Source organism: Malaclemys terrapin, chromosome 17 (genome assembly GCF_027887155.1).
Source record: "Malaclemys terrapin pileata isolate rMalTer1 chromosome 17, rMalTer1.hap1, whole genome shotgun sequence".
Classification (NCBI taxonomy): Eukaryota; Metazoa; Chordata; order Testudines; family Emydidae; genus Malaclemys; species Malaclemys terrapin.
This window is the reverse complement of record NC_071521.1, coordinates 7,083,715-7,225,499: the sequence shown is the minus strand read 5'-3', so window position 1 is coordinate 7,225,499 and position 141,785 is coordinate 7,083,715. Positions and strand designations below refer to the sequence as shown.

Genomic DNA, 141,785 nt, shown 5'->3' with positions numbered 1-141,785 from the left:
GTTGTATGCAGAGCTGGTCAGAGAAATTTCAACAGAGCCATGTTCCATCTGAATATGCAACTCCATTGACATCAAAACACCTCGCAAAATTGGGTGGATTTTGCCAGAATTTTTGATTTGGAAGAAAAATCAGGAGGAAAAAATTCCAACAATGTGGAAACATCCCAGCTCAATGCTCTTGGAATGAAAAATTCCAGGTTTTGTTGTTGTTTTGTTTGTTTAAACAACTTTTTGTTCCAAATCTTTTTAAATTGTATTTTATATAATACAACGTTTTAAAAGTCAAAATTAAAACAAAACATTTCAGTTGACCTGAAAAGGAAAAAATATCGAATTTTCCTTCACCGAGAATTTCAAAATTTTGGGTTTTACTCCAGTTTGGAACAGTGCCAGCTTTTGAAATCTCAAAATGGAACTGCCACCCTCAGCACAGCTCAAGTCGTGAGACTTAATTCAGAAATGCTCGTGACATGCTTTGAGATCCTCAGGCGGAAGATGCAAGGAGGGGAAATCTGGTTCAGGTAGAGCATCTTGATTGTTCACAACATCCTGATGTTGGTGCATCTCGGAGAAGAGAGAGAACTCTTCACAGCTAGGCTGAAAATGTACGGCTCACCGTGCTAATCTTCACAAAACCCACGCTGGCCCCATAGATTTTGTCAGCATCCACTCGTGCTCTCTTGTCTATCCCCTGCCTCTGGTTAGATTTGCCAGGCAGAGATGGTCTGGGCACTGAGCTGTATTCACAGTCTGTTCAACCTGCCTTTTGGAGGCAAAAGGATGATATCACCACCATGTGGACGCTGCTTGGAAGATGCCCTGGGTCTCCACACTGTCTGGAATTCCCTGGGGATCCACATGGTTCCATGGGAGCTTCCCGGCCTTGAGATGCTTTTGGAGTATCTTAGCACAACTAACAGATACAGTGTAAATGAAACTCCAGAGAAGAGGGGAAGAGCAGAAAAGCCCCAGGTTACAGATCATTCCGCTGCTAAGCAAGAGACGCCCATTAGACTGGGCACAGTCCCTGAAGGGCTGGTTTTCAGAGAGTGAGTGCCCACAACTCCAGATGAAGTCAATAAGAAATGCAGGTGCTCAATACCTCTGATTATGAGGCCCTAAACTAAGTCCTCCTGTTTAAAGAGGATGTGGGCCTGATAAACCAGCTTCAGCACTGTTTGATGACTCTACTGTGAAATGTGGCATCAGATATATCTCAGCACCAATGTAGACAGCATTACAGTGTGTTCCCTCCATTTCTCCTAGACATCGTTTGGCAGATCTGTGCTTTGAATGTCACTGCAGTCTTTCAGAATAACTTCTCCTATCCCATCAAGCTCTGTGTACCATCTGCTGGAAACCTTTCTCCATGTGGAGAGAGCCATCTCTCTCTTTTCACTAGATAAACCCTAAAGCCTTTTCTTGTCTCTCTTAAGCTGTCTTCCTGTGCAACAGATATGGCTTTGCTTTATTAGTCTCTACATTTCTCTCGGTAAGTGCAAACAGCTTCCTTTTATCAGTCCCGTTACAGCTTTTACTCCTTCTGTCTACCGTGAATGCCACTTACTGCTCGATTTTAGATGGTCAAATAGTTTGAGTGTAGTCGTCAGATGCTGGCAATCTTGTCTTAGAGAGGATACTCACACTAGAACAAGATGTTAGGAATGATGGTTAAAAAGTGACCACACTTTCACTCTATTTTAAATTCTTTCTCTCAAAAGACCCAGTCAGCAGCACCTCAGACTCTGAATTTGTCATTCTGGACAACGATTTGTAACTTCATTTCTCCAGTCAAGAACATGTGATGCACAATAGGGGAAGATTTGATCAACTTCACTGAGACAGGTGTTCTACTCTGAAATATAGAATTATAAACCTGAATTATAAATCTGAAAATAGCCTCACATGAACCATTTGTCTTCTGATCAATGAAACAATCTAACATATGGCTTGATCCAAAGTCCACTTAAGTCAATAAAAAAAAAAACTCCAATCCAAGATCTTTTGGGTCTTAGTACACCTCTACCTAGATATAACGCTGTCCTCGGGAGCCGAAAAATCTTACCGTGTTATAGGTGAAACCGCGTTATATCAAACTTGCTTTGATCCGCCGGAGCGTGCAGCCCCCAGAGCGCTGCTTTACTGTGTTATATCTGAATTTGTGTTATATCGGGTCGCGTTATATTGGGGTAGAGGTGTACCTGATCGCACCTACAAATCAGTTGCACAGAAGCTCCAAGTGAAAATAACTGCAGCCAGAATTATCAGGTTTCAGAGTAGCAGCTGTATCCGCAAAAAGAACAGGAGTACTTGTGGCACCTTAGAGACTAACGAATTTATTTGAGCATAAGCTTTTGTGGGCTACAGCCCACTGCATCAGATGCATTGATGAAGTGGGCTGTAGCCCACGAAAGCTTATGCTCAAATAAATTCATTATTTGAGGTGTAATATTCGTTATTACAGGTGCCACAAGTACTCCTGTTCTTTTTGCAGAATTATCAGAGTTCCAAACTTGCAAGCACAAAAGAGAGACCAGTTTTTAATAACTTGCATTAAAATGTGTGGGATGTTGGGGGTGGGGAGCATATTTTCAGTTGGGCTGAAGCCCAGCTGAATTTTGTGGACACAAGGATCTAAGTACTTGTCCACGTTATTGCACAAAATCTGAGTACCAGATAGTGACAGGCACAGCTGCTTAGATGTGTCCCGACTCCCTGCCATGTAGTTGCAGAAGGTTGGCACATTTGCAGCCATAAAAGGGTGAAAATTTGCTCCTCTCTCTCTCTCTGCACCTAAAAGAGCACTTTTGGTGACAGAACAGTTTGCTTCTCCATGGCTTATCCCAGCATATTTTTGGTTTTAAGGACTGAAGAGGAGTTTGGCTGGGTCGTTAAAATTCCAGATGTTGAATTCAGGCCTTGGCTGTGGTGACAACGATCAATTAGCTTTTTCTCCAGCTTTGAGGTGAGCCAGACGGTGCCCTTGGAGCCGTGAGTGGATAAGAGCACTCGTTGCTATAATAGTGAGATGAGGCACACAACCTTGTTTCCAAGTACATTTCATGCATCAGTTCAAAAGTGCTCCTTCAGCAAGGGACCCAGAAGAAGGAGTGCCATGTTCAAAGCCCACTGGAAAGGCTGGGACAGACTCATTGCATTTGTTCCGTAGGAAGTGACAATGGGCGGGTGATTTATGGCTGTGTTTTCACAGGAGGTGGGATGCATCCAAGCTGTAAAGTCAATTAATACAGGAGAGAGAGATCTTGTCTTTTTTAAATGGTACTTATTTATTTATTTTTCTGGTAGCACCTACAATGTGCTAGGGAGGGAAAGCATAGTCCTCGTCCCTGAGAAACCCACAGTTAGAGCAGGTAGGGAAATAAAATAGAGATATCTCTTTTTGCAAAAATATGTGAAGTGATTTCCATTTTGAAGGGGGAAAATGGACCCATTTGTCACATTTTTTCAACTTTTTTTATTATCAAAATGCTTCCTGAAATGTAATGCTATATAAATTGGGGCTTTGCTAACTGAAATTTTTCTGTAATTATTTTGATAATGTTCTCATTCTTTTTTTTCACTTACAAATCCGGGCCGGGAGGGGGGGGGGGCGGGGAGGGAACGAGACGAAAAAAGGCATGACGTATTTTGGGGAAAAAAACAATTGGAAAGGGGCCATTTTTCAGCCCCCCCCACAATGTTTGCTTGAAAAATGTTTAACCAGCTCTGCTCACAATCTAAAGACAGACGAAAGGACAGAAGGCACAGGGATGAGCCGTTTGGGGCAGGGACAGTACTGAACATAGTAAGAACCCTTGTCACAGGTACTACGATAATACAAATAATTTTTATATATATGTATATATATACGTCAACACAGATATATATGACTTCGGGGGGCTTTGGCTGGGCACAGAGGTGCATCTGGCTTAGGGAAATCAAAGAGAGGATGTAAATGCAAAGCATTATAATCAAATATTGTTAGTACCATGCTGCAAATAGGAAAGTGGACCAACGAGTTACACTGCACTTATGCCTTACCCATAGTTTCCTTTCTTAGCAGATTGTGATCAGACAATAATTATCTGCATACACCAGTATCTCTCAAACCAGATGGCACAGGGGTCCCCTTGGGCAGTGCATTGCAAACCTGCTTCCAGGTTTGCCTGTGTACAGTGAAATGATGCAATTTGGGATGGTTCTGTAATGTTCTCTACATCCCTCTGTCTTTGTAGATTTGGCAGTGATGGATTTGATCTGAGAAAGTGGCCTTGTGGTTTGGTGCTCTCTCCTGCTCCTGGACATCTGCTCGGTGTTGGAAGCTGAATCTCTCCTAGTAAAATCAGGGTCTTTCCTTCTTTCTAACCAGCGAAGGGACGGGAGCCACTTAGTCAGTGCTGGAAACTGAAATCCTCTCTCTAGGCATGGACCAGGGACAGAGTGGGTGGCACCAGGGCAAGCTTCCTGGCTTGCCAATGTGCTTCAATACATCCCTAGAGGGATCCATGTTCCCACATCTGTTCACTTCCTGGCCCGCTATGAGCACTGCAGTAGAGTATCCGTCAGGATGGTAGTTTTGCTTTTCTGGAAACTGGTCCACTAGGAACTGGCCTGAAAGAACCAGCTCTTTTCATGTGGGCCCCCGAACAGCCCTTGGACAGTCACCCCTTCGAGTCGTTTGGCCTGAATTGGAAACATCCATGCCTGTTTTCCAGTCTGATTTGTTTTTCACCTTTCCTTTATTTTTTACAAAGGACCCCAATCCCCTCTAGCATGTCCAGTAATGATAATAAACTGAACCACTGCCTTGTTCTCAATTGAAATGTTTGACCAAAAATGTAATCAGGTTTTAGGGATTGGCCATTACTTGGTCTTTATTTGTAAATTTCACAAACCCTCTTTCCAAATGTAACAATCCTCTTGTGAATGACATAGTCAACCTGTTGGCTTGTTTACTGATCTGAAAGCATAGGCTACACAGCAGCTGGAAGGTGGTCTTGTGTTTAGAGCAAGCACCTGAAAGTCAGGATTCCTGGGTTATGTTTCTGTCTCTGCCACTGACTCGCCGTGTGAGCTAGGTCAAGACACTTACACCTCCTTAAGGCCTCAATTTATTCGTCTCTAAAATTCATATAAGGATATTTACTTCACCAAGCTAGCCTCCTAGGGGGTGTTATGAGTAGAACTTGGTGGGAAACAGTTTTCCAAACCCATGAAAAGAGTTCCAATTTTGAAATATTTTCCTGTCTTGAATTGGGATGAAAAGTTGAAATCTCGAAAATTTTCACAAAGATCCACACACAAAAAAGAAAACTGGTTCTGGTCAATCGAAATATTTTGTTTTTGGCAATTTTGAAATATTTTGTTTCAATTTTGGCCATATTTTATTTTATTGTTTTAATTGTTTTACTATAACTAGCTTAAATTTTGAAACAGAAAGTCATTTTGAATTGGAAAACTGGAGTTTTTTCTTTCAAAAATGTTGAAACAAAACATTTTGACATTTTTTACCAAAAAAAATTTAAGTTAAAGGAATCAGTTGGAACAGACCCTTTCCTGCAGAAAGTTTTGGTTTAGATAGATCAGCGTTTTCTGATTAAAAAAACCATTCTGTCGCAAAATTCCTGACCAGCTGTCATTATGAGGTTTAATTAATGGAATATGTTGAATCCTGCATAACGGCCATCCTCACTGAATGAACTTTTGTTTTAAGAGATCGTTCCTAAAAGCAATAAGTACAGTTCTGCTCCATGATTATTAAATCTTTTAGTTTTGGTCAGTCCTGTGAATGGGTGCTTGGAACAGGTTCCGCTCTAGCTGCAGAGTCTTCGTGAAAGCTGCTGTCTATGTGAGTAGTAGTTGTTGTCCACGCTCATCCTTCTGCAGTATCGCAAATTACCTTCCCTCTTGTGGCATGGGAGAGCTTTCCACTACTCCACCAGATAGTCCAGCTTGGCTTCAGGACACCCTTTCCATATGACTCTGCTGGACTGAGTTACATTGGAAGTCAAATGAAATGATCGTATACAATCATTAATTATTGGTATTACTGTAGTGCCTAGGAGTTCTGGTTATGGGCCAGGTCCCCATCACAGTGGTTCTCAAACTTTTGTACTGGTGACCTCTTTCACATCACAGGCCTCTGAGTGCGACCCCCACTTATACATTAAAAACCCTTTTCATATATTTAACATCATTATAAATGCTGGAGGCAAAGCGGGGTTTGGGGTGGAGGTTGACAGCTTGTGCTCCGCCCCCATTAATAACCTCCCGACCCCCTGAGGGTTCCTGACCCCCAGTTTGAGAACCCCTGGGCTAGGTGCAGTACAAACTCAGAACACAAGGTTGGTTCCTTGCCCAGCTTACAATCTATATAAAAGATCATTGTGGTTCTTTCTTGCCTCAAAATCTAGGAAGATCTGCAGGGGCTCCGTGCATTACCTTGCCGGTGCCTGTTCCTGATTTTTGCAAACATGTGACTGTGATTAAGTGTGAGCAAGTGAGTGATAGGAACCTCTGCCCTCTTTGGTTTGAGTTGAAAGCAGGTGCAAGGTGTTTATTTGGTTGTATTGTCTTTATTAAGCCCAAGCAAAATAAAATGACCCTCACCAGAGAGGCCACCTTGGTAGAGCCAGAGTCTTAGTGCAAAGAAACCAGGATGGGACAACCATCTGCCTCTGGCTTCCAGGTGTGATCAGCAACAAGCAGCATTAGATTACCAAGGCAGATGTTATTTTTAAGATGCAGATTGGGATGTTGGGGGAGGGGAGGAATAAACTAACTCTGGAGATTCCCATCAAGGCATATTTGCATAATTAACACTAAAATTACTCCCTGGTCTGTCATAATAATTAGAATGGCTCATAAACTGAGCCTGATAACTCAGAATACTAAACTCGGAAATAAGCCCTGCTCTCAGCCCTGATGGCTGATGGAGTGGGGCGCTGGGGGATAGTCCAGCCGTGCTTCTGTTTTTATCTTTCATTGTTTCCTTTGTTTTTCCAGTGAACCCAACAGCAGCAGATTGTGAGGGCTCGGATTCCCCTGTGGAAGGGCAGATGTCCTCTGTAACGGGGGAAGGAAGGGGTCAGTCTGGAGATGAACAGACTTTGTTAAGTGTTGATCAAGAACAGATGTGAAGAGAGACCCATAGCAGTGACATTCGTGCAGGTTAGGGGAACATTCCAACTCCATTCTTCCACTGGGGAGATGCTGCCATTCAGTCACATGTGTGCCACATGCATCATCCTTAAAGCAGGAACCAAGCTGGCTGCAATACAGCTGACTGGAGAGGAAGGATGGTCCAGGCTGAGGGTGCCAGCCTGACACTTGGTTCAGCTCCCTTCTCTGCTACAGTCTTCTTGGGTGACCTTGAGTGAGTCACTTAGTCTCTCTGTGCCTGGGTCTGTATAATGGGGATAACAGCACTGCCCTACCTCACGGGAGTGTTGTGAGGATAAATACATAAAGGGACATGAGCCAGATAAGTATCTAAGTTAGACAGAGGCGAAGTGCTGATTACTAATAAAGGCTGGATTGCTCTAGCACAGAGAAATAGTGCCTTCCATGGACAGAGGGGCTGAAATACTTGCATTCCCCAGACCCTAGCAGAAGCTCTTCTGTACCTCCTCTGTGAGGATGGGAAAAGGAGCATCTGCTGTCTCCCAAGCGAGTTAATGCAGACTCACTCTAATAAAGGTAAAGCTGATATTCAGATAAGACAGACTCACACTGCAGATTCCTTTGTCCTAAGGAAAGGATTGACGGAGCCATGGCTTGGGGCTCTAGAAAGTCCTGGCTCCTTGCAGTATTAATATACATGCAGAATAAATAAATACATTTCCAGAGCTGAAGAAGAGCTCTGTATATCTCAAAAGCTTGTCTGTTTCGCCAACAGAAGTTGGTCCAATAAAAGATATTCCTTCCCCCACCTTGTCTCTCACATTAAAAGGACGTTGTTTAGGTTGCAAAACCAAACATGGAAAGTTAGGAAATGCCTGTGCACCTGTAATTCTAGCCCTCGTCTCCCCCCAGCACCTGTGCACTGAATGAGGCAGAGGGTCTATGGAAACTCTAGTAGGTGATCATGTAAGACTGCAGGTAAAATTTTCAAAATACCTAAGTGACTAAGGCCCCTAAGGCCCATTGACTTTCACTGGCCAAACTCCCAATGGAAGTCAGTAGGACTTAGGCTACTTAGCCGTTAAAAATGTTACCAGGTATCATAATGCATACACACAAGACAGCCTGCTTCAGGAATCTTGTGGGTCCTAGTTAACACCTCTTTGTAGAGCATTTTAGTACTTTTCATCTGAAGATCTCAAAGGAGGGCAATTAGACTGTGAGGATGTTTTAGGACCCAGAGTATTTTTTTTTTTTTGTTCAGCACCTTGCACAATTGGGTCATGGTCTCTGACTGTGGCTTCTAGATGCTACCACAATACAAATAATAAAAAATAATGTTAGTGTCTTTGAATTCATCTTTAAAATAGACTTAATTCAAACCATGTCCTGAAAGCACAGAAATCTGAGCAACATTTGAACATAAAGTCATCATTTCTCTCCCCCAAAAACGCTGTGTTTTTTCATGTTGTTTTTTTTAAAACCGTTCCTCCCACCCAGCAGCAATTGTGTTCAGAACAGCATAATTCTGTGCAGCAGCTAGTGTGCCAGAGCGAAAAAACAACACTCAAACCTAAGATTAAACTCAGCATCGGATCCGGTGCACTTGGCAACACTTATTTTTTTTTCCCCGCAACAAAATGTCAAAAATGTACTTAATGAGAACTTCTCCTCTTACAAATGAAGCAGTAATCTGTCAGAAGGGAAAATCTGATGCACAGCTCATCCCTTGTCCCTTTGCCAGCATGCATTAAAGTTCATTAGCTAGCTTCTCTTATCTCAGCTTCTCTGCGGGTTTCATGAGGATGACAGATAGTGGGGCAGGAGTGCCATCTATAGAGACCAGGTAGAATTAGTGAAGTGTGGTTATGCTCCAGAAAGTGTGTATACAAACAGGCACTTTCCCTTCCATCCTATTTGCTCCCTGTGCATCTTTGAGCCCGTTCTGCTGACTTTATTAACGAAGGGTGAGATTTTTCAAAAGGAAGTTCCTGGCTCGGAATTGGGCACCGAGAGCCCAGCCAAACGTTTGCTGCTGTTAGTTCTGCAGAATCAGTGCAGCTATGGGAGAGGGAACGATCTGGATCCTGTTCTGTTTCCTGCATCGTCATCCTCATTTTATTTTGATTAGGGCACCACCTTAAGGTACATCTATACTGCAGTAAAAGCTGGCCTAGGTTGGCTGATTTGGGCTTGCAGGGCTCAGGCTGTAGGCCTATAAAATTGTAGATGTTCTGACTTGGGCTGGAGCCTTGGCTCTGAGGCTCCATGCGGGGGGAGGGTGACAGAGCCCAGGTTCCAGCCCCAAGGTCTACAATGCAATTTTAGCCCTGCAGCTTGAGGCCCATGAGCCAGAGACAGATGGATTCTCCCCATTGTACAGATGGAAAAACTGAGGCACAGAGCAGGGATGGTGTCCCTAGCCTCTGTTTGCCAGAAGCTGGGAATGGGCAATGGGATGGATCACTTGATGATAACCTGTTCTGTTCATTCCCTCTGGGGCACCTGGCATTAGCCACTGTCAGAAGACAGGATACTGGGCTAGCTGGATCTTTGCTCTGACCCAGTATGGCCATTCTTATGATGAGATTTGCCACAGTCACCCAACAAACCAATGCCAGAACTAGGAATTGGACCTAGATCTCCTGAGTGTTCTCCATGAGGATACGAATAAAGTTATGCATGCAGGAAACTTTAAATACTGGTTGATTCCTGTAGTGTAAATAACTTTCTATATCCTCCGTACAATGATTGTTTCTGGTGTAAATTTTGACCAGCTTTATAGAAGAGACAGAAAGACTGGAAGAAGTGTAGGTTCTATTCTATATTGATCCTTTGTAACAGTGGGCAAATTACTTAGTCTCTCTGCCCCTCATTTCCCCATCTGTATCATGGGGATAATTGAACTGCCCTGCCTCCCGGGGTGTTGTGAAGATAAATATATTAAATATTGTGAGGGGCCCAGATATTATGGTAATCGAGGCCATATAAGTACCTAAATTAGTTAGGAACACTGGACGACTGACAGCTATAGCTTCATAAACTCTTATATTACAATGGCTAAGATGACTCATTCTCTTCTCACTTACACCAGTGTGACTGTATTGACTTCAGTGGAGATTTCCTGATTTACGCCAGAGAAGCAAGAGGTTCATCGGGCCTCTAATATCCAGAACACTGCTGAACGAGTGCACAGTAATAAGCGGCCCAACAAAAATGCCGTGACCTTTCAATAAGAATTCATTTGCATCTTGCAGTAAACCGAACTCACATCAGAGACTCGGACTGAGTGAAAAATGAGAAGCAATCAACTCTTTGAGGCAGGGACTATGTCACTCACAGTGTATGTGTTAGTCCAGGAACTCACACAATGGGGCTCTGGTTTGGACTGAGGACTCTGGGGGCTAATACAATCAGTAAAAGAAAAATCTACTCTGGATTCAATCTGCATAGGAACACGTGGTGCATTCTGAAATGCACCCATGACATTTATTTCAGTGCAAGTTCTAATATTTTCCAAGGTATCATAAAAGGAGGAAAAGCTTCCTTTTCACTGGAATGTCTCTGATTGTTTCACACAAATCATTAAGCTTCTATATTTTTTTAATCTAAAAAAGAGCGACTGCGGTGAGAAAATTTCTTGGGAATTTGGGCTTCATCTTTTGTTTCCTCTCAGTGGCTCCAGATCAAGTATGTTCAGCTCATGAGTCAATAAATGACTTTTCCTAACTGTCTGTGTGGCTCATTTTGCCTTTATTTATTGCTGCTTTTGATGGCGTCACCAGTAATAAAGTCTCTGCTAATGAGGCCTAAGGGACTGTAGAATCCAGGTCTCTGTCTCATAGCTGAATTGGATCTTCCAGGCTAACAGGATCAAGGACCCCTCTATTTTCTACAGGCTCCTATACTGCCCTCATCACCATAGTATCTATGCACCTTGTGCCCATCCCTCATGCTGCCTCCTGCCAATAAGTCACCATCCTACCCTGGAGGGACCAAATCTAGAAGCTCAGCCTTAGGTCTTCTGGCGAGGATGCCAGTTGAGACCAACGATGGCTGTAGTTTGAATGATGTGGATGCTCATTCATTGGGAACTGGGGTGCGACTCATGTAACCACCTTTCCCCCCCCCTTCCCACCCAAATTTGGCAAAGAGAAATCTCCTCCTAGGCCTGAGATGAGACGGTAGGTGACAAGTGACTGGGGTTCCTTCACTCCTCCAGCAACCCGTTTATACAGCTGGCAAAACAAAGCAGCCCCGAAGCTATTGGGCCGATCCTCAGCTGGTGTCGACTTGTGTCGCTCCACTGAGGATCTGGCCCATTGACTATTTCTTTGATTCAGTTCCATTTTTACTGCTAGCCAGGTTGCCAGTGCCTCGCTTGGGCTCATGCCGCCAGGACGTGCTGTGCCGAGGACAGATATGCCAGAAATAGCACGAGACAGATTTTTGTCACATCAGTTCCACATAGTGCAGTGTCTGCTATTGGCTGAACACTGAGGATCTGTGGAGCAGAATCTTGAGCAACTGAGACAAGCGGGACTGTCTCATCCAGACAAGGCAGAAATTTGGTTATCTCCCATTAAGAACTGATGCTAATGTAAGAACCTGTGAAGCTCTGAGCACTTCCCATAGCACTTCCCTCAGTACCTTGTAGGACATGCTCAATTTTGTACAAGATCAGGCCCATATTTAAAGGCATGGAAGGATGGTGAAGCACATACAAAACATCTCTTATAGACAAGTACAATGTCATGCACTGTATGTGAGGCACTTTCCAGGAAGGATGGGCTCTGTCCTAAGGAGCTCATGCTCCAAAGACAGGCAGCCAAGTAGACAGAGGTGAGGAGGGGGAAAGGGCTATAAATAAGTTTATAAATAAGTCAACTTGATTTACTGTAAGCGACACACCAGAAGTGGGTCTTTCCGAGGGACTGAGATATGGATGGAGTTGGGCTTTTGTGGATGAGCCCAGAGAGGACATGTCATGCGTAGTAGGCCAGGTGACAGCAGGAACAGAGGTGATGAACAGGAGGACAAAGTTGAGAATATTGGAGAGGGGATAGGGCCATGCAAAGGACGATAACTAGAGAAAGGCAGAATTAGGTGCTGTAGGATGCTGGCCTGTTCTCTCAGCCCAGGGCAGAATAACACCTGGTTCAACCCTCTTCTCAAGGCTTCATCTTTGTTTCTTCAACATAAGCCCAATGAAGCACATTGCTTGTCCCTTCCCCCTCAACTGGGGTCTAGCTATTCCTACAGGTTTCCACTCTATGGGCCACCTGCCTGACGATCAGACTCTGCTCCAGGGCCTGACCCAGAAGCAAGTTTGCTTCCTGTAGCTCTCCCCTTACGGGCTCCTGGGCTCCTTGCTAGCTTTTATAGCCACCTGATTCCAAGCTGATCCATCTCAACTGGGGCAGGGGGTGAGGTAAACTGATCCATCACAGGTGAGGCTGGGACAGGTGCACACTTATGCACACACACGTGTATACAAGCGCACTCACGTTCATACACACACACACGGTCCTGCACACAGAGGCCACAACTGTAGGCAAGAGATTCCTTGCAAGATTTTTTTTTATCTAAAAGCTGTCAGAGCTGAACTAAACAAACGTGGAAAAATGAGTGCCTGCACAGTAATGTACTTTAGAAATGTAATGGCATGAGCTGTGTGTCCTGATGAAATCTCATTCATCACTGGTATTCCTGCCTTCCAGAAGAGAAGTTAAATTAACCGAGAGTTTTGCTCCAGTCTTTTCAAATGAAGATGTTGCCTTTTTAACTGGCTTCTGAAGACTCCCTTAAAGCACCAGTTCTCCGGCTAAGGAGCCAGTTCCTGCTGGTTTCATTGGGAGGAAACCTGTGAGCTGTGTATCTGAGGGAAGGAATGGGTTCCTAAATAGCATTGGTTGTCCTGGCAACGTCCTGAGGGAAAAGATCCCAAAACACACAAGTATGGACATAGACCCGGACATATGAAGACAACATTCATGCAGTAATTTGTGGAGCTAAGTAATAAAGTGTATTTATCATGTACCTTTGGCTGACTTGCCATGCGCTCGCTCAGGGTGAAATTCACCCCTGTCCATAGAGTGAGGACGAGGCCTACATAACACATAATTCCCCTTACGTCGTATCTTGAGGACTAGCACCACATAGCCTTGTGCTAGCCCTCTGCACAGGAATGACGTTCACGCTGACCCATCTCCACCAGGCCTCGCTCTATCATTCCAAAACTCTAAGAATGTTCCAGAGAGCTGCCACCCACAAAAACGTTTCCTTTTCTTCCTGTAAATGTGGAATTTTCTTCCCCAAAAACGTCACAGCCCCAGGCTTGGACCAGTGACAGGTTTGAGGTCAGAAACCTCATATCCTCTTAGTGCCGGAAAGGAGAACTGTATACCAATGGAAAGAGTTGAGTCTCACATGGACACACACCGCTGGCTCCTAGTCCTGGCAGATCCGGAGATGTTAGCCTCTAAACTTATCTGTATAGGTGCTTGTATGGGCCCTATCACTATAGTATCTGAGCGCCTCACAATCGCTAAAAGACTCACAACACTGCTGTGAAGTAGGGGGCTCTTATCCCATTTTACAGATGGGAAACTGAGGCACGGTGTAGAGAGGGTGACTTGCCCGAGGTCACACTGGAAGTGTGTGGCTGAGCTGTGAACTGAACCTACGTCTCCTGAGTCCCATTCTATGCCCCTTTCACTAGCCCATCCATCCTAGCCTGGGAACTCATGACATTTCTAGGTATAGAAAGGCTATTTTGGGCCATTGTTAGAGGCTTTTAGAAGACATTTCTTATATATATTTTTCCTTCCCTGTGACAACTTGGCTCCTGTGACCAAATTCTGTGCTAACTTATGCCTCATCAGATACTTATGACTTCCCTGGGCTGTAAGCAAGTGCAGAATCTGGCCCATAGTTACTGAAGCACTAGCTCGACAGGTGGCTAAGGAAGCAGGAACCGAATGTCTTTCATTAATATGCACCTGTCCAGTGTGGCCTTAGACTAAAGTCCTGACTAGTCTTTGTATGTCTGAGCAGCACAAGCTCCACCCTGCTCTAAAGAATAGGGTCATGGGAGCAGCAGAAATTCTGCTGCCTGGGGAAAAGATGCATCTATTATGCAGTAGAGCTGACCACACAGCCTCCTGTGCTTGAAATAAAACAGCCCTGAAAGCTATTTTATTACTCAGCTGGACCTGTATTACTTCTGCCTCTCAACAGATGTGCCAATGACATTCATATAAATTACCCTGGTGGAAATGTGAAGTGGTAATTAAAAAGAAACCTCCCGCCATCTAACAGCAGCATCTCTTCTCTCCTCGCTCCCAGCGTCTCTTTCTGCAGGGCGATAAAGCCATTCCTGGAGCTTTAGGCACTGAACCAGTGTCAGGTTTCTGCTTCCTGCAAACTCTTCCCTGTCGCTGTAGCGAGGGGCGGCCTGGAACCAAACCGAACTGGCGCCATGTCGACAGGAAGGCAGAAAAAAATAAGCGATAAGACAGAAAGCAACACAAGGCCTGATCCATAGCTGGTATCAATCAGCAGAGCGCTTATATCTGCAGCAAGGTACAATCCCACTCACATCAACAAAACTGCACCAGACAGTGAATCAAGAAGGGTGCATCCATTCCCCACCTACATGCTCCATGGAGGGAGTAAGCTAGTCAGTAACTCTATTTACTCCTGTCTGTCTTGATGCAATGTCTAGGTGGCCTATGCACAGGTGTAATGGGCACTCTTACTCCCTTAAGCAGGCATGTAGTGTGGCAGAATCTAGCCCTCCACATTATCTCTGCCACAAGGAGAGATGATAATACACACAAAGCCACGTGCAAGTGCATGTCAGATTTTAATTCTCCCTCGTTTGCTGCCATCCAGCTTCCTCCCTCTAGCTCCTTACAGCAGGTTCCTTCCCTGTGGTCTATCCAAGCTGCTCATGCCTTTCCTTCCCACGCTCATCGCAATTTGCTCAACTGACCTGAAGCAGGGTAACAGAAGGAGCTGGGCCTGATTCCCCTCTTTGCCTTCCACACTGAGCTTATTCCTCTGCGGGTGATTCTAACTGTGTGATGACCAGGAAAGGAAAGGTGCCATTAAATATGGCCAAAGTTCTCAGCTGAATTTTCCCATGGAACATCTCTGCCCAGGGGGACCTAGCAAAATGTGAAAGACACCAAGTAAATGGTAAGGAAACTTTTGTCTCTTTGATCCACATAGTCCAATCTGACCAATGCCACATAACTGAACAAAGCTGGGCCTTTAGTGACTAGCATTCAGCAGCTACTTTGTTATATGAACTAAATTTCATGCTTCCTCAGGCAAATAATTTCTGAAATGCATTGTCAATGGTAGACTGCTTAAACTGCCCAGGTGGCTTAATAGACTGGCCTTTCATCTCCAGAAACTGGCTTCTCTTACAAAAAGCACCAAACAATCATACTCTGCTCAGCTCAGCTAGTCTCTGCTCAGTGCAGGCCCAGGAGTGGAATAGTGAGGAAGCGTGAAACTCAGAGATAAAATACATCGGCAGAGCTAGACTAGAGAAACTTCCATCAGTCAGTGACTAGAGCTAAATAAAGCTATGGGCTTGACTCTCCCGTGTCATGCTGGTGTAATTCCACTGAAGTCATGGAGTCAGACTGGTTAATGGAGTGGAGAATTAGGCTCATATATGTGACTCTGCCCCCAGAGACCTTAGACAAGTCACTCAATCTCTTTCTGCCTCAGTTCCCCATCTGTAAAATGGGAATAACAGTCTCCCACCCTTTGTTCATCTTTTCTATTTGAACTGTAGGCTCTTTGGGGCAGGGACTGTCTCTCACTATGCCTTTGTACAGAACCTGGAGACACAATCTTGGTTGGGAGATTCTAGTTGCTATCGTTAATACAATTAGTTAATACTAACACACACACACACACACACCACACTACATTCAGCATTCATGCTTGTGACTGGTGCCTCGGCACCACAATGCAGGGGACTATATAAATGCAGAAAATAGATTAGAATAGATAATTAGCGAAAGGCTTTGGCTAGCAGCCAAGGAATCAAACATTGAATGGGTGATAATTTCAAATGGGCTGCGTGTTAAGCACCCGATGACATCAGTTACAATCCCTGCCCAGAGGAAACATCTCTCTAAATATCAACTTGTTTTTCTTCATGTTTACAGGAAGGACAGGAATAGACCTGCTTTATGCTCCAGGAGGCTCTGATAAACCCTTCTCACATAACGTATTTCTAGTGCCCTTTTACAATCAATATTTCTCCAGCCCTTGCCAGCTAATAAAAGGATGGGATGATAAATCAGATATTGTCCTTGGTCAAAAATTGTCACCACTGGAGATACACCAGGGCCCTGGCAGTAAAATGCATGTGGATCCAAAATAAGGGATAAAAATAAAATGTCTCCTTCTAGAAGTTCAGCCGGGTACAGTAGGGTGCTCTTCTCTCTGAGTCTGCGCAGAATTGATGCCCAGCGTGGTGCTAGGAGATGCTGTGCCACTGCTAGGGTGACCAGATGTCCCGATATTTAACCCGTTGTCCCACGTCCAGATCAACGTACGATCGGCACGCCATTTGTCCCGATATTCGGCTAAGGAGGCAAGCGGGAGGGAGGGATAGCTCAGTGGTTTGAGCATTGGCCTGCTAAACCCAGGATTGTGAGTTCAATCCTTGAGGGGGCCATTTAGGGATCTGGGGCAAAAATCTGTCTGGGGGTTGGTCCTGCTCTGAGCAGGGGGTTGGACTAGATGACCTCCTGAGGTCCCTTTCAACCCTGATATTCTATGAGGCACTGACCCTGTGGATGCTCTGGGGTTGGAGCACCCACAGGGAAAAATTGCAGCCAAGCTCCCCCCTCTTCATCTCCTTCTCCTCCCCCCAATGCGCCATGTCCCTGCTCCTCTTCCCCCCCCCCCTCCAGTGCTTCCCGACACCTAACAGCTGTTTGGCAGCGCTTTCCAGGGGGGAGGAGCAGGGACACAGTGTGCTCAGGGGAGGAGACGTGGAATGGGGTGAGGGCGGTGCAGAAGTGGAAAGAGGTGGGGGGTGGGCGAGCACCCACCCGGCAGAGAGGAAGCTCTGCCCTTTTACACTAACAGTGGATCTGGCCCCAAAATTACAAATTATTATTTATTATTTGTATTGCAGTGGCACCTAAAGGCCACGATCGATGCCCAGTTGTGCAAGGTGCTGTATACACACATATAACAGTAGGGGAACCTTTTCCCTCTGAGTCAGCATTGACTCAATGTCCCAGTGGAGCACTGGGGGTCAGCTCTCAGGTGAGATGTAAGATCAATGTGCTGACCCCAAGATGCTTTTCATAAGACATGGGGTATTTGTTAACCATGCATGTGCTGGCCCAATTCTGCCTCCCTAAAATTCTCTTGGAATTTCAGTCTCCTTTCCAGCACTTCTCCTGCAGGGAGGCCTGCACTGACATCCAGCCGCTGAGTACCATCTCATAGGTGGCTAAAGTGATTCTTGTGTCCATGAAGCATGGGGACAAGATAGACACTCTATATAGGCGAGACATTATAATTGCAGCTAACAAGCTGTTGGTCCAAAACTGTGTTGGGACTTGGCAGTAACACAGTCAGAAAAACCAGAATGAGGAAAGCTTGGTCGTTTGAGGCTAGCATGCATTTTCTTTCCACCCAATTCCACTGAAAAGCTTTCAGTGATCCTAGTGAAAAGTCAAAGCAGAGCTATTCCCTTTTGAAATACGTGGCATCATCTCAGTTTCATTATGTTTTTCCTTCATGTAGCGGTAAAGGTATATTTCCCATTGTGCTTCTTTGATCTCACCCTTTAAACCGTCCATGTTGAAGCTCACAGCCCTCTTTTTAATCGACTTCACCGATTAATCATCCTAATGCTCTGTGTTTATATTCCAGCTCGGGGCTGGAATCAAAGCATCACTGTGGGAAATTCTCCAGCACGATGGGACAAATGATTCACTAAAAAAAAAGAAGATATTGGCTTGAAGTCCACGAATGAATCCCTCGGTGTGCTGCAGTGGTCCCGAGCTTCTATGACACATAAAACAGATATGCTTTCAGAGGCACATGACAGTCGTTAAACTGACACGGCCCTGGCCTCCCGTCTTTGGTGTTCTTTGTTTTGATTGGCTGGCCATTCTGAACAGAGCTTGTGAGTACTCAGCCTCTTTGATGAAGGTGGGATGAGAGCCCAATAAAATTGTACAATACTGAAAAAGTCAGGACCCTACTATGTCGTTGTTTTGTATTTTTTGTACAGCTGCCAGGTTGTGACAGGCGCTCTACAGAACCAATCAGAAGGCACGGTCCCTGTTTGACACGCTCATGTTAGAAGTGACACAACAAGTCAAAGTAACAAACAAAAAGAGGGGGAGAAAGGACAAGGGTTGCAATAATAATATCACACCGTTGCTTGGGTTTGGCATGCACCTGTCTTGATTCCATTCAAAGTAAAGCTTTTGTCTTATTTACGGATCCTTTTTTTTTCACTACATAACTTGTAGGTGGCGGGTCGCATAGGCTACCAATGTATGATATATACAGCACTGTAGTATGCATGGCATTTTGCAAGCCCAGCTCTCCAGCTACACAAGTCATCCTTCCTCATGTGAGTAGTGCCCTGAAAGGGAGTGACCCCTCCTTACGCCAGGTGTGTTTGGCCCAACGGGCTCAAAGTGCCGTGTCACCAGATACACAAAAATGGTTTCTATAACAAACTATATAAATTGCCTTTTACAGATGATGTATTTTTGAAGAGAGATTTTTAAAGCTATGATCAGTGAGATGCGTCCTCTGAGCTAGCCGAGCTGTGCGCTGCACAGAAGGGAGTTGGAACAAAGGTGATTTGTGCCACTTTTGCAGCTCCCCAACCCTGGGGTTGGGTGGGAGCCAGTTCGGACCCAAGAGTAACTCAGAGCAGCCTCTACAGTCTCACCCGGCTCTTTAGGGCCCCAGCAGCCAGGAATGGCCAGAGTGCAATGGCGCTGTGGCCTTGCCCCCTTTATGCCAGGCATGGAACAGATTCATCAGCTCTGCACAACCCAGAAATTCCCCTCATCCTGGAGAAATTCTCAGGATGCTAGTTGCGCTGCCTTTACAGTCCTTTTTTGTGCAATGCTAAGGTGCTGCAGTAAACTTAAAGATGTGGCCTGAGATATAAAATATAAATGAATCATGTAAAGTACATGCAATAAAAGGGCAGAAATCTCTGATCCACACTCCGGAGCCTCCACCTACATCCCAATCTGTAAACCAAGGTCCATGAAATGGAAGTTGTCCCAGGGCAGAGTCTGAAGTGGGCGTTAACAGGAGCACAAATGGAGCCCATAAAGAAGGTGCCAGTGGCTGGCACAAGGTCATGGTTTGGTGGCTGATTAAGCACCATCACCTCTGGAGCTTCTTTTTAGCAGATGGAATCCAAATGTCCCTGTGGGGGGGAAAAAAACCTCTGTCCATTTCGAGTGTATCCTGTACTGTAGACATGTCATATGACTCTTGCTATCCGCTCACATTGCTACTAATAGGACTGGAAGATGATATCTTGAGATGACTTTTCATGCTGTCTGCGGCTCTATGGGAAATTTCAGAAACCAGATATTGTCTATGGTGATAAAAGTCTGACACCTAATGGTCACATCCAATAGTGTAACAAAAATAGAAATTGGCCGGCTATTCAGTTATGGGGAAAAAAACGTATAGCATTTATTAGAGATGAAACCAGGAGGAGTCCACAGAAATTTAAGAGATATCTGTGGAAATTACTCTAATAATCTACATAAAATTAGATACTTTCTGCGTTTTTTAAACCTCCAGCAGAATTTATAACAGGATTATTTATATATGTATGTATATGGAAGGAAAGAAAGAAAAAAAAACCTTCTGATAGTTTTTTTTTACCCTATTGATAGCATGTAATGGAGACTTATTCTCTACTGATTTCTATAGATAGGTCAAAATATAAGACTTGTCTATAATGATAACCAGAAACAAAAGAGGTCGCAACCAAATCTTTTGGCGTTAAATTCTATTCCTAGGTTTTACTCTAATTCCGGGTGTGCAGGCTGCTAGCCCCAATATAGGGAAGTCTGAAAACAATACCTGACTCTGCCCCATACAAATTCTGGGCCCAATCTTGGGAGGTGCTGAATACTTTCAGCCCCCATTGGCGGTAATGAGAACTGAGGCTGTTCAGCAAGTCATAAGATTGGATCCCGAAGCATTAAAAGTAATAATTTTCCTGTGGATATATTTAGTAAGTACCATGTGCCTCTATTTTATTTTAAGTGGTATGTAAGGGCCATTTACATTGATTGACCTCTCTGCTGCAGTCGCAGCAAAGGTGCCAAGGATGAATTGAGCCGTGATGACTGAGTGGAAAGTCAGTGAAGCTATGCTGATTTCACCAACTGAGGACCTGCCTGCCATTCCCCTTCTCCTCCTACAGGTGGGCCTTCCAGGTCAGCACTGAGGCACTCTGGGATAGAAGCTCACACTACCTCTGCTCCTGCTGTCTCTCTCCTGCAAATAAATGGAGACCTTCAGTTTCCAAGGTTGTTGGCTGGCAGCTTTCACCAGTGAATTCACTCTTTAGAAAATGAGATCTGTCTCTTATGACCTTGAGGCCCAGATGTGTCCCTTTGACATCTGTTAAATATATATGGAGATATACCTATCTCCTAGAACTGGAAGGGACCCTGAAAGGTCATTGAGTCCAGCCCCCTGCCTTCACTAGCAGGACCAAGTACTGATTTTGCTCCAGAATTCTAAGTGGCCCCCTCAAGGATTGAACTCACAACCCTGGGTTTAGCAGGCCAATGCTCAAACCACTGAGCTATCCCTCCCCCCATTATTTTATGACTTAAATAACAACTTAACTTTGCAATCAGTGATATTACTCCCTGACCTGATCATTCTCCATCTACTCTGCTGAGTATAACCGTGTGGAAGGGATTTAACAATGTTTCAAAATGAGAAGGTGCAAGTGGGCATTATTTGGGGGCCATTCCTTGTCACTTCAACCCACAAAATTACAGTGTTTATAACAATCCTGGAGAATTGATGTAGTTCTTTGTTTGTTGCCGGTTGATATCCCCTGGCATTCAGAACAGTGGGTTGTGCTTCCCACATTAGTGGGAAGCAAGTTAAAGCCACACACAAGTTTTGCAACAAAACTAGGGGGAACATCCCTTCTGGGTTTCACCATAAAGTCAAAACTTGCACCAGTTTTGCTGCGAGGTTTGCTGTGTCTCATGAATCTTGGTTGACAGCCATGCAAGCCCGCAGCCCCAAGTTCTGAGTAAACCCAGGGATCAGTTATAGCTTCCACTTGGAACCATACAAAACCATATAATTTTATATCATTTCCACACCCAAACTCAATGACCTGGGCTGGATTTCACTTTTTTAAGGTTTGTTTGAACCTGAAATTCAAAGTGAAACTCAGAGAATGTAAACCTACCAGGACCAAGTTAAAAATAGTTCACGCAAACCCCAAAGACCGAGATTGCCAAATTTCACACTGCTCTAGACACAGCTATATGCTTGTGCATTGCACGGTTTAGGAACCCCTAATGGTCTGAATGAAACAGGAGCATGGTAGAAGTGTGTGGTGTTTTAACAAGGGTCACTATGAGAAATATAATTGGACATGGAGCCACAGGTTACCTAACATCAGGAGAAACTGCCAGGTAATTCTCTTTTCGTGTCTTTTCAGCTTTGTCCTTTTTTGTCTGGAAAAAAAAAAGCCATTTCCAATGCTCCAGGCTCAACCCTGGACAATCCATACACAGAAGCAGCTTTAGCATCTAATGCATCACCACACAGAAGGAGAGCCCCCTGCAATGAGCTGCAAACGAAATAGTCAGATCCTGCGGTCAGGAGAATGTTCCATTTTGAAAACACTGACATTTTCATTCTGGTAATTTTAAAAAGGGGGCCAATTAGTGCTAATCAGTTTTGTCATGTGTCCCCGAGGGAACTGGGCTGAGACCACTGGCTTCATTTTCACATACGTTATTGATCAGAAAGACAAATGACCCTTAAGGGGACCTCAGGAAGTGGCTTGGTGGGTCTCTCAAGTCAAGGGACGTGCAATGTGACAACTCACCCAGCAGTGGTAAAATCCTGCCTCAGCTTTCTAGCTCTGGGTAACTGCAGAGTGCTGACAGTCAACAAGCAATTTCTATGCAGCTCCCAAGGAAAGGCGTGTGTACAACAACAGTGCTGCAATCATTTAGGTGTTTATCTTAAAAAGTGTGTGTATGTGCAAACTGAACTGGCACATTTCCAACGGGGTGCACAAACATTGAATCCTTCCTCCTTTCTCGCGTGGCTTTGGAGGGAAGGACGTGTCATGCAGAGAGCATTCCTTAGTCACCACTGAGCTACAGTCTCCGCGGTTAGGGATGAGGGAAGCTTATTAGAAGCTTTGTATGGGTGGGGTGAGGTTTTGTAGAAGGTGCCTTTTAGAAAGCTTGTTCAGCCAAGCAATCTCTGACTTTAAAAGCACATTATATATGCCAAAAGAAACACTGAACAGTCAGCGAGTTTTATTTCCCCTGTTTCAGCTACCGTAGGGTAGGAGGAAGTTAATATGGGAGGCTGTAACCATACATGCCAGCCGGAGTTGGCATCTCATCAGATTTTGCAAACAAAGCAGGTCAGTAGTTAGTTGGGGACGTCTAAGGAAATGTCAGGAAGTGGAGTTTGTTTCCCAGGAAATGGCATGCTTCTCTCTGAATCGGTATTGAAATAATATCCCTGTTCTCTGGAAGTGCCCTCTTTTGGGCGAAATAGAGAACCAATGTCTTGTCCTCACATGGGTTCCAGTGCTCCTCTGCCCACACCCAGTTTAGACATTTGCATGCTGCAAAGTGAGTACAAAGGGGTGTGCTAATGCTACTAGATCACAACTGGAGCATTTTACACCAACATTTGAACAGTGCAAAGACTAAACAAGGTGCAGGGCAACAGCAAATTGGACCAGTGGTCATTAAAGTTCCAATGGCACTTTTTGCAAGACCAAATTCTTCTAACTGTTATATCGTAACTAGCTAAACCTCCCCTCCAATTTCAGTTATACTTTCTAGCCTAAACTCTATTGTGTCATTGCAATATGCTGTCAGACAGCTGACATGTTCCATCCCGAGGTGGCAGCAATTCAGTTGTGGTCATGCAATTGCTATCCAAAATGCATAGCATGCTTTGTAATATTTGAATAAAAAAGGTTAGAGAAAATGAATGTGTGATATCATTATTAAGAGGAGTAGGGTCTGATTCTGACCTCATTTACGTTCGTGTAAATCAACAGCAACTCTCCTGAAGTTAATGGAGTAACGCTGGTGTACAAAAGGTGGAACAGCGGAGAATCAGGGCCATTGTGTCAGGCTAGTGTTGTGCAGCAGATTGATGGCACAGCCACTAGATGTCACTCCGTTTTAAGATTGTGATTGAAAATTTTAGATTTTTTTCTCATTGACATGTACTTGAGGGGGGGTGGGGTGTCTGTAAAATTTGCAGCATTTCCTGCATTCACGGTAGATCTTCTCTGTGTGGTTTTGGTAACAGGCATACCAAATATTGCATGTTTCATCAGATGAATGTGTAGTGAATGCTAATTGTTGTGAAGCATCATACAAATATTTATGCTCTGTGAAATTAAGTTTATTGGAAAATAAATCAAGGTGGCATGTTGGCCCTTTCATCTGTGGGAAACTAAAGAGAACTGACATACATTTGGAGATATTATTAACAGGAGCATCATAGGTGAGACACAGGAGATAACTATCCTGCTCTACTCAGAACTGGTAAGGCCTCAACTGGACTATTGTGTCCAGTTTGGGAAAGATGTGGACAATTTAGAGAGAGTCCAGGGGAGAGTAACCAAAATGATAACATTTATATAAAACTTCACCTATGAGGAAAGATTTAAAAAATGGGGCATGTTTAGTCTTGGGAAAAGAAGACTGAGGAGGGAACAGATAGTCTTCAAATATGTTAAGGGAGGTTATAAAGAGGGCAGTGATCAATTGTTCTCCATGTCCACTGAATGTAGGATCAGAAGTAATGGGCTTAATTTGCAGCAAGGGAGATTTAGGTTAGATATAAGGCAATCTTTCCAACTGTAAGGATAATTAAGTACTGGAATAGGTTACCAAGGGAGGTTGTGGAACCCCAACATTGGGTGTCTTTAAGAACAAGTTAGGCAAACGCCTGTCAGTGACAGCCTAGGTATATTGGTCCTGCCACTGCACTGGGGGGGTGGGGAGAGGAGCTCTCAAGGTCTCTTCCAACCTTACATTTCTGTGATTTACAAACTGAGGGTGACTTTAATATTCTTTCCATGAACATTGAAATTGGCTTCTCGTAAAAGAGTTGCTGGGCTTTTTGATCATTAAGGCCCCAATGAGCAAAGCTCTTACGCATGTCCATAACTGTAAGTATGTGAGTGGCTGTACTGAAGTCGTATTGGATCAGTGACTTAACGGAAGTTCTTGCTCTCTTCTGAAAAGTGTTACATCTGCTGTTCCATGGTATAGTATCTGAACAGCAATGAATGCTCTAGTATTGCCTTCTCATTAATCCTGAGAATATATCTCCCTATTCCTTTGTTCATAGAGGTTTCTAGATGCAGCAATTAGAAACTAAAGCCAAATTCTTTGCTGAGCCAACCCAGGGGAAGCTTTAAGCCACCTTTGAACCCTCCTGATTCAAAGTTTCTCCTGCGGCAAAAACAGCTCCCAGCATAACTGTTGCTTTCTCCTCCTCAGTGCTGCCTGTGGCACGAGTCAGAATGGCTATAACAGTATGTGCTATGCCCGGTCTCTTCCAGACTCCCTGGTTTCACCCTCAACATGCCTCCTACACCGGGGCTTGCTGCAGACAGGAGCAAGTATAGGGAGCAGAATCTCTCTTTGAGTTTGGGGGTTGTTTGGTTTTAAGGATTTTTTTCCCCTTGACCAAGGGGTTTATATTACACTCCCAAGGGTCCATTAGCATGAATTGTTTTTTGTTATCTTTGTATGCTACATTTTTCCTGGTCTTGGTAATAGCATCCGTGTATAAATGCACTGCACTGTGTGGGCCCAATCTTGCACATTTAAAACGGGTGAGTAGTCCTGTTGGACAACTCAGGTGAATAAAGTTATATATGTGCATCAGTATTTGCAAGATTGGGACTTTAGGCCCTGATCTTGAGATGAGTTCCACACAGGTGACTCTAGGCCCCAATCTTGTAAAGACTTATGTGCGTGCTTATCTTTAAACATGGCAGTAGCTTGGGACTATTCACCTGTGTAAGTATTTGCAGGTTGGCGGAGTGTCTTTTTTTGTAATTTGATTGCAAAATATCCATTATATATAGTTTAAAGTATTTTTTGCTCTAAAGCATATTTTCTCTATTTCATTTTCACCTGGTGTTGAAAGACATTTAGGTTTTAACTCTTTCCAGTCTTTAAAAATGTTATGTACATTTACATAGAAAATGTTACCTATTTGTTCAAGGAATATTCCATTATTTCCTTCCCTCTCTAATGCAGAGTGCAAACTACAGTTTAGTTTTTGTTGATTCCTTTGTACACTCCACCTCTAATCTTCTTCAGACTGATTGTCCCTTTGCCCCTTTCCAGGCCTGCATAACAATGCAGGACCTAAAATGAAGAGAGTAAAAAGGGCTATAAATATAATCCTGAAACAGCACCGTCACTGCAACAATAGTTTGCTTTCACGGCTAAGAAAAAGGAACCAATAGTCCTCTTTCTGAGCTGTCTGTTACTAGAAGGAGTGGTATTTCTGTCCGGGTGTTTCAGTGAGTTAAATAGGAGATGACAGATGGTGTGGAGAAGACTCAGAGATAGCCACGGAGCTAGATGGGAAGTATAGCTTGAGCTAAAGGTCTTTGTTAAGTGCAGGGAGAGACAGACATGGCTGGGAAAATGGAAGAACTTAAACCAAGCACTGTATGATGATTATTTGTCTACATAAAGACACTATTGAAGGGGTCACTTGCAAATTTTGAACATGGGATCTTTAGATCAAGCCTGAGCCTCTTACTGCTTGAGCTATACAGATGTGTGTAAAGACTGATACTCGTGACTTCACCAAGTCCCAATCTAATACCTACTGAAGTGTCAGTAGAAAGACGCCTGCTAACTTCAATGGGCTTTGGATCAGGCCCCAAATGCGTTAACCAGGTTGAACTCATGTTAACTCTTAAAAAAAAGTTTACTTTTTTGAGCGGCCCTTTGTTTCTATGGACACGAGCAGCATCTCGGGACCTGTAACTGTCCAAAGATTAACCCCACAACTGAAGTGCTGGTGTTAATACAACCACTGCAACTTCGGGTGCTGCCCTCCTGAAGCAGCACGCCTAGAGGAGACCTGCTAACATCCCCAACATGGGACACCTGCAATGACGGAGCCAGGTAGCAGCGAGGTGCAGGGACCATTGCTGGGGCAGGATGCAGAGAATCCGGTTAGCCATGGAAAAGACGCATTAAGTCCTGCAGCCGAGGGAGACTTCACTTCACTTCACTTCAGGCTCTTGGACTCGGAGAGGGGATTTTTCAGAAGGGCTCACACCACCCACCGGAGGGGGAGGCGCAGGTTTTCCGGGGGACTCCCCTCCCCTTTCGGTACCCAACTATGGGGCCAGATTCTGACAATCTTTAGGTAGCGAAACGGGAACTGAGCTCTTTTGGAAATCGGCTCCCCAGTGCCCGAACAAAGGATGCCGCAGTCTGTGCTGGTCTAAGGCACAGAGGGGGCCGGGAGGTTTCGGACCCGATGATGGGGGGCAGAGATTAAAGAGACGGAGCCGGTTTCACCCCCCCCCCCCCACCATAGCCTCGTGTAGCTCAGGGACCCCCCAGCAATTCGCCATCTGCACCCCCGGCTCCCGTGCCCGCTCCGCGGGGGCAGAGCTGGGGCCATGCACCCGCCTGCCTGCGCTGCCCCCCAGCCTGTACCCCCGGCCCCACCCCAGGCTGCGAGGCGCCCCCGGGCAGCCCGGTCCCGACCCCCCGCTCCGGCCGGGGCCAGGCCGCCGCCTCCCCGGCGGAGCCCTGCGGCGCATGCCCCCCGCTCCCCGGGGGCAGGGGAGGAAGCGCCGCCCGGCGCCCGCCCCTGCACCAGCTCGGCGGGCAGCGGCCGGAGCAGGCGGGAGCCGCGCCCCGGGGCCCACGCCGCGCCCGGCTCCCCCAGCGCCCCCACCCCGGGGCCCGGCGGCAGGTGAGCGGCCAGCGCGGCGGGGAGGCGCCGAGGCCCCGGCCGGGCAGCGGAGCCGCCAGGCCCAGGGCGGCGGGAGCCGTTGCCAGGCGGAGCCGAGGGGCCAGGCCCGGGGCAGCCTCCGCTCTGGGCGGCGGGGCGAGGCCAAGGGCGGTTGCGGGGCCGGGGTCTCGGGGACGGTTAAGGCCCGGGCCCCTGGCGGGAGGGGCTGGGATCGCAGAGCGGGGTCACTGGGGGTACGGGGGGGCTCTCTGGGGGGGACAAGGCAGGGGCCCTGGGGTGATGGGGTGGGGGCCCTGGGGTGTGCAGGGCGGGGTCACTGGGGGTACGGGGGGGCTCTCTGGGGGTGACAAGGCAGGGGCCTTGGGGTGATGGGGTGGGGGCCCTGGGGTGTGCAGGGCGGGGTCACTGGGGGTACGGGGGGGCTCTCTGGGGGTGACAAGGCAGGGGCCTTGGGGTGATGGGGTGGGGGCCTTGGGGTATGCAGGGCGGGGGTCGAGGGCTCCCTGGGGGTGACGGGCTGGGATCCCGGGAGCGGGGTCCTTGGGGTACAGGGCTAGGATATGGGGGGCTCGCTGAGGGGGTCACAGGCTGGGAACCCGGGAGGGGGGCTCTCTGGCGGGGACATGCTGAGATCCCAGGGAGTGACAAGGCAGGTACCTGGGGTGACGGGCTGGGGTCCCTGGAGGTGGCATCCCTGGGGTGTGCAGGGCTGGGGGTCGAGGGCTCCCTGGGGGTGACAGGCTGGGGTCCCTGAGGCTGGGCTGGGGGAAGGGGTCCCTAGGGATGGCAGCCTAGGGTGTGTCTGGAAGGGATTGGAGGTTGCAGCCCAGGAGGGTGGAGGTGGTGATGTTTGAGCAGAGAAGCCAAGGGCTGGTTAGGAGTGTTTCTGGGTTGGGGTCCCGGGGAGGGGGGGGGGCGGGGGGGATAGGCAGAGGCCAGTGTGAGGTGGGGCTGAGGAAGACCAGTGCTTTGATGTCTCCTGATAAGGGCATCTCCTTCAGGAAGGCGAAACTCAGTGTGCCTGGCCATTCTTGGGCACTGAAGGTAACGTGGCACTGTTTGTGGGCCATCTACTTTGCAGTGATCGGACTCTTCAGCTGCTGTTCTCAAATCCTTTTGCTGAGGTAGGTTGCTATCACTGTGTCCATTTACAGCAAGTTGCTGAAGGTTGTGTGGCAAGTCAGTGGCACAGCTCTGAAGAGAACTGTGTCCTCTTCAGGTCTACGCCCAACCAGCAAGAGTCAGGATGCTAACTTTAATGTCCTGGCCAAACTCCACTTGGATAACTAAATTCTACCTCCTAAAATGTCTGTGCTTGTATTTGGGTGCAGTATCCCTCACTTGCTGTCTTAAATTACTGTTTCAGAGTAGCAGCCGTGTTAGTCTGTATCCGAAGAAGTGGGCTGTAGTCCACAAAAGCTTATGCTCTAATAAATTTGTTAGTCTCTAAGGTGCCACAAGTACTCCTGTTCTTCTTTTTAAATTACTGTGGTACATTACTGTCTAACATTAAATAGCTGCTACGTAACTCCTTAGAAGTGGCTGCATTTCAAGACTCAGTGACTTGATAGCTGTGTATACTCTCTGTAAAGTACTTTGGGATCCTTTGTGCATAAAGATGATGAATGTGGTTATTATAGGTAGTCTATTGCTTTAATTTAGTGTGTGCAATTAAGTTCCGGCAGCCGCTATTAAATGATTGGCAGTGGCCCACTGACATTATAGGTGGATAACATGACACAAAAGTTAAACCCAATCCCCTGTGGATAGCTGTGATTTTTCAGTATGCCAACAATCCCATGTTCAGATAATGAAGACATCCGCTATTCTGGAAAGAAAGAGGTTAATAGGGAAAAAATAGTGATGTATACAGAGCCAAAAACTTAAACGTATTGAATGCATTACTCAGGGGTAACCAGCCCAGTGTTCTGATTCTCTCTCACTCTTAATTCATTTCTCTCATAACATGATTGTTTAACTTACCACCGGTGCTTGAAAGCTTTTGGGGTTTTTTATGAAGTATACTGTAAATTATACCACATTGCTTGACACTTGAAAGGTCAAAGATACTTGTATTTTATTAGAATGTGCATACTAGGGGTAAACCCTTAACTTTTTTTTTTTTTTTTTTTGCTTGACTAGAGAGAGAATTTATAATGGCATGTGTCAGATTGCTCTGGGCACCAACCAAATGGAAGAACATTCTTAATCAATACCCTTAAAAATTAAATTATACAACAAGAGCAATGCTCTAAAACTAATTATCACCGGGGGGGGGGGGGATCAAGAATCGATATTTAGAGCCAAAGGCTTGAGTGAGAATGTTTTATACCAGAACATTGTGGCAGGGAGCCAAAGGATGAAGGAGCAGCAAAAGCATTAGCTCCGTTGGACTTTGCGGGATGGGAAATCATGTAAGGCAGATCGGGGTGACTCTGCCTAGACTGGTGGGATTTGAACAATGACCTGGGCTGCTTTTAAAATGGTGTTAAAGTGTTTTTTTCTTTTCCCTTAGGATGGACGAGAGACCAACCTGAAAAACAGTTCTTTTGCGGACTTCTTCATTGCCTGCTAGAATGTTTCTTATGAATGCCTCTCCTTTGATAGCTCTGCAGACAAAATGGGAGTCCTTTGGACAATCAAGGAGCTGTAGATACCCTGTTTGCTTCTCTGAATCTGAAGAGGATGTTACTAGAGCATCTGTAAGTGCAAAAGTTCAGATGATCATAAACAACCTGCAAAGTCAAGAGTCTTCCCTGGGTATGAACAATGATTATGACTGTATTACACAGAAAAAACGAAAGGGAGAAAAAAGGGGTAACAGACTTACATCTACACAACAGCACACTAAATATTTCAAGCGAGGTTGCCCTGCTGATTCTGATGGCACAGAAGTGGAAGACAGTTCGGAGTTTGGGACCCTCCTGTTGGAGTCGGATAGTGACGATTCTGTTGATCGAGACATAGAGGAAGCCATTCAAGAGTACTTGAAAAAGAAAAGCAAGAATATCCAGCCGTTGCCAAGCAATGCAGAGTGTTCAGATAGAACAGATGGAGACAAGAGGGTCAAAAGGGAACTCTCACAGAACAAGGTGACTAGAAATCTACTCCCTATGAAATTTAAAGCTGAAATGGTTACTGAAGGCTTCATTTCTGACCACGTGGGAATTTGTGAAAAGCTACGGGCTGCTTCACCTCTGAGCATCAGTAGTGATGACTCTTTTGAACAGAGCATACATGCTGAAATTGTACAGTTCTTGAATGAAAAGAAACAGCAAGAAACTAATAAGTGTGTAATTGTGGAGGATAAAAACCTAGAACAGAGAGAAACTCAAGTGAAATCTATGTTTAAATGTAACAAAGAATCAGCTAACAAAGCAAATCGCAGTACTTTAAAGCAAGGATGCAAAGCACTCCTCTTAAGGCACCAGCCCAAACTAAGGAAGACCAATGTACAATCTAAATGTTTGAAGTCTAAAATCAGTGAAGAGCCTAGTGACTTCAGTAGAGGAAACCAGGCACATTTTAAAATGACTGCTACTAGCCAACCCTGGGTTGTTGAGCAAAATAAAGAAGGTGAAAGCAAGAGAAATTTCTGCAAAACCGAAGGGGAACAAATAATTGAAAGCACACACTTATCTGATTCAAGTAGCGATGATGGTATCGAAGAAGCCATTCAGCTTTATCAGCTGGAGAAAATCAAGAAAGAGGCAAACCCTACAACAGACTTGCAAAAAGGTGTGGCAGACATTTCGGCAAGCCTAACAATTAGCTCAACAAAATGTGCATCGGCAGAAGACCATAAAAAATCCTTAAGCAGCAAAAGGAGAGAGATGAGTACAAAATCTACACAATTTAAAGGCACTGGCAATGAATTTAACAAACTGTTTAAGCCGTTGAAAAAAGCCAGAAGTTGTGCATCTCCAGTAAACAAAATTGCCAAATGCGAGCTCACGTTGCAGGCTTCTTGCAGGGCAGACACATCTGCAGAACTGATGTGTGCGGAAGCCATCCTTGACATTTCCAAAACAATCATGCCACCCCAAATGGGAAGTGAGGACAAATCATTTGCAGCAAACCCTTTCTTCTATCCCCAAAGCATGCCTTCCTCCCACTGTGAAAGTGACAGCAGCCCTGTGGATAGCGATGATAGCATAGAGCAAGAAATCAGGGCTTTTTTGGCTCTCAAGGCACAGTCAGAAAGGCTTGTAACAAAACCTGATAATTTGTCCCACTCTGTGCAGAGGCCTTTGTCTTCTGAGCGTAACAGTGTAACTGGTGGCGTTGAACCTTCCCTCCCCAAAACACTGAATTTATCGTTGAGTCGTAAAAGGAGACTTAAAGGAGAAAGCAAAGTAGCAAAACAGAGCATAGACAATAAAACAGAAGGGATGGAGATGGGGTGTACCCATGCGGGTTATGGTAATAGCGCCAAAATGCCAGTTTTGCAAGATGGGAGTGGCCTGAGCTGTCATAGAAAAGCTTGTGAAGCTGGAAGGTCTGGTAACAAAGAAACAAGTCAGCAGCAGATCTCTACAGAATTTACTGGGCTTGTTGACAAGCACGTAGCTTTAGACTTCGCAAACAGCTTGATGCAGGTTCAGAGTAACACAAGAGAACTGATAAAAAATACAGTCCAGGCTCAAGAGAGAGATGGTACAGATGACAAGAGCAGTTCTCTGGACAGCGATGAAGATCTTGATAGCGCTATCAAAGACCTCTTAAGGTCCAAGAGGAAACTAAAGAAAAAGTCCAAAGACCAAAAAATCCAGTGCAAGAAGAAAGTCAGATTTGGTGACACTGAAACCCAGCTTTTGGATGAACTCAGTAGCCTCCAGCAAAAGGACTGGAAATGCAAAAGTTCTATTCTGCTAAAAAGCTGCCTCTCAAAATCACGTAAAGATACTAAGGAAAATACAGTTAGAAGCCCCCAGAACAATGTAAATGGCAGGCTCTCAAAGGGAAGAACAGAAAGCATAAAGGACTTACCATTTGCGTTGCAGTTTAAAAAAGAATGTAAACCTAAACCAGTTTGCAACGAGAATAACCTGGAGGCAGCGAAAAATAAAAGATGTTCTTTGACTGCTACTTCAGCAACAGATGACAGCAGCTCTGTGGATAGCGACGACAGCATCGAACAAGAAATTAGGAAATTTTTGGCAGAAAAGGCTAAAGACTCTGCAAGCAGTATGGAAATACGGAGGGATAACTTAACTGCTGACTCATTGAGAGTTACCAAACCACGTGCAAATAAAGGAAAAGCAAAGCATCATCTAATCGAAAATGAGACTAACATGTTATCAGGTCAGAGTAAACAAACTAAAAAGGGATCTCATCAAACAGATGAATTGAAAAGCTCTCGGAGAACTGTAGGAGAAAGTGCAATAATGCATGATGGTGGGAAAAGTGCATCCTACGCAGAGAACGTGTACCTCCATACTACTCTAGAGTTGAAGGCTGAGCAAGGGACAGTATGGACTAAAGGTTTAGCTGCTGGTGCTTTGTCTGTAAAAGGAAATTCATTAAGTAAAAAGAGTACTATCGAGCCTAAGCAGAAAAGCCTTTCATCTACACACAGCAAAGGTGATGGGTGTACATTGCAAAAATACTTTAATGCTAAGTCTAATTCCAAAAGAAATAGCACCTTTCAGTTAAAAATTTCAAGCAAATTTATAGCTGGTCTAAAGTATGCTCGCGATAGAAAGAAATCTGTGCTTTTAAACAAAAGGCAAAATGTAGAACTTTCACTTCCCCATAGCAGCACATTAAGGACTGAGGTAGCTCTCCCGAATGTTTGTGCACTTGAACAGAAAAGTGGAGCCTTGGTGCAAAATGGGGACCTTGGTGGAGAGGGAAAGACAGGAATAAAAGAAGCAAATTTTACTCAGAGCCTCATAATAGAGGAGACAAGTCTCCGTATAGCAGAAACCTGTGAAAAACTGGAGGCTGCTCCTTTGCATGGTAAGACTGAAGCAGATGATTACAGAAAGGATAACACTTTGGGAGACAAACAGATGTCTTGCAGCTCAGATTCCAATCCAGATCCCCAATTGCAGGAACCCATCATGGCAGCAGTAAATGGTGACAGAGTTAGCGTAGGAACATTTATTTTTGAGAGCCAAAACATGTACACTAAGGAAGAGGAAGGAGAGAGCCAGCAAGACAACAGCAGGCAGGAAGAAATTAATGTACCCAACTCTAGTTTGGAAGGGAAAATGTTAGCCCAGCAAAGTAGGGAAGCTGATTGTAAAGAGGACCATGTTCAGGAAACTTTAGACAGAAGTTCAGCAGAATTTAGTGACCTAGCTGTAGAGGAATGCACAAGTTCCCTGGTGAAAAGCGAGGTGTCAGATTTGTAAGTACTTTTTTTATAACAATATTCAGTCTTTAGAAAATAATTATCATTGTAAATATCTCAATAAAACGTGAGAGTAAACGGAAAAAGATGGAAGATACTGATATATATCATGTGTACACTAATGTGAAAAATCCTATTTAACAGGTGTATCATGGATAAATGTTTAATTTTTTTTGTAGAATTTTGTAAATTATTTAAAGTGCTTTAAGAAAATATTTTTATAATGATTTTTAGGGCATGCATTACTACAGGATGCTGTATTTAACATGTAATCGTCATAGATAAGAAGATAGCATGGCTAATTATGCTTTAAATTACATGGTGCATCAAAACATACATATATTGAAAGTGAACCCATTTGTGTCCACAATGTATTGGCCAGTTGCTAAGAGATCTTAGAAAACAACAGCAGCTGATTAGGAATGTTACAGATATTGAAGCACATTCTCTGACATTTCATGGAATTGGAACTATTTTAGAACAGCCTCATGTAGCCACTTGGGTCTCCATCTTGAAATTAGACCTGCTCTGCTGGACTACTGTAACTAACACAGGGCCACTGAAGTCAATGGAGCTCCATGCAGATGCAGGGGTCTGTCCCTATAGATTCAATTGCAAGTTCAGGAACATGGTGTGGAGCAGTCTTTTAAGGGCTTCCTGCTTCAACTCTGGGACTGCTGAGTCCTTTTTATCTGCCGAACATTCAGATAACCTCCTGTAAGCAGATGCTTCAAAGCACAATTGCAGTTCAGTAAAGTGAAGCGGCTTTTTGCTTCTATATGTTCATTCAAACAACATTATTTCAGTGGATTGCACTAGATCTACATGCTGCTGAAGTATCCAAGGCCAAAATAATTCCATAGGCATTCTTTAATCTCATTTTGATGCCCTACAATTACATGACGAGTTTTGGCCTTCAAAATTAACTTTATGTTGCATTGGAGTGTCTTGTGTCTAGTTTTTAACAGTGGTTTTTATAAAATGCATCTCTGCAAAAATTTGATCCCTTTCTACTGTTTTGTGCAATAGAGCAAACTTAGGCTTGCTACAGTAAACACTTCCTTAAAAGCTTTGACTGGCAAATATTTCGTTTGAGTGAGATCCTAGGGTATTTTCAGTGTCCCTACTCCATTCACCCCTCACACCCCCATTCCATCCAGAGTAAAAATCAGGTTGTTTTTTTAAATGGGACACTGATGTTGGAATAAGAGCATCCCCACACAGAGACTTGCACTGAAATAACTAAAATATGTGAATTAAAACTGATTTAAAGTTATTTCAGTTTGAGTTTGTGTATAGTGAAGCCCTTCAAGTCAGTCTGTATCTTTTGTATCAGTGGTGTGATTTGGCATTTCTGTAATAATCTGGTCTTTTTAAATGGCTAACCTCTTCCAAATCTCTATCTACCACCCATCTATTTCTTATTTCAACAGCCTGCCTGAGGCTGGCCTTAATTTCCCAGAATAGAGCAAAAGCCGTCAAGAATGCATCCAGTATTGCATTTCATCCCCCTATGTGCTCTGATCTTGCAGAGAATTGACAGGCTATGGCATAGAATAGTGTAGTACTAGTAATGTTGTTATAAAAAAAGAAACAATGACCTTTATGTCTAGACATCTTTTGTGTGCTTTATACTGTTGTGCAGTTACACTTAAAAATATTTTAATAGTGGTTGTCTGGCATCTTATTGCCTGGCCACGTTTGATTTTTAGATTAAATATTTACACCAGGTCACTGCAAATTTTAATTTAGTAATAGTACACCTGGAAAAAAAGTTTTATTCTAAGCCCCCAAACCTGCAATCAGTTTGCACAGGCATAAGGTTCTGCCTGCCTGAATCTGATTGCAGGATTGGGGTCTTTAGTTTGAAATTGGGATGCAAGCTAGTATTTTAAAATAGCAGTTTTCCAAATATATTGCTTTAATAAGATTAAGCTGTAATTGTTTTTAATGATGGAAGCATTATATACCCTGTCTGTATAAACTAGGCTGAGTGTTTCCTCAATTAAAATTTCAGTAAACCACCATTAAGATTTAAAAAGTGTCTCATGCCCCAATTGATGTGCATGTGGTTGAAACGTTTCTTGATGTACTAATTCACTTTCAGTTAAGATGCAGTTCCTTGTAACTTGTGCTTTAAACTAATCTAATTTTTAAAGAGCACTTTTTTAAAAATTGAAAAACTTGATTTGTATATAAGAAATGGTGTGAATTCATAAGTTTATAACATTTAATAAATTGGGTTCTGATCATGAACCATGAAACCAGCAAGATTTCAAGTGGTTTGTATCGACATCCTGAGTCGAAAGACTGATTCAAAATGAAATCTTTCTTTCCCTGCCCATTTTTTTTTTAAATACAAAGTTGTCAAGAACTGCTGCCAGCAGTTTTTGTGACTAGGGTCAGTTGGATTAAAAAAAAAAAGATTTACTCCTGCTTCCCTTGAAGACCATGGCAAAACTCCCATTGACTTAATTGGGAGCAAGATCAGAGGCCCTAAACATTCATCTGCTCCTGCTGCTTATTGTCTCCTCCCACATCTGTAAACATCTTATCTGAAATCATAATTCTGTGGCTATGACACCAGGAGTCTGGTTTCCAGTGGGAAGAAGAAGCAGGAACAGATTTTAAAAGATCTGGGTTCTATGTAGATATTCCTAGTAACAATAAAGAGAGCCAGAGGAGAACCTACGAAGCTATAAGAAGAAGTGTGACTAGAATGTAGTTTGTAGAATTTCATGAGTGATGTGAAAAAAGGGGTCTGTCAATCTAGAATGGCTCCCAATTGCACTGAGAGCTGGGTTGCCAGATGCTCCAGCCCTGCAAGGGAAGTAATAGTCGACACCTTTCTTCCCCTAAGCTTGTGGACAAGGAGTGGGATCTTTCCTCAGTTTGCCGTAGCAGCTTCTGAAGACTGCTTTGCAGGAGCATTATATTTGCTCCCTTGGGAGGTAGGCAGAGGTCAGCAGGAGATAGTGGGATTGGAGATGGAAAGCATTTGTAGAGACTTCACTAAGGTACTTGGGCACCACTAACCCCCACCTTCCAGGATCAGCACTCACTCTTACCCAGCACCACTTCTCCAGTATCCAGGACCAGTATACACTCTTTACAGCACCCAGGACCAGTGCTGAGGATTGGAGGCAGTGTGGGTGGTTGTCTGCCTGCACTGGGAGAGGAGGCAGCGAATGGTTTCCTGCTTACACTGGGGTGTGGATGGCTGGGGTTTGAGACTATATTGGGAGGAGGGTGGTTGGGGATTAAAGATATTCTGCAAATGGCAGAAGCTTGTCTATTGTGGCCTGAGGTTGCATTTTGGTATGTGACCCAACCAGTCTTCCCTGATGTTTCTGTCATAATGTGTGCCTTACGGATACCTCCCTAGATTGCTTTGATGCTTCTCCTGAATTTTTCAAACTTCATCCCCTTAGAATTGCTCACTAGTCAGAGAAGCAAACTGTCCACAGGGCACTTTATTCGAAACACTACACATCACCTTCAGTGTTGGCACCACAGCCATATGCAGGCTGTTGTCAGGCTTCTTCCCATGCTGTGTTTGCAACAGCGTCATTCTGGACACCATTCTCATCAACCATTCGCTAAGTCAAGCAAATAAAGCCTGAGTCCTTGGAACAATAAACAATCAATATTAAACTAATAGAATAAAGGCTGCCCAGTTAAGGAATAGTAGCATTACATTAACTGAGTCAGTGACTCTGTGAATTTATGTGGATTTAAGCTTCATCCAGAACCTGCTTTGGGATCACAAAAGAGATCTGCCTGACCCCTTCGTACAAGGCAATGTCGTCTTAGGCACAATGCCAAAATGGTTTGAGCTTCTGCTTTCTTTGTACTGAGGAATGCCTTATTGGCACTCATCAAAGAAGCCAATGATTGAAAAGGTATGGAGCTAGACTAACCCTCTTGATCCTACCTGTGACACCTCCAGGTGACGGTTGAAGATGCACTGGCATGCCCCTGCAGTGCCTGTCCTGTAGTTACAGTGACTCCAAACTTCCTTTAGAGATTGTGTTATCCTTTTACTGTTCCATATTTCCTCTGCAGTAGACAAACTCAGATATTAGCAGGTAAGTAAAGAAGAAAATGACTTACTTTAAAATCATCCACTGTCTTATTTTAAAATGTAATTATTTGTGATTTTTAACTCTGTGCATAAATTCTGCCAATGTAGGTTTTAAGCAATTTAAAATATAGATGCCTAAAGCAGAAGTGATTATAATGCAGATCTGTTCCACTTTGCCTACTGATGCATATATTTTTTTTTTGTTATTTTCCAGTTCTTTAAGAACCTCTATTGATCCTGGATTGACAATACAACCTTATATAACTTTATCTCCAACACAGCTATGTAAAAATCTTACTTTAAAAATCCAGAATGGAAGGAGAGAATTCCAGGTAGATTCTTTTTTTCCCCCCCCGAGTGCCTCATTTTTTAATCCTTGGTGTCCCAAAGTTTAAAATATTTAAACATATTGAGGGCCTATTCGTTGCCATGGATCTTCTCTGGAGCTTACTAGATATACTTTATCTTATACTTAATGCTCCATATAAATTGATCCTAGCAGGAATCATCTGTAGGGGCCTTTTTCTGGTTAGAATGGACCAGGCCATCGTTGTAGAAAAGCCTCCTCTTTACCTTACTTAATGCACAATTTTAAGAGCAGACTACACTGAAGCATTTATGCAGCTTGCAGATGCAAGGAGAGATAACCATTGTTCATACACATATCCTAAATGCAGAAGTCCTGCGTTGACCATGATATACATTGTATGTGGACTGGATAATCTGGAGGATTTGTAATAAGATAATGGAGGCTTTCACCTCTAGGTCAGCTGTGATTTTAAGTTGCTTGTATCTAACAATGGCCTGGTGACCTGTGTGCAATGAATTTGACAAGTCTCAGTCCCATTCCCAGTGTACAGATGTCCCCATTAATAAAGCCACCACTTCAAATGGCATTAATTAGCGCCTTTCTTGGCAGTCTCAGTAGAGAGGTCAAGAATTAGATGGGACCATAGAGGTTTCTCCAGGTCAGGAAGAAAGTACATGTGTATGCCTGCACTGTCTATTCTTTACCTGCTCTGCTACTAAACAGAGGATTACAGTCCCCAAACTGTCAATACAGCACTTTTCACCAGTACTCCATTCATCTAAAACTGGTAAAGGTTAAGTGTTCACTATATTTCAGACTCTGATACAACACTGATGGGCTCATTAAAAATAACTAGGCAAAGAGATTTGTAATATTTGTCTGGTGGGGGTGGAGAGGGAATGAAGGGTTGTCTTAAAATGTTTGGAACAAGTGTTTCCGGAGGCTGAAAAAATGTTATACTAGTAAATTCTGGATTAGTCACACTTAGAGAAAATGTAAATTTACAACATCTGACATCAACATCTTAGTTTAGGACTAAGCATATCAACAGCATCCCTGTGATAAATACTCAAATACATTGTAAATTTTTTAGACTAAAACCTGTGTAAATACCTAGAAAAAAAATCAAATGTCCTAACACTCTCTTTTAGTATGGGCAATTTTCTTCATACCCCTATGGAAAGACTTTCCCCCCCTAAATCATGTTGGTATGTTTAATCTAGGAATGGTGGGGGTTATTTGTTTTGCTTTGTTTTTTGGTGCTTTCAGAAAGTGTGCTGCATGTTTGAAGGCAAAAAAAAAAAAAAAAAAAGAAAAGAAAGAAAAGAAGCCTGACTTGTTTCTCAGGGTTGAAAAGCAATGGAAATAACAAAATAATGTATGCACTGCACTTCACTGTGACACCACCCGTAGTTTTTAGACCAGCTAGTAGGCTTTCTGCAGACAATTTTGTAGCTCATCTGCTGTTTAAAACAGCTCTTCAAGGCTTTTCCCACGACAGTTAGAAGTTTTACCAGTTAGCATGAATATTCTCCAAATACCCAGGTCAGGGTGATGTTTGATTCTAAAAATGAGGGAATAATCACTTTGTTTCCTAAAAGGAGGGATGAGTTTAGGTGTGCAACTTGTATTATTTCATCTAAAAGTGGTGTGGGGGTGTGTTCCAGCTCTTTATAATGATACACAAATACAATTCTGTGCAATATGACTTTATTTTGCATAGCATCTTTAATACAAACTGTATCCCCAAATGTGCTACAAAGTTAAATTATGCAAGGATCGGGGGGGGGGGGGTAGCCGTGTTAGTCTGTATCTACAAAAACAACAAGGAGTCTGGTGGCACCTTAAAGACTAACAGATTTATTTGGGCATAAGCTTTCGTGGGTTAAAAACCTCACTTCTTCGGATGCATAGCTACCAGGAGTGCCACCAGACTAGGGTTACCATACGTCCGTTTTTTCCCGGACATGTCCGGCTTTTCGGCAATCAAACCCCTGTCCGGGGGGAATTGCCAAAAAGCCGAACATGTCCGGGAAAAATACCGTCCAGGCACTTCCCCTCCCGCGGCTGCTCTGCGAGTCCTCCCCTCTCAGACTTCGGCTCTGTTTAAGAGCCAAGCTGCCCGAGCCAGCGCTACCGGCTTCGGGCAGCCCCCTTGCCTCCGGATCCCAGCCGCCAGCCGGGCACTTCTCCTCCACGGCTCCAGCTGCTCTGCTCCGGCGGCTGGGGTCCGGAGGCAAGGGGGGCTGCCCGAAGCTGGTAGCGCTGGCTCGGGCAGCTTGGTTCTTAAATAGAGCCGAAGTCTGAGAGGGGAGGAACAGAGGCAGGTGGAGCCGGGGAGGAGAAGTGCCCGGCCGGCGGCGCAGGGTCCGGAGGCACGGGGGCTGCCTGAAGCCGGTAGCGCTCGGGCAGCTCGGCTCTTAAACAGAGCCGAAGAGTCAGGGGAGGAGCAGAGCCTCCGGCCACGGCGGCTCTGCTCCTCCCCTGACTCTTCGGCTCTGTTTAAGAGCCGAGCACTACGGGTTTCGGGCAGCCCCCATGCCTCCGGACCCTGCGCCGCCGAAGCCCGGAAGGGGAAGTGCCCGGCCGGGAGCTCAGGATCCGGAGGCATGGGGGCTGCCCGAAGCACGAGCGCTGCCGGCTTCACGGTTTGCCGGGCAGACTCCAGACCCTGCGCCCCCGGCTGGGCGCTTCCCCTCCCGGGCTCCAGCTGCGCTGGGGAAGCGCCGGCCGGGGGCGCAGGGTCTGGGGGCTGCCCAGCAAACCGTGAAGTCGGTAGTGCTCGGGCAGCCCTTTCCGCGTGGCTGGGAGTGGGAGGGAGGAGGGGGCAGAGTTAGGGCGGGGTTGGGATGGGGACGGGGCGGAGTTGGGGCGGGGCTGGGGGGTGGGAAATGGGCGGGGCCAGGGCCCGTGGAGGGTCCTCTTTTTTTATTTGTTACATACGGTAACCCTACACCAGACTCCTTGTTGTTTAAATTATGCAAGGCAGCCTGTTGTGGAAGATTGTGAGATAAACCATATGTAACAAAGTGAAGCATTCAGCTCAAATACCAAAACCAGAGAAGAGGTTTAGGCATAAGAGAACAGATTTATTTTTTTAGGTGAGATTTTAAAAATGGTGGAGAAAGTATGTGGTTGAGAGATATGGGCAGGTAAATGTGAGTAGTGTTTTAAGAAGAGGCAGTCCTCTCTGTAAACGAATCTCATCGGTAGAAAAAGTGGACAGAATAGTAAAATTGTGTAAAATTGCCTGCACTGTTTCTTATTTATTCTGCACTGTGTTGACTTTGTATTTCAGGCAAAGAATTGGAAACAATGGAGGAAATGAAGACAAGCCCTGAAGTCCTAGAAGAGAAGTGGTAAATGAGAAAGCAGAGGGCTGATTTTTTTTTTCTAAATTACTTTGTTTTTTCTTTGGAAGCCATGTGATAGATATTGAAAATATAAACCCTTTGGGTGAATTTCAGCCCTTGCTTTATTATACTTGTTCAACCGCATTGACAAGTTATAAATGAAGGCAGAATTCTGCTCGGTATTTCTGTATTTGAGATCACCAAATATCGTGTGGTGTAATAGTGGAATTACACCATGGGCCTCCTCCAAAAGTCTTTGGGAACTACAATAGGTTTTAGATCAGGCACCATATATTTGTATTTGTTTATTCTGTGTTCATGCCTGTTATTAGACTTACTATTCAGTTTCATTATTGATCTTGTTAACTAGTAAAGTAACCGTGCCTTGCTTGTATTTTTGAAAACTTTGCCCTGTCATGCTTGATCCATTTGGTTTTATAAGACAGTATAAAAATGATCCATGTCAGAGTGAATTTTTCTTAAGAAAATGTTATGAAAAATATAGGTTGCAGTATTACCTGGACACATCTCATCTATTATACCAAATATTATTTTCAGCCAGCTGGTGGAAATTTTTCATAGCTTTTAATTATATATTACCAGTGTGTTGCACTGTTAAACTAGGATAGTGTCTCCTCCACAAACTTACGGTTCTAGAGAACTATAAGTGGAAATACATTGCACAGTTAGAACTGCAATGGAGTGTGAGTTATATAAAATGACACAGTTTCATTGGTTGTATAACTGCATTTGTTGCAATAAAACTTTAGAAAATATTTCTCTAGGATTCATTGCCCTTGTTTGAATAATTCATTAAGAAATTACAGTCTTGAGACAGGAAGGAATAACAAATGTTCTACAACAAATCAGTTAACAATACTGTTTAAAGGGTTAATATCTTTGGGAAAACATGGATCTTGAGATATCCTGGTCAGATTCTAAACAACATAGAAACAAAGATTCAAAAATTCATTCATCCTTTAGTACCATGTGGTACAAGAGTTGAAAGGATCACTTGTGATTGAAGAAAAGCCTATTAAGTATATGTAGATCTTTGTTGTAAGCTATGTTAACTTTGAACTACCACTTAATTATAAGTAACTATATGTTGACTGGAAGGGGTTCAGCAAGGATTTCTACCTGAACATCATTTAACCATAATAAATGTGTGTTAATGTATGTCTTTTTTTCTAATAAAAGTTTATTCTTGAAATTCTATAGTGATTTTTTCCAGTTCCATGGTGAAACATGTTTGTGTTTCCTAGACAGAAGCTATTGAAACTGTTTACAATGAAATTTCTTTAAAATTTTTGTATCTCCAAACCTAAATTTGAGGGTTTAGCTACTTGACAGTCTCTCTCAAACAAATTTTCCTGATGACATCTTTTCTCAGCTTTATGAATACAATTCCACCTTAAAACTCTTAATTTTGTAGTTGCTTTGTCAAATCCTCATAGGAAATGTCCTCAAGCAAGGTAATTTTTTTTCCCCTGCAGTGGGAAAAACATAGTTTAACAGGACAAGATTTGACTTTTAAGGTTAATGTGTTGGAACATTTTTGTTAATCTGCTACTGTAGGAATTATTTTACGTCCAGTTTATGTACTTCTATTCTTCTAAGCGGTATCAGCTCAAGTTATTGGTACCATTTAAACTACTGTTTCTTGCAGTAGACAAGAGTCTATGTCACAGAAGTCACCATTGTAACTGGTACAGATTGTGTTCAATAAATATGTCTGTTATATTTTAGGAAAAAAACTGATGATTATTCATATCAGAAGATGATGATATATCTCTACTCCAGCAGTAACTAAGTATGTTAACCAGCAGCTACTAAAGTTTGACGTTTATAAATCAGTAGGTTCCGATTACTTGCATCCAAGAGTTTTGAAAGAGCTGGCCAACGAGCACCTTGGACCTTTAATGTTGATTGTCAGTAAGTCTTGGATGTTGACAAATTGGAGAGAGAAGAGCCATGAGAATGACTAAAGGGTTAAAAATATGTTGTTTAGTGATAGACTGAGAAAGCTCAATTTATTTATCTTAGCAGAGAGAGGATTAAGGGGTGATGTGATCACAGTCTATAAGTACCTTCATTGGGAACAAATGCAGATAATAGGCTCTTCAGCGCACAGAGAAAGATGGCTCCCTGGAAGTTGAAACTAGACAAATTCAGACAGGAAATAAGGTGTAAATTTCTAACAGTGAAGGTAATTAACCATTGGAGCAATTTACCAAGGCCCTGGTGGATTTAAATCAAGATTGGATGTTTTGCTAAAAGATCTGCTCTAGGAATTGTTTTGAGGAAGTTCTGTGGCCTGTTCTACAGGAAGTCAGACTAGATGATCACAATGGTCCCTTCTAACCCTGGAATCTATGAATAAGTGTAGCCCTTACTTGGCAATCTTAGCAGAGATCCAAGATAGGAGTGGGCCGTAGAACTTCTCTGACGTACCCGGCAGTGGTGTTTGCTGGGCGTTCCTGAGGCACACTGGCAGGGCAGCGTGGCATGGGAAAGTGTGCGTGCTGGCTGCCTGTGCTGTACTGTAGAGTGGAGCCATCCATTTATGTTTAACAAGCATTAAATTCACTTATGTTCACAGGCATTTTAAGAAAACAACAAACATTTTTCCGGATTTTTTTTCTTTATTAACACACCTGCTCTAAAGCAACATTTTGCTCTTATTACTCTCTCAATGACAGAGTTTTCATCCTTGCTCATTTACTCATTTTATTCTGTTTTCATGACCTTTTCTACTACGTCATGCTAACATTGGATCTAGGCTCTCCTTCAGCAAGGTAACCTAAAGTCAGACATTATAATACAAGATTCCCATTGCAGCTTAATGATGCTTTAATGGCATGTAGCATTATTGTAACAGAAGCCTGTGTTTGTTGTGGTGAATCATCCTGCAAGCTAATGTGGCAGACGGAAGTGTATTTAACATCAGGAGTGCACCAGTCATGCTTTCAAAGAGAGTCTTAGGAGCTGATTTAGGAGAGAAGCAGAAATCCTAAGGAAATGTCAATGCTATTGTTTGCTTGTTGTTTTTTTTAACCTGGCAGCAGACAGTAAACTGAAGAACAGGTGTCATACTGCAGACACTATGGCTGAAACATTATTCACAGTGGGATGGCCCATTGCCATTGTAACTGGGGTGAAAGTTGAGTCTGTCGTAGAAGGTGATAAGGTTATCTATGCCAGTCACGACACTTTTCTCCATGTAAGTGTTGAGCCCGTTATTCTTATACATGCCACACTTGCCAAGATGTTTCGAAAATGCATGTGAGGTAATGTTAAAGGAGGTCTGTGGGGGAGAAAAGCAAGAGGAAATATTTTAGATACCCATATGAATAGCATCTCTGTGTTTTACAAGAGCTAGGGTATAATTACAAGGGCTCTAAATCTTCATACTTCAAAGCATGAACCAAACACCAGCCATGGTCAGGAAAAAAAACCTACACGTCCACCCATTGTTTGCATATTTTTAATCAAGGGCTTTGTAGTCTAGGAAACTTGTCCTAAAGTTTGCTGCAAGGGTGCTGGTTTCTGCAGCACACCAGTGGAGCAGGCCAGAGATGTTACACCAACTTCAGCTAAATTCAAAAACTGAAATTCTTACATAGTGTATTAATTCTTCTATCGCAGAAAGGTATACTATGTGTGAGTGGGGAGAAGAGCTAGAGCCACCTTCTGAAGCTTCAGGCATTGATCATCACACATTTCCCTGTGTGTGGTTTTGGTTATAGTTTATTTTTTCACTTTGGCAATCCCTATGTTCCACCTCGGCTTTTCTGGTTTTTTTTTTTTTTTACGTAGTAGTAGTAGTAGTATAATTGTTTGTGGGGGTGTTTGTGAGTAAACACCTTGTTCTCTTTGGCATCAGACTTCAGCCACAAGTTGCCAGAGACTAACTCTTTTTGTTTATTTAGGAGGGGAATATATTGTGTCCAATTAAAAAAATCATTGCTCTACTCCAGTGTGTTTCCAAAGAGATTCTAGATCAGTACATCTGCCCCCTTTTAAATTACTGCGTCTTTTCTTTCTAACCCTCCTGTACTGTAAAATTCACTGCTTGGAGATACCAAAGCTTCTGGGTGGGATTTTTCAAATGCCCCTAAGTGACATGAGAGCACGTGTCTCACTGAAAGTCATTTAGAGGCTTCTGAAAATCCCACCTTCTGATTTCAAAGATCTGCTGAGACCTACAATATGAAAATAGAACTATGGTGCCCCTCAGTTTTTCATGAATTATATTACTGTATTTTTCCTTCCTTTGTAAGTTGTTGGAGTGGCAACATGAAATGCAAATTTGAATAGCAATTGAAAAATTCGCCTATTGGGTCTTATACAGGAGACCTAAATTTGAACTGCTGCTGGCCGCCATCAAAAACCCTTATATTTAACAAAAGATATAAGGGTAAAATAAATTTTGAACATCAGAATTCCCCCTTGCCAATTTCCCTTGACTACTTTTCAGTATTCTGTGCCTGTATTCTGGTTGGCTGTGCCACGCACGTACTGTTTCCCTACCCAGTTTGCTCATGCCAAGAACAGGCGATATCTGGGCAGAGGAGGGTGAGTAAACAGTGCCCGCAGGATAATATATGCATTTTAAAATACTGCAAACCATAGATACTCCTGTAAGGAATGTAATGAATTACCCCAAAGTGAATTGACATTTTTTTAAAGGAACAAAGCAAAAAGCGTAGCTGAGTATTTTTTTAAAGTACTCCTACAGATAAAGCAAATAACTTATTCCTCAATAGGTACCTAGAGTTCACTTAAAAGGTAAGATTGATACACACTGTAATTAGCCTTGTGCTGCATATACTTACTGGCATTTCATGTACAGTAGGCGCTTTGCTTCCATAGATCTGGTTGGTGGTCCTGTACATTGGATGGGGCTCATTCGTTCTACACAATAGAATGTAATTTTACTTGGTATGGTATCTTTCATACAAACTGTATCCCACAGTACTCTATAGAGTTAAATAGTACAGTTCATGGAGCTAAATTACAGTAACAAATGGACATTAAGAAGTGCAGACAAAGGAAAAGATGCTTTTGGGGATGAGATGAGGAATGGATAAGGTGGGGAGAGATGAGAAGGCATTTCTAAGGGTACGTCTACAGTATGAAATTATTTGAATTTTCGGAAGCGATTTTATACATTCGGTCTTGTGTGTCCCCACTAAAACGCGTGAATTTGGTGGAGTGTGTCCACAGTACTGAGGCTAGCATCGAATGCTGGAGCGGTCCACAGTTCCCGCAGTTCCTGCCGCCCATTGGAATTCTGGGTTAAGAACCCAGTGCATGATGGGGCAAAAACATTCTCGCGGGTGTTTCTGGGTGTGTGTCGAAACTCGCTTCTCCCTCCGTGAAAGCTACGGCAGACACCATACTGCTAGCAGACGGTGCACCACCTGTTTTCTGATACTATCTGAAAATTTGAATAGAATAATTTCAAAATTTCATACTGTAGACGTACCTGTCTCCTGGTACTATGAATCCACCTTGCATGTCCTCTCGTCACCAGCAGTGAGACTGATGGGGCAGAGAGGAAATGTCTGCTAAGGAAACAGCAAGACAAAGATCCTGGAGGAATTTAAGAACAAGGACAATTCTATGCATGCTTGACTCTGGAGAGCTGGGGCTTGAATGAAGATGGAGCAAAGCGCGCTTGGGACCTCTGGCCATGATGGCTAATCTGGCTGTAGGTAATGGGACACATCCCAGAGGCCCAATCTTGCAGAGGTCATGATGACTTCACAGGATCTCAGGTCATTATTGCAAAGTGTGGCAACCTCTGGGTGCACCATGAACCCCTCCTTCTCTCTCAGCATGCTGCTTTTGCTCATCACACAAGTTGTATCAGCTTCCTCACCTGTAGCCCCGAAACCATCCTGGGTGGTTGAACCTGGCTGGCAAATCGTCATTAACTCTGTAGTAATCACTGGTTCTCTGGGACCGACCCTCCTCTGCCTCTTTGTTACAGGTGGTGAATGCTTCCGGCAGATGCTCCTGGGACATTTTGAGCTAAGACCTTTTTGGGACTCTGGTCCAAGTTGGACAAAGAGGCAGGAAATTGACCAGGCCCACCAGAAACAGGGTGCTTAAGTAACAAACTACGTTGCTAGGAGACAGGCGGTAACTTGGCAACAAAGAGAGAGGCCCTTAAAGGCACAGTACTGTTTCTTAGACAAGGGTCCAGCTTAGGAACACTTTCCATGCACACCACTGGGAGTAGAGTCCCTTGAGGGCTGTGGAAGTGTTAGCTCCTACTAAGCCCTGCAGTGGTTGCAGGAACAAGCCCTTAGTTCTGTTACTTTCAGTCCCCCTAGTTCAGAGGTTTTCCTGAGTATTTTGCATGCCTCCTTTTCTATCTGTATATGTACCAGAGAGAACCCTGCTGAAGTGAAGAACTGAAGGTGCATTGGCTGACCCATATTGTCTCATTGTTTCCTGGCATTCCCCTTCTGTCTGCACCTGTCGTATTTTATCCCATACTTAGTCCCTGCTGCAAAGAATTGACCTTCTATCTTTTTGTTCTGTTTGCACAGCGCCTTGCGCAATGGGATCCTAATCTGTGACGGGGGCTTTTAAGGGCTACCGCAGTCCAAACCATCAATACTGATCATTTCTAAAAAGGGGGTTGATCTTTGGAACAGACATTTGCTCACCAATAAACCCTGCTGCTTCCAGGGGGGCTGAAACAATGTTTACAGGGGGGGTGGTGCTGGGAGCCCTTGTGCCAAACTGTAAACCCTGCATATCCAGTATGGGAAAGTGCTTCAACCCCGGGGGTGCTGCAGCCCCCCTAGTTCCAGCACCGAAGGTTGTTTCTAGCGCTTCACACCTGGGCGGGTCCCTGGAGAAACCCAGTCGGCCCCGGCTGGGAATCTAGCCACCACCTGCTCGGTGAGGGCAGGTTTTTGCCGCGTCTGCCTTTGAAGGGGCATTTACAGGCTCCCTGCGGGGTCTGGGTCGTTAAACCGGCCCCAGCCCCGCAGGCGAGCCCGCGGCAGGGCGGGCAACTCGGGCTCGCCGCGGCCCGGCAGGGGAGGACCCGGAGGCAGGGCAGCGGCAGGCGGAGCTGCGGCTGGAGGAAGCGGAAAGGGCCGGTGCAGCAGGCGAAGCTGCCCTTCCGTGCCCGGGACTGCTCCGCTCCGCTCCGCTCCGGAGATGGCCGCTGCCAGGCTGCTGCAGGCGGGTGAGGCGGGGAGACGGGGCTTCCCCGGCGTGCTAAGGCTCGGGCTGCAGGGGGGCTGGAGCCGCGGGGAGCGGAGTGGGGGGGGGGACAGGCGGGCGGATCCGAGCCCAGGCGAGCTGGGCAAGGTGCCTCTCTGCTGCCCTGGGCCGTGGCTATGCCAGGCTTTTCCCTGGTGGGTCTCAGGCTGGGGCAGGTCCAGCATGTAAACATCCCCAGTGGCTTAAACATCCGGAGGTCGTTTTATTAAAAAATGGAGCCTGGTCCTTTGCTCTCTGGGGTCTGAGCCTTGAGGGTGCACGTGGGTGACCAGGGCTGCCCAGGGAGGTGGGGCAAATGGGGCAATTTGCCCCAGGCCCCGCAAGGACCCCCTGAGAATATAGTATTCTATAGGTTTCAGAGTAGCAGCCGTGTTAGTCTGTATCCGCAAAAAGAACAGGAGTACTTGGGGCACCTTAGAGACTAACAAATTTATTAGAGCATACGCTTTCGTGGACTACAGCCCACTTCTTCGGATGCATATAGAATGGAAGTGGGCTGTAGTCCACGAAAGCTTATGCTCTAATAAATTTGTTAGTCTCTAAGGTGCCATAAGTACTCCTAGTATTCTATAGTATTGCAACTCTTTTTTTATGGAAGGGGCCCCCGAAATTGCTTTGCCCCAGGCCCCCTGAATCCTCTGGGCGGCCCTGTGGGTGACAGAAGCTAGACACTTGCCTTTAAATGTGAGCTGAGCTTCTCCTGCCATCTCCTGATTCCAAGAGCTGGGGCTTTAAGAACTCCCCCGGCGATCTGGAGACTTGCCTCTTGCGGGGTTATGCTGCTGGAGTCTAGGTCCCCGGGAAACAGCCCCTGTGGTTGTTACCGAAATCAAGCAACCAACTTCCCGAGCCGCTGGTTTTGTAGCAGCTTCCCCCTTCTTCTCCCCACAGAGCTCCTAAGCCTGTGCTCCCTGCTGCCTACCCTCTCCCCTGCCAGGGTGTCTGCTCTATGCTTTGCTAGAGGAAGGGGGGGGCTGCTTGACTTGTTATGAGGTCCCAATATCCCTTATGCAGAGCCTGTCCCATGTTCCCTGCCATCTGGTGTGCACACTTCATACTTCCCAGAGACCAGTTGGAGGAGAGAAAGTTCTTAGATCTTTCTTAGGAAACTAGGCTCTAACACTGAGAGGCCCTGCGCAAGCCACTTCTCCACGGTTTGTGCCTCTGGGAAGTCGGTCTAATATTAACCTGTGTTTCAAGGACTTGGGAAGCCTTAGTGTTTGTGGGTGCTACAACGTATTCTGATTGGTGTCTTTATTTTACTACCCATCTGTTTAAGGCTTTTGTTTAATTTCTTCCTTCTCTCCATTGTCAGGGGTACCAAGGTTTCGCTGCCTGGGGTCCCTGGGGAAAGCTGCTCCCAATATCTCACAGCTCAACAGTCGACTTTTTGGAACTCTTCTTGCCCCGGAAGCGAATCAGCAGGTGGACCCCGCTGGTAAGAGTCCTGACCCCACCTACTTTAGGAGAGTGAAAGCAACCAGGCTATTTGGCTTCTACTATCCAAAGCAAGTTGAGTTAAGCCAACCATCCCTCTCTGATAGCCACCAGGTTTGCTTTAAGCCAGAAGATAATGTATCACTAAATTAATGAGCATCTCTTCTAAACTCTGTTGGCCACTTCAATTGTCAGATTGTCCATGCATGTGATTTTCAGTACATTAGATTCCCCTCTAACCTATCTGATCACGCACCTAGGAGAGGAAGGAAGATTTTGTGGCTAAAGTCTGGGATTGAGAGTCAGGACTCCTGGCTTTGCCACAGACTTCCAGTGTGACCTTGGGGAAGTCACTTAACTTCTCTGTATATCTGGTTCCCTGTATGTAAGAAGAGAGAAATAATATGAGTCTTGAAGTGTAAAGCTCTAAGATACTTGGATGGAAGGGATTGTATAAATGCATTAATCACCATATACACGCCCAAACATTGTGCTGTTATTGGCAATCCAGGACTAAACGACGCTCTCCTTTTCACACCACAACCGAACCTTTGTGCTGCACAAACTGGGGGCAGAGCTCAAACCTCTTTTTTGTCCTTCTTTCAGTTATTAATGACAAGCTTATAACCGAGCCCCTCAGACACCCGGACTTCTTCAACGTGAAGGAGCTCTTCTCCCTGAAAGAGCTCTTTGATGCCAGAGTGCACTTGGGGCATAAAAAGGGTTGCCGTCACAGGTAAGTTACACAACTTTGATGTGGAGCCTTGGGGTTGAGCCAATACCCATTGAGTCAATGAGTGTATTTCCATCACCTTTGGATCCGGTCTTTAGTTAAAAGAAGGGTAGGATTATTTGCCCTGTAAAGTGCTTGCAAGGTGGCTCCTTCCTAATGACTTTGGCAAGAAGTCTGTGTTTGACTGTCCTAGCACAGAGAAGGTTATTTTATTTGCTGTCACACGGGCATGCAGCATTGGAAGCAAAAGGTTTTAGGCATCCAAAGATTTCTTCGTATTGCTGATATTCTGGGATTCCAGTATAATGAGCTGAGTGGCCGGTGGGTTGGTTTAGAACCAGATCCACCTGGGCAAGCCCCTGTCTATCGGGGCGTGGTGCAGGGATCTGATTGGTTGATCAGGGCCTTAACTGCCCTTTCCCTTAAATGGAACACAGGAATTGCCAGACAGGATCAGACCCAAGGTCCGTCTAGCCCAGTGGCCTGTCTCTGACAGCGGTGAGCAGCAGATCCTTCAGAAGAAGGTGCAAGAAGACAATTATGGAATAACCTGCCTCCTGGCAAATTTTCTCCTTGACTCCCATTGGTTAGAGGCTGGCTGATGCCCCAGTGTAGGAGAGTTTCTATAGGGGCAGGGAGCATTTGGAAATGTCAGTCAAAAAATAAAAATGTTCCGAGTTCTCTATGTCTCATTCTCCTTCCCCAGGTTTATGGAGCCATATATCTTTGGCTGCCGCCTTGATCAGGACATTATAGATTTGGATCAGACGATGAAACACATCCAGCTGGCTCTGAACTTCACAGCCCATGTCGCCTACCGCAAAGGGATCATCCTCTTCATCAACCGCAACCGTCAGTTCGGCCACCTGGTGGAGGTCACGGCCAAGGACTGCGGGGAGTACGCCCACACCCGCTACTGGCAGGGGGGCCTGCTGACCAATGCCCATGTCCAGTACGGGAGTGGGATTCGCCTGCCCGACCTCCTCATCTTCATCAGCACCCTGAACAACGTCTTCGAGCCGCACGTGGCCATTCGGGATGCCGCCAAGATGAACATCCCCACTGTGGGAGTGGTGGACACTAACTGCAACCCCTCCATCATCACGTACCCCATCCCTGGGAACGACGACAGCCCCCTGGCGGTGGAGCTGTATTGCAAGCTCTTTAAGACGACCATTACCCGGGCAAAGAACAAAAGGAAGCAGATGGAAGTTTTGTATGGACTCCAAAACAAAGCTGACAGCAGTTAGATCAGCCTCGTGCTCTTACTAGCCCCAGTGCAAAATCTGCTAGCTCATCCATACCATGATGGCGTTCAGTACTCAGCAGGTTACCTACCAGGCAGCTTTGACTTGCCGGCAACATGCATAGGGCTTGGGAGGGAGGGAGGAGGGGATGGGGTGGGAGCCAGCATTCCTAGCTCTGTACAGGTCTGATCCAGCTCCCATTGAAGGCAGTGGAAATATTAACATGAACTTCAATGAGAATTGGATTGGGTCCTAGAAGAAAGGTCCCTGGCCTACTCCTGAGGAGGAGATCCCATGGTGATGGCAGCCCCCGCTCTGCTGTCACACATCTGGGCTCATCTGTGATTCTTAACTTGCCAAACAAAACAAAAAAAGGTGAGTGGATTTGTCAATGAATATCAGTCACCTGTGGGAGCCACTTCCCCCCCCCCCCCCCCCCAAAAGGAATTTCATCCAGAGCAACTAGAACTATGCAAGGCTAAATACGATAGGGATATCCAGTTTGTCTTGCTTGTATTTGCCTCTTTTTCAAGGAGGAATGTGTAAAGCATCTGTCTTGTGATTTCCCTCCCCCTCCCTCCTTAAACTTACTGTGATCTGAATTTAACTGTTAAAGTTCCCATCCCCTCTCCTCCCACTTCTCTTCTCCCTAAGAAAAAATAAAATATTCCTTCTTTTGCACATGCAAGTGTGTTTTATTAAACGAAAGCTGAGAAATCCCTTACAAAAATATAAACTGACTGAATGTCATTGGTTGGGGGAGAGAAAAGGTGTCTTACAGCCTAATCAGTGCCAAGTCTGAGTCAGGTGTTAGGTCATAGGCTGAGTCTAAATTGCATCATATGATCCTAAAATATGGCTGGTAAAATCCCTACTCTTTCAAGTGTCCCTATCAGCTTGAAATCTGGTGAGTTTAAAAAACGAGTTAAGTAGTTTCAGGTTCTACACTAGCCCCTGAGTGACCCAGGCCCATTTTTGTAGCTTGAAAATCATAAGAATGGCCATACTGAGTCAGACCAATGGTCCATCTAGCCTCGTGTCCTGTTTCTGACAGTGGCCAGTGCCAGATGCTTCAGAGGGAATGAACAGAACTGGGCAATTATTGAGTGATCCATCCCATTGTCCAGTCCTAGCTTCTGGCAGTTGGAGGTTTTAGGAACACACAGAGCATGGGGTTACACCCTTGACCATTTTGGCTAAGTGCCATTGATAGATAAATTCATGGAGGATAGATTTAATTCTTTTTTGAACCCACTTACATTTTTGGCCTTCACAAAATCCCCTGGCAATGAGTTCCACAGGTCGACTGTGTGTTGTGTGAAGAAATACTTCGTTATGTTAGTTTTGAAGCTGCTGCCTATTAATTTCATTGGGTGAAACTCACTTCCCCCTCCCCCCGCCACCCCACCGGTTCTTGTGTTATGGGAAAGGATAAATACTTCCTTGTTCACTTTCTCCACACCATTCATTATTTTATAGATCTCTATCATTATCCCCTCCCCGCCCCCAGACATATCCATATTCAAGGTATGGGCATACCCTGGATTTATATGGTGGCATTATGATATTTTCTATTCTATATTATCTATCCTTTTCCTAATGGTACATAATGTTGTTAGCTTTTTTTGACTGCTGCTGCACATTGAGCAGATACTTTCAGGGAACTGTCCACGATGACTCTGAGATCTCTTTCTTGAGTGGTAACCGCTAATTTAAGCCCCATCATTTTGTATAGTTTGGGTTATTTTTTCCATTTTGCATTACTTTGCACTTATCAACATTGAATTTTCATCCGCCGTTTTGTTGCCCAGTGACCCAGTTTAGTGAAATCACTTTACTCTTTGCAGTCAGGTTTGGACTTAACTTCTCTTGAGTAATTTTGTATTGGCTGTAATTTTGCCACCTGTTCACCTACTTTTCCAGATCATTTATGAATATGTTGAATATCATAGCCCCCAGTACAGATCCTTGGGGGGACCCTGCTATTTACCTCCCTCCATTGTGAAAACGGACCACTTGTTCCTACCTGTGTTTCCTAATGTTTAGCCAGTTACTGATCCATGAGAGGACCTTCCCTCTTATTCCTTGACTGCTTAGTTGTCAAAGATTTTCTGAAAGTCCAAAAATACTATGTCAACTGGATCACCCATGTCCACATGCGCGTTGACTCCCTCGAAGAATTCTAATAGATTGGTGAGGCCTGGTTTCAACTTTACAAAAACTATGTTGACTTTTCCCCCTCATATCGTATTGATCTAGGTGTCTGATCATTTTGTTCTTTACTATAGTTTCAATCCATTTGCCTGGTACAGAAGTTAGGCTTACCGGTTTGTACTTGCCAGAATTGCCTCTGGCCCCTTTTTTAAAAATAGGCGTTACACTAACTACCCTCCAGTCATCACACTTTCACTCCTTTTTGAGTGTTTTGTTTTTCTGTTGCTGAAAGAGCAAACACTAGAGGGAATTGGCTGTAAAGGGGAAATGACTCTGTATTTGGCAGCATTTTATATACTCGTACTTAGGGTGACCAGATGTCCCGATTTTATAGGGAGAGTCCCGATATTTGGGACTTTTTCTTATATAGGCTCCTATTACCCCCAACCCCATGTCCTGATTTCTCACACTTTCTGTCTAGTCACCCTACTCATACTCAAACTAAACTAACGGGAAATATTTTTTTCTCCAGTCTCTTCCCATCACAATGATTGTAAGTGTTGCTTGTAACAACAATAACTAAAGCATTATTCAGACAACAGTGTGATATTTTTAAAGATTAGAGCATTCCATTAAAAGCTTTTATGTTTTGTTTTTTATGTTATAACTATTGCTTTATGTGGAAGGAAAATATGGGTGCTGAAATTGAATAAGGCCCCAGTTCACCAAAGCTCTTATGCTTGTGCTTAACTTTTTAGCTTAACATTGATTTCCCATTGAACGACTCACATGATTAGGTGCTTTGCTGAAGTGCAGCCTATATTATGAAAAGACTGGGTTCTTGGCTTAGCATTTGAAACAGTCAGTTTCTTTTAACACCAGTGGCAAGATCTGTGTTTGACTTAGAGACCACTAATCAAATTGTGCTTGTCCATGTGCCATTGCTTTTTAAACTAGGGTTACCATTCGTCCGGATTTACCCGGACATGTCCTCCTTTTTGTTCTAAAAATAGCGTCCGGGGGGCATTTGTAAAACACTCAAAATGTCCGGGATTCCCCCCCTCCCCCGGCAGAGCAGAGCAGAGCGAGCAGCTGGGAGGGCTGCAGGAAAGTCCCGGGCTGGACTCTGGAGCAGCTGTAGAGGAGCCGGATCCGCCCTGCATTCTGAGCCGGCAGCTCTCCCCTGCAGCCCGGTCCAGCAGCACTGTGCAGGGCCAGGGACCGGGTTTTGTTGTGCAGGGCCAGGGACCGGGTTTTGTTGTGCTGGGGAGCGCAGCCATGTGTCCGGCTCGGCTCGCACAGAGCCCAACACCCTGTTCTGAGCAGCAGGGTAAGGGGGCCAGGGAGGTTCTGGGGGGGGGGGGGGGCAGTCAAGAAACGGGGGGGGGGGCTTTTTGTGGGGAGTGGAGAAAGTTTTGGGCAGTCTGGGTACAGGTAGGGGGTAGGGTCCTGGGGGGCAGTTGGGGGGGTCTTAGGAGGGGGCAGTTAGGGGGCAAGGAACAGGGAGTCTTAGGTAGGGGGTGGGGTTCTGGAGGGCAGTTAGGAGCAGGGGTCCCAGGAGGGGGCAGTCAGGGGACAAGGACCGGGGGGTGGGGAGCTGGGAGTTCTGGGGGGGGGGCTGTCAGGGGGCAGGAGTGGGGAGAGGGATCGGAGCAGTCAGGGGACAGGGAGCAGAGGGGTTTAGATGGGTTGGGAGTTCTCGGGGGGGCTGTCAGGGGGCAGGAGTGCGGAGAGGGATTGGAGCAGTCAGGGGACAGGGAGCAGAGGGGTTTAGATGGGTTGGGAGTTCTGGGGGGGGGGCTGTCAGGGGGTGGGGAGTGGTTGGATGGGGCGTGGGAGTCCCAGGGGTCTGTCTGGGGGTGGGGGTGTGGATAAGGGTTGGGGCAGTCAGGGGACAAGAGGCAGGGAGGCTTAGATAGGGAGTGGAGTCCTGGGGGGCAGTTAGGGGCAGGGGTCCCAGGAGGGGGCAGTCAGGGGACAAGGAACGGGGGGAGGGTTGGGGGTTCTGGGGGGGCGGGAAGTGGGAGGGGCAGGGGCGGGGCTAGGGCGGGGCTCCTCCCGTCCTCTTTTTTGCTTGCTGAAATATGGTAACCCTATTTAAACCGTTCATTTCAAGAGGAAAGTGTGATTAGTAATCGCTGTTACCTATATGGTCCTATGTATGTGCACACCTTGAATATGGAAATGGTGCACAGGTCTTACTCAAGCTCACCAGGCTAGCTTCCCGTTTGCTTTCAGTCCATCAGCCTCATTGCAGCTGTCTCCTCATATGCATGCACAATGAGATATTCCAAGGGTAAAATCACTTCCTGGACAGGAATGGGTCTCTAACCCAGCCTTACCCCACCCACTTCTCGTTCCTCCCCAAGGCTGATCTCCTCCCCATTTCCCTTCCTTTCGTCCCCTGCCTTTACAGACCCCTTTCCAGTGTTGCCAGCTCTTGAGATAGTTGGTGTTTCTCTTAAAGCTCCATCTCCTGGAGTCATGGGATTCATTGAGAGACTTGCCATTGTAGGTTTTTTTTTTTTTTTAAAGGAAACCTGTGTGTCTAGCCTGCATGGCTGGGAAATGGGAGCTGTATAGGGTCAGACATCAGGAGGAGCAATAAAAAAAACACGCTATTTTGAATGTATTCAGCTGTTGAACAGAGCTAGGCTCATGCCTTTTGAACGCTAGCAGTTAGCCATATTGGCCCCCCGTTTCTTTTTGCCTTGCCCCCCCCCCTCCGCCCCCTTCCCCATGCTGATTCTCCTCCTCCCTTCTCTGCTTCCTCCCCCCATCCCTCTCCTCCCCAGGCTGACCCCTCCCTGGGCCCCTGAGGCCGACTCGCTGCACTTCACGCTCCTGTCCAGCAGGGGGAGTGTGTCTGCGACCACGAGGCAGCTGCGGGCCGCGGAGGACACGGTGTTTTGTCCCTCTAGGGCTCCCGTCGGGCAGCTCTATATAAGCGGGAGGCGCGGGCCCAGGGGCCCCTTTTTCTCGTCTGGCTGCAGAGCGGCGGTAAGTGAGGGGCGGCCCGGCTCCGCCCTCGCCACCTCGGACCCGCCCTCCTGGAGCCGCTCAACGGTCACCCGCGGGGCTGGGCCCGGCTGCCCCCCCCCGTGTATCTTTGGGGGGGGGTCTTCCCGGGGTTCCAAGATCCCCTCCCCCCAGCCTGCAGGATAGACACGCTCCCCCCCCCCGAGCCCCGCCCCCTCCTGCCCCCGCTTGGGGGGGGGGAGGGGCCCTACCAAATTCACAGCCATGAAAAACGCGTCACAGCCCATGAAATCTGGTCTCCCTGTGGGACATGTGTGTGTGGTTTTTGCTCTGTATTATACAGGTTTCATGGGGGAGACCAGCGTCTCTCAGATTGGGGGGGTCCTGCCCCAAAAGGGGGTTGGGTGTGGTCACATGGTTATTTGCCCCCCTTCCATCTGTGCCGACTTCAGAGCCGGGTGCCCGGAGAGCGGCAGCTGCTGCCTTCGGAGCAGGGCGGCCAGAAAGTGGTGGCGGCTGGCTGAGGGCCAGCTCTGCGGGCAGCAGCGCAGAAATAAGGGTGGCAATACCTTACTGTACCATCTTCTGCGCTGCTGCTGGTGGCATGGCGATTCTGCATTCAGCGCTGGGCTCCCAGCCTGCAGTTGCTGCTCTCCCGCTGCCCAGCTCTGAAGTCAGCGTCGCTGCCAGCAGTAGTGCAGAAGTAAGGGTAACAGCACCGCCGCACGCACATACCCTTACAATAACCTTGCAACACCTTCTTCCACACACAGCGCCTTTTTGGGTCAGGATCCCTACAATTATAACACTGACATTTCAGATTTAAATAGCTGAAACGATGAAATTTATGACTTTTAAAATCTTACGACCATGAAATTGACCAAAATGGACCGTTAATTTGGTAGGGCGCTACTTATGGCTTTGATTTTCAGAGGTGCTGACCACTGCCCAACTTCTACTGACTTCATGGGAGTTGGCAGTGCTCAGCTTTTCTCAAAATCAGACCCTGCTTTTCCTGCAGATAAAATGTTTAAAGTAATCTGGCCATGCATCTTGAATTGTTAAAGAGGGGAAATTGTTGTTTTCAAAACTCTCTAAAGCTCTTTTCCTTGGAAATATGGATTTGATTACGCCCTCTCTTCCTTGTGTAATATGTCATGCATCCAGACACAAGTGAGCTGCCAATCCTTCTGTGCTTTTATTCCCAAGGTTTTAAAGGAAGGTTGGGACGAGGGGTGAAAGTGAATATTTTAGAAATTAAAGTGGGGAGAAGATTTTTGGAGACTACGGTAAATTGAGATGGGCTTTCAGGCAAGGGAATTCTTGGGTGAGGAAAGAATAAAATTTAGGGGCTTGTGTGTGAGGCAGCTGTTTGATACTCAGTGCCTTTTTTTCTGATTTTCTTTTTCCTGTTTAGCGAAAATATATAAAGAGATTGTGGCATGAAAGGAGGCTTGATCCTGAAAATGAGACACAGGGTGAGTGAATTTAGGCCTAGTACAAAGTTATCTAAAGTATGGTGGTCTATGAAACACATTGTGATGGCTAGCAGAGAGCTTGTGTTAGCTGCTACTCATTATTTGCAGCTGCTAAATTACATGGAAAATACATGAAATGTTTTCCTAATGTTACTTTTCCTGTAGGTCCCAGAGATATGCTGCATGATTACAAATGGGAAGGGGCCTGTCCATGAGACCATCTCTATATTAAAACATGACTCGTACAATGGAAGACATTGAGCACCCTCACTTAGCAATTATATAAAGAGTTGTGCATCTACTTGAGAATCAGTGACATTATTCCACTCTAAGCACATATGGGTTTGATGTAGAAATTATTGTATGATGTTCTTTGGCAGTGTTATGCAGGAAGTTAGATTAGGCGATCTAATAGTCCCTTCTGGCCTTAAAAATGTATGTATCCTAAAATCTCACACTGTAACTAGATTTGGGGGAAATTCCCTTGAGAGAGAGCAGTATGAGGTGTTACATATGCACACAACAGTGCATGAACAAATGGGGGTGTAAAGAGGTTGTTATAAAGCTTTATTGATGTCCTGAAATGTTTCCGTTTTATTGACTGCATCAGAATCTTCCCCAATGTAATGAAATCTTTGCGATTTGCCATTTATGTATGCATCTTTTGACATTAGATAGGTCCCTGCCCCGGGATGTACAATGTGGCTACCGTGTGTCATCTTTGTTCATTGGGTGGCAGAGAGCGAGGGGCGATGTCTGCACTCTGTGCTCTGAAACCCATGAGCACTCAGAATGATTAATAGCCTGACATCTATTATAAAATAGTCTTGCTTTATTGGCGGCACATGAGAAACTGGATAAATATGCCCTAGAAGTCTCAGACTTCTCCCATTTTGAACTTCATTGATCAAAGAATACCTTGTACTACAGTGGGAAAGCACTACTAGAAAGTTTGTGGAGCATTGTCTGGGTTTATCTTTTGAAATTATACGATCCACTCAGTAAATATTCCTTTACCCATTTCACAGTTGGGAAACTGAGTAATGGAGAGAATATGATTTACCTATGGTCATATAACAAATTGGTGGCACTACTGAGAATAGATCCCAGAAGTCCTGACTCCTAGTCTACAGCTCTAGCCACTTGATTAATTTCTCCATAATCTCCTTCTAATCCAATTCTGCGGTCAGGTCCATCAAGGGAGACCTTGTAAAAAATCACTCTGCTCTTGCTGTGGGACTGGTGGAAAGTAAAATTAATTGCAAAGAAGATGTACATGTTTTATCCTCATAAGGTAAAAAAATGGTTATATTCAGTTTGGGTGTAGTGCTTAGTCTTCCAAACTGCTCTCAGCCACACACTGATACCCAAATAGTGGGCATCTGAAGTGTGTGTCTAAATGGGTATAATAACTGCTCTAGTTATTTTCTGTTTTTCTTTTTGCTCTTTTTATAGGGGGGCAAATGTGAATACTGCAAACGCAGGAGGTTTTTTCCTAGAGCTGAGGTGAGTGTCATTTCATGCAGGTTCACTACATGCCCCTAAAGGCGTTGCAGATATGGTTGCTGTGCCATGTTTGTGTCATCAGGTGGCAGAGAGGAAGAGGCTGTGTCTACGCTCAGTGCTCTGAAATCATGAGCACTCAGAATGATTAGCAGCCTGACATTTTGTTTGTTTTCTTTACATTGTTTAATAGAAATGTAGTAGTCAGCGAAAGGTGCTGGATTCTGAGTTGTGGAGATAGAAGTTTTCTTTCAAGTGCAGGTATTGCAGGAGCAGGGACAGTTTCTTTGCGCTGTCCCAATGTGTTCACCTCTGGGCAAGAAGGTAATTGGTCTCTCTACCCATTCCATTGGGGCAAATTGTGGTGATGTCTTTTGCAATGTGACACTTGTCCTACATTGGACTGACACCAACTAACCTATTGTGCATTACCAGCAGATAGCTGTTTAGCGGCTAACCATTTTTAGTTCCAGTACTACCAGTTGGAGCTGAATTTGAATCCGAGCCTAGAATTGATGAGTATTGTATTCCACCAGTACCAGTCCCCTTCAATCATTTGGTATCCCCTGATGATGTTGGTTCTAAAGTAGCGTAAAGAGGATGAACAAGGTCTTTTGTGAAAATTCACTGTTTTGATCAGCAAGAGTGGGGACCTCTAACCTTGTTCATGTACCGTTGTGACCTGGTGTTTCCGTGAACTGCAATTTATTCAGTATTTGGCGATCTTTAAAATTATAGGTGGAACTGCCTGATATTTCACTCTGCAGACTGGGATCTTTTAACGGAAATAAATGCCCATCTAGCACATTATTTTCCCCCCTCCATTTGTTCAAGAACATTGTTTGCAGAGGTGAGCCTGAATCCAAACTCTGCTTCTCTGAAATATCCTAGATCCAAACATCCAATCCTTTCCATCTCTCTTGAATTCTAATTCCTTTCCATGTCAAGTTTTAGAATGATTATAATTGCTGTACAATGTGTTTTGTCTTTTTGGGCAGAAGAATCAAAAGATCCCATGGTCCAAGAAGTCTGCATCCTAGATGTGAGGTGAGCATGGAGACAGTGTATATTCCAAGTAGTACTTCCATATACCAGAGACCATCAGCTAAACTCTTGTCCAGACCAGGAATTAGAATGTGTTTGCTAACCATGCTGACAGCCTGGAGTGTAGACAAGACTGCCTTTAACACGTGTTAAACTGATGTGTTAAACACACAGCCTTGTCTACACTAGCCTGTTAGTATGTGTTGTCTAGACCAGAATTTGGAAGTAGTTAGCTAAGTCCTTGATGTACAGCTCTGCAATCAAATGTAGATATAAGCTGCAACATGGCAGGTATTTGCATTGCTTTAGATTGCTGAGAGATGGTGGGCGGGAGATGAGAGCTGTCTCAGAGGAGCTGCTTATGAAATTCAGCAGCGGTTTTGAGTTTTCTAAAGCCCCCTGTGTTTTGCACAACAGTAAGTGGATAGAGGGGCAATTATGTGTCGATTTCAGTCTCATGGCTGAGATTTCTTTTTTGTTGCTGCTTTGTTTTTATTGTGAAAGAATCGCTACTTCTCTTCAGCATCCTGTGTGTTAATAGTCCCATGCCCCTGGAGGCATTACACATGTGGCTGTCATGCCATGTGTGTGTCATTAGGTGGCAGAGAGGAAGAGGCTGCGTCTACGCTCAGTGCTCTGAAACCTGTGAGCACTCAGAATGATTAGCAGCCTGACATTGTTTCCAAGTATACCTGCTTTCTCCAGAGGATTGGTGAAAGATGGCGCAAATGTCCTTTGAAAGGCAGTTAAAAGCACACTAATTTTAGCTGCATCAGGAAAAGGCCCTACATCCTTGTATGCAAGGACAAGTAGAAGTGACTGTTCTATTCTAAGGAACTCCTCAGTCCAATGCTTGCCTTTCAAATGGTCTTCTGTGGCCTTGGGGAGATTGCCGCTTGATGTCAGTTCTGCTATCTCTAAATTGGAGATAACATTTTAATACCCCTCATGAAGTTTTTTGAGGGTTATACTTTTAATGCACTTTGAAGACAAAAAGCATCATGTAAATGCTAAGAATCTGGAATGAGAGAGTGACTTTCCAGTGTATCTAATGCCACATGAAGAGTTCTCCCAGTATACCTATAGCAGTCTAATTATACAGCTGTAGTTTTGCTGCTTAATTTCCCATGTAGACAAGCCGTAAGTAATGCTTCTATTTAAAATGTTAATCCATTAGCTTCAGTTCTGTGTTTGTGAGACTAGGCACACTTCTTAATGAAAGAGCAAAGAGATGAGTTCTGGTTATTTATGAATTGAAGTAGAAATATTTGTGGCTGTTTTGTTGGCATGCAGCATGGTTGAATGTATAAGGTTACACAGTATCCAACAACGGAGGTAAGCAAAGGATGTCTGAATTGTAGGAACATTACTGAGTTCATGCAGTGCCTGCATGGAAATAAAAAAACAATTCAATGGGTTTTACATTTGAATGCATAATTTTAAAATAGGGAGAACTGAGAAGTATTTTAAAATGCTTTGCAAATATTTGATATTCTGTCTCCTATTCACAGTTGCTCTTGAGGAGGACAGCACTAATTTCCTTTGAAATGGTATAACATAAATGCTGTTGAAGGTACGTATTATGGCATCCTTCGCACTGGAATCTAGTATTCCAGGCATGACATCAGTTACCACAACTGCTGGTGCCAGTGAGTTGGAGCATAAAAACTGATGTTTAAGGGACATCATGGTCAGGTTGTTTTAAAAAAAGCATATTTATAAAAGAAAATGTCCGTATCTATGTCACTAATAAACTGTAAGATGCTTGAAAATGAAAGAAGGGCTTAAAATGTAATTTACCTTCCATAATTTTTGCTGATTCTCCCTCCCCTCTTTTACTGTCCCCAATTTAGATTGGACAATGAAATTAGATTGGTAGTTTCACTTTCTGGTTCTCTGAAGCACTGTGCTTATGCATATGTTTAGGTTACTTAGGCTGATGGGGATTTTTAAATTCAACCTGTAAACTATTTTCATGGAATTAAAAACTTTGAGTACATTTCAATTTGTACCTTATATTTCTACAACAGTCATTTTGGATCTAAGCTCCCAGACCATCTACCGTTAATTTTGAGCAATTATTTTTTCCTACATTGTGTCCATCTTTGTTTTTTAAGCCTTAAAGAAAAGCCCAGTGACCATGGAAGGCAGTCCTATAATGCATTCATTATTTAATTTAGAACAATCATGGTCATACATCATTGTCCACTGGGTTTGGGCTGGAACTTTTTTCCTGGCTAATGTAGGAAACTGATAGTCTGTTAGAGCTCTCACATTTTGTTTTATACGTACATTTTAATATTTGTAAGCACTATAAAATTCATGTGCACACAAGCAGAACTACATAACTTTCATCATAATTACTGATAACAGCAACTACCTTTGAAACCAAATTGTTTCAGATGTTTGTGTGTTAACACTGCTTAGCCCTCTGGCACAGGGCAGGTCCATCACTAGTGTGTCAGCATTGTGAAGACATATTAGCCTCTTAAGTTCAGATAGATAAAGTAGATGTTTGCTACTTCACTTGGCAAGGCTACGTTTTTAAATTTTCCTTTTACCGTAGCCTGCTAATCAGTTACTGCCCCGTGGAGACATAACTACGACTGCAGTGTTGTCTTTATGCCAGAAGGAGGCAGACAGGAAGCATTGGCCACTTTGAGTCTATATCCTTAAAGAATGGATGCAGACATTTACAGTGGCTAAACAATTTATTAATTTGGGGAGGAAGAGTGAGGGGGCTGTCTGTTTTCTTTGCATCAGACTTTTCTGTAGAAATTGGGTTTGTGTTAAGGTTTTTTAAGCAACCATTTCAACAAATGAAAATCACTTACCTTTTAAAGTAATCCGCATGTTTAAGGACTGTTTGGTTTCAAATTAAATTGGTCTTAATGCATTAATATAGCAATTAACTTGTAATACAAAGTTATTAAAGCACAGCATTTCTCTCAAATGTCTCAACAACAAAATTATGCTAAATCCAGTAGACACATTTGCTAAAGAACTTTAACGCTGATTGTATGTTTCCACACGTCTGTTTGCAAAATCCTTTCAAACACTGCAAAAGCATTCATCATATGTCACAAGTTTGTAATAAAACAGACGTTAATTCAGATATGTTAAAGGAATAGATCAGCTAAAAGAATACGCTTTCAATATCCAATCCAAACTCTGTGCAGAAATTCAGTGAAGTCCTTTTATAAGAGAGGAATAAACTTAAGAGTGCATCCAAAGATGAAGTGCTTTGAGCTGATTAAAAAAAAAAAACAGAACTTTTCTCTACTGAGTTTATATGTTAATGCATCTGCAAAGAAGCTTGACCTCCAAGCTAATGAGCTGTTAGGGAGCAAAGATATAAACATGTTGTAATAATTGTGCAACACCTATGCCATCTCGGGGGTATAGTGGAGATAGCCCTCCACTGTATTGGTGTTGTAAGGTGACTGAAGAGGAATAGGCTATGGCCATTCTAAAACTCCTGAAGGCTTTGACAAATAGCCTGACAAAATTTGGCAGGGCTGAATGCTGGATAATGTCCTCATTAAGTGGGCATTAGAGGGGCCAAAGGTACCATTAACCAAGTGAATAGCTGGTGGCTGCAAAATGAGCCATTTAATTGAGAAAAGGCACTGCCCGATAGCAGTGGCTTCTTAAAAGAATGTTAATAAGGTTGAAGTGGATTTCCCAACATGTTAATAGTGCTAGTTAATAATTCTCTTCCCAAAGGCAGACAGCAATCCAAATATGGACTACACCTTTCTGGGGGACTCATCCATGGTTCTGACTTTCAGCCATTGAAAATACCAACCTTTTAAAGTAAGACATGTTTTGAAAGAAAAACCATTGTTCACATTGACTCATACATCAGAATCTAGAACCAAGTCTTTACCATTGCATATGTTGCATTTAAATCACAAATATTCAAGATGTAAATATTGGGAAAAATAAAGCGCTTTTGAGACTCCCATCTATCTAACCATTCATACCCCATGTGAGGAGAGAATGAGGGGGTGGAGTTATAGCATAGCATATTGAAAGCTGTGCCAGAAGGTCAGTAGTAAAATGGTAGCCAATTAAGAATCAAGATAATCAAAAAAAGAGTGGGGGGAAAAAAGAGATCTGCATAATTACAGTCTGAGATGTTGAGCAAAATTTAAGATAATGGCTTTTTTTGGACTAACTACACAATTAAGTAATGGTCTGACTCAATCCAAAGAATATAAAGAAATTAAGAGATTAGGCTATTGCTCACTGGCTAGATATTGCATACAATACCTTATGGAAGTCACTGTTCTAAGCCTGGACACAGCTAAATGAGTTCAAGAGAAACTAAATCCTGTGTTCCACTATGTGCTCTCTAGCTGGCAGTGAGGAAAATACCAACCTTCCTAAGGATTAAACAGGCAAGCATGGAAGCCTCAGTTGAGTTCAATGTTACTTTATCAGGTATTTATATGTAATTTCCTGCAGATGTGATTAGCATCATGAGACACTGCAAATAGGTAGTAGGTTAGGATTTCAACACGTTTTGATTTAAGCACTCCAGCAGTGTGAGGGTTGCGGTTGTAAAATCACCATAGCCATGTGGTGTCAGGCCTTTGAGGATCTGAGTTTGAGAGAATGAAAGTTCCAGTCTTGACACAAGTGTTAATATGGAACAAACAATAGTTTGTGGAACTGTCATATGATTTCACTTCAAGGTTTTTTTTGTTTTTTGTTTTTTTGTTGTTTTTTTAAATTCATGTACCCCCACCGACATCTTGAACTCATGAAAACAGGAATATGATGGAAAAGCTATAAGAGACAAACTTGGAGGATTTTAAAAAAAACTTGGAAGAGTTGAAATATTACTGATGTAATGAGAAACTTAGTAAACAGTCAAGAAGCACGTGTATTAAGAAAGGTTAAAAATGTGCATTGTTGCATATTCTAAATTAAACATAAAACATGACTTGAGACCCAGTTTAGCTTATGCTGCCTTTACTTTTTCTTCTAGGGTTGTCTTAGAATTCATACTTACTATATATGGCAATAATCTCTTCATAAATATTGCTATAATTTGGTTTCTGCATCAGGGTCGCTTATCAGCGGCCATAGGCTTTTACCTGCAGCTTGTGGCAATGGTGTTATTATCTGAGATGGGTTCTTGTATCAGGTCTTATTACTCAATATGCCCAGAAACTACTACAACTCGATAATATTAGTGAAATTAGTTGCCAAAGGAGATGAAGTAATTTGCATAATAGCCAAGTAATAAAACCTTAGTCAATAACTAAGGCGGGATCCAATCTGTTGGAGTGCAGCTGAGAATGGTAAATCCTTGATTGCAAATGGTTTTGAGGGAAAAAATCCTTCCTTTGGTGCAGCTCAGTGGCATCTTGGGTAATGCTCTGTTGCTATTGGAGACCCAGTTTGAATACCAAGAGCCAAAATCCAAGCTAGACTTCATAAGGGTGTCAAAAGAGCTGCATCTCCATACTGAGCAGCCATAGGAAGGTGTAAGTTAAAGAAAGTGAGAGTTGGAGCAGGTGCCGGACTGCTTAATTTAGCCTTTGATGTCCTTCTGTTATTGATCCTCCGTGTACATCCCTCTTGCAGCACCTCCGCATAGAAATGACACTAACATAGATTCTCAATCTCAAGCCTACTTGCTGACGTAATCATGCAGTTTAGTTTTGGCTCTGATTGATACGGGCTTGGACCTGCTGTAAGGTTAGCACACATTTTAGTTTTGAGGTGGGAGGCAGAGAAAGCCTTGCATTGCTCACCAGTAGCATCTGCTCATTGAGATTGGCTATTGATGCTTCCTTCCTCTGCAGTTGGAAGGAAGGTGGCTACAAGTTGGCTTTACAGTGGTGATTAGGGGGGGAACATGGGAACTGGCAGAGGACTCTGAGGGAGGCAGAAGACCCTCGCAGCAAGAAAGGATTGGAAAAAAGCCCTATGGCTTGCTAAACTCAAATGATTAGGTCTTTAACCTTTTTCCTGAGTGACCCATATCCTGAAGCTGATGGTTCAGTGTCGCCCAATAACCCTATGCAAAAATGGAATCTCTTGCTGTGGACAAATCACAAGGGGTACGTCTACACTTACGGGAGGGTCTGGCGGCAGGCAATCGATGTTCTGGGATCGATCCTGGAAGTGCTCGCCGTCGACGCCGGTACTCCAGCTCGGCGAGAGGAGTACGCGGCATCGACGGGGGAGCCTCCCTGCTGTGTCTGGACCCGCGGTAAGTTCGGACTAACATACTTTGAATTCAGCTACGTTATTAACGTAGCTGAATTTGCGTACCTTAGTCCGAAGTGGGGGCTTAGTGGGGACCAGGCCGAGGTCGTGAACGGCTTCTTAACCCTGTGTCCTCTTTGTTAAATGGGCCCTGAGTATTCTTTACTGGAATGAAATTCAGCTCGGTGCATGCACAGAGCCATATTCATGACTTAAATGCATTGTCAAAGGGATTCACTGGGGTTTACAGGTTGCATAGGGCCTCCTGCCAGGCCTTCAGTGCTGGGATAAATTTTACCCACCGAGAGTCCATATTGCTCTGTTTCTTAGTAATGTCCACCTACCACTGTTCTTGGGCACGGAGTGGTTAAAATGTAAGCATCTTTCGAATTCATTTAGCTGTTGTAATGACTTTCCTGGAAAACTGGGTTTCATTTATGGAGCTGTTTTTCTTTGAGAAATGAAATTCTCTGAATAGTCCTTGAGTCATAACTGACTCGGTTCAACATCCTTGGTTCGTTGGCTACAGGGACAAGATCATCTTGTTGCCAATCAGAACTGAGACGTATGTTCATTTTAAATGTGTAAAGTACTCAGATGCTGTACCACAGTGATCAGCAAGGTCTTAAATGCAGCGCCTGATCAGCTTCTATCTTTCCCCTCAGAGCCACAATCAGAGGTGTCAAACCAGACGTGCTTGAGGAGCAGTATGATGTACCTTCCTGGGCTACGGAAGTATTGCAATGTCTAGCACTATATGAGGACGGCATTTATCTAATATGCTGGGGCACTTTGTTTGCAGATGATGCCTGTAGGTTTGTGTTTTCTAACAAACCTGGCAGCAGCAAAAGAAACCATTTGGGGTCTTTGCACTTGAAGTTTGCTAGATATATCTTGAGCCTCTACCATGCACTGCCTCAAAGTCACTGCAAGCACTACAGACAGTGAATGTGAATATAATATGCGGTGATGTAAATATATTCTTTGCAACTCTAAATGTTCTCAGTAACCTGTTTAGCCAAGGTGCCAATAAAGAATAAATAGCTATTCTGATCTTCACATTGCTTCTCTGAGTGTTCCTGATAATGCTCTATGCATGTATTTTCCAGGCATTTTCAGATTAGCAAATGGATAGTGAAACCATAAAGAGACTAGTTTAAACTGACTTTCTTCCTGCCTTGGGGTGGGGGCATCATTTAAGTGTCAGTCTAAAGAGAAAAGGGCCTACCCAATTGTCTAAAGTGAATTATATTGATGTATTCACAGTACCATAAGTAATATCCATTTGAACCATTCCAATTTTTTTTATTTTTAAATTGCATTCAAAAAATTATTTAAATTCACTTCTGATTCAACTGGCAAAAGATGGAAAATCTGGCACTTAACTAGGCAGAATCCTTAAAAACTCTTCAACTGAGTGCCCTTTTAATGCAATAGCATGCATCACGTTCGGATTGCTGGCCTTGCCTTTGCAATTCTAGGCCCCTTTCTTTTCCTTTTTTCTACCCACTGTAGTTGTATAGTATTTAACAAGTCAGAGTAACTTCTATGGACATAACACAATTAATCTGAAACCCCAAACAAACAAAATACCCCCCCCCACAAAAGATGCTTAGCCTTCTGGTGTATGAATTACTGTGGTGCAAAGCTGGCCTGGCTCTGGGAAAGCAAGTTAGACTGGCTGCAAGCTAGATTTAAAGCATTTGTTGCCACTAAAACATTTTCCCCATAAATAACAGTTGAGTGGTGATGATGATCTTATAGAACTAATAGAAGGGACTGATATCTCCACTCCAAAGGGCTCATAACTTTACAGCTATGACATTAAAGATTGCTTTCAGAGGCCATATATCCCATGGGACAGAATTTTTTTTCTAGTGATTGTACTTCAGATGTGCTTAACTTCACGAAGCTACTGTCGGATCACCAGCATGCAGTCTAGCAGAATGGATAAAATCGTGCAGGGAATGGAGAACCAACAATAGTTTACATAAACTAAACACCCCGCTCAATCCATGTGTTCAGAGCATCTTGAATGCTAAAGGATTATTATAAGTAAATACAAATGGAAACAAAGGGTCAGTCCTTCAATAGCAAGTAGTGTTCAGACAGCCAAATGAGATTTGTTTTTGTTGCTTACTGAAAAATTGTCTGAAATTCCTTTATTTTTATTTTGGTGCAGAGGAAGAGCAGTGGATTAATGGGGGATTAGCCTTTTACCTTTCCAGTCAAATCCTGTCAATTTTAAAAGTGCCGATTAAACCAAGGGGTGGATTTGGACCTGAACTGGTGTCTGAGCACTGTTTTTTCTCTTGATATGGGGAATACAGTATACCATGTAGCATATATGCCACTGTGTTAATTTGGTTTGTGTCTGCCTGGGGTCTTTCTGTATTTGTATAGGTCTGTTTTATCCTTATGTTATAGCCATCAGTGTTTTCCTTTAACTGTAATCATTTTCATACATTATTAAACAATGTAAATGGGTAATGGTGCGGTCCACCAGGTAATGCGCCTTCTCGCAAGTGTAGCAACTGATTACACGAAACCTAGAATTTGCCAGAACCTACCTACTATGTGGTCAGGCAGTTCAGGAAGGTGTGTAACAACCAGAATCAAAGTGTGGGTGGGTGGGTGAGCTTGTCTATCGGCTTCCTACACTGTCTGAATTTTACAGTATCAAATTCCGACATTAAAATAAATTGTGCAGACTCCAGGCTGGGATAATCTACCCTTTTAAGAATCACCAGGACGTTGGTATTTAAAAGGCTGGTTGCCATTGATGTACCAGTGCTACTCCCACAAAAGCTATTTATTTACATCAGAGGTGTTCATCAAAATAAGATATGACAATTACAGCATGATGATTCATTCTCTGATTGTTCCTTGATTAGCAGGAAAGAGGTGCAGCGCGACTCTGGTTCCTCTTATCTTCTTCCCCCAAAACTATTCAGCCAGGCTCTTGGTATTTCTACTTTGCATCATGTTCTTTACAGACCTAAAGCACGCTGTTGATGATTTTGCTGAGTGGCATGGGTCATTGATGCTTTACTGGGGGGGAGGGGGGAATTCATGAAGGAAAAAGGGCTGCAGCCATGTGAACTACCTGTTTCTGGTGCATTTCCTCTGGCGGAACGAAGAGGCATGACCTTCTATCCTTAACTGGATACCAACACTATAGCCCACTACCACGGCTGCCCTGTTAGGAATATTTGGTATTTGAAATCTTCTTCCAAAGCAAGGTCTTGAGATTATTCAACACAAGTGAGTGATGCACTTCCATCTGGCTAGCCAGGCCACTAAGGGTCATACAAGTTCGTAGCTGCTTCTGTAGCTCTTCTTTCAAGTCAGACGGAGCTCCGTACAGCAAGTAATCCTGCAGTAGCCCACAGACTTTTGCTAGGTTGGGCTGGACCATGTCACCCTTGCACTGCTTCATGAGTTTGTCACAAGTTGCCATGCAGTCCTTCCCATAGGTGCAGTCCACGTTCTGCTCACAGTGACGTCCCTTGAGGAAACCTCTGATTGTCATCTCTGTTGCCACCTTCCTCAGATTGACCATTTTGAAGTCATACTTGTCGTTGTAGCCCACGTTCTTAAAGCTAGTTTCACAGATGTAGAAGTTCCCGTACGTCCCATGGAATATCTCCTCCACAAACTCCAGAAGGCCGATGGCAATTTTTGCTCTCCTGGGCCAGGCTGGAGCAAACCACTGGTGAATAATCCGATGGATGGCTGAAGGCAGCAATGGCTGGAAGAAGTGAGGGACATTAGTACCGTAGAGGGAGTTGTGAGGGATCTTCTCTGTGACATACAGGTCCCCGCAGTGCCCCAGCAATTTGGAGGTGTGCTCTTTCTCATGCAAGGAGAGCATGAGCAGGAATTCGTTTAGATGAAGTAGAGCCCAGATGGATTTGGCCTCTGCCAGAGATACTTTTCCATCTCTGTTCACATCTGCCATGGTGATGATTTGGTTCACCAAGGCTGCAAGTGATGTCTGATCTCCTAGGTTAGCCTGCAAATCAATAAGAAATCACATCAGCTCTTTAAATTTTACCCATTGTGTACATTAATTCAGCGCAAAGTAGTAGGGTGCTGCTTTCTGAGTGAGGTGAAAGTGCTAGAACAACCCTGAGACGCGCACTCTCCTGTAGCCAGCTGGTTACAGCCCTTCAGATTCTCCTAGTGCTTTTTCTGCTGAGAGCTGCTCTAATGTGGGAAAAGCCCTCAAGGAGATAGGCAGAGTGCAGCATGCTCTGGACACACCTTTGTGCCTGCCCATTACCCTTGGAGTTGCAGCCAATTTGGGATCAGAGCAACCAACCCCTTCTTCACAGGAAATCTATTGCAATTGAATCTATATTCTAATTACACAAGAGTAAATACATCTAAAGTCAAAATAAGAGGATGTCCTCTTAACACCCTGATTTAGGTTCAAACATTATCGCAAGATTGCACAGGAATAGTAGAGACTCACATTAAAACAGAACATCATTTATTTCCCCATGGCTTTGAAAGTCTGTGCTTGCAAGCTCCTACTTTTGCATTTTAACCTACTTGCTATCAGGAGGTGCAGCTAGACTAAATATTTGCAAATATGCAGTTGTAGCGGGAGAGAGATACTAGCATGTTGGGATGAAAGCAGGGGCAAGTGTTCCTAACATGTTTCTGAACATATTGGGACTCTCTTCTGCAGAAAGTACGGCAGCAGTCTGTGGTGTTCTAATTAATCCGTGCAGTCTCCCTTTAAGAAAATTCCTTTTTTATACCTCTTTAAAGATGATAGCTTAGAAAAGGAGTTAAAAGGAAGCCAGTGCTTGTCAGCTTCAAGAGGCCAGAAAACGTCATTTCAGGCATGTGTCACATAAGATCACTAATTTCTCTTCCCATAATGCAGGTTTTATCCCCGTCTCACTTGGAGGGAATTACCAACTGAGAAGTGATTTGAGTATTCCTAACAGGATGACTTAAAGTGTAATCAAATAACATGGCCTTTAGGGCTCTAGATATGGTTTTATTGTTTCATCCACACCAGCGTGAAAAGTAGCAAGTGCTTAGCAGCGCACAGCAGTGCTACCCAGCAGTTCTAGGCTCGGATGCAATGAATACCTCAGTCAAGTAGACACCACCTTGCTATCTCCCCCAAATAGAATGGGATCTGAATTGGAATCTGGCTGGGTTACTGGGATTATAAACTCCTCCCTAGCAAAAGGGCACTGGGCTGCTTTAAAAGTCATGAGTAGAGGTGGTCAGAAAAAAGTAAAAGTTGCAAGAAGTAAAAGTTTTTATTTTTTTGGGGGGGGGGGGGGTTATATAATTTTTTTAATCAGTGTGGGTGTGGGGTGCGTTTTAATTCAGCATTTTAAGACAATCATTTTTGAAAATGGGAAAAATGAACACTTTCAATGAAACTGTTCAAGAAAGCTAAATTCAAATTCCAACAGTGTATTTTAAAGACAAAGACTTATAAGTGCTTAGAACCTCTATATAAATTCAAAATAGAATGATGCCACAGTAGCATTGCATTAAAACCAGTAATAGAGTCCTCTTAACTTCTATATAAACACGCATGGGACATTGCCCAGGGCTCTGTATTGGCAATGCTGAGAGAAGAGCCAAAAAGGGCCTTTGACCCAGACCCTTAAATATATTTAGGCTCCTAATTTCCGTTGAAATCAATGGGAGGGAGCAGCCTGAGTCCCTTTCTGACTGATTGTAAGGGTTGGTCTTGCAACTAGAATTCCAAAATGAGACTGAAATGTACCCTCGCACCTAACACAGTGGTTTTGTTCGATATATATCCTTATCTAGTGGTTCCTACGGTATCTGCTCTGGGGATTATCTTGAATATGACATATCACACGAAGCCTCACTCTACAACAAACAGGGGGGATCAGAGTCCTTCAGACAGGACTGGATCTTTTCAAGGATTACAGAGGATAGAAGAATGCATTTAGCTTAGGCTTCTCCCCACTGGCAAGCACTATTGCTGGTCCCAAGGCCTTCCAAACAGAGGGGATAATACCCTGTCCGGAAAAATGCAATGTGAGAGCTTGAGAGCCTCAGCGACACTGACTTTTAGGAAGTTCAGGAGCATCTCTCTGAATTCGTCCATGGATGTCCCTCTTGTAGGCTTGTCAAAGAGAACCAGGTCCCTTCTGGGCACTGAATCGGGCTTGCTGTCGGCCTTTAAAGCATCTTCAATACCACATTTAATGATCACTTCTTTCTCCATCCAGCGCCCCCTGTACACCTGGACCAAAGCAGAGGTAAGTGACCATGGGAAGATTGGCTGAAAGCAAATGCAAATAATTATTTGGTGGGTTCTTGCAGGGTTCCCAGGAGAGCCCAGTGGATGATATCAGTGAGATTCCTTCCACCAATTCCAGTTAGTTTCGTATTGGTAACAGTAAGAAGGTGGGTTTGCAGCCATGCAGCCCTCCATCTGCATCACAGACACCACATGGGCAGTGGCGGTGTAAGCTTCGCCTACGCTGCTGTGCCAACATCGCTCAGGCAAGGAAGAGAAGGGTTCTGGGTGGCCCACTCGGTCCTTGGCCTTTCCACTGATGCAGCCAGTGCGGAGGCACATGGGGGGTAACCACAGTGGAGGTGGTCTGAGGAGCGTGTTCACCCACCTATGAAGGGAGCGGTTGAAAAGCAGCCCCACAGAACTGCCATGGTAGCCCAGCATTGCACCAAGTCTCCATTTTATTTAAGGGGGATCTTGGATGCCAACTCCAGTGAGTTCAGGTAAGCACTCTTCTCACGGCTTCTGTACAGCGATTATTTCTTGTCAATGCCACCCTCACCAGAGGCCAGGAAAAGCTGGTTGACCTGCCTCCTCTCCAAGGGCCTGATCCAAAGTCCATAGAAAGGCTCCCAGGAACTTCCATGGACTTTGGATCAGGGCCTAAATGTTTCCCCCCCCCCCCCCCCCCTGCTGTGACTGTAGGAGACGGGCCAGGGGATGGGTGAGGTTGCTTAGCAGCACAGGCTGGCCTGCAACTCCAGGAGAAGGAAGCAACATCCACTGAGGTCTCCAAGAAGCTCAGCCCAGACCTCCCAAGCAAAAGACAGTTGTGACAAGAATGGTGCAAACCAGGCTCTGAGGAGTAGGGGTGTGCATGGCACATGGCTATCTTAAAGGGGCACCAGTAGCCTACTCCCCCTGTGGGAAGAGACTCATTTACCCACCAAGCTAAGTTCCCAGAGCTCAGACAGCTCTACCTACCTGCTGAGTGGGGGATGAGGAAAGACACTGCTGGAACACCAGGGTGTGCTCCTCACACAGGTCTTTGCACGTTGAACCAGAAATGATCCCCTTCTTGTACTGATCGCACTGGGGAGAGGGAGAGAGAGGTTAGCCAACTCATTTGCAGGATCAGAGGCAGAGCAGGACTGCCAAGGGCAACGAACAAAAGGCGGGTCAGACAGATTTAACCTTAATGCAGAATGCAAACAGCCAATTCGAAGGAACTAACGGCCACTCTCTACTCGCTGTCCTGCTCCATGTAAACCTGTCGGCCGAGTCATGCAGGATGAAACTGGCAGCTGTCCAGCCTACCCACCACCATTTTCACAGGGTGTTAACTTCAGTGCTTGCTACTAAGGCTTTTAAATACTGAGCTAGAACAGCTTGAGTTACTAAAAAAAACAAACCCAAAAATTAATTATAAGAGGCAGCTGGGTTCAGTTCAGTTTCCGACTGAGTTCTGTGACCCATGTGCAAATAAACACAGAAGAGCCTGTAGTAGCTAAATGCTTTAACTATACGTTACGAACTGCTGCCAATCTTCTCTCCAGGTTAGCCTCTGAGATTGATGTCAAGTTCAGCCACTCTTGACTAAGAGATCTATGCTTCCCGCCGCGGGAGTTAAACACAGTCAGTCCAGGGCCATTGGACTCGAAATGAATCCGCATGCTTAGAAAACCAGCTGAAGGATCAGCACAGTTTACTTCTTTCCACAGTCTAGCACCTCATTAGTTACGTTTTGAGATTTGCATCTTCCTCTGAGTACAGCGAGATGCTCGTCAGGCATCTGGAATCCTATTTGCTCTCATAAAGAGTGCATGGAACTTGAACGTTGTGTCCTCGTTATAGCTGCAGTCTTTTAGCTATCACAAGCCCGTTCCTGGGGTAACCCCACTAAAGGGGGGAGCCAGCGCCCAAGAGCTCAAAGGGGGCAGCAGTGCCAAGTGCAAGGAGCACAGCACCACACACACGTTCATATTTTGAAAGCTGCAGCGTCTCCTGGGAGTGGAGAGGCGTTTTGGTGTCTCCGAGGCTGGAACTTGTCCTTGGAAGAGTATCATGGCCTTTGGGGGGAGGGGAGGTGTTTCCAATTCTCCCGTCCCTCCCCCACCCCCCATTGGTAAAAAAAATCTACTAATTTTTTTTTTTTTAAATCATGGATTCAGGTGTAACTAGCTAACGGATATTGTACTTTGTACATAAAACTAAATTGATGTTAATTAACTGCTATTTACTATAACCCCACAGTAAATGATTCAGAACTTAGACTAGCTAATAGTTCAGTAGCTATACGGACTAGTTTTATATTGTTAGATATGTTTTAAATAGGTTTTATACAGTCGGGTCAAAGGGACACTGTCAATTTAAAAAAACACACACAGTTGTCTGAAATTACATTTTAATCTATTGGTAGAAGTTGACCAGCTAAAATGACCATACATGCAGATTAGAGGGAAATATATACTTGCTCTGTTTTTCTGTTTGTTTACTTTGTGCATTCAACAGTATTTTGTTTATAGTCAGTTTCACAGTTTCCTCTGCGCGGGTGGGGGCTTTCAGCCAGTAACGGGGTCAGGAAAGAAAACCTTACAAACTAGGAAAGGGCGATTGTAAAAACACAAAACTTGTCTGGGGGATTCAGATACGTGGAGGTGCTCTGTGCCTCAGTTTCCCCCTCTGTAACTTGGGGCTAATGATACTGAAAGACTGCATCTGGGTGGGTGAGGCTTAACCCATTCATGTTTGCAAAGAACTATGAAATCCCAGAGGAGCTATGTCAATCCGAAGGGCCAACATTTTCAGGCGTGGTTAGTGATTGTTGCATGCCCAAACTGAGCCAACGAGATGAGTTGTGATTTTCAGGGGGCAGGTGCTCAGCCACTTTCTAAAAGTCAAGCCTCTTTGGGGCTCAGGTGGGGTCCCCACAAAGGGCAGTGCCCAGACTCGCCAGTCACTTCTACAAATCTTGCCCAAGAATTTTTACCGTAAAGAGTCACGGCTAAGGTCAAAGTGGCTCCTATCACTTCAGCTGAGCTGGGCCTAATTTTTCCACGTGCCATCTACATTTGGCTTTATTTCAAAAGCAGATCATGCAGTGCAGTGCAGCTGGAGCTGTTGCCTTTCCTGCCAGGTTGATTTGACCTGTTGCCTACATCACATGTCCAGCCTCTTCCTGGACACTATCAAACGGCCATCATCAGAAGCAAGACGGCTGCTGCAGCTGACAAGGGTGAGCCCACTGCTTGGGAATGGAGCAAATTCCCCCAGCCAGGGAGGTGTGCTGCACATCTGCCTACCCAAATGGCTGCATTGGCCACTCTGTTCTGAAAGAAACCCACCCTGTCCCAGGCTCAGGCCTGCCGTAATCATGCAGCAGGCATCAATAAACAAATTAGTCCCCATAGGCAGGGGGTGGATCAATACTTGGTAATCACTCGTTCCATCGTGGCAGTCTCCATCTGACACAATGAGTGGTGCCTTAATTAGGACGGACTGGCAGGCAGCACAGCACTAAATGACCTGCCGCTCTCACTGGTGGGAGATGGGCTGTGTGGTCACCACATTGCTTCCCTCACTCGGGTTGTTTCACGCCACTAGAATCATAGAATATCAGGGTTGGGAAGGACCTCAGGAGGTCATGTAGTCCCACCCCCTGCTCAAAGCAGAACCAATCCCCAGACAGATTTTTGCCCCAGATCCCTAAAGCCCCCTCAAGGATTGAACTCACAACCCTGGGTTTAGCAGGCCAATGCTCAAACCACTGAGCTATCCCTCCCCCTACTCTTGGCCCAGCTCTCCCAGTAAGTGCAAATAGGATGCTCCGGCTCAAATCTTGCTACTCTCGAGATTGGGATGAGTCACAAACTGGATTGGGATCCAACTCTCCCAGCGTTCAGGGATGCTGGGGGTCCCGTTCGGCCTGTTATGGCGCTAAAGACCAGCCACAAAGGGCAAGGAGCTCGGCTGTGCTGTGATGTGGTCAGGGCTACTGGAGCTGCGGGGAGTTGGTCTGAGCCCCTCTCCAGGTGAAATTGGTGCTAAGGCATGGCCCAGACCAGGGCTGGCTCCAGGGTTTTGGCCGTCCCAAGCAGCCAAAAAAAAAAAAAAAAAAAAAAAAAAAAGCCGCGATCGCGATCTGCGGCGGCAATTCGGCGGGAGGTCCTTTGCTCCCAGCCGGAATGAGGGACCGTCCGCCGAATTGCCGCCGAATACCTAGATGTGCCGCCCCTCTCCGGAGCAGCCGCCCCAAGCACCTGCTTGCCAGGCTGGTGCCTGGAGCCGGCCCTGGCCCAGCCTATGGTAATGGGAGCATCTGTCACGAGAGATTCCTCCCCCTTTAACACAGGATCACACATTTCCTCCAGCCAGTGCCACTGCTATCTCAAGTCTCACCTACAAGGCCGGGGCTAGGGGAGGGAAAACAGGCCACCTTGGTTTGCTTTTAGTGGATTGCAATTTGAGATGGTCACATTGACCCTGACTTAGGGCTTCATCCTGCCAGGGGCAGAGGACCCTTTGGTCCCATTGAGGGCACTTGGCATCTCCCAGGAATGCTCAGCACCTTGCAGGATGAGCCACCATCACCCCATTTATATGAAGAGGGCCCTCTGCTCGCTATGGTGGTGATAGAAGAGGGTTACCGGCTGGATCAAACAGCAGCACCACAGGAGAACCAGATGGGGAAGCACCTGAACTCCCCTCTCATGTAGCTAAAGAGGGGTGGGGTGGGGAGAAGCACCCCACTTCGCAAAGAGACAGCCAGCTAGCTAGAGAGTTCAGGGGAAACTGCCAGGCCCTAGAGCAGAGCTGAGATTCCCTACCTTGCAAAGCTAGGGCGGGTCAGTAAACCAGCAACACTATAAAGTCCAGCCTTGGGAGGTGGTCACAAGCAGGGGCTTGTGAGTCTGAGGGACTGGTTACAGGTGGAGTTATTCTCGATTGACCTGCTGGGTTAAGCTAAACCGGAACAAGGCCCTCCTTATTCCAGAATCAGAGTGGCCACCCGTGGAGTAAATCAGGACCTTTTACTCAGACACAACTCTGTGTAGACAAAGCTCTGAGTGGGAGATGGGCTACACCTGCCATCACTGAGCCTGACTGATTGGAGAGCGGGAGGGGAAGGTGGCCAAGCCTTTGAAAGGGCCTGTCTGAGGGCTGGGCTGCCCTTAGGTAGGTAGCAAGTCTCCTAGTCACTGCAGTGCTAGGGCCCTTGTGGGGGGATTTCTTGATCGAGGAAAAATTTTTTTTTTTTTTAAAGTCTCCTTTGCTCAAGCTAGTAGTGGGGGGGAGAGTCTAGGGAAGCCTGGGGGTGTGATAATGCAAGGCATGCCAGGTTGCGGAGTAGATGAAACACCTCTGAGGTTTGACGGAGGAAGGGGCAGCTGCTGGGGATAGGGGCTAGCTGGGATGAACCTGAATCAGGGAGAGAAAGGGTCTTGCCGTGTGTATTCGTTCTGTGTTTGCTACGATGGCTGGTAGAGCTGCTGGGGAAGGGGGGGCTGGATACAAATCAATGGTGATTAGGGGCCACATATAAACTGAAAAAGCATTTTAAGGGGGAGGGGGGAGGTCCTTTACATCAGCCTGGCCAAATGAATCACTGTCCCGACCTTGTAAGATAAGGAGCCTTCCCTCCTAAATCCATGTGTCCTATTCTGTCCTCAAAGGACCCTGTTCCTGCCCCTCCCCAGCAGGGCTCTGCACCTGCCCATGCAGCCGAGGGACCATCTGATCCACAAACTGACTGATGCTTCGATACAAATGAGTCAATTCAAGGAGCTGCTCAGTTCTCCCCTCCTGAGGCAATGTAGATGCTGCCTGCCTGAGCAAGCATCCCCTGAGAACTCGCCCCTGAAGTCCAGTCAGAGGCTGGATTTGTAGCAGCTGTTGCCAATTAAGAAGTTTGGGCCCTGCAGTGACTTGGACTTTGAGTTTGGAAAACAAATGGATTTTTCCAGCATCCCCAGATGACATTTACTCTCCCTCCTCCCCCAACAGCCCTTCCCCCCAGGAGGGACCATTCTGAGCTTGCAGCTGTGCAATCTGGCAGCAAGGGATTGTGCTGTGAAGGCCTGTGCAGACGTCAGCACTGTGTTCACCCTGGCTGTTTGGCCTTCCCCAGTGACACGCAGCCTGATGCACCTGCAACGCCCACCAATTCCCCCCTGAGCTCTCGGTGCCTTGGGGATTCAGGCCTGGGAATAAGCCTCTGAAAAAGGAAGCTAAGGGAAAGCAAAGAGCCAGGCGAGCTGCTGTCTCAGCCGGGCAGGGAGGCTGCTCCCAACAGCACGTGGCCTGTGTACCCCAGTCCAACACTTCCCCAGTGGGGCTGGACCAGCTCCCCCAGCTGACAAACGAACCCTCAGCTCAGGAGGGCTGGGTGCCTGCAGCTGTGAGCTCAGCATGGCCAGATGGCGGACTCCTGCACTGCTCCCACCCACGACCTGCCCCAGCAGAATCTGTTAGAGCCGACAAGGGAACCCAAGGAAGCAGACAGAGCCTGAAATCCGGGCTGCCAGTGAGAAATAGATGGGGTAAAGCAGGGTCAGCAGAAACCCAGCCCAGCCATTGCCCACTGCCAGCTCAGCTCATGGCAGGGAAAGGCGCCCTTACCAAGGCTGGCAGCCTGCGCTCAAGGGCACAATGATTTGTGTTCCTGTAGTGTCCATCATGCCCCAGGCTCTGCCCAGGAGATTTCACACACTCTCCTTCTCTCTGCCCCAAAGATCCTGCTGCCTAAGGAGTCACGTTCTGAGGTTGCGATGTGTCTCTAAACCCATCGGGCCTAGATTTCAAGCACCTCCACTGCTTGGAGTACTCAGCTGCAGGGTTTGGGCCACCTCTATAAATCAATCTAGAGATGGGAGAACGTGCATCCCACTTACAGGATGAGGGACTGTAGCCCAGCTCTGACGAGGATTTGGGGGCCCGGGTAGAAGCCAGTTGACCATGAGCTCCCAGAGGGCTAAGGCAATTCTTGGATGGATAAGAAGGAGAATAGCAAGAGAAGGGAGCTGGGATTACCTCTGTACATGGTATCAGTGACACCATCATTAGATACTATGTTCTTTTTGGAGTGTGGACACCAGAACCGAGGTAGAAAAATTGGAAGGGGCTCAGAAAAGAGCTACTAGAATAATCTGAGATCTGGCAAACCTGCCTTATCGTGAGAGGCTTAGGAAGATCAACCTACTTAGTTTTATCAAAGATAAGATGAAGAAGTGACTTGATCACTGTCTATCAGCAACTAAACGGGGAAACAGCTTCTGCTAACAGAAGGTTCTTTAATCTAGCTGGCAAAGGCATAACAAGATCGGATGGCTGGAAGCTGAAGCTAGGTAAATTCAGGACAGAGACAAAGCACACGTTGGTTTTTGTTTGTTTTTTTTTTACAGTGAGGGGAACTGACAATTGGAACAATTTACTAGGGATGTCAGGGATTTGCTGTCACTTGATGTCTCTAAATCCAGATTAGATGTCTTTCCAAAGGAGATGATCTAGTTCATCTAGAAGTTATGGGCTTGAAGCAGGAATTACTGGGTGAAATTCCATGGCCGGTGCTACACAGGAGGTCAGATTAGATGATCGTATTGGTCCCTCCTGGCCCAAAATCGACGAATGGTATGTCCTCCACTGGAATCCCATGCTTCATTCTGGTCACCCAATCTGGTCACAAAGCTACAGCAGAACTAGCAGGGGGTTCAGAGACAGCAGGTGGAAATGATCAGAGGCTAGGAGAGACGTCCAGGGAGAGCCTGAAAAGATTGTGTTTAGTTTGGCTGGGGGGGAGTGAATAGGAGGGAACATGATAGAGGTATGAAAAATGAATGATCTAGAGAATCTTTGTTGGTCTGTCATGTCTATGTAGACTGCAAGTTTTGGGCAGGGACCGTCTTTCATTATGTGCCTGTTCAGCATCTGGCATAATGGGGCCCCCAAGAGCAGTTAGGGACTCTGGCCACTACTGTCATACAAGCAACAAAATAAATAACGCTTCGGGGGAGACGGGGAAGAATAGATTTTTGAAGCCAACACGATCATCTCGTCTGACCTCTTGCAGAGCACAGGCCAGAGACCATCATCCAATCATTTCTCACCCTATGTGCTGGGATTACCAGAGTGATGCGTGTTTTGTTGTGAACAGCTGGCTCCAGGTTGAAAGTCTAGGGACTGCAACCCACCCACCTGCACCCTTCTCCCCCCCAATGCTCCCCCACACACACACACACTTTAGTGGGAAACTTATGCCAGACCAGCAGTGAGCTTGGCTGGCCATGCGGGTGGACTCTCAAACGGTGCTGGTGACGCGACAGCAGCAGACCCATGGAGCACCAAGCATTTCATCACCCCATAGCTATTCCATGTAACAATACGTGCACTTCCGAGGCCAGCCCTAGCTATCCCGGCAGCAATTTCCAGCAATACCGTCGTTATATGTTCCCTCATCAAGCGGGCTCATTAGGAGCGGGGTTGATTCGGTGACGTCTCACCAAGTAGAATCAATTAATGTGTCAAAACAAGGCAGGCGCGGTCGTGCTGAAATCCGAAGTGAGCACAGCGCGCCTGCAAATGAAAAGGCTCCCTACCAAGGGAGCCGTTATTAGCGATGGAGCTGAGAGGGGAGAGATCTTAGCGCAAATGGGGTGGGATCGCAGCTTTCCCGACTGCTGCCACATTGCGGGTGAGCAGAGGAGCTCGGCACGAGTGGCAGTTCTTGGACGCAAGCTGCCGGCAGAGACGAGTGCAAGGTAAAGAGAACAGGTGTCAACATGTACCACAGCAGCAACCTCTCTGACCTCTGAGCGGGCATCACATGCGCTTTCCCCCTGCCAGCTGGTGAGGAAGGGCCCCTGTCTTCTCACACTGGCACCCTAGAAAATCCTAGCAAAAGGGAAGTACTGGGAACAAACAGGAGAACGTACATGCCAAGAGGAAAAACCCGTTAAAATAATGAATCTGCAGGGCACTTGGTCTGAGGGTGTCAGTCAGCTAAACCGCACAGCAACGGGGTGGGGACGGGATAAGGTGTTTTTAAATCCATTTATACTGAGCAACAGCAAAGTGAAGTGATGACTCAGTGGATGAGAACCCAGGAGTCCTGACCCTCAGTCAGCAGCCTTAAATACAGGCCTGCAGTCTCCTTCCAAAGCTGAGAAAAGAACCCAGGAGTCCTGACTCTCAGCTAGCTGCTTTAACCACAGGCCAACACTCCCTTCCAAAGCTAGGAACAGCATCCAGGATTCCTGACTCCTGAGTCCAGGTTCTAACTTCTAGATAATGTTCTTTATGTTGGAAAAAAAATGACAAAGGAGGAAGAGGCCATAAGAAAGGAACTGACTGTGAGTTAGGGACACCCGGAGCATGGGGTTGCCTCCCTGACATCCTGGCTAACAGCTGTGGATGGACCTATCCTCTATGAATGTATCTCATTCTTGTTTGAACCCAGTTATATTTTTCGCCTTCACCACATCCCCTGGCAATGAGTTCCACAGGTTGATGGTGCGTTGTATGAAGTAGTACTTCCTTGTGTTTGTTTTAAACCTGAGGCCTATTAATTTCATTGGGGGACCCCCCGTTCTTGTGTTATGGGAAGGGGTAAATGACACTTCCTTATTCACTTTCTCCACCCCAGTCATGGTTTTATAGACCTCTATCGTATCTCCCCTCAGTGGTCTCTTTTCTAAACTGAGCAGCCCCGGTCTTTTTAATCTCTCCTCATATGGAAGCTGTTCCCTACCCCGATCATTTTTGTTGCCCTTCTCTCTTGCACTTCTTTATAAGGGCCAGTGTATGCGTCCAGGTCCCTCTCACGGGCAATGTGTGCTTGGGGGACAGAACAGCGACTCCTCCACCTTAACGCATCCTTAATGGCCTAGTGCTTCTGACCTCCTGATCTTCCCTTCCCATTATTACCGCAGGATTAGTGATCAGGCGCCCACTGCCTGACACAATTAACTCAGTAGTTCCTCACTGAGGACGATCAAGGGCTGCTGTTAAAATCTCATTAAGGGCAGTTGTAGAGACAGCGAAGCTGTCTGCTAATGGCTAGGAATTGCCTTGCCAGAGAAGTGGAGCCGTGCCATAAAGGAGAAAGGGATAAGCCAATCTCCCGGAAGGGTTCCTTGGAACCCAGGTGGGGGAGAAAGGAAATGCAATCCGGTTGTGCTGACAGATAACTCTAGTATAACCAGGAGCTTCTTCGTTAACACCTCAGCCCAGCCATGTCGGCCTAGCCCCAGCAATGCACAAGACCCTCTCGCAGAGGGGCCTGCAGGGCACACCCTTGCCAGAGATCTACTGATCTGTTTAGGATCTCTGCAGAATGGCCACACACGCTGCATCTGTTCCTCTGGCAGGGCAGCTTGTGTGCTACGAAGCCTTGGCACCAGGTTGAGCTCCAGCTGGCAGCCTTTCTGGGGCACTTCATTGCTCCTCTTGACTCATCGATTTTAAGGCCAGCAAGGCCCCTTGTGATCCTGCAGCCTGACCCCCTGCCTAACACAGGCCACTCAGCAATTCAGGTCAATCGCGTAACGTTACATTAACACAACCTCTCGGTGTTTCACGGCTTTTGTTTGGGCCTCTGTACCGCTGAGTGCTAGTTCCAGAAGCCACGGCTTTCCCCCACTTCTCTTTATTATGCAGCTCTCACTAAGAGGCCCTGGTTTCCCTCGGCAGGCCTGGACTGAAATCATTTTGCTGCCGTTCTGCTACTGCACCGTGATCTCCCCTGACACAGGAATCACTTTGTCATTGCCTTGACATTGTAACTTCATTTCCATGGCCTGACTTTGACGTTAATTTGCCGCTGTCTGCCTGGCCTAGCCTCCTCTCTGCTGACACCTCATTAAATTGCTTTGCCATCCTCCGGACAGGACAAGCTCAACTCGCTCATCTTGTGACCTCCCCATGTGACAATGCCAAGTCCTAGGCAGTTAATAGGGAGGGGAATTAGGAGTTACTAGGCGTTCTTGGGGCCCAACTTTCAAACCTGAATATTTTAATGTCTCAGCTCCCCTTTGCCAGGATGCAAAACGCTTGAGAGCAGTTAGCCAGCTGGGGTGCTCAGACCACAGCTGTCTTATTGATTCCTTGTGCTCCCCGGGGGATCTGCCTGTATCCATCTATTGTCTCTTGCCTCATACTTAGATTGTCAGCTCTTTGGAGCAGGGATTGTCTTCTCGTTCTGTGTTTGTACAGCCCCTAGCGCAATGAGGCCCTGGGCTGTGACTGGAGCTCCTATGTGCTACTGCATTACTAACAATGAACAATATTATTCAACCGATGTAACAAGCTAAGGGGCCAGGCTGTGAACTCCTTCCCCTCTCCGGGACAATGCACGGTTGTAGCCACCCACCAATGGGAGTAAGGGGGTTCACAGTCTGGCCCCCCATGGCTGAAATCCACATTCCAGGCTCGCTGGCTTGGGGAGTTGGACTCAAACTGAAGCATTATAAGATTGTGTCTAGGAAAGCCCAAGAGAGAGGAGCTGAGAGAGGGAGTGATCTCTTTGTAAGGTGCCCAGAGGCCACACTGATGGACGTGGCATTACAAATCTAGATGGGTGGATAGAGGGACTAGACAGGCAGATAAAAACACCAGCGGACAAACGAGGTGAGAATGAAGCACCGCGGTAGCAGGGGGCTGATTGGTGTTACTCGAACAGCCCCGGTGCCGTTCAACCGTGGCCCAAACCCAGAGGGCGAAGCTGGCTTCCTATCCTCCATCCTCGTTGGACGAGAGCAGGGGGAGGTTTTGTGGTGCAGTCACGCCCCCTTTAGCACAGGCTCAATTCGCTGCTGAGAGCTGCAAACCTCTTCAACATCCCTGCTCTTGAGATCCGCCTGCCATTGCGATAGCCTCCGGCAACCCTTTCCTCCCACGTCCCACTAGCTGCTCGGTGTCCGCCATGCGTGTCACCCTGCATATACACCCATCACTCTAATACGCTTCAACGGCACTACAATGCTCCTGGGACCGCGGCTACGGTCTCCCTGCTCCGATCTTGCTGCTCGTGCTATTAATTTACATCTAAGACGTGGCAAATCTCAAGTGAAAGCATTCCCTAGCTTCCGACTGCAGCATGACCCGAACCGGTACACAAGCCTTCGCCCCGGCTGATCGCCAGAGAAAACGCCAGCGACAGCCTACAACTCGGGTGCTGTAATATTAATGCAGCTGTAATGAGACAGAGGGAGAAGCCAGGAACAAGGGTACAGACTCGTAGGTTTGCTGATGTGTCACAGAGAGATTACTAGAGCTGGCAGCTGGAGACAGGTAGGCAGAGCGCGAGGGGAGATGGAACGATAAATTCAGGGAGCTGAGCTGCTGTTTTCCAGGCACCTGGAGATGCTTTCCCAGAAGGAGCTGCCTCTTCGTGTCTGCATCATGCCTCCCTCTGCTCGAAGCCTATTCTCTAGTCTAGCTCCTTTTAGCACAGGGTCTGCCATCGGGTTCAGGCACTGACCTGAGACTCCGGAGACCCGGGTTCAGTTCTCGGTACCGCCCCAGATGCCCTGTATGACCTAGGGCAAGCCACTTCATTTCTCTAGGCCGCAGTTCCCCCTCTATGACATGGGGTAATAATCCTGCATTGTCTGCTTAGACTATAAGCTCTGCGGGGCAGGGACTCTCTCTCACTACATGTCCATGCAGCACCTAGCCCCATGGCTTCTGATCTCCGTTGGGGTCTCTCTATCTAAACAAGTTCTAATAAGGTGGCCCCATAGGCTGAGCGGAACAGCGTAATCCAGAGCCTTGCAGGGTTATTCTGCCCGGGTGAGAAATCGTTGATATGAGTCGGGTATATTCTGGTGCAGTCTGTTTATTCACAGAAATAGACACCCGGTCGTGTATCTCTGACCAGTAGTAGGGAGACAGAGCCCACAGGCTTTTGCTGAGATCCCCAGCAGAGCTGGCTGGAGGACGACAATCCCATTCCGTGCCAACTTCCGAGGTTTCAATATTGGTTTTCGTTCTGCATTGGAACGAGACCAAAAAAATTTTCACCAATTGGACTGTGCCAAAACAGATATTTTGGAATCAAAACTCTCAGGTTTTTGATTCGGGTCTCTCTCTCTCTCTCTGATCAGAGGTGACCAGAGAGCCCTGGACCACAAAAACCATCACTGTGAAAACTCTGTCGAAATTGACAGATTTCCACAAAATGTTTCAGCTTCGTCTAAGCACCATACTGTGACGACATTTAATTTTGTCAAAAATGTTCCAACCAGCTCTCCTCCCAAACCAGACATGCCAGCCCTGGTCTCTCAGCCTCTGTCACCTTCCTGGGTCACTCTACACCTCTGTCTATTGCTCACTGCTGTTCCCTTACACACAAACAGCACTGTAGAGCACCCAGCCCTTGTGTTGGCTATTTGGAAAACCCTCTTGCTCCCCATTCTCTTGCCTTTCCAGGTGCCTTTGAGGCATTCACCGCACCCTTTGTCTGCAGCTGGTTTTACTACAAGAGTCCCAATTGCTCCTCCTCTTGGACACAAAGGAGAAAGGTTAAGTGTACCCATTCACCTTGAGCTCTGTGATTGTCCAGCATCCAAGACCCCATTAGCACCTTTCACCATAACAATAACAATAGCATCCACAAGCACTTTGCAAACATGGATTAATTAACCCTCATAACTCCCCTGGGAGAACAGTTTTACAGATGGGAAACTGAGGCACCGAGCAATGATGTGAGTTACTCACTGGGGGTTCTTGGGAGAGTGGCAGAGGTGCTGATGGAACCCAGGAAGCCTGACTCCCAATCTCCTCCTTTGAACACTGGACCCAAGTGACCGGTGCTGGTGCCGGGAGAGCTGGGACTTACTGAAATGAACCCTTTGTGTACACCCAAGTGGGATTTGACTCCAGATCTGGGGTGTGAAGAGAGACAGAGAGTGAGGTGAGCAAGTCCGGGGTGTGTGTGGCGGGCAGGGAGGGGGCGCAGACGGTGGATTCACAGGAGTGCGTTACAGCAAAGCCCATGCTGCATAAAGGGAAATGCTCAGAAGCCCATTAACTGGCAGCTGTCAGGGAGCACCGTCTGCTTTGTAATCCTCTGCCTCTCAGCAGTTCAGAGAGGGAGGCGGGGATCTCCTTGGAGACTGAGCCAGCCAGCATGAGACTAGGATCAAGGAGGAGGAAGTGGGGTCTGCCATGGCAGGGGAAGCAGGAAAGAAAACGGAGCTGAAGCTGGGGAAGCTGGCACATTGACCCATGTCCCTACCACCACATCTCAACCCCTGGCAGTGCCCGGGCAGAGCTAAGTGCAGAGGGAGTGAAGGCTCTGCTGTCCTTTCATAAAGCTCTCACTCCATAGACACCCCCCGCCCCCACCCCTTACTTTGGTCACTGCCTGTCCAGTCACTAAGCTGTAATCACCAGTCCATAGTCTCCTACAGCAGGATACCAGCCAGTCCCATTGAAGTCAATGGGGCTCACTCATCCCAGCCTCACAGTCTCTGGCTAACCAGTGGGTGTCTCCTTACGTGTCCCCACCAGATACACCCAGCTTCTCAGGTGCCCTTGCCAAGTGTGTGCCCGGTTCAGAACCACCCTCGTGCGGACACGGACATTCCACCTCAGCCCCCCGGCTCTTTCTGCCAGCGCCTGGGACACCTGCCTGGGGAGAGGGGCTGAAGCACCGATCAAACTGGGCATGTCTGGTCTTGAGAAACGAAGATGGAGCAAGGACCTGAGAAAAGTCTTCAAATATGTTATAAAGAGGAGAGCGATGGATTGTTCTCCATGTCCACTGGAGGTAGGACAGGAAGCAATGGGCTTAATCTTCAGCAAGGGAGATTTAGGTTAGATCAGGAGTTCTCAGACTGGGGATCGGGACCCCTCAGGGTCGCGAGGTTATTACATGGGGGGGGGGGGTCGTGAGCGGTCAGCCTCCACCCCAAACCCCGCTTTGCCTCCAGCATTTATAATGGGGTTAAATATACAAAAAAGCATTTTTAATGTATAAGAGGGATCGACTCGGAGGCTTGCTGTGTGAAAGGGGTCACCCGTGCAATAGTTTGAGAACCACTGGGTTAGATATTAGGGAAAGCTTTGCAACTGTCAGAGCAGTTCAGCTCGGGAACTGGCTTCCGAGGGAGGTTGTGGAATCCCCGTCATCGGAGGTTTTTAGGAACAGGTTGGACAAACCCTTGTCAGGGATGGAGACTTGGCCCTTCCTCAGCGCAGGGGGCTGGACTCGATGACCTCTCCAGTCCCTTCCAGCCCGGCATTTCTATGAGCCTAGGACCTGAATCTGTGTCCCAGACTGGGCCCTGCCTTCATGGTTGGAAGCCATGCCAGTAGCTTTTCCCCCACTTTGCCTCCCCCTGTGGCTCCCTCGGCACGGCTGCAAAGGAAACACCAAACATCTCCACAAGCAGGCCAGCACTCTCTGGACTCCCAGCCCCCTGGCAGCAGGAACTCTGCCCTTGTGAGCTTTGCAGCCAAACCCTGCACACTCCACAGCTAGAGAAGGTTCAAAGAAGCATCCAGGCTCCTAAGTCCTCATCTCTTGTGCTGATCACAGTCCCCAGCCTAGAACTCGCTGTCCCCACCTCACTGTGGACTGACTTACAAGCCTCTCTGCTACTAAACTGCCACAGGTCACGTCTCAGCACCTCTCCTCTCCTCTATTTAGTGCTGCAATCGGTTACAGCCTCTTCCGAGCCCATCCAATTGGTTCCAGTCTCTCCAGGTCACTGCACAGTTCTCTGCACCATCATCCAACGATCAGCAGTAAGTGAAGGATTTTCAGGTCATGGAAGTTTTAGAGATTTTTGACTTTTTGTCCCAATTTGGGCCAGGAACATTTTTTAAAAATCTCAAAAATTCTCTCAGGACGTGAAAATCCACAAAAGCTCTAAGAATCATCCGGCCTTCCTCACACCCTGTCTATTTAGGGTCTAAGCTCTATGGGGCAGGGACTGTCTCCTCCTGGGTGTTTGCACAGTGCCTGGCACAATGGGCCACAATTTTAGCGGGGGCCGCTGGGCGTTACCATAATACAAACCATGAATACATCCTAATAGAGATGTTCGGCTCCGATCACCCATCGCTCCACGCTACCACCCCGCAGATCACCACTTTTTGGGACCGTATCAAGACACAAAGGCAAACAAGCCCTGGGCTCTCCTTGCTCTTGGTATCCTGCTAATCTCTACATCCCCAGCCGGCTGGCTGCTGCATGTTTTCCAGTGCCCTCCCTCCTCCTGTCACCCAGCACCTTGCTGTGCAGTTACCCCCTTTGCTGCCCCTCGAGCAACTACTCAATCAGACGGAGGCAGGTCACGCCTCATTTAACAGCCTTAAATCGGGGCCTTAAGTACTGTTTAGTAGAGGCCGCTCCCATCCCCAGCTCCCGATGGTAAATTTTGGCCCCGACACGCTAAAAGCTTTGGATTTCTCTCCCTCTCTCCTGTCCCTGATCCATTAGCAAAACATAGTACGTCCTTTCAATAATCGGGGCTGATTAAAAAGCCTGTCTCCGTAAGTGGGGAGAGAGAGAGAGAGAGTGCTCTCTCGAGACTTTCCTTCCATTTTGCGAGGGCCTTACCCATCCCCTGGCTGGGTGAATTCCTGGCCAGGCGTGGCGAGTTGCCATGGAAGGCAGTGGAGGTATGTATCTATGCAGCATGAGCAGGCTGGGCACACAAGCTGTGTGAAGCCTTCAGCGTGAAACCAGCCTCCGTCACCCACTGTGCGGGTGACTCAGTCCCCTTGGTCAAGTCTTCCAGCTCAGTGAGGGGTCAGGGAGGGATTCACCTCTGGGCAGAGGGTGAGCACCAGGCCTGTGCACCAGTTAATAACAGCACAGAAGGAACGGTTCAGATTGTGACCTCAGTAACAACTCTATAAATCAGGAGTAACTCCACTGAAATCATAAGGCCTAGTGGGCAGAGCACAGGATTGGGACTCAGGAGAGTTGGGTTCTATTCCTGGCTCTGCCATGGGCCTGTTGGGTGACCCTAGGCAAGTCACTTTCCCACCCCGTGCCTCAGTTTCCCCAGGTGTAAAATGGGACTAATGATACATCTCTCCTTTTGTAAAGTGCTTTGAGATTGACTGATGAAAAGTGCTATATAAGGGCTAGATATAATTATTAGTAGGGGATTACCCCATCTAGAACAAAAGCTGTTCCAAACCGATGCTATCATTTTCCCTTGTCTTTTATTAATTAGATCCCAACACAGATTTCATCCATCAGAGCTGCTGTCAGAGCCGACTCCAGCAGCATTCGCAGTAAAGCCTCTCCTCCCCACTTCATTCCAATTACAAGAATTAATCACTGCTGAAGGCAGATCTGATGTAAATGTTAGATTGGATAGTCAGTCGGGGTGACCCCTGGAATAAGTAACAATAGGCCAAAATGCTATCTAGCTCTTGTTCAGGCAAAACTCCCACTGAACATAATGGAAGGCTTGTCTAAGTAAGGACTGAGTATTGGCCCAATACGAATATCTTGCATTTCATTCCAAAGTGATAGGTAAACTATATGGGGAGTCACTTCATCCCCCACTGAAATGCGGCCACTTCTGGGTTGGAGTATGGCAGCTTTTTAACAGCACTACAGTACAGTCCAGAAAAGATGCTGATGTGGAATCTTATATCCAACTGAAAGAGAGAGGTTTGAAGTTGCCTGGCCTCAAATCTGATCTATTTTCATCTTTTTCTCTCTGTTTGCAAAGTCTGTGTAATTCTTTGTATAGTTTTTTCCCCACAGTAGAAGCTGAAATGTTCTTTTCGTCTGTAAGCGTGATCCACGCCTGCAGCTATTTTCAAGACGCTGCAAAAACAAGCCAGTACACTCTCATGCTTCAGGGTATAGGCTGACTCCTAATTGCTTGAGGTCAGGAAGAAACTGCCCCCATGTGAAACATCCAGCACCTTCCTCTGAAGCATCCTGTCACTGGCCACTTTTCAAGTCATGATACCAGTCTAGGTGGACCAAGGGTTTGCTCTGCTCAGGCAATTCCTATGTTTCCAGGATACTCAGCTCCAGGACTCATGAGCCACCCAAACAACAAACGCACATGTGCAACCTAGGCCCATGCACAACCCTGCAATAACAAACTCACATGTGCAACCCAGGACCTGTGAGCAACCCTCCAATAACAAAGGGAACGTGCAGTCTGAAGAAGAAAGAGAGGTAAGGCCCAGGCAGGACTATGGAAGTCACATCTCAGGTTTCCGAGAACCAGCCAGGTGTGGGGCGGGGGCCCAGGTATCAGATGTGGGCGGGCAGCTGTGGGGTGTGCTCCCCAGGCCACTTCCCATGGCTGGTCCACTGACAGCTGCTTCCACTTTAATGCCTGCTTGTCCCTGCCGAGCTGCCCAGTGGAGGAGGGGGATCCCTGTGACCGCAGGGCTGGCAGCACGGAGCCAGCCCTGGCACGGGCCCGGAGGGGCAGGGAGCATACCTGGCACATTGGTGGGCTCACACAAGGGCCGATTCTCTCCTCATGTTACAAGGGAGAGGTTTGGGGTTCAGGGAGAGGTGACCGAGTCCAAAGGAGCCGAGCCGGAGCCAGGTATCCAGCGAGCGACGATTGCCTTGAACAAAGGGCCCCGTGTGAGCACCCAGAGGACCGGGGTCAGTTCACAAGGCATCAAGTTTCCGCAGTCGTCAGTTACTATGCACAGGGCTCCCCCGCCGTGCCCCCCCACCCCCCCGGCCGCTCCCAGTCCCTCTCTCCCCTCCGAGTTCTACACAGGAGCTACCATGTGCTTCCCCGGTCCTAGCTGCAGGGTCAGGATTAACAGCAGGAGATTAAGACAGGCTCAAATGGGTCAGCTGGAGCAGGCTTCACACGCCTACCTCCTCCAAAGGTCACTCAGGCTCCAAAGGGAACTCAGGCCTGGAAATGCACGGGTTTCCCCAGCCCCCAGTGGGATAGCAGTAGAGGGACGGGCCTGGACACACAACCCCGCTTATCACTGCGGTACCTGAGCCCCTACCACCTTTCTTTCTCAACATCCCAAGGCTCCCCTCGACCCAACAAGTGGTACAGGGCCAGACCCCCACATCGGGTGAACTGATCTGACTTCAGAGCGTTGCGGATGATCTAGTGCCTTATAGTTCCAGCCCCGTTCCAGGTCCACGCCCTGCTCAGAGAAGCTCTGGTGATTGTCACATTTCCCGGCCCCAGCCCCATGGGCAGTTCTGAAGCTCTGGGGCAGAGATTCCTCCAGATTTGCCCCAGCCCTGGAATGCTCATGGCACCTCTGCAGGTGGAAGTGACTCCTGCCTCCTCCTCCCCTGTGGGCCCGTGCGGCTCATCTCCCTGTGGGTGACAGGACCAGGCCGAGGCCTTCCTGGTCTGCAGTGGAAAAGACCCTTCATGGCTTTAAAATAAGAATTAAAAAAGGAGATGAACGTGCCACTATTTCATTCTAATCTTGACAGCAGAATTTACATCCTTAACGAATAACTTGTTAGGAGCTATTTAGAACCCCAAAGGGAGATGACAGAGAGTTAACGATAAAATTGATGGACAGCGTTGCATCGTTTATTCAATATTGTCTCTCTCGTAGCTCCCCCCATCCGCCGTCCCTTTGGGTTTTAACAGCTTCCCAGAGCTGGCTGGTTCAATTAGACAGCTCAGCCTGCATGCCAGATGAAGCATTTTTCAATTGCACTAACATCCTCCCTCCCCCACCGCTGCTTTCTTCCTTCCTATTATCGGATTAGAACGTAACAATGTTACCACGGCCATTTGCAGGAGTCGTTTAGGGCTGGTTAGTGGGGTTGGGGGGAGAGTTAATCTGTCTCAATGAAACCCACAGCTCCAGCCAGGAAATACATTTCAGGGAATTTAAATGGAGTGAACACACACACACACACACACACACACGCACAAGGCTGCACAGACACAACCACGCTCACGCCAACAGGCATACGCACTCAAACGTGCGTGCGCAGAAGTTCACAAGCATGCACGTACACACACAAGCACGTGCACGCCTATATATACAAGCATCCATGCCTGTTGACACACCCTAGCTCTTTTTATTATTGTGCAAAATACCATTAATCCCATAGCAAAGAGATCTGTCCTGCAGGGTCTGAGCCGGAGAGATACTGAGAGCATTGCATCAGGGGAAGTTCTGGGTGCTCAGCGGCTGCTCAGGACCAGGCCCAGAAAGATTTTCTTTGCCAGACTAGGATTTGTATAACAGGAAGACACTGGACTCCAGCCTATGACCCTGAGCGATGGCTACCTGTCCATCTCCGTGTGCATTTTGCATTGGCACAGGACATCACTGCATTTGGGGGGCATGACCCCCCCCCACACACACACACCTCAAAAAATCCCTCTCCCACGCATTTGCCTTTCTAGCCGTCTGACAAGTTTGGGAGGTTTGCACAGCAGGACAAACTTCTCCCAACACAACAACAGGCTGCAATGGGACCCCCAGGATGTTTCTGTGCGACGTCACCATAGCTTCATGCTGCAATCCAGCCCTCAAAGCATGTGGATGTTGTGGCCCAGTGTCAACACATGGCACAGGAGTCTCAAGGTGGGGTCGCTTGCTCGGCCCCCCCAAAAATAGCCATTCAGGCAGCTGTGATCATTGCTCGTGGGATGTGTATTCACCCCAAACCAAATCAGCATCAGACTGGAAAATTCAGCTCACCAGGCATGTTGGTATAATACACTGGCTCAAGGCATTCAGCTATGGCTCTCCCTCTAGTCTCTGCCCCCATCCTTCTCCCACTCCCAGATGAAAGACTTAGGACAGAATTTTCCAAAGTGACTAGTGATCCTGGCTAGAGCAGGCCCAATCTGAGTCACTTGGAAGCGGTCTGACTTGAGGGGTGTTACAGTTCAGCTCTTCTGAATATTATGCCCCTTTGAGGCATCTGAAGTTGATTACTGAGGCACCCAAAGTCACTAGTTGCTTTTGCAAATCTTGGCCTTATTCCTGCAGCTCAATGGTAGATGCTTGTGCATTGGGTACCCAGATCCCACCCTGCAGCCGATGGTACTGTCTAGACGCGTTAGCACAGCTCTACACGCTGGCTGTCCCATCTGCCCTGCTGGGTCTCTCATATCTGGCTATCGGCTCACATCCTCTAGTGTCATAGAATCATAGAATGTCAGGGTTGGAAGGGACCTCAGGAGGTCATCTAGTCCAACCCCCTGCTCAAAGCAGGACCAATTCCCAACTAAATCATCCCAGCCAGGGCTTTGTCAAGCCCGGCCTTAAAAACCTCCAAGGAAGGAGACTCCACCACCTCCCTAGGTAACGCATTCCAGTGCTTCACCATCCTCCTAGTGAAAAAGTTTTTCCTAATATCCAACCTAGACCTCCCCCACTGCAACTTGAGACCATTGCTACTTGTTCTGTCATCTGCCACCACTGAGAACAGCCGAGCTCCATCCTCTTTGGAACCCCCCTTCAGGTAGTTGAAGGCTGCTATCAAATACCCCCTCATTCATCTCTTCTGGAGACTAAACAATCCCAGTTCCCGCAGCCTCTCCTCATAATTCATGTGCTCCAGACCCCTAATCATTTTTGTTGCCCTCTGCTGGACTCTTTCCAATTTTTCCACATCCTTCTTGTAGTGTGGGGCTCAAAACTGGACACAGTATTCTAGATGAGGCCTCACCAATGTCGAATAAAGGGGAACGATCACGTTCCTCGATCTGCTGGCAATGCCCCTACTTATACAGCCCAAAATTCCATTAGCCTTCTTGGCAACAAGAGCACACTGTCAGAGGACCCTTCTCCAGCAAGAGAGCGGACAGTGTCCTAGCACACACAGGAGGGAAAATGTTGTAGAGTGGGAGGAAGCTGCGACCTTCCCCAGGATCAACATCACCTCCACACCCTGGATGATGCTTCAGTGGGTGGATCTCCGGGAAATAGATTGGTTGGAGATCAGGAGGCTGTCTTGGCAAGTGGCCACATTGGCAGGGCTGGGTTTTAGGGAGGGGTCTTTGGAGGAGGGAGGCAGGGCAGAGAGCGACCGTGGAGTGATGCCACTTCACAAGGCGGCAACATTTGCAACTTCCTTTCACTCCTTGAGGCCGTCGCCTTCTCCCGTGTTGTGCCTGCTCTTCCCCACATGCCGGGGGGACAGGGTGCTGCTGAGTGCAGGGGTAAGGGGCTGTTTTTGTCTCATTCCTGCTATATGAAGTCCGGGGCCTGGTCTCAAGCCCCGAAGACCAGCTTTGTGCAGGATCAGGGCCTTGTCCTGGCAACAGTACTGTGAGAAGGGGTAGACATGGACTCATTTTTTAAAGGAGATGTGAACTGAAGGGGCCCTGCCCCCGTTCTGGGACTCCAGGGGCGCCCACTAAAGCCGACTCGGGGGCCGGTGTTATTTCCATTGCGGAAGGCTGGGTGAGAGCAGAGGTGAGCGGAGACGAAGCAGAACCCAACAAGTGTTAATGGGGTTAGGAAGGCAGTAAGAAGTGAGCCAGAGAAGCAGAAAATTCTCCGGCATCTACGCCTCATTACCCCGCTGAAAACTCTTGTGTATGTTAACTGTGGCATACAGGATCTTTGATTCCCCACTAATTACAGCTATCGGGTGAATACTAAGTGGGCTTCTTTGCAGGTCGGAGGTTTCCGGCACTGGGAGGTCACAGACGGGAAGCACTGGGCGAGTGTCTGGGACAACCAAAGGGGGGTTCACTCTAATTAGACGTCTATTCATAAAGCCCAAGGAGCCTCGTAAGAAGCACCGTGATGGTCCGAGGCAGCTTTCCAGCCATCACCCTGTGCAATCATGTAGCAGCACTTTGCGGGGCTGCTTGCTCAGCACATCTTCTGGGGAGGGGAAGAGCTGCCCAGGATACCTTCAGGGCACTGGGCGTATTGGCGCAAGGTGAGAAGGAGTGAGCAGGGGCGAGTGCACTGCAGAGCAAGGACCCTACCACATCGGTTCTTGTGTTTAGTTATTTGTGTTACCAGCAAGCCCCCACTCAGAGCTCCATAAACACAGAGTTTGAGACAGTCCCCAAAAAGAGATTCTCCCCATGGTACCGAGGGGGAACTGGCACCAAGGCGAGGTGACTGGCCCAAGGTCTCACAGAAGGAGTCTGGGGCAAAGCTGTGATTTGAAGCCAGATGTCCTGCCTGGGGTCCCTTCCAGTCGTACACATCTGTGACTCTGTGTCTTGAGTCCCAGCACGGGGCCTTCCTTACAAGGACGTCTTTCCTCTCCAGGCTACTCCAGCCGAGTACCAGGAGTGGGGCCTGAGAGGGGAGAGTCTGGCTACATGTCTGCTTAGAATGATGAGCCTGGCAGCCAAGCCCAGGTCAGCTCCTCAGACACACCCATTCCCGGCCCTACTTTACCCTGCCCCCAAGGGCGTGTAAGGGGTTGAGACTCCGCACGGCCCCGTGTGAGACTGAACTCATTCTGACAACCCCCGCTGCACACAAGGCCCTTGCCACACATTCACACCATGCGTTCATCAGGAAACGTTTTCCACATTGTTCGCCTCGCGCCATCTTTGCCCACACGGACGCGTTCCAGTCTCAGATCCCCCAGCAGCCGGCTCATGCAGTAGGAGGTACTCAGATATTAGGGGGATAAAGGCCGTAGAGCTCCCTAGATATGTTCCCAAGCACAGTAGATCATCTCCCCACAAAGGGAAGGAGCCAGGTCCATGCCAAAAAGCCCTCCAGCATCATTTGGCTACAGTCGTCCGCTCTCTTCCATCGGGGAGAAAACAGAAACCTCCCCCGACTCCTGGCCCCTTATAAGAACTCAAACCAAACCTCATCTCAGTCCTGCAATGCTAAGATCAGAGATGAGGCCAAGCCACAAAGCTGGGGCTGGAGTTGCGTCCATACTTCTCCAAAGCTTGGGGATGGTCGGGAATTTTCTGAGGAACCTTTTTTTGCTGGAAAATGCCAATTTGTCAGAACCGAAACCTGTCACGGAAGCAGCTTGGGTTTGATGTTAATGTTTCTCAGACCTGGGGACAAGTCTCTGCTCTGCCTGGGACTTTTTCTCTCTGGTTTTTCATACAAATAATCTCCGACACAGAATGACAACAAATGACTAAATCTCGAAACGTTTCATGAAAAGGAAAACTTGTTTTCTGGCCAGCCCTAGTGTTGTTCTGTCCCTAGGGGGCAGGATCAACCCATTGTGGGAACTGAGACCAGAGCAAAGAATGGGAAGGGAGGCCAACATCCCTGAATTTGGTGGGCTTCTTGTCCAGGGACTTGGTTCAGTCCATTATAGAAGCACACACCAGCTATGAAATGTTCATCAGGCTCTGAGCCTCTCCACAGTATGTGAATGCCTGGATCTTTAGCTGGGCTGTTTCTTCACTTCTGAAATGTGAAAACATCATGGAATAGGTTGTTTCCCCTCCATTGCCTGGAAGCCGAAGCACCAGAAATCTCTCAGGAAAGTGTCTCCCCTATGAGATTCTCAGCCCTCTCCTCTCTATGGCCCCTTTCATCCTCAAGAACTCTCAAAATGTGTTAAAAGTGACATCCAAACAATCACAGTGATCGCTTCCCTCGGTGAAATGTAGCCAGGACTTCCGAGTCCAGTCCCCTGCTCTGATGACACTACCTCCCAATGTCCCAAGTCCCCCGGTCCCCTTCCCGAGGGCTTTGAAAAACACACAGATCTGAGGCAAAGCAGCAGGAGCAAGTGAAAGTCGCCCGCACTCACGATTATCATCTGGCAGACGTGACCTCTGCACAGTTCGGAATAGGATGAGTAATGCATGTACACCACCCAGCTGCCCACGAAGATGCCCAGCCAGGCAAGGAAAAGATATTTCACTTTGATGCCAGGGAGACGACTCTGGAAAAAACAACAGGAAAATGCCAACATTTCATACAAGGAATATAAACGTTAACACTTGAAAAGGGCTAGGCAGGGGGTATACTGTGACTTATTACACTCCAAGTGGTGATTTCACTGTTACGTTGTCCATCCTCCTAACCCCGGCTGTTGTATTCACCTGTTGCCTTGCTGAGCTTTGAGTGTGAACTCTCTGGGGCAGGGACAGTCCTGTGTCATTTTTGTTATTTGCATTGTAGTAGTGTATGTTTGTACAGCTCCTAGCACAGTGGGGGCAGTGATCCCGGATCAGGGCCTTTGGGCACTACTACAATGCAAATAACAAAAAGGAGGCAAGTACAGAGCAGAGGATTTGGGCCCCATGGGAGGAGCATTGCTCTCCTTCCTCTAAGGATCAGGTAAAATAAGCAGATGGCCATGGGTGAGTCTCTGCAGGGAGCAGCAGTATTAAGGTTTCGGCGGCGGTCCCCATAGGGGACATATCGTACAATGAGGATCCTCCATAGGTCAATTGGTTCAGACCGTGGCCGGTGGAACTTGGCCATTGAAGTCAGTGGAGCACTGCCAATTAACACCAATTTTCCCCAGCTGGGGATCTGGCCCCAGTGGCCTCTGGGCGTGGAGGGAAGGAGCAGGAGGAAAGTGCAGGAGTCACTCCCCTTCCCCGCTCCTGCAGCCGTCTTGAATTTAAAGCACGCTGGGTGGAGCAGTTAGGTGCATTTATAACTGGGCTGTTTTTCACTCCCAGAATTACTGGCAGGTACAAAGCAAATCACATCAGAGTCACCCACAGCAAGTTCTGCTCCTGCACCGTCCTTCCTAGGGGAAGAAGCAATTACCCTCCTCTCAGTCCCATTGTGTATGTCTACACTGCACTGTAGACCCAGGCTCAGACTCAGGTTTGAGACCAACCCCGCCCTTCTGTCCACACACAAATCAGTCTGACTCGAGTCAGCTACTCAGGACCCAGGTCCTAGGACCCACCTGGCACAGGGGATCTGAGCCCGAGTCCCACTGAGACTTGAGTCCAAGCCCTGTCATTTTGCAGTGCGGATGCAGCTCAAGCCGCAGATCCAAGTCAGAGGGTCTGCGTAGGGCAGCATGGACCCATTAGCCCAGGTGAGAGACCACAGGTCTAGCAATTGTAAACCCAGGTTTACAATGCAGTGTGGATGCTCAGGCCTGGGCTTGGAAACACTGAGTCCACTAGCCCGGGTCCCACAGACCCAGGCTTACAATGCAATGTAGACACACCCGTGCTGCCCTGCTGCACAAAAGCCCAGCTGGAGGAAGTGTCAAAAGCCTCAGGCTGAGATCAGAGGAGTCTAGCTGGTTTCTGCCCAACTCTGATCATTTTTTTTCACGGATTATAGCCCCAATGAAGCTGAAATGGGGCTTTTGTCAGCCCCTAAGGAGGGGAATTGCCGTCGAAAAAGCTTATTACATGTGGAGACGGGAGGAGAAGGTCACCGAACAGGCTGTAGACATGCATTGACTATCAGGGGAAATATCCTAATGGTAGACACATGTGAGCTGTGTGTGTGGCCATGGGCATATATATTCACGTGTGTATCTGGGAACATACCCATTGGGGGAGTGAGTGTGTGTGTGTGTGAGAGAGTGTGCGTGTGTAAGGGAGTGACTGCGACCCAGATCCTCACGGGCAGCTATACATCTTGGAGGACCTGGGCTGGGGAGATCCGAGTGCTGTGTCTGCGTGTGTTCGGGAGGCACGCTCACGTGATTACATTTCCACACGGAACAGTCTGAGCACCAGCAGGAACTTCAGACTTCTGTTCTCGGTAATCCTTTTTCTAACCTTTATTTGGATTTCTCTACACACCCCAATCTCTCACGTAACTATGGCTGCGAGTAGGTCATTTGCAAATTAAAGAAAAGGAAGATTATGCGGGGAGGATCCGAGACGTTGGCCAGACTCTTCAGGACGATGGAGATGGGTAACCACATGTCCTGAAACCCGGGAGGCGAAAGCACATGCCAGCTGACTCCTAGGTTTGGGGTGATGTCGCTGTGCCCCAAGGTGACGCAGCTGTGTCACTGCGATGCAAGAAACATCAGCCCTTCCCAAAGCAACTATTTTCTGTTCTGTGAGAAATGAGGGGCAGGGGTCTACTCCAGGTCTGCAGAGCCCTTTCCCCACCTTCAAGTCCCTAACACCATGCCGGTGTTTTGGTTCAGTGCCAGCTGAGGGGAGGGGGGGAATCACCCCTGTGATCATGTGCAGCCCCTGGGGCTCTCTTTGAGCTCCATCTCCCCTGCACAGAGCCGCTCCAGCGCTGCCTTGCTTGTGAGAGCTCACAGTGCAAGCGCCTATCTCCCGGCACACGCTGGGCTCGGTCGGTGTACCGGTGTAGCTCAATGCATTGGGTTGGTTTGCAGCACTGGAGGCGCTGACCCTCTTATGAAACTGTTCCAAGGGCTTGTTAAAAAAACTACATTTCCTAGCTACAATATAATCCCAGGGCAGGGATTCCAGTCATCCATAAACTCTCTAACACTGCCACTGTCCCCTTGGCAAGGGGCCCTGGGATAAAATGGTTCTATGCTGCCATATACAGCCGGAGGCATCGCCTGATGCTCCTTCAGGACACCCCGTGAACATGGAACAAAAACCCCAAGCACTGTCAGGATCTGTCCTCTGGTGTCCGTGCCTTGGCGTGGTGGGACAGCTTGCGTGCTCTAACGATCCCCAGAGTCTGTGTCGGCGGGGGCTTTTTGCTCCGGGCAGGTTCAACCAGGCTGGATTGGTCTGTGGAGGAGAGGCGGACAACAGACACCCTGGTCCTCCAGGTTGGGGGTTAGGCACAGGGCTACCAACCCTGTCCCGTAAAAAATAAAATATGTTACGGAAACAGCAGCGGAGAAATCGACTGTTATTGTGTGTGATGGCCCGCAGGAGTCAACAACCCATAGGACTGGCAGCGGTGAAAGCCAAGAGGAAGCCACTGGCATGAAGACTGAAGTGCTCACCACCAAGACAAAAACCAAACATGGTGTTTGGAACACATGGACATCTCAGCAGAGATGAGACGCTTCAGCTTACACATCCTGGGTGTCAGCGAGAGCAGATGGACGGGATCAGGAAGATTAACAACAGCCTCGGGCCATGTGCTTCGGACGGACACTGATTCCATCACCAGAGTAGCAATAAGATGGACACCTGAAGGCAAGCGAAAACGAGGACGCCCGAAAACAACATGGTGAGGAGCTGTGGAAGCCGAGCTGAAAAACCTGGGGCACAGCTGGGGAACCACTGAAGACTTGCCAGAAACAGACAGGGATGGAGGAGCTTCGTCGCTGCCCTAAACACCAGAGACGTAATGGGAACGTGATGATGATGATGACTGTCAGGTTCCTACCTCTGGGTTTTCATTCTGGAGAGTTCACAGGAACAATGAATAATGAATGGTCTGTCAAAGGCATCAACAATATTCCATGCAAACGACGCTGAGGTTCAGAGGCTGATCTGTTCCTGGCATTAAGATGGTAATTTCTCCCTCTCTGCCAGGGGCCAGCAAGTGCAACGCCGCTATCTGATATCATTTGGCTGCCCTGCCGGGAGGGTCTTTGCCTGACTTTTGTAATGGGATCCAGGAGTCCTGGTGGATCCCCCGTGCCTCTTAAACAGTTAAGTAGATGTAGCAGCCAACTGCTTCATTTCATCTGCATGTGATGAGGAGGTTGCAACCTTTCCTGGGGAGGAACCTTGCCCCAGTGAGCCAGTCCTTGGTTGGCTCTAGACTGGATTCCTGCATTGCACTCTTCCTGAGGCTGCATCTGGAGATCACTTTGAAACTTCAACTAGTGCAGAATAGCAGCTGCAAACTTAGGACCTGAGCCAATGACCATGGGAGTCTTCCCATTGGCTTCAGTGGACTTTGGATAAGTCCCTTAGTGGCACAGCTCTTCACAGGAGACTTTGTTTCTAGATGCAATTTCTGGCACTAGTTTTGACCTATAAAGCACTTTATGGTTGGGATCATGGCTACCACAGAAACGCCCTCTCGCCTCATGTTCTGTCTCAACAGCTGTGATCAGTCAAATCACTCAAACAGAGAGTTCTCATTTTTAGGACCAGATCCAAAGGCCATTGACGTTAATAGGCATCTTTCTATTGATTTCAGTGGGCTTTGAATCAGACACCCACAGGCTGGAAGTAGGGTATCTTCACTTAGAGGTCACCAGCTGTGGACTCACACCCCATACTGGTCTGAGAGGCCAAGTTTATTGACCTTCAATGTGTATTTCAATGCCCCCCTATTTCTGCTGACTTTTCCTGGAGGGGATGAGCCGGAGGGGCCAGCACGGTTTTAGGAAGTGGTGCAGAAATGTCAGTGAGAACTTCCACTGACACTGGGGTTCACTTTGTTAATTGTTCACTTTGTTATTTCATTAGCGCGTTTCCAGCTGAGCCTTAGAGAGTTCGGAAAACATGTTTTATCAACCAATCAATGTCGCTCTCATTGGTTTATCCGTGCCCACTCAGGGATGTTGTATTTGGGTCTCCAGCAAAGATTATAAACACACTGATCCAGGTAATCAGAGAGTCACATCGGGGTGAATCTGACCCACAGTTTCCAGTGAAATAACTAACCAAAATTGGCAACTGTTTCCATTCATGTAAGGCCAGATCTGAATGGACCCAATGGATTTACACCAGTCCACACCGGCTGAGGATTTGACCCATTACGTTTGCCAAAGCCACTTCTGAATGCTAAATATTGGGGCTGTAGCACCTCCTTGATCTAGCTGCACGGACGCATCTAGTTTTCTGACCTGCTGTCGGAAATCAAGGGCACCAAACTCCCATTCTTGCATTTCTGCTCGACGGGCTTGAGTTATTTCAGTTCAATCTGAATCACTGTTTCTGAACTAATTTGCAGATAAGTGTGAAAGCGTCTAGGTTTGAGCAGACATCTTGACACAGTGTGTGCTAATTACAAATACTGTACCAAGGTGTGAATCAGCCCACAAAGCCCTAGGTTAGCAAGCCTTATTTCACCATCAAAAACATTCACCACAAATTAATGTCTGTAAAAAGGGGGACTCTAATTACCACGAGCAGTTGTCAAATATAAGAGATTTGTGGCTATTCCTATTTGACTATGTTGCACTTAAGATCTAAAACCAGCTGTACTCAATAAAGGGACACACATATAATCAGCAACTGGGGCTTTCTCCTGGCAGTTTAATACTGCCCCCAAGGCGGCTTCTGTTGGATCTAGAGGGGGGCCTGATATGGGTCTGTCAAGTGAGACTGGGAGTTTAGTCTAGAAATCAGATCAGTAAGCAAGGTACTCCTATTCTTTTCTATTCCAGTTCTTGGTATCTGAATGTAATGATGCCCTGCTTGGGTCACCTACAGCACTGAATCCAGGACATCTCACGCTACAAGCGTGACCTGGGTCCGCAAGCTTGAAATCAGTAACAGACTCATATTCCTTTTACATGATTCAGCCACTAGAGGGGGACAAAAACACACTGGGCCAATGCATTTCATGAGCAGGAGGCTTCAATGGGAATTTTGCTCAATTAAGGGCAGCACACTTAGGCCCAAACATTTGTAAAGCCACATGGTATCGGAGTCCTTTGGAACACCTGAACTTTTATATTGTCCCAGTTAGTCTGGTTATTTGTCTGACTGTAGGTGTCAGTGTACTGATTTCAAACTGGCCCAGGAAAACTGATGGAGGAATCTTCATGAGTCGGTGTCTTTGGATTATCTCTGATGGTCACCAAGCTTCACCGGGTGCCTTCACATTGATAGCTTAGAAGGAACAAAGTGGCTCTATTGCATTGGCCCAAGCAGCAAGGCCAGAAACTCCTGTGTGGCCAAGAAGAGACAGCTGGTTCAGCAGGTAGAAGCTAGCTCCAGCAGTATGGACAACCCCAGGTGTTCACAAATCATGAGTCAGCCGCCACCCCACCACAAAAAAATCATGAGATTTTAAAAAATAATATTTGCCTTCTGGGGTTTAAGCCTTGATTCTGATGTATTCACATGATTCCAGCAGCTGGGGCTTTAAGGAAAAAAACACCAAATATCCTGAGACTCGCAATAAAATTGCCAGAGTTTGCCACACCACTACAAGCTCAACATTCCCACTGAGGTGCTTGGGAGCCTCACCCAAGAACTACAGGACAGGTCCCTAAAATGTTAGGGTTCTTTATTTTACACCTGGTCTCCATCTGTGGAGCAAGCCAGCCAATTATTCCAGAAGACAACACTGGTGGCTTTTCCCCCCTTGATGAATTTGATCCAAATACCAATTGCCTTTGGCCCAATTGGCCATTTTATTCTTTTTAAATAACAGCGGGGCACAGACTATCCAACAAATTATTGGACTGCATTGGAGACAACTTTTTATTTCAGAAGGTTGAAAAAGCTACTAGGGGGGAAGCTGTTCTAGACTTGATTTTAACAAATAGGGAGGAACTCGTTGAGAATGTGAAAGTAGAAGGCAGCCTGGGTGAAAGTGATCATGAAATCATAGAGTTTGCAATTCTAACGAAGGGTAGAAGGGAGAACAGCAAAATAGAGACAATGGATTTCAGGAAGGCAGATTTTGGGAAGCTCAGAGAGCTGATAGGTAAGGTCCCATGGGAATCAAGACTGAGGGGAAAAACAACTGAGGAGAGTTGGCAGTTTTTCAAAGGGACACTATTAAGGGCCCAAAAGCAAGCTATTCCGCTGGTTAGGAAAGATAGAAAATGTGGCAAAAGACCACCTTGGCTTAACCACGAGATCTTGCACGATCTAAAAAATAAAAAGGAGTCATATAAAAAATGGAAACTAGGACAGATTACAAAGGATGAATATAGGCAAACAACACAGGAATGCAGGGGCAAGATTAGAAAGGCAAAGGCACAAAATGAGCTCAAACTAGCTACGGGAATAAAAGGAAACAAGAAGACTTTTTATCAATACATTAGAAGCAAGAGGAAGACCAAAGACAGGGTAGGCCCACTGCTTAGTGAAGAGGGAGAAACAGTAACAGGAAACTTGGAAATGGCAGAGATGCTTAATGACTTCTTTGTTTCGGTCTTCACCGAGAAGTCTGAAGCAATGCCTAACATAGTGAATGCTAATGGGAAGGGGGTAGGTTTAGCGGATAAAATAAAAAAAGAACAAGTTAAAAATCACTTAGAAAAGTTAGATGCCTGCAAGTCACCCGGGCCTGATGAAATGCATCCTAGAATACTCAAGGAGCTAATAGAGGAGGTATCTGAGCCTCTAGCTATTATCTTTGGAAAGTCATGGGAGACGGGAGAGATTCCAGAAGACTGGAAAAGGGCAAATATAGTGCCCATCTATAAAAAGGGAAATAAAAACAACCCAGGTAACTACAGACCAGTTAGTTTAACTTCTGTGCCAGGGAAGATAATGGAGCAAGTAATTAAGGAAATCATCTGCAAACACTTGGAAGGTGGTAAGGTGATAGGGAACAGCCAGCATGGATTTGTGAACAACAAATCGTGTCAAACCAATCTGATAGCTTTCTTTGATAGAATAACGAGCCTTGTGGATAAGGGTGAAGCGGTGGATGTGGTATACCTAGACTTTAGTAAGGCATTTGATACGGTCTCGCATGATATTCTTATCGATAAACTAGGCAAATACAAATTAGATGGGGCTACTATAAGGTGGGTGCATAACTGGCTGGATAACCGTACTCAGAGAGTTGTTATTAATGGTTCCCAATCCTGCTGGAAAGGCGTAACAAGTGGGGTTCCGCAGGGGTCTGTTTTGGGACCAGCTGTGTTCAATATCTTCATCAACGACTTAGATATTGGCATAGAAAGTACGCTTATTAAGTTTGTGGATGATACCAAACTGGGAGGGATTGCAACTACTTTGGAGGACAGGGTCATAATTCAAAATGATCTGGACAAATTGGAGAAATGGTCTGAGTTAAACAGGATGAAGTTTAACAAAGACAAATGCAAAGTGCTCCACTTAGGAAGGAAAAATCAATTTCACACATACAGAATGGGAAAAGACTGTCTAGGAAGGAGTACGGCAGAAAGGGATCTAGGGGTTATAGTGGACCACAAGCTAAATATGAGTCAACAGTGTGATGCTGTTGCAAAAAAAGCAAACATGATTCTGGGATGCATTAACAGGTGTGTTGTAAGCAAGACACGAGAAGTCATTCTTCCGCTCTACTCTGCTCTGGTTAGGCCTCACCTGGAGTATTGTGTCCAGTTCTGGGCGCCGCATTTTAAAAAAGATGTGGAGAAATTGGAAAGGGTCCAAAGAAGAGCAACAAGAATGATTAAAGGTCTTGAGAACATGACCTATGAAGGAAGACTGAAAGAACTGGGTTTGTTTAGTTTGGAGAAGAGAAGACTGAGAGGGGACATGATAGCAGTTTTCAGGTATCTAAAAGGGTGTCATGAGGAGGAGGGAGAGAACTTGTTCACCTTAGCCTCTAAGGATAGAACCAGAAACAATGGGTTTAAACTGCAGCAAGGGAGGTCTAGGTTGGACATTAGGAAAAAGTTCCTAACTGTCAGGGTGGTTAAACACTGGAACAAATTGCCTAGGGAGGTTGTGGAATCTCCGTCTCTGGAGATATTTAAGAGTAGGTTAGATAAATGTCTATCAGGGATGGTCTAGACAGTATTTGGTCCTGCCATGCGGGCAGGGGACTGGACTCGATGACCTCTCGAGGTCCCTTCCAGTCCTATAATCTATGAGTCTATGATTCTATGATTCTATGAACCCAGCTCCTTGGGTGAGCCTGTCAAAGAGGTTTGCTGGGACAAGCTTCCAGGGCTGGGATCCAACCTCCAGAGAGTCAACTCTGGATGGGCCTGGGCAGCAACATTTTGGATCTAGATTCTGAGCACCCCAAACTCTGAAGGTGTTTGGATCTGGCAGTTTGGATGAAGCCCTGGTTTAATGTCAGTGCATCACACACATAGGTTCATAAATCCATGCAAGCCAGTTACAGGAGAATAGTATGTGTTATACTGGGGCAGTGATTAGAGAGAGAGAGAGAGATATTAGATGATAACTGAAGAGATGAGAGGCTGCACTCATGTTATCCTACCTCCGTTTTCAAGGGAAGTTACATATCCTAACAGCTCAACCATCAGCCCAATGATGGTCCAGTCAACTATGTGCTCTCCCAAGGTGGGTATTGGAAATGCCATTTCTTAAGATATGTAAAACTTGCCTAGACAATGTATTCCAAGCTACACTGTAGGGATGGACTAGATAATCGAATGGGCCTTTTCCATCTTGAGCTGCTATGAGTGGCATAGTCCAGCCTTCATCCGCTGAGTTAGTTTTTTCCAAGCCATTGAATAACTGACCATGTGTAAGCAACCCACTCTTGCCCTGAGTGATGCAGAGTGCCCGTGTATTTCACATGAAATGAAGGGAAATCAGACCCCTGACCTTCCTAGCATGGTCCTAGAAGACAGACATCTCTATTGCAGCTCCCAGTGCCATGGTCTCCTGCTCCTTTTATTTCACTTTTTTGCCTTCCCAGTGAATTGCAAGAGGAAATCCTCCTCCAAGTGGTGCACGTCAGAGCTGAGACGATCGGTATTAGAGTTTCCAACGTCACGGTTACTTCTGCTCTCAGTTAAACCAGTGGACTCCAGAATAAATCCACTGAGCTAAAAATCTCAGCGTTACTCTGGATTTATACCAGAGCTGTTTGTACCGCATCAGCCACAATGCGACTGGCCCCTCTCAATAAATAATAACAGGACCCATTTGTCTAGAGTTATTTAGAGCTGGATCTTCACTTTGCATAAATCAGCATAACTCCCCTGAATTCTGCCAGTTTACACCAGCTGAGGATCTGGCCCTTCGGGTTTAATTTTTTTCTGGTTTTATGAGTAACTCCACCCACCAAGCTAAAAACCTTGAGTGATTCTAGGTTCCTATGGTGTAAATCAGAACAGAATTAGGCTCCAGAAGGGATCTGTTTGTTTGCTTGTTTGTAGGTATTTAGTTTTCGGCAAACTATGGGCCACTTTCCGGGAAATCAGAAGGAATTTGTACTGGTGTTTAAAAGGTCACTTTCCTTGACTAATTATTAGGTAACCCCTAAAGGCAGGGATCAGGGCCCCCTACCAACTAACGCAAAGACACTTCCCTGCCCCAGGAGCTCACAGTGCGCTGCAGGTGAATGAACAGGCGAAAGGGAGGGAGTGGGGCTGGGAGGACAAGAGAACTGCAGACAGGTGTGTTCCAATCCCCTCTGAAACCCTGAGAACGCGTGACAGATTTCCTGCTCCCACTGGCTCCCTCTGCAGGCAGTTTTCATCCCAGGGAGGACGGATACATTCGGGGTATGTTTCATGTATAGTTCGCAAAAATCTATTCTCAATATCGGACGGGGTTTTACCGTAACACCGGACCCTCTTGTTAAGTTCAACTACATCTCATCAGCAGCTAGCGTCTGCCCTTCCTTTGGCCAGGGTACAGTGGGTAGGCTGAATAACAAGCTGTCAGCTGGCCAGCAGGAGTCTTCAGTGCCTCCTGTTTGAAGTGCCACAGATACTTGGCGGGAGTTAACTTCAAAGGCGAAACAGACAGAGCGCTCAAAGGCTGCTCTGTCTCCTTTCTTTTGCCACAGCTCTCCATGACCTGCCAGCCATGCTCATGCCTACCTAGCCGCCCCTCTGGGGATGCTCTTTCGGGATAGATGTGGGACTGGGGCAAAAATGCGCAACATCCGTTCTCTTCTCCGCTGGGCTTTACTAGCGGCTTGACTGTTATTTCACTACAGAGAGCATCAGTGCATTTCAAACCCGCATCCTTCCAGAGTAACCTCGGTTTCATCACCCATGTCATTCTGGCTCTTTTCAAAACAATTTGCCCCATGGCCTGTATATTTGTACTGTTTCTTTAAATCAGTTGCAGGAAGCTAGACAAGATGGGCCCTGGGTTCTCAGCAAAAGCTCCCCATTGAAGCCTGGAGACACAGAGAGTAGCTTTAGGGATAATGCTGGTTTTTCCCTTATTCTAATGGAGTTCAGTGTTGGAGGAAAAAGGCTCTTTCTGTGATACTTTACTACTGCCAACTGCCAGGCCTTGCTAACAGAGAGAGAAACTCAGGGCTTGTCAATCAGATTTCCCACGACTCTTACATTAAAGGAGTAAACTGTATAACAGGCAAATTTTTTAAAAAGCAAAATACAGCCTCACAAACCACACTGGCTCAGGACCATTCTCAGTGCACACCAGGCTCTCATCGACCGAGGTTCTCTAGCCAATGAATATCAAGTTCCTTTCTGTCGGCATGGCATTTCTGATTTCGTAATTTGATGAAGCAGATCAAAATCAAATGTGCACACATCAGCTGCCAAATGCACTGATTTCATACAGACACCCAGAGGCGGATTCTCCACTGCCTGACACCTTACGGCAGCATGTGCACCTGGGCAAAGGGAGCGTGAAATGCTATCAAATCAGAATCCGACACTCACGCTGGTGCTGGCATTTTACTCCCCACTTTGCCCTCCCTGGGCCAAATCCTCAGCTGGTGCAAATCAGCACCACTGCAGTTTACATTTACAGGGCTTGATAGAGGATTGTGTAGAAAGAGAGAGAGAGATGGGTATGTATGGAGATAGATAGATAGATGGGAGTGTATGGAGATAGATGGATGGATGGATGGGGGATACTTGCAGATAGGTTGAGGAGTCTGGCCCCCACTTTGCCCAAGTATAAATGATGACACAAGGTGCAGGGCACAGAGAATCAAGCCTTTATGGCTTCAGTGAGACTTCTTATGCAAAGAAGTCGAGCTGGATTTGGTCCTTAAACAGCTCGGCTGGTCTCCTGACCTTGCCTTGCAGGGTTAACACAGCGAGTACTCGGAAAAAGAACTACGGCACTAATCCTAATGCAAGTGCAAAAGGCTGCTAAGTGTTGCCAGAGCTGCACAGTTGGCACAAGAGGAGCAGAGCGCAGTAAATGGATGGCTAACATGCTCGGCTGTTTCTGTTCCGCGTCGGTGGGGGCTCGCTGTTTGACACTCCATTTTCCATGCCAGGGACTGATTTCAAGTCCTGCGTGTAAAGCCCACGCTGCTCCTCATGGACAGCAGCACCCCCACTGCCCATTTCAATGCCATGATTGAGCATTATACGGAAAGCAGAGAGCTTGGCCAGCTCAGAGGCCCTGCACCTCTGAGATCAGGACTAAAAGGAGCTAGCAGAATGCTTTCAGCTCAGCTCCTTCCTGGGCAGCGGTCCCCATCTCATTGTGACTGTCCCACATGCTTTGGCACAGGGCCGAGCTAGGACTGCAAATTAGATCTCTGCTGCCAGGACTGTGGTCACGCCAGTCAGAGAGGGCAGTAGGAAATACATCATTCTGCAGGAACAGATCTGCCATAGCTGAGAACTTTGCTCTTTAACTGCTCCCTGGACCTTTTGGGGTTTGCTGGATTTCTCTCTCTTTTTTCCCCCTTGCCATTCTCCTCTCATTTTCTCTGCCATTCTTTCCATTTCTCCCCCAGCACTGGCCCTAATGGATCATAGGAAATCTCCTCCTTACATTAGCCCATTTTCCATCTAATCAAACATGTAAGAGCAGCTGAGATTGTTCCTTCAGCTCTAATGGCCACCTGAAAAGACAAGCATCATTGCTGGCTTGTGGCTTCAGTGTGACTTTTTCTGGCAGAACATTCATGGATGAGGAACTTCTGCTCTCCAGAGTCAGATCTGCCCCCACCCCAAAAAAAAAATAAAATCAGTGAGCCCCAAATCCTGCTCGTTTTCCTTTAAATTCCCTGGGAGTTTTGCCTTGAGTAAGAACCTCAGGTTCTGTTGCTAGGTTCTATTCCCTGCCACTCCAAAGACCTCCTGGGAGATAATCATTCCTAGTCCTACTTCTCCTCTATGAACCAGACTTTGAATCCAGTTAGGTCGGCATGCCAGAGAAAAAAAGTAATCGTTCTAGACTGGTACATTGCTGCATTGGCTCGGTCCATTATTTATGTAAGGACTGATTGATTAACTGGCTCTTTCATGCTATGTAGAGGCAATGTGGGTTCTTCCCAACATGAGGTTCACAGTTAAACTTCCCATTATGCAATTGGTGTGTCGTGCTGGTCCATATTTACTCCATGTAGAATAATCCAGGATCACTTTTCAAAATCAAGCTAGAGAGTGTGGGGGTGGGGGGGAAGAGCATTAGTGGTTGAAATATCTCACTGCAAACCAGTGGATTAAGGGCTTGATCCAATGCCCCTTGGAGTCAATGGAAAGACTCCTGCTGATTTCAATGAGCTTTGGCTCAAGCCCTAAATACAGTGGCGCTGAAGCTGAATATCCATCTATTTGCTTTTTTCATCACATGCACACCTGCGATTTCATTCATAGCAGGGTCAGAAACAGATTTACAAATGTAGCATCCACACTGACCCTGTTCAGCAACTACAGGGAACCGGTCACTCTTATCAAATTAAAATAAAATAAAAAATCCTCCGGGGGAAATGGAAAAAGAAGCCGCCACCATGACTCACAGCTCACAGGGCTAATGTTTGGTATAGGAAACCAGCATTCTGCAGGAGAAGAAAATGCGTTTGGTCCCAGGGAATGGTTTTGTTGGACTCTTCCCGTCCATCCATCTGTCATATGCACCTAAAACTAAACGGCCACAATTTTCCTCTCTCTCTCTGTCTCCAGCACCCTGACCTACAAGGACCCTGACAACAGAAAAGCAAAGGTGCGGTGAAATTAACCATCTGTAAGTTTCCCCCTCATGCGAAGCCCTTAGGGAATGATGGGGGGGGAGGGGTTAAATCCACCCCCCTCCTTTTTTTTTTTTTTTTTTTAATTTCTTTCTCCAAATTGCACTCGGTTGTTCAGGATCAATCCGAGGGGCCGGACATGGGCTTAACTTTGTAGGTATCTATTTATATCCAACTTGAGACCAAAGGCAGCGCCCCCCCCCCCGACCTCCAGCCTCCGGCGACGCAGGATGTACCCCCACCAGGGCAGCCGCCCCCTCACCACCCCCATCCCCACCCCAGGTCCTCACCTGCAAGCCCTTGGAGAGCGGGCAGAAGAGCACCAGATGCACCAGTCTCCGGAGCCGCCGCATGCTGCGGGCTCCCCCGCCGCCCCAGCTGGGGCTGGCCGAGCCGCACGGGGAATCGAGTCCGCCCCGGCGCCGGGGGGTCCGGCTGCAGCCCCGGGGGCGGGAGCGGGGTGCCGGGGGAGGAAGCCCCCTCCCGGGCGCGCAGCTCAGCCCCCGCCGCCAAGACAATCCTCGGGCGCGGCGGGGTCCGCGGCTCTGCTCCCCCCCGGGGGCGGGCTGGCTACCGAGCCCGGCTGCTCGGCGGCTGCATCGGGCACGGGGGCGCGGGCAGCGGGGGGCGAGGGCAGCCGCTCTCCCCGCGGCTGGGGCATCCCCCCGGCCCGGAGGCTGCACGGGATCAAGCCCAGCTCGCTCCGGCCCCGCTCAGCCCCACGCCTGCCCGGGCCCCGGGGACCCCCCAGGCGCCTTCCCCGGGCCGGTGCATGGGGACCCCGGCGCCGGGCGGACACCTCCTCCCGCGGCTGCGGGGCGAGCGGCGGGAGCTGCAGCCGCGATGCCGTCTGGCTCCTAGCGCAGCGCAGAGCCCGAATTAAAGGGGAAGGCGAAGGGAGGCTTTCTGACGGCCGATAGGGAAGGGGAGGGGGGGTTGCTTTCCACTCCTCCCCCCCCCCCCATCCCCTGCTGCGCTGAGCGCGCCCCCCCCCCCCAGCCTCCATCGCCCCCCGCCCGCTGGTGCTTGAGTCAGTGTTTGGGGGGAGCTCTTTGGGGGAGATGAACCCTGGTGAGATCTGGGGGGGCCCGTCGTGCACCGCAGGCAGGGGAATAGAGAGACAGGTCCCCAGTTTCTTTTCAATCCAGCAGCCCTCTTGAGGGTTTCCAGACCCCATTAAAGGCCCTCAGCGAACAAGGCTGCTCTGGCCCCTAGATAGAGGCCTGGGTTGCTGAATGAGCTTTCCCCCTCTCATTTCAGTGCAGGAGTGTCCCCAAAGTGCGCCTGGCTCTTTGCTGCCAGATAAAATGCAAGGACTTTAGCCCATGAAATTACCCCCCGGGGCTCTCATCTTGCAACTACATCTGCTAGCCCTGGCCCACCCGGAGCCCACACGAGCAGGTCCCATTGCAAGATGGCGGTGGGGGTGACAAAAATCTTGTTGCATACCTGTCCCTTCTAATAAACCTAGAGCTATCTATCTATCTGTCTATCTATCTATCCCCGTCCACCCCATCTACCTATCTATCTATTGTAGGTACCTATATGGCCCTTATCATTATAATGCCTGAATACCTCATCTGAAGTCTCATTCAACTTCAGAGAGTACGCCCAGAAAATGTATCCTTTTCCTGCAAGATGTTCAACTGGAAATAATGTGTTTAGCTGACAAAAGCATTTCAATAAAGACACTGTTTTTTCTGACCAATAATTTACACACGCGCACAAAAGCGCCCTGACCTGTTCACAGTAACTAACCTGTGAGAGCGTTCCCAGTGCTACACATTTCCCTTTTGTTTTATGTTCCAGTAGGTGAGGCTTATCATAGAAACTCCACAGAGCTATTCTCATAGCCAGAAGGGACCACCATGATCATCCAGTCCGACCTGCACAGCAGGCCACCGCACCTCGCCCACCCCCTCCTGTAATGGGCCCATAGCCTCTGGCTGAGTTACTGACGTCCTCAAATCTTGATCTAAAGACTTCAAGTCACAGAGGATCCACCATTTACACCAGTTCAAATCAGCAAGTGATCTATGTCACACGCAGCAGAAGAAGCAAAACAAAACAAAAAATCCAGGGTCTCTGCCAATCTGACCTAGGAGAAAATTCCTTCCCTGTAGTGAGAAAACAAATTCCAAGTTTCTTTCTTTCATCTTATTAATTTAACAGTACACTGATAACAATATTAATTATTGTTATTTGTATTACATAGAGGCCCCATTGTGCTAGGCCTGGTACGAACGGATAGAAAAAGACAGTTCCTGCCCCAAGGAGTTTGCAATAGAAATAGACAAGGAAGACAACCAGCAGCACAGAGAGGGGAAATGACACGGGTAAGGTCACACATAAAAGTTAAAACTCATATTTTTAAAATAATTGCTTGCCTGTGTTATTAACAGCACTTTAGATTATTAAACCTGCACAGATAGATTTGTCGTTGGTTTGGTTTGGTTTGAATCTACTTCCCCTTTCACTGTGTGAGCTATTTGTTTACTTTTGCACTTCACTCAAAGTGGACTTTGAAACCAGAATGTGGTCACTTTCACTTTAGTTTCCCATTGGTTTCTATTCAGTTTTTCTTTCTGGTTCTTATATATTAGCACAAAGCTGCTATTGTTTAAGTTCATAACCCTCTAGAGATGTGCTTAAATTAACAAATAAATAAAACACCCTGTTTATGAAATTTTTTTTCATATGAAACCCCCTAGAAAGATTTTATTACATCTGCCCTTGGAGTTTTAACCTACTAGTTAACAGCATCCCTTTCATAACAAGACTGGATTAACAGCCAGCTACGGTGTCTGGAGGTCTAATTTACTCAGTTTTCTATGGTCTGATGAAGTTGCCCATCTTATTTTTAGTTTTAATTGGCCCAGGAAAACAGATAAGTCCCTTGAACTTTCTTTTAAGAAATCATTTTCATGGAAAACATAGAGGGCAAAAAGAAGGTTGTGAGGGACATGTACAGAAACCCCTAGGACAAGTAGGGAAAGTGTCAAATGTCCCCGGCAGCAGGTGTCCCTCTTAACACAAAAAGAGATCAGTTGGGAGACCTCTGGCATAGACCACCACAGTGGGGTGTAAACATATTCCACTGGGCCAGTAGACTTGTTTATCTAAAGTCAGCCCAGTGAGTGGAAGAACGTTTGAAAAGCACGTTGCCAATGTCACTTACAGTGTGGGAAAATAGGACCTCATACCGGATCAGTACGTGCGCTCATTACACTCAGTGATCTGCCTCCAGCCTCTGATGTTTCGGAGGAAACCAGCACTCCACCATTCTCCCCCACCCCAAAAAGCACATCTGCCAATCAGATTATTATATCCTTAAGCACAAGACTTTCCCACCCCTATTTTAGGACCTGACCCTGGAGGTAATGAGCTAGAAGAGGTTAGACTAGATGATCGTAATGCGCCCTTCTAGTCTTAAAATCTATGATTCACCTATTGACTACAGTGAGAGTTGAGAGCACTCAGCCTCACTCAGGAGGTACTCAGCACCTTGCAGGATCAGTCCCTTCGCCTGCATCACTACAAATGCTGCTATAGTTCATAAGTCCAAGGCTGGACCCAGATTCCAAACACTTCAACATTCATGGGAGTTCAGCTCTGGATTTTCAGTTCAAAGCATTATAAAGATAAGGAGGCAACTGCAAAAAGGGGATTGGCTCCTGGATTCAGAGTTCAGGCAATCCCATATTTCAGGGATGTTTAGATGCAGGGTTTTGAGTCAAGCCTGTAATGCCCTGGCAACATCCCACCATGATTCCTCTTCAGGACTTTGGAACCACCGTTAGAGAATCCATCCCAGGTTTTACTGCAAGTTCACGGAGGACAGGACTTTTAAGAGTTTAGTCAGTGTACAGTGGATGCCAAGGCTCTGTAGTTCACTACCCTCACTGCTGAGACTCAAGTGTTTTGCTTCAGGAGGCCCTCAGAAACCTGGAACACAGCCGGGCGTATGCCTAGCTTAATGGGATCCATGCATTTGCCAGAGCAATTAAAACAGGTGATTGACATCTGATCCGGACCAGATGCTCCTGGAGCAGCAGAGTAAAGAAAGGTGACCAGACAGGTCAATTCCGCAGTGCAGTGTTGGACAGCAGTTGGACATCTACTCAGGGCCACCCAGAGGATTGAGGGGGCCTGGGGCAAAGCAATTTCAGGGGCCCCTTCCATAAAAAAAAGTTGCAAATCTATAGACTACTATATTCTCGTGGGGCCCGGGGCCTGGGGCAAATTGCCCCACTTGCCCCCCACCTCTGGGCAGCCCTGCACCTACTTGCACAAGTTTAGTTAAATTGGAAATGGGATGCATTGCAGCTGCTACTAAACCAGTTTAACTCCGACTAGTACAGGGTTGCTTTGGTTGCAAGCCAGATTAATTTGTGTCGATGGAAGTCCGGAGAACTCCCCCAGGAGGACATGTGTGCATGAACACACAGCAGTTGCTACCAGTATAAGGAAAGTTATTTAGATCCAGATTTGGTGTACAGACAAGATCCTCCGAGTGAAATAGAATGAAAATCCCGAATGGGCCCTGCACATTGCAATGTGCCGATTGCCATTTTAGTTGTAGGGAAACATCTGTTTGGAATAAGAGGGATCCGTGGTGTGTTCGCTCACTCACACGTGTACACAAACACACACACACTCACGCACTCTGTCCTCTCATCCACCTAGCATTTCATTTCATAACAGAACATGGCATGGTTCTCCCACTCCCCTGTTCACCCGCTCTTCCTCATCATAGACTAGGGTCATAAAGGCAGGAACCAGCTGTGTTACTAAGCAATAATTCATTATTTTGCTTTGACTCTTCAGATCATTATTTTCACACTTGCCTGATCCTCATTGGCTTGGAGATCCATGAAGCAGTCTCCATGCCATTATATGTGTGTGTGTGTATAGATATAGATATATATGTTCTTTTGAGGCTTTTGTATCACAAATGGCAAGCATAATATTCCTCTTCTCCACGCCCTCTCCCCCTGCCGGTCCCACCTCCACCCCGGCTCTCTACAGCCAGAGTCCTTCTAATAAGATTATGCAGCGATCCTTGTTTTGTATTTTATTGACAGGTGATCTATTTGACCTACTTGCAAAAAACCACCACCCTGGCCACTTTGTGTAATGGAGCCCATGCTACCTAATAAAAGCATCCAGCACTAGTATATGGCTCTGCCTTTGACTCCGGCAGCACCCTGCTTTCGCTGACATAGCCCCGGCAGAGATACGGCTCTTGATCTTTCGCTCCTACGCCCTGTGCTCGCTATTCATTGTCATTCTTCTGCTGGAGATTTATGCATTTTAAAAGCCCAAGAGCTGGGGCACAGCTCCATTCAGATAGGCACAATCGTACCATGTGTGGAGGCCTGGCGGAATAAGGAGCAAGATGAGAAATGACACATTTGTGAGAAGGTCTCAGAGGGGGTTGAAATGCCACAGATTCCCATAGAGGCTGTGTAATATTCAGGGGTGGACTGTCCAGAGCATCTAATTAGGCATTAGCAGACCTTCTACAGCAGCATCCTGCCAAGTAATTAAGTGATTAGTATTGATTGTTGAAATGCTTAAAGATCTGTTATCACTGAATGATTAATTAATCCAATAATGAGAGTAATAAAAATTCTGCAGGTGTGATTATATCATCTACCCACTGAGCATGGGTAGAGGAATCTCTCTGCATCTCTGTCTGATTCTGATATCTAGCTACATGTATTTACATCCTGTGCGCACAGAGTATCTGACACTGAACACTGGCGTAAATCAGGAGTGACGATTCTGTTCTAAGGATCTGATCCTGCACCACTGAAATTAATGGGAGTAAGATCAGATCCTTACGCCAGGGTAAATCTGGAGTAACTCCACTGAAGTAATTGGAGTTACACCAGTGTAAAACTGGAGTGAGATCAGAATCAGGCCCTATGGCTCTTGCATTCAGATCAACCTACACAAAAAGGCCTTGGTGCCCAAACTGCATTGCTCTGACTCTCTGCCTTCCCATCAGGGGTGTGGGGATTTTTTAGATTATCCTATTGTTCCAGGAAGAGCTGAAATCCAACAAAGGATTAGTGGCTGGTTGGGACATTATATAGTTCCCCATGGAAATTTTGAACAAAAATAACGTTGTTGTTTTTGTCAAAAATATTCATAATTTTTTTTTCAGGCTTTGGCATTTTTTGTTTACAAGATACCCACATTTTTCAACAGAAATGGACATTTTTCATGAAACGCCAAAAAAGCCATTCCCCATCCAAGAGTTTCAATGGAAAGTTTTTGACCAGCTCTACAAAGAGCTCATTAAAACACCTCATCTCTGTTAGACTGTCAGACCCAGAGAGGCCAGGCAAACAAAGGAGAGAAGAGGTAGGATGGGGTGGGGTGGCAGGAAATCTGGCTAAAAAAATAACTCATTCATTAAAGGCCTGAGGTGCCATCCCGGCTCCGTTGAGATCATGGGAATTGCGCCGTGGACTTCAAATAGAGCCAGGATTTTTGCCCCTTGTTTCCAATGGAGAAACTTTTCTCTGTGGCCTATATGGCCCACACTGCTCTGGCCATATGGGCCTCAGAGAAATCTACCACTAAAGCCCTTTGATTAACTTGTTTCAGCTTCTCTCCAGTAATTTAGATCACAAAAGCCCTGATAATCTCCAATAAATCGGCTTCCTAGAGCGCCACAGTCCTGTGATCACTTCTCAGCCAGGGTGCGTCTTTGGCAACCGTTTCACTCTTACTGGCTGTGTGTCCTTGCATTGAGTCAATACATTCTCTTCTAAAAACACCCAAAGTGTCCTCTCAATAAATGTAGAGCCATGGGAACGTTTCTGTGTATAATCAGAGTAGGATAGGAATATGTTATTTTGTTTTGAAGTGCTGTTGAGACCTCATGCATTCCAATCACATCTCCAGAAGTTCTCAAGTGGCAGCACTCAGATATCTGTCTCTTTCCGACACATACATGCAAATAGTATAATATATAATCCTTATAATAGTGTAATAAGCATCCCCGAATAATAAATAGCCCTTATTTATGAATGACACTTCCAACCCCTCCATCATTTGGTAAAACATTTACCAGTGTGCCAGGCGATTTCCCTTCCAAACAGATGTGGTAGTCACAATTGTGATAACACATCAGACCAATGTCTCATAGACTTTAAGGTCAGAAGGGACCATTATGATCGTCTAGTCTGACCTCCTGCACAACGCAGGCCACAGAATCTCACCCACCCACTCCTGTAACAAACCCCTGACCTATGTCTGAGTTATTGAAGTCCTCAAATCATGGTTTAAAGACCTCAAGGTGCAGAGAATCCTCCAGCAAGTGACCCGTGCCCCACGCTGCAGAGGACGGCGAAAAACCTCCAGGGACTCTGCCAATCTGCCCTGGAGGAAAATTCCTTCCTGACCGCAAATATAGCGATCAGTTAAACCCTGAGCATGTGGGCAAGACTCACCAGCCAGACACCCAGGAAAGAATTCTCTGTAGTAACTCAGATCCCACCCCATCTAACATCCCATCACAGGCCATTGGGCATATTTACCTGCTAATAGTCAAAGATGAATTAATTGCCAAAATTAGGCTATCCCATCATACCATCCCCGCCATAAACTTATCAAGCTTAGTCTTTGGGTCTGATCTCCTGTCTCTGACAATGTCCAGGACCAGATCCTTCAGAGGAAGGTGTACTAGGTTGTCTAGACCCAGGATATGGGAGTGGCATCTTTACTAGTAGTGAGGGGGTGGGGGGGCAGAGAGGAATGAACAAATCCTGAACATCAGGAAGCCATTCCTGTCTGCAAGCTTTATTAGACTGGGTACAATTCATGGCCTGTGTTAGGCAGGTCAGGCTGGGTGGATATGGCCTTGCAGCCTAAGACGCTAGACTGTGGTGGAGTCTCTGAAGGGAAGTGATGGCTCTGTCCCTTGGGTCGTTTAGGAGTAGAATGGATGAAGTGCAAGGAGCGATCCTGTGTGGAGTGAGAGGACCGGCAGCAACACCCTCGTTGTCCTTTTGTGCCTCTGGTTCCTGGGATGGACAGACAATGGGGCATGTGCTTGATTTTCCCCAGTGATGCCCCATTATTAGCCACCACCAAATGCGGATAGTGATGATTGTCCCCAGGGGGTACCAAGCCCTGCCCAAGTGCCAGTCACCCCTACTGTTTGTATTACAGTAGCACCGAGAGGCCCTCATGGACAGTAGGGTCCATTGTTCTCGGCACTGTACAAACACAGAGTAAGAGCCAGTCCCTGTCCCTGAAGAGCTTAAAGGTGGGAGAAAGGGAGTATTATTATCCCCAGAAGGGAAACGGAGGCACTGAGTGGTTAGGTGACTTGCCCAAGGTCACACAGACTCCCCAGAGTCACCCCAGCCCCTTCATAACAAGGCCTCTTTCCCTCTCCTCTTTGCACCTGTAATTCTGAGCAAAATCTCTCCAAGAGCTGAGTGCCTGGATCGTGTCTACCAAGAGCCTTTGTGTGTGGGCCCTGCTGCCATGACAGCCAAAATAACGTATTCCTATCCCGGCACACTGCTGCCATGACAGCCTACCTATCAGGGTGACTACATTCGGGCCACATTGTCCTACCACAAGACAGATGGTGCCTTCTCCGGTAGCTGCTTGGTGTAAGGAACTGGCACATCGCTGGAGACCATTCTGCCTTCCCATCCCGCACTCGCTCACCACCCAGCATCATTCCAGATTCCGGCCTCAGGGATTTTATCTGCACAGAGTGGATGTGAAAAGCAGGTGGGTAGTCTCGGGTGCTGCTGACGCCAGGTGTCCCAGGGAGGGAAACCTCCAGGGTGGAAGGATGGCAGCTCTCCCTTCCAGACACAGCAAAGGGAAAGGAATCCGAGACAGAGCGTCAAGTAGAATTAAATGGGATTGTTTGAATTCTCCCTAGTGGGACTGATTATGCTGCTAGCGCTACAGGAAACACGAGGAGTCAGAGTCTGCTCTGAGTTGCGCTGGTGTAAATTAACATCCCGGGGGTGAGTCTGGTGGAAATAAAAGCAGAATCCGGACCCCAGCCTCTCCTATCATCCCCATGGAAACAGTTCATGCAAAAATGGAGAGCAGCACAGCAGCCTCCCTGCTTTCTCGGGTCCTATCCTACAGGATCTCGGGGCAGGTGTTCAGCACCTCTCAGGATCAGGCCTGCAATCGGTTACAAGAAAGATGAGGGACCCAATCCTGCAAGGTGCTGATTGCCTCCTGCACATGCAGGGATGAGTTTCGGGAACTTGAGGGTGCTCGAACCACTACAGGATCAGCCCCTGGGGGGGAGGGGAAAGGAACAGCTCTCACTGCTTCAGAGTAACAGCCGTGTTAGTCTGTTCTATATGCATCCGAAGAAGTGGGCTGTAGTCCACGAAAGCTTATGCTCTAATAAATTTGTTAGTCTCTAAGGTGCCACAAGTACTCCAGCTCTCACTGCCTGAGGGATCCACTCAGAGAACAGCCAGGCCATGGGAGTGGCAAGTGAAGCAGGGGACGGGGACTTCCAAAGGACACGCACACGGTCATGAACACCCAGACACACACTACCGCACGGAGACACAGACACTCTCGCACACTAACTCACAGCCACACGCGTGTAGACTCTCACACACATGAATAAGGAGATGAGCTCACTAGGAGGCGTGTGTCCCTCTTGCACGCTGCATTTAAAGCGATTCAGTCACATTGCAGAACATACGCGTTCGCTCCCGAGAGCTCTCAGCTGCCATCTCTTGGGAGCTGTTCTGCAAATGACAGAGGCGAGGCAGGGTCCTGAAGAGGAATCGTTAGATCATTGCTATGCAATATTAGGGCGGGTTGGATCCCCTGGGATTGGTAATTGACTGACTCCTTGTGCAGAGACTTGCCCTCATCACATTTAGCTACCAATTTGATCTTGTCAAAGGCATGTGGCCCAGCCAGCAGGGCTCTGGGAGGGATGACAAGGCCACACCTCTCACACAGATCAGATCTTTCTGCTTGATTTGAAAAGAGGAGGTTTTGCTTTCCCAGCTCCCTGCAGTAAACCGGCCCTGCTGACTGTCTCTCTGAAAAATCCCCCTGAGCTGCCCCAGTCTTCAGGGCTCATCAGACCAGACGAGAAGGCAGGAAGGTGGATGTTGGCTTTGCATGAGAGCGAACAGTTCCCGTTGGTGACAGCCAAGGCTGGTGCGGTCGCCTAGGGTGGCAGGATTTGAGGGGCGGCATTTTGCCGTCCTTGGCGGCAATTCGGCAGCAGTGGGTCCTTCCGCTCCGGGTCTTCGGCGGAAATTCAGCGGCGGGTCCTTCACTCGCTCTGGGACCCACTGCCGAAGTGCCCCAAAGCCGTGGAGCAGAAGGACCCCCTGCTGCCGAATGCTCAGAGGAGCGCTGCCGCCTAGGGCGGCAAAAACCCTGGCGCCGCTCCTGTTGACAGCCCAGTCATTCTGACTGGAAATCGATGACGTGTCACTGAGCACTTGCCCACTCTTAGGAGGCATCCAGATTAAACCGTGATCCGGTATCTGAGGCAGTGTGCTCTAGTGGATAGGGCACAGACCTAGGACTTAGGAGAGTTTGGGTTCTATTCCTGACCCCCCACTGGGTTACTTTGGGTAATCCACTTCCTCTGTCTGAGCCTGTCTATAAAACGGGGGCGGAGGATGCTTCCTTCCTTTGCCAGTGCACTGAGCTCTACGGCTCTGTATAAGGGTTAGACGTTATTATTCTGAAACCCAGTGTTTCTGTTGCCTCTCAAATGCCCGAGGTTTCTGACGGTGGAGCTTCTGCTTAGCAAGGTGTTTCTCTACATTAATTTCCTAATAGGACAGGTCCCAGAACCCATCAGGGCCAGCTGGCAGCCTCAGTAGAGAGTCCTAGGACTGAGTGGTCCATGGACAGAAATCCCAAAAGCAAGGATATTCCACCAAGTAAACTCCCATCACTGGGTTTGCCAGTGAGCTAGTCTGGTATGTCAGTTCTTATTCCCTTCCACGCGGGATCTCAATCTCTCGCTCACAGACACACATTTAAAAAGAGATTTAAATCCACACTAAGCTACTGCAAAGAGCCTGAGATGAGCCAGCGCCACGAAATGCGGAGCTGAAAATGAGTCTTTCTCTTCCACCCACCCACTCTCTTCCCTGTTATTCGAGGGGAGGGGAGGGGAGGCAGCAGGCACAGTGCTTACTGCATGTGGTCAAACAGTGTAAGAACTCCAGCTACCTGGAACCCTCAGGTCAAGGTTTCCAGGCTGGGTCAAGCTAATCCAGGGCCCCCTACCAAGCCAGTCAGCTACCCCCTTTGTGGTAAAGCCCAAGATTTAGAAGCCTTCTCCCCATCTGCCCCTACTTGTTCTAGCAGGAGGCTGGTGGATCACTTGAGCTCAGGAGTTCTGGGCTGCAGTGAGCTATGCCAGCTAGACATCTGCACTAAGTTCAGCATCAGGACGGTGGTCCCCAGGGAGTTTGGAGCCACCACTTGTAACACTGCGACCTTGGGTAGGTTATCATCAGCAGGGATTGAACCTTGGACGTCTGGTTCTAACAGCGTTCTACAGCCTCAGCTGAAAGAGCCTGCCCTGTTACCCGCGGATGTAGCAGGCTGATAGATTCATGGATTATAAAACCAGAAGGGACCACTGCGACCATCTTACCCGACACCCCGTATAGCACAGACAATGGGACTTCCTTGAATTCCCATGTGAACTAGTGTGTTTCTTGTAGAAAAACATCCACTCTTGATTTCAAAATTTCCAAAGATGGAGAATCCATCACAGCCCTTTGTAAATTATTCTAATGGTTAACCACCCTCCCTGTTAAAAATGTCTGAATCTGTTTAGCTTCTTCCAACCATTGGATCTTGTTATACCTCAATTTGCTAGATTGAAGAGTCATTTATTACCAAATTCCTGTTCCCTGTGTAGGTACTTATAGACTGTGATCAAGCCAACCCTTAATCTTCTCTTTGTTAAGATAAATAGATTGAGCTCCTTGAATCTATCACAATGAAACACGTTTTCCAACCCTTTAATTGTTCTCTCATGCTTCATTTCTGAACCCTCTCCAATTTTTCAACATCCATCTTGATTTGAGGACTCATGTGCTGGACACAATATTCCAGTAGCAGTCGCACTAGTGCCAAATACAAAATATAACCCCACTCCTCTTCAGTATTGCCCTGTTCATACATCTAAGGATCATATTAACCCTTTACACCACAGCATTGCACTGAAATCTCATGTTCAGCTGATTATCCACCAAGACCACCAAGGTTTTTCAGAGTCGCTGCTTCCCAGAGTAGAGTCCCCCATCCTCTAAGTATGGCTGACATCCTTTGTTCCTAGATGTAAACATTTACATTTGGTCTTATTAAAAGGCATATTTTTGCTTGCAACCCAGCTTACCAAGCTATGTATCAGTGACCAGTTCTCTTCGTTATTTACCCCTCCTCCAATCTTTGTGTCATCTCCAAATTTGATCAGTGATGATTTCATGTTTACTTCCAGATCATTGATAGAAATGTTAAGTAGCATAGGGCCAAGAAAGAACCAGTCCCAGCGGGGCCCCGCTAGAAACATATTCCCTTCATGGAGATTCCCCAGTTACAATTACATTCCGTTAGACATTTTTCAGTCCATTTAGTGTGTGCCATGTTGCTGTTGTATCATTCTAGTTTCTGCATCAAAATGTTGTGTGTTACCAAGTCAAATGCCGTATAGAAGTCTCTCACATGTGTGCCATTACCTTTATCAACCAAGAAGGGGGCTAGTTGTGATGAACTCAGGCAGGTCTTTGAAAAAGGGGATAACGCCCTGAACCCCCAAGAACTCAATCAGCATGAAGCAGCTCGCACTGCCCCCTGTTAGCATTAAAGAGGAAACATCACATTCAGGAATTCCCCTTCTGACTAGTGAGGTGGGAGCTGGGGGCCCCACATGGCCGCAGGTTTGGACCCATCGCCCAACCTGGGATTCCCAGCTCCCCCCGCTTTGCTCAGTAGATGACAGACCCCTATTGTAATGTTATTTTCTGTTCATCCTTTAAGTGTTTGAGGCAGATCATCCATACTTCCAGCATCTAACTCACAGCTGGCCGTGCACAATGCCATCAGCTGTCTCTGACTGCTTGACAGGGCTGATATAGCTGGGTGCAGCAGTTATAATTAGAAATGCTAATCGGCTCTTGTTTTTCTGGCTTGGCAGCCCACCCACCCCCAACACAATATTCTCTTTCTGTGTGTGTGTGTGTGTCCTCCACCCCTTCTCTGAATTCCCCATTAATTATAATTAAACTCTGCTGAAATCAGTGAGTCTCCAATCTGGGAATTCAGGGTCTGTTCAGATCAGCAGGCAGGGTGCGGGGGGAGAAGCAACGTTTGTATTACCTTCCGGGACTTCTTGGTTGTGCAAAATTGGGCCAGCAACCTCGACAGTTCAAGGGGATTCCCAGCACTTCCACCTCCGGCCTCAGCCTGAAACAGGGCACGCTGTCACGGACCAGGCTGTTTCAGAACCTGAACGAAAAGGCCGGCGAAGATTCGGGGAGTGGGAGGAGAGGAGGGTTCTGTCTTTAATTTCTTCCTCACACCATGGGACCTCAGGATTCAATTCCCTCAGCTGAGACTCTTAGCGTCCCCCTTTCCTCTCCCTCTTCCCCAGAGGACCCCTGGGTTCTATTCCTGGCTCTTCCGCTGTCTCCCTCGTGTGAGTCACACACAGCCACAGCGCTGGGACCCAGCCTGGGACTTCTCCAGGGCTGAGAGATGCTCAGATTGAGGGCTTGGGGCATGCCCCCTCCCTGCGCCTCAGTTCTCCGTCTCTAACATGGAGATAATACCAGCCAGGTGTAAGAATAAGGACACTGAGCCCCTACGTACCACTGGACATTTCTCAAAGCGCAGGGTGAATATGAACAAAGTCCTGTTCATGATACCGTTACCCAGGGGATAATAATCCTTCCCTGCCCCTTAGCAGGGCCTTGTGAGGCTTATTCCATTCGTGAGTGTAAAGTGCTTTGAGATCCTCGGATGCCAGGGGCTGGAGAAGGGCAAAGGATTCTGGGTTCAGCTGGACCCTTGAGATGGTCTGTAGAGACAAGATGGTTTCTCAGGGACTGATTCATCGTTCCCTGCTTTTACCCCAGTGTAATCCCATTGAGTTCCGTGATGTTGCTCCTGATTTACACAGGTGCACGCTGGAGGAGAACGTGTCTTTGCCTTGGCCGTGTCCTGCCCCAGAGAGCCCCATTTGCACACCGGATTTAGCACGGCAGGAGCGAGAGCCGAGCCCTGCGGTCTCTCCTCAACCTCTCAGACGGCGGCAGAACTAATTGCCTATTGACTCTGTAAGTGTTTCTGGTCTCCGGAAAAAAGTACATTGTGATCATTGTCACCGTACCCCCGGCCCTGCTGGTTCAATCCGTTCCCCATGCCCAAAACATTGCAGCAGCTCAGGCTCTGCGTCACGGTAGCCTCTCTACCCCTTGCCCCTTGCCTCATCTCCCGACAAACTGATTTCTCGGGGAGGTGACATCCTCTCAGGCCACGTGGTGAAGCAGTGGGGAACAGCTGCACTTGGCTTGTGTCTGCAGAGCTGTGGGGTGGGTTTGCCTCGCTCTGCCCAGATGGGGTGTGGCAAAGGGGTGGGAGGATGGACCCAGGGGGCAGCAGAATCCTGCTTGGGCCACGAAGTTCCCAGAAAATAGGAAGCGATCTGAAATTTGATCTGAATTTTTGCCCAAGGCGCAAACTGACCCCAAGTCTTTGTCTGCAGGGGTGTGGTGGCCGTGTTGGTCCCAGGACATTAGAGAGCCAAGGTGGGTGAGGTAATGTCTGTTATTGGACCAGCTTTTGCTGGTGAGAGAGACCAGCTTTCGAGCTCACACAGAGCTTTTCTTCAGGGCTGGGAAAGGTACTCCGAGTGCCCCAGGTCAATATAAGGTGGCCCGGATCGTTAAGCATAAGGAGTTAGCACATGTTGCAAGAGACCATTCAAGGTGAAGTGGGCAGTTCACATCTCTGCAGACATAGGGCACAGGAGGGTTCGTGGGTCACAGATTGTTGTAATGAGCCATAAATCCAGGGTCTTTACCATCATTTCTGGTGTCTAGCAAAGTTAGGAATTTAAGCTCCCAGGCTCATCTTTGAAGGGGTTGTAGTGGGCTGTAGTCCACGAAAGCTTATGCTCTAATAAATTTGTTAGTCTCTAAGGTGCCACAAGTACTCCTGTTCTTTTTGCGGATATAGACTAACACGGCTTCTACTCTGAAACCTTTGAAGGGGTTGTGCAGATTTCTTTGGGGATGAGGACTAGGGGGTCTCCTCTAAGAGGACCTGGCGTGATCACGTTCGGAAAAGTGTTTGCCTGGGTGATCAGGTGTTTTTGTCTTTTATCGTTTTTCGGTGCAAGTTCGTTCAAGAGCCTAGTCATGGTCTCGTTTCACGCACACAGTTGTCACTGGGACATTTAGTGACTGGGCAGAATGTGCAAGGTGAACATACCCACAGGGGCCAGAGACTCTAGATCAGCACCTGAATCTAAACACTGAGCCGGCAGAGGTTTCCCCATCGCTAGAGGAAATCTTCCTGGGCAGCTAAAGTGGAACTCAAAGGCCCAGGCCTGGAGGTTCTGGGCTTGTTTTTGTCCCAGGATTGTCACAGAAGAGAGATGGCTGGACCTACGTGCCCAGCCCCAGAACAAGGGGGAGGCAGTGCCCTTTGTTCAGCTTACATGACTTTAATGACCCCAGTCCATCTCTGGGCCATGGTGTTCAAGGTCCCCACCTACCACTTGCCCAGTAACAGTGCAGTTCCCCACCTTATCTGTGCCAATAGGGTGCAGAGGCAACAAACTGATACAGTGTGGGATGGGGGAAGGAAGAGGGCCGGTCTGTTCTGCACTGCCCCTTTCCTCAGTTTCCTCTGTCCTTTGATTTTTTTTTCCAGGAGAGACACTTCCCCAGTTACCAGGCTGGTGGGAGAGAGTATGTGTGTGTGTGTGTGTGTGTGTGTGTGCGTGTGTGTGTGCGCATGTGTGTGTGTGCGCGCACGCACAAATCTGTAGGTTTGCTAGTGCATGTGAGCCCAAGTGCATGTACCTGTCTGCATGAATGGATGTAGTTCCCAGGAGGGCTGACCAGCAAGGATTCCTTCTGCACTCCCCTGCACGCGGAGAGTTCAGCAGCCAGGCTGTGGGTGGGTAGGGACAGGGAGGGGAGAGGCTAGGCCATGCCCTCCCACCGCTAGCCACCCCGCACTGCTGCCGGCCCTGTCATCACGTCTGTTTGTCACTCAGCACACTGAGGATCTCCCTGCAGCTTAGCTCTTGCTGGGGAGATCCCAGCTGGGCCAGAGCCCTGATATCATCCGGGTGCAGCACCCAGCTCCACCCGAGCCCAAGGTGAGCTGAGCGAGGCTTATGGCACAGGTGACAATCCCTAGCAATGCATAGGTCAGTGAATTGTTTTTCCTCTTTGCCTTTCTCCACCCGGAGTTTCCAAGCTCAATTCACTGGGCTCGGCCCGCGCTGCTTGCTTAGCAGCCCAATTCATCAGCTTGCTGGGCTCAGATGCCGGAGTTAAAGGCGAAAAGGTGGAGTCGGGGGAGTGGGAGGAGGCTGCCATTCAGAACAGCCCGCCTGGCGGCTCTGAAAGGGTAGCTGCTTTCATTAGGATTTCTGTCATGTGCCAACTGCAGGCTCTTCCAGCTGAGAATCCAAGAGCAGAAGGAAGACGGGGGGTTGCTGAAGGAGCCTGAGACAATGTGGGAAGAGAAAGTAGCTCACTGAGTGAGTGAGTGAGTGAGTTAGTTAGTCAGTCAGTCTTCACTGTTTGTGCTGGAGGATGAAGGCTGCAGAGAAACAACCCGGAAAGTGTCCTTTGCTTTTCCCCCATCTCTAAGCCCTCCCCCCACCACAAGGCATCATCCCACCATTAGCTCTTAAAACAAAGCAGCCTGGGTCTTCTCCAGAGAAAGAGTCCATGGGCCAAAGCCATCTTGTTCTCCCTGCAAGAGTTACAGACATGCGGACAATGAGATCAGTTCCTTGGAAACAAGGGCAATGGACTTCGGATGCAAAGTTTTACGCACAATAATGCTGTACACACAGAGCTGTACACACAGAACCGCTGTACACCCCTCTCCCCCGCCCCACACACAGCTAATACCACAGAGCTACTGCACAGACACATCTAGAGAGCAATACACACAGAACTGCTGTACACGCACACTGCTACACAAAACCACTGTACACGTGCACAGAGTTATACACACAGAGCTATGGCACACACAATTGCTGCGTATGCAACTACAGTAAATACACACAGACAGCACTATACGTAGATGCCGTACACACACACACACACACACACACACACACAGAGCTATTGTACACAAGCACACATATATAAACACAGAACTATATACATCAGCTAATCAGTTCCTGTTGTGGCCCATCTCTACTGTGCACGCGTATATTTACTGTGTATTTGTCCCATACATACAATGCGTGTGTGTCTGGGACTATACTCTGGCAGGTGTGCAGACAAGCCATAGTCAGACAAAGACAAAGGCCTTGGGTTGATCAGTCACTAATACTGGGCATGTGATTAAAAATGCTTAAAAACATTGAGCTCCTCCCGGCATCAGAGCGGTGCTCCGAGCTGGTCCCTGCTTTGAGCTCTCTAGTGCAGCATCAGGCAGTGCAGTGAAGAGGTTACAACATCATTACAATAAAGCTTCAGAGGCATGGAGGCAGGAAATGAAATTTTATACTGCGCTACACTTCTAAGAGCGTCTGCAGAATCCATGAAATATCACAGCTCCTTTAAGTGGTGTTCTGCTGGGAAAGAAATACACAGCTCTCGGGTTTATTAAAGTCAGTCTTCATCTCCCAAGTGCATCTCATCTATTGACATAATGTGTCAGTAGGAAAGAGCTGGACTCGAAGGGATGGGCATGCAAAAGGGCAGGATTTGCAATAACACCAGAATGGCCAGAGGCCCAGAGCAGATTAGAGTTAGTCCGGTTCGCCTGTCTCAGACAGCGGCTGGCACCAGCTGATTCAGAGCAAGGTGCAAGGATTTCCGTAATGAACAAGTATTATTATCTATTATTTGTATTACCATAGTGTCCAGGGGCCCTAATCAGAGACCAGGACCCCACAGTGCTAGGTGCTGTACAAACACAGAACAATGCAATAACCTGCCCCCCAGGTTAATGCCCTGTTCTTCCATAAGCTACACCCCAAGCACCTAATTCTTCTTTCAGAGACTCCTGGATAAACCCCCACTGAAGTGGGAACTGAGGATACGTCATGGAGTCAGCCTCCTAGGCCCCGATCCTGCAATCGGATATGTGTGGCTGGACCCCTGGATCCCTGCAGAACCCAATGGGACTTATGTGGACCTGAATGCAGGATTGGGGCCTTGTAAGCCCCTTGGGCAAGCACCTGTGAAACTGATCTGTCTGCGAGCTGCAGAAACGGGAATGCCATCTTTGGGAGAAGCCCTGTTGTTTAACAGGCGAGCTCAGGGCTCTGAAGGTGCTGCTGATTGCAACACGAGGGATCTCAGGGAATGGGGCCGGTGTGATAAGATACGGCCAACGTCCCACAAACCTACCACCAAGTCCCCGCCGCTGTGGACTCCTTTCCTGTGCAGGCTGATGCAGGCTGCGCGGTCTCACTTCCCCACAAGGCCTGGAACAAGCTGTGAGATCGACAAGGTGACACTGAACGTAGCGCTTACCTGCTCCGGGCCTACAGGTCTCTAACAACCCTGCTCACTCCCCATTCCCAGGGCTTTCAACCCCGAAAAGCTACCATTAGCTCTAGGCAGGGAAGGGAAAGGGGACACATAGTGGGGTGGGGTTTATAAGGAGGAAAAGCTTTGTTCTGTCTTTCTTTGCCTTAGTCAAGAGTGTGTTACCGAGAGTCACACTGAGCGGCAGGTGGCGCCCAAGGGTCAAGTCCTGCCGGAGGAGGCTGGATGTGACTGGTGCTGCTGGAATGTGGTGTGACACTCTGAAGAATCATTTAGTGGGACACAGCTGTGCGTAGTCAAAGCTGGTCAAGCACACACACACACATGCGTGTATCCGTGTGCACATATATGACAGGGGCACATTGCACTTTAGAGCACCCGTTCCCCTCAGCCTATGGGAAATAGATGCCCCAGCCATGATCTGACTCGTCTGCAGCCCGTCTCTTTCTGGAAAGAGCATCTGGGCCTTGGGTGGTTTTTCTTCTTTCCTATTTTGAATATAGTTCTGGTGTGGGGGGATTAATCCATTGGCCTTGCGCCTCAGGAGACCCGGGTTCAGACCCTGGTTCAGGTGAAGATGGGTGTTGGGTGGTCTCACCCCAGCCTGTTTGTGACTGACACACACTTTAGTACAAGGGGAGCACTAGTCTCTCCCAGTCCTGGAGAATGACAACAACAACACGCGTAGACAGCGGAGGTCCGTAGCGCTGAGTGTCCATGACCACACTGTACGGCTTTATTCCAGCACCTCAGAGCACCGCAGGGTTATTACTGACCTGAGGCAGCCAGGGGAATCGCGGGTGATGGAGTAACTGCGCCCATCCTAGGCAGGGCAGAATCCCCTCCTGAAATCAAGGCCCAGTCCCGGAGCCTTCCCCAAATTGTTCTGCCAGGGCTGAGGTTCAGCTGCTCAATGGAGCCCACCCCCAAGATTGGCCCACATGTCCGGGATCTGCTGGATACCCAGAGTCATCCCCATGGACGCTCGGTGCCAGTGGTTCTCAGCCTTTCTGGGCTCCTGACCCATTTGTAAACCTTGATGGCCCATCACAACCCAGGAAATACCTTTAGTGCAAAAAAAAATCTGGCTTGCTAAATATTTCTTACCCACAATATAGAACATACACATTAACATAAGTACACCACGGCCCCTGTCCCACAGTGCCGGCTGGGCTCGGCTCCCTGCTCCGTGCAGTGCGACCTGGGTCACAGAGCCGCTCAGGTTTGGCCCAGCTCCTGTGCCACTCACTCAAATATGGCCTGGCTCGATCCCCTGCTCCTTGCCTCACTTCAGCTCAGAGACCTCCTCTTCTCCTGGCAGTGTCATTCCACTGCAACCCATGTCCTCTGCACACCCGGAGGTGGCCTCTGGTCTGGAACGCTGCGGCATTGGTGCTTTGATTGTCTAAGGTGCTGGGCAGAGGAGCCAGTGAGGCAGATAAGTCCCGCTTGTTTCTTCAGTTGCATCAGAACATCTGGCTTGTGTCCTGCCTTGCCATACAGAGCAGGGGATTCGCTGCTGCCCCCTACCCCATGCCAACCTCCATCACATGAGTGACAGCCCAGTTACCTTGGTTCCTCTGTGAGCCCGCAGGCACCCTTTTGTTTCCCTTTGATGCGGTGCCAATAGTTTGTCCAGAATACATTAAAGAGCTGGGTTAAGGAGTGATTCTCATCCCCCTACAAGTCTCCCAAAGACCCTGTAATCACCGAGAGATTTTGCTTTGCCGTTCTGGCCGCCCCGATTATTATTAATTATTATTATTTTATTCTATTATTATTTGCTTGGGGTGGCAAAAAAGCCAGAGCCGGCCCTGCTGCTTGGGCCCTGGCATAAATGAGAGCAGCCCCTGAACTACTTGTGTAGAGTCAGTCTCACTTCCTGGGGCCTCGTTCGCTGTTCAGTTTGTGCTTTCTATCATTCGGTCTTGTTTATTTACAAGGACTGTAGACAGTCCTGCTTCTGTGAGGGCTGGAGGAACTGAAGCCAGTGGATCGCTTCTTTCAGCCAGTGCCCCACCCCCAAATCTTCCTCTAGGCTGGTCCCAGAGCCGCCCAGCTTCCCTGCTCTGCATCGGAGTCTCCCTCAGTTTCTTGTCTGCACCCCAGCTTGCCTTTTTCACACCCACTCCCACCGATGCAGACACACAGGCGCAATATTCAATGGACTCGTCCACATGGTGCTAGTTTCTCCATAGCCTCCTCATGCCTCATGTAGGTGGGGCCCCTTACATGTCAATTACTGTCATCTTAAATGAAAGGCACCTTCGCACCTGTCGGCTTCAGTGAGGTTTTAACCCAGCTCACAACAATATTTTCAATACCATGTACTTTTTAGTCACGCTTGGTTTTGTAACGCCTCTTATTAAAAAAGAAATCTAAATTTTGGCCTCAACCTACTGCAGCTGAAAATAGCCACCCATCCTGGGAGGTAGATTATCTTTGTATCTATGTTCATCTGCAACTAGCGTGTGAGACGAAATTAGGGCCCAGTTCTGCTCTCCGTCACGCCAACGTGAATGCCAGGGAAATCAGTAGATTGAATCCAGATTCTCCCCGGTGTCACAGAGCAGAATGTAGCTCCAAACCAGCTCAGCTACCCAGGGCCTGTGCTGTCTGTGTGATTGCCCCTTCACCAAATCAAGGGCTTACACAATGGAAGGCGCTGCGGGAATCGTGGATGAACAGGAGCCAAAACGAGTGTTTGCAGCAGCTCTTTGGCATTTGGGAAAGAGCAAACAGCCTTCCCTTCCCCTCCCTTGCTTGCCAAAACATTGCCATTTTCAGAGGAGGGAAACAGAAGAAATAAGGCTGTGTAGCAAACAAGACGATTGGCCGCGGTCTTTGCAATCAAAGCGCCTTTCAGAGAGTCTCTAGCAGCTTGAAGTTGTATTTATTTGCTGGACTCCAGTTCGTACAGTGTTCAGAGACGCTCAGCTTGATGGCTCAGGGACCCTGACTGTGTAGGTGTTTAATGAGCATCGGCTCGCTTCCTTGATGCTGGGAGGGGGCGTGGTCCCCCCAAGGGACCAGTAAGGGCATGCTGGCTTTTTGGGAGCCTGTTCTCATCAAATCATAGGACTGGAAGGGACCTTGAGAGGTCGTCTAATCCAGTCCCCTGCACTCACGGCAGGACTAAGTATTAGACCATTCCTGACAGGTGTTTGTCTAACCTGCTCTTTAAAATCTCCAATGATGGAGATTCCACAACCTCCCTGGGCAATTTATTCCGGTGTTTAACCACCCTGACAGGTAGGAAGTTTTTCCTAACGTCCAACTTACACTGCCCTTGCTGCAATTTAAGCCCATTGCTTCTTGTCCTATCCTCAGAGGTTAAAGAGGACAGTTTTTCTCCCTCCTCCTTGTGACAACCTTTTGAAACTGTTATGTCCCCTCTCAGACTTCTCTTCTCCAGACTAAACAAACCCAAATTTTTTCAGTCTTCCTTCACAGGTCATGTCTTTTAGACCTTTAATCATTTTTGTTGTTCTTCTCTGGACTTTCTCCAACTTGTCCACATCTTTCCTGAAATGTGGCGCCCAGAACTGGACACAATTCTCCAGTTGAGGCCTAATCAGCGCGGAGTAGAGCGGAAGAATTACTTCTCATGTCTTGCTTACAACACTCCTGCTAATCCAGCCCAGAATGATGTTCACTTTTTTTGCAACAGTGTTACACGATTGACTCATATTTAGCTCCTGATCCACAATGACCCCCAGATCCCTTTCCGCAGTACTCCTTCCTAGGCCATCATTTCCCATTTTGTATGTGGGCAACTTCCTAAATGGAGTACTTTGCATTTGTCCTTATTGAATTTCATCCTATTGACTTCAGACCATTTACTTCCGGTTTTCCAGCCTATGCTGGCTACCCTTTAACTCCTTGTCATAATCTCTCTAAGGGCCTGACTGACATGAGTCTCAGAAAGTCCAGTCCTTTCTTCCACCTTGCGGGGTGGAGTGGGAGAAATCCACTTAGCTGTTCCCTTCCCACCCATCTCACCCTACTCCCTGTGGGGCTTCCAGGCCCTGGCTGGCAAGGTACAAACCCCAAATGGGGGCTGTGCCTTGGCCAGTTCTTGCCAGCCAGGGCCTGGAAGCTGCCCCTTGGGCCTCAGCGACAGCCTGTTATCCCAGCTGATGCTAGTCAGGTAATTAGCTGCAGGTGAGGAGGTAGCTGCTTCATCCATTAACCCCTCTGTGGCCAATGTTGCGCAGAGTTTATACACTCCATCACAACTGTCCTGGTCCAAAGGCCTCTGGGCAGCTTAAGAATGATAACTAATAATGATCCTTAGTGATGTAGCTCTCCAAAGGAAGGCAAATATCATTGGCCCTGCTTCCCAGATGAGAAAAGAGAGGCACAAAGAGGTGAGGAGAGATAGCCAAGGCCATGCAGAAGCTCAGTGGCAAAGCCAAGAAGTTGTCTGGTTCTCCAAACAGTCATTGGAGCAAAAACCCAATGTTCCCCAAGAGCTCAGTACAAAGAGCACAGATGCGGCTGGAACAACCTGTTCCCAGAGGGGACTTTTGAAAAGACCCTCCACCCAGGAGATCTTTCCTCTGTGTCTCTTGCTAAACAACCAACCGCTGGGGAGCTGAGCGAGTGTCCACAAACTCTGCTTTCCCAGTATTCCCCAGCCCATCCCAGTAATAGCCCCTGTGGCTGTGCTGGGCTGAAGATACCAATCTAATGAGATTTGCCAAAAGTTTAAATTCTTCCTCTGCCCGTTGCAGACAGGCCCTTATAATTATGACTCCCAGCTGGGAAGAGGGGATGGACCTGTAACCCTAGGACATTGTGCCCCAGTCAGCCCAGGTAGCACTGAAGAGCAAGGTGAAGCTTCTCCCCCTGCTGTGCTCACTAGAGCACTCTGAATCTTGGCAGATTAAGTTGTGTCTACACTATCCCGGTGTAGCTACGTCTGCATAGACACAGCCTACACCGACAGGAGGGGCTTTGCATCAGGGTCGGAACCACCTCCCCAAAGGAAGCTAAGCGACGTCTGCATTTAAAATGCTACCGCGCCATTGTAGCCCATCAGTGTAGACGCTCATTACCGCGACGGGAGAGGTTTTCCCATTGCCGTAGTTAATCCGCCTCCCTGAGAGGCGGTAACTAGTTCGATGGAAGAATTCTTGAGTCAACGTAGCGTTGTCTACACCGGGGCATAGGTCAATAGCGCTATATCTCTCTGGGGGGTGGATTTTTCAGTGTAGACTAGTCCTCTAAGATAGAGTGACGGAAGTATTTCTCCACTGACATAGCTGTGTCTGCATTAGAGGTTAGGTCAGAGTACCGATGTCAGTCAGGGGTATGGTTTTTTTCACACCTTGCACCGACATAGCTATATCAACCTACCTTTTAAGCATAGACCAAACCTGGCTTTGCAGAGTTTTATTCTGTGTCTTCCCCTCCCCTCCTATTTATTTTTACTGGGGACAGTCCCCAGTAACCAAAAATCTGGGTCTGACTTTTGGGAGAGTGCGGACCCAGGATCCAAATGTCACGACTTGTATGAGGGACGGAACCAAATCTCAACACTCTTGGTGTCTGGGTGAGTTTGGATCCACACCCAAACATTGGGGATGGCCAGTAGCTTTCCACAGGACTGAATCCAAATTTTGGATACAAACACCCCTGGTCAAAATCTGGATCTGTGGCCTACATTAGCCCGTGAAGAAAGAAAATTGACTCTGACATCAGGGAAAAGGTCTAACCAGAGCGGCCAGCTGATTGGAAAATCTCTGGGGATGAGTAGTTAAAATTTGCCGTAACTAATTGAATTTCGCTACAGCTCAGGTTCCACAATCCATAGGAGACAGGTTCCAAGCTTTTAGAAACTAATGAGAGTTTGACCCTGTCTGTGCAACCATTGGAGCTTTGCCAATACAGTCGCTTGGCTTAAAAGGCCTCCTTTTTGTTTACATATCAGATCAATTGGGATAGTTATAATCTAGTCTCTGTGAAAGACTTGAGGACCTGCTTTGTTATCAAGCTCACTACGGGGAGGAGGGGAGAGAGAGGTCAGGCTGAAATATCGATCGGGCACATTGTGGTTTTGCTCCCAGAGGGGACTTTTGAAGAGACCCCCCACCCAGGCGATCTTTCCTCTGTGTCCCTTGCTAATGCCTCTCCATTGATCTCCCCTCGCAGGTTGCAGCTACAAGATTTTTTAGCTGGAGTCAGTCAAAGGAATCAATCAATAAGAGGTAAATGCGTCTGAACGTGGGGGGGGAGGCCACGGGGAGGGGAGAGAGAGAGAGAAACTGTTCCCCAAAGACATTTTCTCCGCAGGAGTTTTAGCACTTCTGGGTTTGTTGATTTTCAGCGGAGAGTGAGGCCTGCCAAAAGAGTCACGTTGCCCTCAGCTTTGGCAGCTGGGGCACCGTCGCCTAGCCCAGCCACGCCCACCTCTTGAACTCAGCCCCGTCAGTGTGATAGAAAGGGGCATAGGTAGGTTTCGTTTATAGTAGTATAAACTTCAGTTTAGAATAGGGTGACCAGATGTCTCAATTTTATAGGGACAGTCCCGATTTTGGGGTCTTTTTCTTATATAGGCTCCTATTACTCCCCAGCCCCTGTCCTGATTTTTCACACTTGCTGTCTGGTCACCCTAGTTTAGAAACACGTAGGGACAGGCTCCCAAATGCTCAGCATTCACAATTGGAGCCATGTCTGCAAAAGAGCGAGGCCCCTATCCAGACACCTGAATAAGGGACAGCGTTTCCAAACAGCTCAGCCCCTGGCTGCTCCCATCGTGAGACTTGTGGTCAGATTTTCCAGCGAGCACATGATACCGGGTGTGGAGCTGTTTAGAAAAGCTGGCGCTTGATTTTGGTGCCTAGATGAGAACTGAGCTCCTTGGAGAATTCTGGCCCCCTGGTGGCGGCATTCTAGTTTCATTTACACCTGTGTAAATCCAGAGTCACTCCATTGAAATCAATGACATGACTCTAGATTTGGACCAGTGCACGAGGTCATAAACCAGCCCCAGACACTCCCCTGCAGCCAGATTCACATCTTGCAGGGTTCCTTTGTCCTTTTCCCTGCTGATGGAAATCACGTGAGATCTCCCGGATGGAGAGTGAATGCGTCTGTGAAAGAAACATGGTTTGTGTGTGAAATGCCAAAGACGGCTCTAAATCTCCCCTTCCTCCCTCTCAAAGGTCATCTTGGGAGTTACACAACTAAATACCTTTGGGGATCGGAGTCATTATAGCTAATCCACATTAGCATTACCCAGATGTGAGATTATTCCTGGCACTTGACTTTGATTCTGTAGTGTTTGCAATGCAGGTGTCTCTTTCACAGGGGGTCTTACAACCCTGGTGAACTGCTAGAGGGCAGAGTGGCTTAGCCTCGCCCAGTGCTGTCCTCTCTAAAAATCTGCTGAGCAGCTCCTGACTCCCAGCTCCCCGAGGATAAATAGCCCGTCAGGGGTTGCTCAACTCCTTCCTTCTTCAGTTATAGGAGGTTGGGGAAGGGGAAGCTTCGGGGGGGGGGAAGTGAAATGCGGTTTGGAGACACAGCTTCAAAAGAAACAGCAGGAGGACAGGGTAACTTTTGAGGCTGTGCTGCAAATACGGGGGACATTTTAAAGACCACCCGAGGCTTTCCCTGCCCTGCTCACCAGCAGTGGCAGGATCTTTAGCATCTTTGCAAAAGAGATTTCCAGGCAGAGAGGCAGGTACCGCATGCAGGAGAGCTTTGAGTACCTCATGCCTTGCAGAATAGCATTTGTTTTGCAGGAGATCCCAGTTGGGGCCAGATCCTGCAGAGTGCAGGTGCAGGGAGGTGCACATGCAAGCAATGAGCTGGCCCAAATGGGCGGGGAACCTCATCCTCCCTTAATGACAGTACTACTGGGCAGACGCCACCTTCTTAGCCTCTATAACCGGGGAGATGGGTCGGAAACGAGAGGGAGTGTGGGCTATATTGGCAGAGAGAAAGGAGAGTCAGGACAAAACTGGGAGGCAAGATCAAACCAGTATCTTAGATGCCTATATACAAATGCGAGAAGTATGGGCAATAAGCAGGAAGAACTGGAAGTGCTAATAAATAAATACAACTATGACATTGTTGGCATCACTGAAACTTGGTGGGATAATACACATGATTGGAATGTTGGTGTGGATGGGTACAGCTTGCTCAGAAAGGATAGACAGGGGAAAAAGGGAGGAGGTGTTGCCTTATATATTAAAAATGTACACACTTGGACTGAGATAGAGATGGACATAGGAGACGGAAGTGTTGAGAGTCTCTGGGTTAGGCTAAAAGGGGCAAAAAACAAGGGAGATGTCATGCTAGGAGTCTACTACAGGCCACCTAACCAGGTGGAAGAGGTGGATGAGGCTTTTTTCAAGCAACTAACAAAATCATCCAAAGCCCAAGATTTGGTGGTGATGGGGGACTTCAACTATCCGGATATATGTTGGGAAAATAACACAGCGGGGAACAGACTATCCAACAAATTCTTGGACTGCATTGGAGACAACTTTTTATTTCAGAAGGTTGAAAAAGCTATTAGGGGGGAAGCTGTTCTAGACTTGATTTTAACAAATAGGGAGGAACTCGTTGAGAATGTGAAAGTAGAAGGCAGCCTGGGTGAAAGTGATCATGAAATCATAGAGTTTGCAGTTCTAAGGAAGGGTAGAAGGGAGAACAGCAAAATAGAGACAATGGATTTCAGGAAGGCAGATTTTGGGAAGCTCAGAGAGCTGATAGGTAAGGTCCCATGGGAATCAAGACTGAGGGGAAAAACAACTGAGGAGAGTTGGCAGTTTTTCAAAGGGACACTACTAAGGGCCCAAAAGCAAGCTATTCCGCTGGTTAGGAAAGATAGAAAATGTGGCAAAAGACCACCTTGGCTTAACCACGAGATCTTGCACGATCTAAAAAATAAAAAGGAGTCATATAAAAAATGGAAACTAGGACAGATTACAAAGGATGAATATAGGCAAACAACACAGGAATGCAGGGGCAAGATTAGAAAGGCAAAGGCACAAAATGAGCTCAAACTAGCTACGGGAATAAAAGGAAACAAGAAGACTTTTTATCAATACATTAGAAGCAAGAGGAAGACCAAAGACAGGGTAGGCCCACTGCTTAGTGAAGAGGGAGAAACAGTAACAGGAAACTTGGAAATGGCAGAGATGCTTAATGACTTCTTTGTTTCGGTCTTCACCGAGAAGTCTGAAGGAATGCCTAACATAGTGAATACGAATGGGAAGGGGGTAGGTTTAGCGGATAAAATAAAAAAAGAACAAGTTAAAAATCACTTAGAAAAGTTAGATGCCTGCAAGTCACCTGGGCCTGATGAAATGCATCCTAGAATACTCAAGGAGCTAATAGAGGAGGTATCTGAGCCTCTAGCTATTATCTTTGGAAAGTCATGGGAGACGGGAGAGATTCCAGAAGACTGGAAAAGGGCAAATATAGTGCCCATCTATAAAAAGGGAAATAAAAACAACCCAGGAAACTACAGACCAGTTAGTTTAACTTCTGTGCCAGGGAAGATAATGGAGCAAGTAATTAAGGAAATCATCTGCAAACACTTGGAAGGTGGTAAGGTGATAGGGAACAGCCAGCATGGATTTGTAAAGAACAAATCATGTCAAACCAATCTGATAGCTTTCTTTGATAGGATAACGAGCCTTGTGGATAAGGGTGAAGCGGTGGATGTGGTATACCTAGACTTTAGTAAGGCATTTGATACGGTCTCGCATGATAGTCTTATCAATAAACTAGGCAAATACAATTTAGATGGGGCTACTATAAGGTGGGTGCATAACTGGCTGGATAACCATACTCAGAGAGTTGTTATTAATGGTTCCCAATCCTGCTGGAAAGGCGTAACGAGTGGGGTACCACAGGGGTCTGTTTTGGGACCGGCTCTGTTCAATATCTTCATCAACGACTTAGATATTGGCATAGAAAGTACGCTTATTAAGTTTGCGGATGATACCAAACTGGGAGGGATTGCAACTACTTTGGAGGACCGGGTCATAATTCAAAATGATCTGGACAAATTGGAGAAATGGTCTGAGTTAAACAGGATGAAGTTTAACAAAGACAAATGCAAAGTGCTCCACTTAGGAAGGAAAAATCAATTTCACACATACAGAATGGGAAAAGACTGTCTAGGAAGGAGTACGGCAGAAAGGGATCTAGGGGTTATAGTGGACCACAAGCTAAATATGAGTCAACAGTGTGATGCTGTTGCAAAAAAAGCAAACACGATTCTGGGATGTATTAACAGGTGTGTTGTGAGCAAGACACGAGAAGTCATTCTTCCGCTCTACTCTGCTCTGGTTAGGCCTCAGCTGGAGTATTGTGTCCAGTTCTGGGCGCCGCATTTTAAAAAAGATGTGGAGAAATTGGAAAGGGTCCAAAGAAGAGCAACAAGAATGATTAAAGGTCTTGAGAACATGACCTATGAAGGAAGGCTGAAAGAATTGGGTTTGTTTAGTTTGGAAAAGAGAAGACTGAGAGGGGACATGATAGCAGTTTTCAGGTATCTAAAAGGGTGTCATAAGGAGGAGGGAGAGAACTTGTTCACCTTAGCCTCTAAGGATAGAACCAGAAACAATGGGTTTAAACTGCAGCAAGGGAGGTCTAGGTTGGACATTAGGAAAAAGTTCCTAACTGTCAGGGTGGTTAAACACTGGAACAAATTGCCTAGGGAGGTTGTGGAATCTCCGTCTCTGGAGATATT

At 46.9% G+C, this 141,785-nt stretch overlaps 4 protein-coding genes, 1 long non-coding RNA gene and 4 other non-coding genes across 12 annotated transcripts; 7 read left to right on the top strand and 2 right to left on the bottom strand.

Annotated features, from left to right (window-relative positions):
* The first annotated feature begins 27,267 nt into the window (after positions 1-27,267).
* PPP1R26 (protein phosphatase 1 regulatory subunit 26) lies at positions 27,268-42,806 on the top strand. Of its 3 annotated transcripts, XM_054007550.1 has the most exons (5): positions 27,268-27,372; positions 28,374-28,496; positions 29,888-33,727; positions 38,029-38,146; positions 41,423-42,806. In XM_054007550.1, the coding sequence occupies exons 3-5, from the start codon at positions 29,949-29,951 to the stop codon at positions 41,450-41,452; spliced, it is 3,927 nt and encodes a 1,308-aa protein (XP_053863525.1). In that variant the 5' UTR covers positions 27,268-27,372; positions 28,374-28,496; positions 29,888-29,948; the 3' UTR covers positions 41,453-42,806. The 3 variants fall into 3 exon arrangements, with proteins under 3 accessions (XP_053863525.1, XP_053863523.1, XP_053863524.1); XM_054007548.1 differs by lacking the exons at positions 38,029-38,146; positions 41,423-42,806 and having other exon boundaries at positions 27,273-27,372; positions 28,360-28,496; positions 29,888-35,997; XM_054007549.1 differs by lacking the exons at positions 38,029-38,146; positions 41,423-42,806 and having other exon boundaries at positions 27,275-27,372; positions 28,378-28,496; positions 29,888-35,997.
* A 1,306-nt stretch (positions 42,807-44,112) lies between these two features.
* On the bottom strand, positions 44,113-48,078 carry PIERCE1 (piercer of microtubule wall 1). Its single transcript, XM_054007688.1, has 3 exons — positions 47,365-48,078; positions 46,316-46,394; positions 44,113-44,784 (listed from the first exon to the last, which is right to left on the bottom strand). The coding sequence occupies exons 1-3, from the start codon at positions 47,508-47,510 to the stop codon at positions 44,596-44,598; spliced, it is 414 nt and encodes a 137-aa protein (XP_053863663.1). The 5' UTR covers positions 47,511-48,078; the 3' UTR covers positions 44,113-44,595.
* Positions 48,079-48,585: 507 nt separating this feature from the next.
* Positions 48,586-52,826, top strand: MRPS2 (mitochondrial ribosomal protein S2). Its single transcript, XM_054007354.1, has 4 exons — positions 48,586-48,690; positions 50,044-50,166; positions 50,772-50,901; positions 51,605-52,826. The coding sequence occupies exons 1-4, from the start codon at positions 48,663-48,665 to the stop codon at positions 52,146-52,148; spliced, it is 825 nt and encodes a 274-aa protein (XP_053863329.1). The 5' UTR covers positions 48,586-48,662; the 3' UTR covers positions 52,149-52,826.
* A 4,419-nt stretch (positions 52,827-57,245) lies between these two features.
* Positions 57,246-70,018, top strand: LOC128825134 (uncharacterized). Of its 2 annotated transcripts, XR_008442613.1 has the most exons (7): positions 57,246-57,299; positions 58,696-58,756; positions 60,212-60,262; positions 61,258-61,306; positions 62,815-62,876; positions 65,030-65,119; positions 68,194-70,018. It is a non-coding gene; the product is annotated as an uncharacterized LOC128825134 (long non-coding RNA). The 2 variants fall into 2 exon arrangements; XR_008442612.1 differs by lacking the exon at positions 65,030-65,119 and having other exon boundaries at positions 57,258-57,299.
* On the top strand, positions 59,438-59,568 carry LOC128825459 (small nucleolar RNA SNORA17). The gene has a single exon (XR_008442677.1). It is a non-coding gene; the product is annotated as a small nucleolar RNA SNORA17 (small nucleolar RNA).
* On the top strand, positions 60,291-60,423 carry LOC128825458 (small nucleolar RNA SNORA17). Its single transcript, XR_008442676.1, has one exon. It is a non-coding gene; the product is annotated as a small nucleolar RNA SNORA17 (small nucleolar RNA).
* Positions 61,848-61,981, top strand: LOC128825457 (small nucleolar RNA SNORA17). The gene has a single exon (XR_008442675.1). It is a non-coding gene; the product is annotated as a small nucleolar RNA SNORA17 (small nucleolar RNA).
* On the top strand, positions 63,884-64,014 carry LOC128825461 (small nucleolar RNA SNORA17). Its single transcript, XR_008442678.1, has one exon. It is a non-coding gene; the product is annotated as a small nucleolar RNA SNORA17 (small nucleolar RNA).
* A 304-nt stretch (positions 70,019-70,322) lies between the features above and the next one.
* DIPK1B (divergent protein kinase domain 1B) lies at positions 70,323-113,187 on the bottom strand. The gene is made up of 5 exons (XM_054007270.1): positions 112,604-113,187; positions 98,434-98,568; positions 74,763-74,870; positions 73,605-73,781; positions 70,323-71,543 (listed from the first exon to the last, which is right to left on the bottom strand). The coding sequence occupies exons 1-5, from the start codon at positions 112,664-112,666 to the stop codon at positions 70,731-70,733; spliced, it is 1,296 nt and encodes a 431-aa protein (XP_053863245.1). The 5' UTR covers positions 112,667-113,187; the 3' UTR covers positions 70,323-70,730.
* Positions 113,188-141,785: the final 28,598 nt, after the last annotated feature.

What these genes read in the sequence shown, in the direction of transcription:
- PPP1R26 (XM_054007550.1), top strand. Translation starts at nt 29,949, where the DNA reads ATGTTTCTTATGAATGCCTCTCCTTTGATAGCTCTGCAGACAAAATGG. An exon ending in AAAAGCGAGGTGTCAGATTT is followed by an intron (nt 33,728 to 38,028) that starts GTAAGTACTTTT and finishes GTTATTTTCCAG; the next exon opens with TTCTTTAAGAACCTCTATTG. An exon ending in ATGGAAGGAGAGAATTCCAG is followed by an intron (nt 38,147 to 41,422) that starts GTAGATTCTTTT and finishes TTTGTATTTCAG; the next exon opens with GCAAAGAATTGGAAACAATG.
- PIERCE1 (XM_054007688.1), bottom strand. Translation starts at nt 47,510, where the DNA reads ATGTCCCAGGAGCATCTGCCGGAAGCATTCACCACCTGTAACAAAGAG. An exon ending in GGATGGTTTCGGGGCTACAG is followed by an intron (nt 46,395 to 47,364) that starts GTGAGGAAGCTG and finishes TCTATTGTGTAG; the next exon opens with AACGAATGAGCCCCATCCAA. An exon ending in CTACTGTACATGAAATGCCA is followed by an intron (nt 44,785 to 46,315) that starts GTAAGTATATGC and finishes TCTCCCCCACAG; the next exon opens with ACCTCCTTTAACATTACCTC.
- MRPS2 (XM_054007354.1), top strand. Translation starts at nt 48,663, where the DNA reads ATGGCCGCTGCCAGGCTGCTGCAGGCGG. An exon ending in TCAGCAGGTGGACCCCGCTG is followed by an intron (nt 50,167 to 50,771) that starts GTAAGAGTCCTG and finishes TCCTTCTTTCAG; the next exon opens with TTATTAATGACAAGCTTATA. An exon ending in AAAAAGGGTTGCCGTCACAG is followed by an intron (nt 50,902 to 51,604) that starts GTAAGTTACACA and finishes CTCCTTCCCCAG; the next exon opens with GTTTATGGAGCCATATATCT.
- DIPK1B (XM_054007270.1), bottom strand. Translation starts at nt 112,666, where the DNA reads ATGCGGCGGCTCCGGAGACTGGTGCATCTGGTGCTCTTCTGCCCGCTC. An exon ending in CGCTCTCCAAGGGCTTGCAG is followed by an intron (nt 98,569 to 112,603) that starts GTGAGGACCTGG and finishes TGTTTTTTCCAG; the next exon opens with AGTCGTCTCCCTGGCATCAA. An exon ending in ACGTCTGCCAGATGATAATC is followed by an intron (nt 74,871 to 98,433) that starts GTGAGTGCGGGC and finishes CCCTCTCCCCAG; the next exon opens with TGCGATCAGTACAAGAAGGG.